The sequence below is a fragment of the Papilio machaon genome, chromosome 3 (genome assembly GCF_912999745.1).
Source record: "Papilio machaon chromosome 3, ilPapMach1.1, whole genome shotgun sequence".
In the NCBI taxonomy this organism is placed as follows: domain Eukaryota; kingdom Metazoa; phylum Arthropoda; class Insecta; order Lepidoptera; family Papilionidae; genus Papilio; species Papilio machaon.
The window spans coordinates 1,366,389-1,485,915 of NC_059988.1; the positions used below are offsets into that span (position 1 = coordinate 1,366,389).

Here is a 119,527-nt window from a genome sequence, read left to right on the forward strand (position 1 = left end):
TGTAAGCAAACTAAAAATAAAAATCCATAGTATTTCTTATTCATAGTAGAATTTTAAAATGTTTTGACATATGTCAATATTAATGAATAGAATTATTTATACTCTTTGCCCATCCAACTGTCAAAGTGACATTGACATAGTAGACATAGTCATATTTCGACATCATTTCAAATGTAAAGTTCGACAAAGTTCTTCAGTCGGAAAATATGTGAACTAAAAATAAACATTCGTACTTTCAAAGACCTTATTTAATACTCTTTTATGTCTCAATTTGTATAGTGACAATTTCAATCTACATGGGGGGTTGATCTTGAGCTGTACAGTAAGTAGTCTCCTCCCCCCCCCCCCACAACTCTTTATACCATCAGTATAACATGTACTGTTCTTTTATAAAAAGTTTTTATATCAATATATGTTTATAGTTTTATATTGTCTATGACTGTCATTATTGGTTGCTATGGGAGAGTTTTATGTCAATGTCAAATAAATCAGATATTAAATAGAGGTTTTTTTTTGTTTTTTTCTTAACCCGCTTCAGCTAATTATATTATTTATTTATTTTTATTTATATATCAGCTATATATCTTCAGCAACACGTGCGATTTTTTTTTATTTGAAAAGGAGGCAAACGAGCAAACGTAATCACCTAAATTCGCCGAAATAGCGAGGCGACCGTTGCCCATAGACATCCACAAATGCAGATGCGTTACCTACTTTAAATCAACGGAGAAGGGGACGCACAGAAAGTGGATATTTCCCCTTCCCATCCTTTTCTAATAAGAAAATATTGTGAAGTGAAAAACGACTAAAATAAGGCGATGTTTCGAGCTGTTAAAATGTTTAAAAAATACTATACAGTGTTTACATTCAAAAGTATACCTTATGTATAACTATTTAGGTTTATATTCAGGTAGACAGTGTTCATGTGGGTTAGGCGGAGTTTCATCAGTGAGATATGAACTGAGCAGCACTGGGGGGCAGATTGGTACACGGCGTGATGTTAGCCACGCAGCATCTCTTCCACTCAGCGGGTATCGCTTCACATCAGCAAAACATACGTTCACCTCCTCGTTTTTGTATGGAGGCCTATGGAAAAAATGTATTAAACTTTCATAACGTAATTTCCATCATATCTTACTAGTTTTTAACTAAAATTTTGATGGATGGTAATTTCAGAATAACTGAACAGATTTGGATAAAATTTTAATAGAGATTAAAATTATTTTTTTTAATTCAACACGAAAAAAGTCGCGGAAAACTGCTAGTTATAACAATATTATAGTGTGTAAGAGATGACATCTTACTAATATTATAAAAACGAATGTTTGAATGGATGGATGGATGGATGTTTGTTTGAAGGTATCTCCAGAACGGCTCAACGGATCTTAATGAAATTTGGCACAGATGTAGAACATAGTCTGGAAGAACACATAGACATATTAAGTTTTTTTTTTTTAATCCGTGCAGTCGAAGTCGTATACAATATACTTTTGTATATACTAACTGATCATCTGGTGCCAGTCCATCACCGGCCTGTATGAGTCGTGCCAGCAGTCGTCTTCTGGCATCAGTGACATGGAGCAATGCCACCATACCGGAGAAGGGTCCAGGTCCACCAGCAGCTCGACGTGACCTCCAGCGGTGAGCTGCAGCCGCTAACGAACGCTCTGCATCTGATACCGCGGGTAAGCAACTCGCTATCGGGTTACCCCACTCGAACTCCTCCTCCTACATACATTGATAAACACTATCTAGATAGAATCGAATAGAAATCTAGATTCACAATAAAAAAAAATCTTACTAATATTATAAACTAGCTTTTATCTGCGACTCCGTCCGCGCGGAATAAAAAATAGAAAACTGGGTAAAAATTATCCTATGTCCGTTTCCTTGTTCTAAGCTACCTTCCCATAAATTTTCAGCTAAATCAGTTCGACTGATCTTGAGTTATAAATAGTGTAACTAACGCGACGTTTGTTTGAAGGTATCTCCGGAACGTCTCAACAGATCTTGATGAAATTTGGCACAGATATAGAACATAGTCTGTAAGAACATATATGCTGCTAATGTTTTTTTTGTAATTCCACGCAGACAGAGTCACGGGCGACAGCTAGTAGTAAATAATTATTGTTAAACATCATATCTTTCTCCCAAACTTAGAACCAACAACAATCCAAAAACCAGTAGATAATTTGTCACTAACAGCGACCTCTAGATCAATTATAAGAAATCAACACTAAAAGAATATTTAAGATTCTACGAAAAACCCCAAAATGTTCGTCTTTTCACTTCGTTGATTACAAATGACAGATGTTAGAGTGATGTCTACTGGGTACCTGCAGAAATCTTCCTGCAGCGCGGCTGCGGGCTACGTATGCGGGATGCAACACCCAGCGTCCAGCCGCCACACAGCCCAGCATCTTCTCACTGCGACCTGGAGCTGCACACAGCAGGTGAGTCGCCCGAGCGTCCATCTCGCTACACTCACTCACCTCACCGCCCAAATACTGGATCATTGACGCTATCTCCTCGCGATTCTGGAACATGGTCAATAACCATTTGATTACCTCATTGAAGTGGTCTATAACTATTTTTTACGAGCAAGCGGCCACCAGAATTCGCTGAATAGAGAAAGGGATGCACAGATTATATTTCCTAATTCTCCCTGTCTATTTCTCCGCCAAATTCACTTCTCTTTCCCATCTCTTATAAAAAAAAGTGAGAAGGGAAAGAGATTTAGACCTCATTAGACTAAATGCGGAATAATTTCTACTTCAAGTCTATCTTCTACCAAGATGCAGCATTTCACCGATAGGTCTGACCATTTCGTGAAACAGATGTTATTACTGTGGTCTACTACTGTGTTATTTTTTTTTAATTATTTAACTAAGTGGACGAGGACAATTTGAACACCTAAGTGAAGTGCTATTATATAATATTTATTAAATACAATAGTACGATATAATATAACCCCCCCCCCCCAACACACACATGGGTCTGAGCATACATACATACACATCCTGTTTGCTTCTTTTTTTTCTTCTAATTAACTTTAAATTTAATTAATTCCTACATTTGTAATACTAATTATCTATTTTGTATGATACTGTTACGAACGTACAAAGTCACGTGAAACCCTTTACTCAACACTAGATGGCGTTAGAGGTACTGTTGTGGAATTATAAAACTGGAAGTACAGTCAAAACCGTTTATAGCGACATCGTTTAGAACAACATACCGGTTAAATTGACCAAAATCAAAGGTCCTGGCTGAATGTTATTACATATCTTTCCTATTAATACCTGTCACCGGTTGTTACAACTATCGGTTTTTACGACTCAATATGAGTAGTCCCTTCGATGTCGTTATAACAGATTTTGACTGTATCTCGAAAACCGCGGCGCGCGAGCGTGAGAAATGAGTCATCTTTCCGGAATCGTCCAAACCGGTCGATGACGTTCGCGCCATTTGGAAACGTTCCAGAAAGGAACTTTCTGGAATGGTCTGAGTCTCGACTCGGCCTATATAAATAGCCGCAGGGAGGCGAGCGAGTCAGTTCAGTTTGAGCTACCTTCGAGGCGACTTCGAAGCGACAACCAGCAATACAAGTGAAACCAAATACTTGGCTACGACCTTGGACATCGTCAGTGCTTAGTGTTTGGACCTAGTGCTTTGTGTTGGACCTAGTGTTAGTCAATAGTCTTCAAAAGAGTCAGAAGGCTTTTCTCTCCAAATCCTTCGAAACCTAGCACGTAACAATACAATAGGTGCAAGTCATTGGCTCCTAAAATACTAAACCTAGTTAAGGAGCCAATTCGATACTGATGCTGTAATTTAAGTATACATTAAAGAATCTTTATTTATTAATAAATATAGTTACTTACATCAACATTAGATGAGAGCATAAATCTCTTGATAATGGGTGTGTTCTGTGTGTGAGAGATGGGGGGCGTGGCTCCATCATCCCAACCCACAGTGTTGGGCTGAGACAGCGGCTCCAGCTCAGCCTCCGCCACACCTACAGCTGTTACAAATCATTTATTTTAATAATCCCATCTCTTTACCTACTTCTATATCTTTCTCATCGTATTTACTAAATAATTATAATTGCTGGTTATGACTCAAAAAAATATGGATGGATAGATGGATGGATGGTTGGATAGATGAATGGATGGATGGATGGATGTTTGTTTGAAGGTATCTCCGGATCGGCTGCATAGATCTTGATGAAATTTGGCACAGATGTAGAACATCGGACGGAGCCGCGGGCGACAGGTAGTTAAATATAATTACGTGGAGTGACAGTGACTGAGTCCCTGGAGCGCTTGGGTTTCTGCGAGCTGCGACTGTTTAGTGCAGCAGTCAAGCGCTGCAGCTGCGCGTCCACTGCGGCCGGCAGCGGCGTCCTGTTGCCTGATGCGCCTGCGCAGCTTGTGGCGCAGCTTGTGGCGCAGCTTGTGGTGCTGCTCTCACTCTTCACACTCTCCTCGTTCTCCGCAGCGCTTATACTGCTCGCTGTCTAAATCGATATTTATAACTTTACTAGCTGTCGCCCGCGACTCCGTCCGCGCGCAGTTAATAAGCTTATATGACACGTTCGTAGATTTACCATAGCAGCGCCATCTATTGATTACTTACTCAACCCAGTCGAAAGGTATCGACATCTGTTAGAATCATTTGGAGTTAACAGATAATTGTGACTGTCAAATAATAACAAACAAATAATTACCAAAAAATTAAAATTGCGACTATAATTTGAGATTTAAACTATCCTATCTCTCAAGTTGGATCGAACTGCACATGGTGTGCGAATTTTATTATAATCGGTTAAGTGGTTTAGGAGTCCATTGAGGACAAACATTGTGACACGAGATTTATATATATTAAGAATATATCTATAGGAAAGAATTAATTATCTGTGGAAATTTTGTATCAAAAATGTAAAAGGAACAAAGAATAAGACCCTACGTACACAAGGCAACGTTATCATCAGCTCACTATACGTCCATTGAGGGGCTCGGAGCCTACCCCAAGTTAGGGTGACTAGGACATAGTCAGCACTGGCCAAGTGCGGGTTGACTTCACACATATCATTGAATTTCTTCTCAGATATGTGCAGCATCACGATGTTTTCCTTCACCGTAAGAACATCGGATAAATAAATGTACATATGTAAATCGAAAAACACATTGGTACATGGCGGGATTCGAACCCAAGACCTGCAGATTGCAAATCAAGTGCTTAACCTTGCTGAATCGTCGACGCGAGTCGTCTATTCGATTAGTACAGGCATAGCCACTATATCTTGAAAGCCGCAACAAATCTTCTATCGACGATCTTAACAAACAAGTAGCAAGAAACTTTTTTCGTTAATTTTAAATATCGGTAAATTCGAAATATCGGCGACGCGATAAAAATCTCTATGATATTATAATTCGAAGTCTAAAATCGCCGAGTTTCTAAGAACGCCTAACTGCAACTAGTTATAAAGATATATTTTTTAGAAAAGTACTCTGATTTAATTTAATTGCATATTTTTTAATTTTTTTTTTTTAATGTATAAAATTATTATTATTATTTACCTGATCGTTAAACAACTTAGGCATCTTCGGTGGCGGTGTTTCAGGTTGATCCTAAAACAGATATACAACATGAATTAATACTTTCTTGAAGTCAATTACGAAGATTGACGTAAATGAGAAAAACAGCTTGTTCATTATTTCATCATCATCCTTTCATAATTTGTTTATTACTAATATTATAAATGCGAAAGTGTAGATGGATGGATGTATAAAGTATCTCCAGAACGTCTGAAAGCATCTCAGCTGAAATTTGACTTAAATGTAGAACACAGTCTGGAAGAACACAGAGGCTACTTAATATTTTTTTTTAATTTCGCGCGGACTAAGTCGAGGGCGACAGCTAGTAGTGTCCTAATATAAAAAGGTATTTAAAATGCGATATAATTTACCTGTAGCCTTAATTTCCTGGGAGCTGCGATATGTTCTGCAGGCGGAGTCTCCGTCTGAGAGTTGAACTGCGCCAGGAAACGATTACGAATCTCCGATAGTGGCTAAAAATAATATTAATCCTTACTAATAAATATAAATGCGAATGTTTAAATGGATGGATGGATGTTTGAAAGTATCTCCAGAACTGTTCAACAGATCTTGATGAGATTTGGTATAGATGTAAAACATAGTCTGGAAGAACACATAGGCTACTAATTCTGCGCGGACGGAGCCGCGGACAACAGCTAGTGTATACATAAAATGAACAATGTATTATATTGTACATTTTTTTTTGTATTTTTTATTGTAAATTTTTATTTTTTCTCATTTTCTCCATACAGTTCTCCATACATTGTAAAAAAAACAAAAATAAAACTCTACTTTTATATGACAGATGTCCAAAAAACCATCAGTCTTACTTCACTGCATCCATCCATTCATTAGTATGGATGGATGGATGGATCATTCTTAGATGTAGAACATAACCTTGACGAACACATACAGTATGTTCTTTAGCAGGTGGATGTGGTTTGGAAGGCAAGTCATTGACCACCTTCCACAGCCTCTTCCTGGAGTCAGGCGAGAGACGACCTGAGCCGGGGCGAAGCGCCGCACCGAACCCACTGTCCGGAGTCGCCGGGTTCTTCTCAACTACGTACAAATAAAAAATAATAATGCAAATATATTAGAACAAAACTTACTTAAAATACGCAACATTTGCATCAATATTACACAAACTTATTTCACTGTATTTTGAAAAATAAAAAAAAAATTAAATATAGATAGATAAATTAAAGAAGAAAAATAAATTCACATCGCCATTTCTTTGTTTACGATGTGTAATTATGTGTTTGTTTACACACAAACATAACAAAATCGGAAAGCTCTGGGTAGATGGCGCTAATGTCAAGAGTGAGCTGTCATCTGTCATTTTTTTATCATTCTAACGATTTAAAAAACATATTCCTTTTTTTCCTTTTTTTTTATTGAACTGTCTTAAAAAGATTACTTATTTTTAAATTTCGAATGACATGTAACGGAAGTCGTTGCCATGACTACAGTTCACGGAGTACTTTGTATATAAAATGGAGTATTTTTCGTATATGTTTGCTACAAAAGCAGCTTTTCTCTCCATTTGATAGAAAGCATAGTTTGTTTACATGCACGAGCATAAAGTACATGAATATGTTTGTCCGTGTGTATATACTAACAGGGGTCTGTGGGGGTGCGTATGGGGTCTGAGGGCATCTCTCCACATCTCACAGCGCGGAGTCTCCGCCGTGTGGTGGGGCTCAGCGCTGCCAGGTTGGGAGAAGACAACGCGTCGTCCAATGGTGGGGTGCGAACTACATCTTCACCTACAAATGCATTGAAAAATCATAAAACTACGAATGGGATAGTCAATTTTATTAAAAACTAGATGTCTAAGTCAATTCAGAATAAAAAAAGTAGGCTATAACATGGCCGTGTTCATCAGCTACTTTCCCATCTAAGTCCCGTTATAATCGGACCAACCGTTTCGGAGATTACCCGGAACAAACACTTGCTGAATGTGGTTCCGGAGGCCTAATTTTAGTCCTCTTTCCCTTTCCACCCTTTTCTTATAAGTAAAGGATGGGAAGGGGAGGTGGATTTGATGGAGGAGATGCATAGGAAGGTTAAATATTCTCTTTTTGTGCGTCCTTCGTTGATTGGGGATAGGCAACGCAACTGCAATTGCGAATGTCTATGGGTAGCGGTCGCTTCGGCATTTCAGCGAATTCATTTGGCCGCTTGCTCATTTGCCACCTTGTAATATAAAAAAATACGGACACTATTTTTTATATATATAGATATAGATAAAAGTTAAAAAGCGAAAATTATCATACTAATTACTATAAAATACATATTTTTACACCATAGTATACCTGTTTTGGCTTCGTCTCTCAGTTTCTGCAATCGTTTTGGCGTCTCTTGTGAGTCGCAGCCAAGGAGACCTTGTCTTGCCATCGCTATGTACCTGGAGGCTGGAGACATCACATCACCATCTAAGATAAAAAAAGTAGATAACCACATTATCTTTTTTATTATCCGAGTAACTAAAGAAGGTGATGTTTTCAGCCTAAACGGCTTTAATACCATTTAGTCTAGTTTTAGGCGTGTCCTCTCTGTTGTGCAGGGAGTTTCTGCGCGGCACATCACAGCCGGCAGGGGGCAGCATCTCGTTCTCCTTGTCTGTCCCCGCCCCTGCCGGCCCCGCCCCTGTCTCAGTCACTGTCACTTCTGCCTCCGTTTGATCCTTGATCGGAGAATGCTCTGGTGTTGGCGGAGCTAGGAGAAATAAAATTGCTTTTAGTTATGTAACAGAACATATCATATTAAAAGTTTTTATCTTTCATACTCGTGACGTCAAAATACACTACACGTCATATTTTTTAGAATTGTGCCCATTTGCAAATAACCATACAAATTGAATTAGCTAAAATAATGAGATTTAATGTATGGTTAAAAAGGTAGAATACCAAAGAAAGTATGGACAGATTGTATGAAAGATATGCGTAAGAAGGGGGTAAATTTAGATATGACGGCTGATAGAGATGTATGGAGTAGTACATACTGTGCCGACCCTACATAGGGATAAGGTTGATGATGATGATGACAAATTGAATAAGTTAAATTATTTTCAAATATCTTAGCATGAGCTGCGCATTGCGCAGTTCCCTCATCCCTTTACGCTTTGCTACACCATAGTGATCTAAGCAGCGACTAACTCTCAGTGAGAGAACAACTTAATATCTTATACCGAAATTATACAATGCTATAGAATAACTTAGAAATGACCCACATCATGTGATAACATCAAAAAAATGTTGTAAAAAATAAGTTAAAAAAGTATTTTTTAGAAAATTAGCTACACTGTGTAAAAATGTTTACTTAAGTCTGATTAATTATTACTATTTGGACTGCTCAGATGAAAATATAAATCAAAGTAAGTTAAGTATAAGATAATAAGTGTCTGTTGAATCTAGTGTAGTGTATTTTTTTTTGTGAATAAATAAATTAAAAATTTGTAGCGTATATACCTTAAGTTAGGGAAGTTCTTGGATGCGTAAGGCGGAGGACCGCGTACTGTGGAAGGCATTGGGAAAGGCCTATGCCCAGCAGTGGGTAGATAAAGGCTGATGATGATGATGATGATGATGATGATACCTTTAGTGTCTCCCACTAGATATGGTCGTTCACTGAGACGTGTACCGGCGCGTGCGCAGGCCAGCAGCCAGTGCGCGGTGACGGCGGGCAGCTGCCACTTCACCGCGCCCGCGTACTTGTCTCCCGCCGCACTCGGACATATCAGGTGAGTTGATGCGAGCGCATTCGCGGTTGTACGTCGACAGAAACGTAACTGCGTACTAAATGCACACATATTTAAAGAAAGATGGAAAGAAAATCATTTATTACCACACAGATACATATTTATGAAAATAATTTATAGAGAAATGTGGTAAAAAGCACCAATGTATGCAGAGACGACTTAAATAGTCCCTGCGTTGGACTTCTCTTTGGTCCTTACACTTATTGAAATACTTAAAGTTCATGATGTAAATTGTACACTCTATAAGATTTTTTTGATGTAAAACACCTATAGGCTCACTTGTAAACCGAATTGTTGGCGTGGCGACGCTTGCCGTGGCGACGGGTCGCCACGCTATACTGAGGTATACATATATTTTAATAATAGTATCTTTTATGCATATTATTTGTACACACACGATGTTTCACATCTGCCAGGCGTCCACTGAGGGCTCACAATTTTTTTGTGATTTACTATTCACTTTGTCTTGAAGATGCATTTACAGCTTTACTAGGCTTGAGATGGCCGGATACAGATGGTGCTTATCCTAAACCTCGCTTAAGAGTATACCCGAGAGCTCCCTCATCCCTCCATGGAGTGCTCGAAAACCCTCGAGAGAAGACCATGACCTTGTACCATCGTTGGTGTGACACTTACGTTGCTCCGAGCAGTTTTGCGAGCTCATCAAGGAAGGCTCGCTCTACACCACTGTAGGTGCTGATGCTGGCCACGACTCCCGCCAGCGGGGTACCTCGCCACGTCGCCCGCACCGGCCTGTGGTAGTACTGTAGTGGTAACAGCTCTTGTTGGCAGAGGCAGTCTTTCTGCAACAAACAATCAATTAAAACTCGAACTATTGCAGAAGAACGAAAAGTATCAATTAAATACAAAAAAAAAATGGTCAAAAATGACAAAGCTTTATGAATGTACTATCTGTTTCCCGTAACCCCGTCCGCGCGGATTTAAAAAAAACTTAATAGTTAATAGCCTATGTATGTATGTATTTATCCAGACTATATTCTACATCTGTGCCAAATTTCATCAATATCGTTTCAGCAGTTTCGAAGATACCTTCAAACAAACTTCCATCCGTCCATCCATGCATCCATCCATCCATCTAAACATCTATAATATAATTAAGAAATAAGATGTTATCTTTGTATATACTACTGACCACCCAAAATACGGTGACCGGCTCAGCGGTAGTGGTAACAAGATCGTCGGGGTCAAAGTCGAGTGGCACGAGGACGTAGGCGCCGCCCGCCCCCGCCGCGCACAGCACTCCCCCCGCCGCCGACACCTCCGCGCCCACCTCACACACCGCCTCCTCCTCCAGACCCTGCACCTCCAGCTTCACTCCTGGACATGTGCAGCGAGGATGTCAACACCTAATATACGTCTTCACAAGAGAAGGGTGGGAGGGACAACTGACCCTCCCCCTAGGGATTTAAAAAATACGACAAAATGCGACGCCCATGTATCCATCTACCTAAGCTGGTTCAGTACAAGTCAGTTACTTGCGGCAAAGGCAAAAATGTTGTTACTTTTTTTGTATTAAAAACTACCTCTTGGTTTAGTTAACATGCACTAAACACAAATACACATTTATAGGTTTAAACGTGTTATTTTGCTGAAGAAAAATGGTCTATGCGGACTATTTTCCTATATGGTTGAAACTTTGAGAGCCTCTCCTGTAAAATTATCAATTTGCACATTGTCCCTTATACGTAGAAACCATCGACAAACAGGTTGGATAATTTTTCCTATCTGTAATCTGTTTTTTGTACCAAATTTTATCCAGTTTAGCTTAACTGGAGTTACCTGGTAACATACATCTATCTATCCAAACATCAAAGACTAATATGTGTGAAATATAACCTCTGAATATCTGTTCTATCTCTTCAGTAGGATCTTCCGGCAGATCTTCGGTGATATCAGGTATTCCGGGCTGCAAAGTTGCATTGGACACCCTTTCTGGCGTCTTCTCTCTCACTGCTTCAGGTACATTTTCTAAATAATATATATCTTTTAATACATTTGTACCTACACAGAATAACAGTGACAAGACATCTTGAAAGCAAACTCTTTGACAGTAAGTTTTTTAAATGTTTGATATAATATAAATAAAGTATGTGCCATTTCCGCTGGCCGCAACTGCTACAAAATTAACTGATAAGCATTGCTAATCTGCTAGTGGAAAAAGTGGCTAACTCTCAAATTTGCAGCAATTCAATGGTCAATAAAAGTTACTTTATCAGTAACTAGTTGTCACCCGCGACTTTGTCCGCGCGTAATTAAAAAAAACACTAATAAGTAGCCTATGTGTTCTTCCAGATTATGTTCTATATCTGTGCTAAATTTTATCAAGATCTGTTGAGCCGTTCTGGAGATACCTTCAAACAAACATCCATCCATCCATCCGAATATTCTCATTTATAATATTAAGATATTGCTGAATAAGTATCACAGTAAAAGTGACTCACGGCTCAAGTAATGATTGACGATGTCATCTTGTTGGTCCGGGTGTTCCGGGTGCTCCGGGGGCTGCGACATCGCGGTGAGGCAGGGCTCCGGTGTGGGCGGGCGCAGACGCAGCAGCTGCAAGTTGCGCTTGCTCATTGGCGACGCGGCCTCCGCTGGCGGCTTACGCGCACTCGACTTCACCGGCGTTGATGGATCAGATTCCATTAAAAACTGCATAAATACACAATAGTATACAAAAACTGCAATTACTAAAGCAGTTAGAAACATGTAATGATATTTTTTATATTACAGGTGGCAAACGAGCGAGCGGTCACATTCGCCAAAGTAGCGAAGTGACCGCCGCCTACCTCTTAGCGACGGAAGAGGGGGAAGAAAATATTTCCCCTCCCTATACATTCCCTTCACTGCCAAATTAATTTCCCCTTCGTTGTTATTGCTGGCGTCTACCACTGTTTGAACTTTTGGATTTATTTAATTTATTAATCTATGTAAAAATTAACCTGTAATTTTTTTTTCTTCTTCTTTTATGAAGTGTGTGAACTGACATATGCCTCTTTTCTAAATTATATAAAAAGGATAATATATTAGGTCCTTACATATGAAATTGGCGTTTTTCGTACTGGCCACTTTAATCACGAATTTCTCCTCTTTGGTAAGGAATTCCAAATTCAAATTTGTACAGCTATAGACTCATGTATTTGTGGTTCGATGACCGTCATTCATTTGTTTTTTTTCTTCTGTTTTTTTCTGTTTGCGTCACTCATTTTACAAAATGGAAAACTTAAAATATCGCATTATTTACGAGTACGAGTTCCGCCGTGGCACTAGTGCTGCGGAAACGACTCGAAGGGTGAATGATGTGTATGGCGGTCGTGTTGCAAAAGAAAACACAGTTCGTTTTTGGTTCAAACGTTTTCGTTCTGGAAATTTCGATCTGGAGAACAAGCCCCGTGGACGGCCTGAGACTCAAGTTGATAATGAAGAGTTGAAGGCTATTGTGGAAGCGGATCCATCGCAAACCACGTCCGAGTTAGCTGCAGGCTGCGATGTTAGTGATAAAACTGTTTTAATTCACTTGAACCAAATTGGGAAGATTAAAAAGCTTGAAAGGTGGGTACCTCACGAATTGACTGAAGCAAACCGGCAAACGCGCGTCGACTGTTGCGTTACATTACTAAACCGGCACAATAATGAAGGTATTTTAAACCGAGTCATTACCTGTGATGAAAAATGGGTTCTTTACGATAATCGGAAGCGCTCAGCGCAATGGTTGGATCCTGACTAGCCAGCCAAATCCTGCCGCAAGCGAAAATTAACCCCAAAAAAGTTAATTGTAAGCGTTTGGTGGACTAGTGCCGGTATTGATCATTACACTTTTCTCAAATCTGACCAGACTATTACGGCTGATGTCTATTGTCAGCAATTGCAAACCATGATGGAAAAGCTAGCGGCTAAACAACCTAGGCTGGTCAATCGCTCCACGCCACTGCTGCTTCACGACAACGCTAGACCACACACTGCGCAACAGACGGCTACTAAATTAGAAGAGCTTCAATTGGAAAGTCTAAGACATCCTCCGTACTCCCCGGACCTTGCTCCAACAGATTACCATTTTTTTCGAAATTTGGATAACTTCTTGCAAGGGAAAAAATTCAACTCCGATGGGGCAGTCCAAATCGCCTTCAAAGATTTTTTTGATTCCCGTCCGACTGGTTTTTTTAGTAAAGGGATCAATGAACTACCTATGAGATGGCAAAAGTGCATAGAAAATAATGGTTCATACTTTGATTAATTAAATATATTATATTAAAAAATATTCTACTTTTTGTTCCTCCCATACAAAACGCCAATTTCATATGTAAGGACCTAATATTTAAATAATTTAAAATCTTTAAATGTTATTTTACTTGTCACTGTCTTAAGTTATATACAAACCTCAGTCTCCGGCAGCGCTCTCCCGGCTTCAGCACTGCGCAGTAACCAGAGCGCACTGAGCACCGGTACAGCGGGCAGCGCACGCGCAGCCGCCGCAGCCGCAGCGCGCGTGCCCGCAGCCGCGTGCGTGACGCGCTCGCCCGCACAGTCGTACCGCACGCCGCCGCAACGCGACACGCATGCGGCGGCGCGCTCCCGACACAACCCCTCCAGACCACTTACCCAGATCTGATACAATATTCACTTTTACATTCGAACCAAAGGGAAAGATAAATAATAAGTCGTTAGGAAAATCATTTCATGTTTTCTTGATTTAGGATTCGTCTATTTTCGACAAAGATGTCGCTTAGAGCTGATAAAGGCATTATTAAACATAGAAATTAGAAATAAAAACGAAATGATTTTCCCAACAACTCAATATCTCGATAATTTCATAAAATATAAAAATACAGTTAATAAATAATTTAAAACAATTAGAAAAATAATAAAAATGTGCTATTTTTTTTATAAAGAAAATTCGCCGAAACAGTGAATCGACCGTTGCCCATAGACAACCGCAATTGCAGATATATTCCCCGCCTAGACGCACAGAAAGAGAATTTTTCTCCTTCCTATCCGTCCCCTCCTCCATCAAATCTACTGCCCCTTCCCACCCTCTTTTTATAAGAGTGGGAAGGGAAAAAGGACAAATAAAGCATCTGGCACTATTACCCTATATTACCCTATATGAACTTAATTAAGCGTAAAACTGTTACGTGGTTATATTTTCTCTAATCTCTTCCCTTGTTGGTTACTGAAAAAAATCTTAATTAAAGTTTAGACTTCAATCTAGTCATTCATCCATCAATCCTAAAATCCTACATGTCAAACATTAAAAAGATTTTTTTTCTTCAAACTTACACAAAAACCATCAAAAATAGGTCCAGCCTTTTTTAAACAACTCATGTCGAATTTCTCAAATTCTGAAATAATCTCCCTGTCGACATCACTCAATCTTTTACTTTCTTGAGACAACTGAAAAGAAATATTAATTAATAATTGTATGAAGAAGCATAAAAGTATTTAAAAAAAAACTTAAATAAAATACCTTTCCTCTGCCCGATAATGTTGTCAAATCAACAGATCTAGTTTCATCAACAAAGTTACTGGGCGGTCTAGAATTTGTTATCCTGGAGAAATTAAGACCTGAAATACAAATGTTATTAATTCAAACAAAACTTACTTAGTAGACTATGTGTTCCGGAGATACCTTCAAACAAACAAACATCCATCCATCCATCTAAACATTCGCATTTATAATATTAATAAAACTAGCTGTCGGACGAGACTCCGTCCGTGCGGAATAAATGGAGATACTTTAAAACAAACATCTATCCATCCATCCATTAGTAAGATTACAATAGTTAATTTTTAAGAAGTCTTAGTTTCCCGAAAGGAAATTAAATTGAGTAAAACATGTTTTCCCATTCAATTAACATGAATAAGTATTAACTCACTCATATCAGGCAAACGGTGCTCAGCTAAAGGTGATGAGGTAGAGGCTCCGAGCACTTTGTACTTGGCCATGGGCAAGGCTACCCCCCGTGCCGCTGAGTCCTTCACCCAAGCGGGCACCACACAAGCTTTGCCATACTCCAGCGCAGCTTTGTACTTCTCACTACCCACACTGTCTCTGTTACATATAAAATATATATTGAAAATATGTCTTAAATGTAAATAAAATAAATACTACAAAGAAAAAGTAGCTAAAAATACCTAAAATACTAAAAAAAATTAATCACCAATAAAGTTACAATAATTATTTGATGACAAAAACTTTAAAATTATGTAGTTTATTGACATTAAGAAAATTGCAAGCTGTTATGTTCCCCTACTATAAAAAAATATATAAAAACCAATCAAATAAAACTCACTTGGTGAGTACCACGACATCGGTGGTCTCACTTTGAAAAGCACCAGAGAAAATCCCTCCATTATCATTGACCAGTGTCGTAATCAAATGCTTTTCTTTCCTACTAAGACCAGATGTTGTCACATTAAGATTGTAGAAAGGTGGCAAGCGATGCTCATTAAAATCCGTTGAGGCTCCATTAACATTGTATTTAAGTGAAGCTGACCATACCGCTTCTATCCAGCTTTCCTTCATTATTGGTATACCTTTCTTTACTGATTGCTGTTAAAAAAAAAAATTTAAATTTCTAGTTCAACGAGCTTATCTGAGCTGGTAAAAGATGCTTCTACCTCGGTAAGTCCTGTCAGAGTATAAAAGAAAAAATCATGACAACTACAGTAGTACAATGATCTAGAGCAGGGATTCCCAAAGGTGTCAATATCGAACTTAATGCATTGCTAATTCTCACTGTGTCTTCTATGGACTTAAGTCAGAATTAATAATAATAATAATTGATCTTAAAATTAGGTAATTTGGGGGTCTGAGGTAACAGTTTATTTTGGAAAAGGGGTCACTTATCGAAAATAGTTTGGGAATCCCTGATCTAGAGACTTTTGACATTCACTGAGGGGCGCTAGTGACCTTTCATAATTTATAGACTGACAATGTTTTCTGACCTGGTCATAAGTCAAACTAAATCGTTTAAATATAGTTTGACTTTTAATTTAACAGATCAGATAACTTTTTTTAGTCTAAAATAAATTTCAAGCCAGTATTCTTAAGGTACAATTTAGTTAGAAAAATAGTTTAGTTGAGTAGAGATTACAGATTTTAATTTATCTTAATCCTATCCCACTATTCTATCTAAACCTATATATTCTAATAGTATTAATTATAAAATACTCACAATATACTTGTCCGAAATAACATTATCTGCCACAAGATGTGTTGTATTTTCAGTCAATTCTGGCTTATAAATGCCACCCATCCAGTGAACTTTTTGTTGTATATTTTCCTGAAATTACCAACAACTATAATAATAAATGAGTTACTAATATAAATTACTAGCTTTTACCCGCGACTCCGTCCATGCGGAATAAAAAAAATGCACACAAGATAAAAAAGTTCCTATGTCCGTCTCCCAGTTCTAAGCTACATCCCCATCAATTTTCAGCTAAATCAGTTCGACCGATCTTGAGTTATAAATAGTGTAACTAACACGACTTTCTTTTATATATATAGATTTTAAAAAACAAACATTTTACCTTTTTTGTCTTAGTAAGTCCACTAGCGGTTACAATGAGACCTCTCATAGCAATTGTGAAGACAGGCCCCGGACCTTGTGGTATTGGTGTCCCTTCTATTAATGAGCATGACAAGCACCGTGGTCCCACTAATCTTAAAAACATAAAAAGAAATATGAACAAATGTGCATCCCCATTGCGGGACTTGGAACCTAACCCAGTTAGGCATGATGCAATGTACTAGATCAGAGGTATCAAACTAAATTTTGCAGAGGGCCATATGATTAATTTTGAATTCGTAGGTGGGCCAGTTTGAATAAAAAAATTATTTGAATTATTTTAACATTTTATTTATTAAATTAGAATTAGAGAATGAAGTCTAAAAGCTCTAAAAAAATCTTTCTGTGACACATTGCAATTGTGGGCCATATCTTTGACATGACTGTACTAGGTCATAATTTTAATTCTCTTTTCTTTCTTCCCCTTTCATAATTAGAAAACAAAATTTGATGGGTGAGAGGATTGTTAGAAAATATAAATAGATTTTTTTGTTCTGTTAATTCACTCATCACAGATGCATATGTAAAATCATTACCAAATATCAGGAAAAATTTTCTGTCTACATCATTTGAAAAAATCACAAAACAATTATAATGATTTTGCCCTTTGATTTACTTACAGACATTTTGTTGCCTTAAGCTTCTGAAATATTTCTCCGTCAAATTGAGATAAAACAAAAACATCTTTCTTAGTTAAATTATTAAATTCAGTAAAATTCTTTTCATGTACCCATCTCGCTTGTAAGCCTCCGCCAATGTGTGGTTCACATGCCTGTAATTAAACATTTAAAAATTAGAAAAATATTGATAAGATATAAAAATTTGGCTTTGATCACAGGTCACACATTAACCTGAGACATTCTAGACATTAGTCTATACTCTCTGCTCTTGCTCGTCTCATACTCTTGCTCAAAGAAAATATGAGAGGGTAGCTGCAATTTTTTATCGTTATAGTTGTGAAGACCCTAAATGTATCTTGCAGATTGTAGTAAAATGGCATTATAGATTAGAATAATTAAATAGCTAGTAGTAACAGGAACAATCTGAATTTTAATATGGCAATAGATAAAGTTACGATTTCGAGTAGGTACTTAAATATTATAAATAAAAATTATATACTCTCATAATATGTCTTGCAAGTTCATATGCAGGGTAAAACTAATACGTGCTACACTTACTGTGAAAGCAAGTTTCATTTCTTCGCAGCAGTCATCCTCAGAAACACATTCTTTTGGTATTACAAATCTTACGTTTATTTCTTCGCTCATTTTCTTCTTGATAAAATACTTTTTTATAATTGTAATCTAACTCGCGCGCTAAGACCAATTCATGATTTTGTTTACATCTGTCCTCTGTCAGTGTCAGTTTATTTTTAAGCATAGAGGCAAAGAGTGTCTATTCCTAATTTTGAAACAGAATACGAAGTGGAACAATGTTACCTTTTATCTGTGATTAAATTCCTAGTTTAAAAAAGGATCTGTGGCCATTTACCGTCTGTGGCTGACTTGTCAGTCTGACAGCTGACAGGCGATCGATTTTTTCTAAAATGTCGATGTCGTAAATAAGGTTAAGGTGCTTATTATAATTTTATTATTTATTTAAATAATTAAGCAATTCGTAAATAAAATTACAGCGATGTTTTAATAATTACTGTGACATACGCTTAACAAAATGTTATACGATGATTTTAAACCTATTGTGGACTTACTCCTTAATAACTGGACAGCATTGCAATTAGCTGTTGAACATGGAATGGGTGCACCAGGAGGAATAAAGGTAAAAGTGTTGAAAAGCTCTCAATAAGTGATTTTTAACATTATAGCGAAGTTACGATTCAAGTCGGCAAAATAGCGTATAATCCGAGTTGTTTTTCATGATAAAACTTACCGCGTGCGATAGTTATAACATGTAAACTATGTTTCAGACTGCTCAGCTGATGTCGGTATACATAGCAAGATATTGTGTAGAAAACATTGTTGACAGGGAGGATCTCACAGAATTATTGGAGGATTTGATGGATGAAGAGTTTGATACTGCATGTCATGACAACTCAACTAAAGGTAAACAGGATGTGGTTTGGCTAATCTTTTATTATAATTATTACATAATTGGTAAAAAGTAATGGATTACATTAAATACCTACTCAAATATTAAAGCTTACTTTATTGTTTATACATAGGCAAATTATATGACTATATTTGATTTCAGAAATAGCAACACTACTCCTATTATACCTTGAACTACTAAAAGAAGGCAGACATGATGAGCTCCGGGCTAGAATAGAAGCATTGCCTAAATGTCAGATCTGGCTAAGTGTACCCATGCATTCTTCTGTGCCACCACAAGTAAGATGTGATCCTCTATCCTTCCTACACCCCAGTATATACTCTCACTGTATTAAATACATATAATTTAAATATAATTTCATACTAATGTAGGTTTTATTTTGGTTTCAATAATGCACAAAAAATTACAAATATGAATGCTTAGATGTTTAAAATTGGAAGAGGCAAGAGTATTGTGTGACTGTGATAAATGGAAGGGCATATTCTGCTTGTCCCTATGGGTTATGTTTGTGAGTTCTTGTCATAGATTTTATTATTTCAGTGTCATGGAAATCCAGATGATGATAGTACCAGTAGTAGTGAAGATGACAATCATGATGACTGCAATGATCAAACTCAAAACATGAATGGTGGAGAAGCATCATCATCAAGACAGAATAATGACACTGTTGAGCCCATGGACGAAGATCAGGATCCGGGATGGATGGTAGTGAGAAGTAGAAGGAAAAAATGAAATTGAAGTTTTAATATTTAATTTATATCAAAATGTAATGTGCATTGATTTAAATGGTTTAAACTTACAAAAAGAAAAAACAATCATCACTTGTACAAGTTATCCTTAGTCACTGTTAAAGTACATCTTTATTATGGTTAGGAAAGTTTGTTTGTATATCTGTTGTTGAATGAACAAAAAACCCTAAAACATAAATGAAAATATGAATGTCTGTTATTTAAAAACAGATATATTGTTATTATTTTTCAGCAAGACATGCCAATCCCTAATCATTAAATACATTTAAAAATTTCCAGAAGAAAACTTTTGAATGTACAACAAAAGGATTAATTTTTAAGTACTCCATAAGAAAATATTAGCAGATAGTCTGCATTAGTTTGTTCAATTAGAAAATTTTACTTTATAAATGTATTATAGAAAAATAATACAAATATGTAGTATATCACCTTAACTTAATATTAGTTAATTTAATTTTTTTATTAGCTCATATGTACCGACAACTTCCAATTTCAATCCAAAAAGCAAAACATGAATATGAAATGCAATTTCTATCATAGTCTCATGTTAAGATGTAAAGTAGAGGTAGAAAATAATACAAATGTATTGTTTAAGTGGGACTGTTACTTTGAACAGTGTAGGAAGACTTATATTATTTTTTTTGTTACTACAATTTCTTTAAAGTATGATTAAATAAATGTTGATTCTATTTCCTGTTGTTATTCTATAAAATATTTTGCACTCCAATTTCAAATCAAAACAAAATTATAACTTTCTAAGTTTATTTTCCGGTGCAATTTTATTTTATTTCTTATCTATTGCTAAAAGTATTTATTTAAAATTTTATTTTAGTCGTAATTATAAGATATTCTAAATTTATATCAAGCAAGACATGTGGCGGAAATGCGAAATTTAAGATAGATGTGTGGGGTAACACGAGTGGATAGGACAGGTAATAAGTATGTTAGAGGAAGACAAAAAGTATGTGGCAAGGAAAACTTTAATTATGAGTGTGTGTGAGTAACCCTTGTTCACGATTAGAGGTAGTCGTAGAATGAGATAGTTAGATTACGTGAGTAAAAATGACACGATCAAGAAGGCAGTGACGACTGAGATGACGGAAGATAGATCGATATGAAAAACTAAAACCTAGGATGAAAATGAATCCAATTTTCCTTTCGTAATTGGCAGAATATGCTTGGCGTTGATACATCTGTCAAAAAAAGATCGTTCTTGTAATAAATGTCAATGTCAAATACTTGACATTTATTTGTATTTAATAAAAAAATTACATCTTAATTTTAAGGACCGCATTGAATTATTTAATAGAAACATATTACCTAAATGCCATTAACAGCTAGACAAAGAAGTATACACAATAAAAATGGGACTAAAAGATCAGCTAGTTTCAGTAAAGGAAAGAAAACACGTAAAGCAAGCGAAAGGTAAAAAGGGTTAATAATCAGGCGTTGGCCGCCTTGTTTTTAGATTTTGGAATTAATAATGTTAGAATTATTGTTAAAACTGAAATTAATTGAATTATATATGCGTGTTATTCTCACAGTTAACCTTATTTATTAATGAAGTTTATTATTTGCAGTGAATTCCTTATGACGAATGCTCCGTCAGACTTACGCAGCATAGCATACCCAGGAGGTGCAGTAGCACTGGTGCTTTTGTTGACTTCTCGACTTTTAGCAGCATATTGGAGTCACATATCAGATTGTGATGAAACATATAACTATTGGGAACCATTGCATTTTCTTGGTAAGTGTATTTGTAAGCTAATACATGATGTTACAGTGATTCCTTTTGAATAGTATGATAAAGTTAGACAAGCTAGAAGTTGTGCAGAACCCAATTTAAGGTGTAGCAGAATGTGGGGGGCATGGCTCAATGCACCTATGACCTTGGGGGGCAAAGATATTTTATAAGAACAATACTGTTATTAAAGTTATTCACTCTTGTTTATTTCAGTGTATGGCAGTGGTTTACAAACATGGGAGTACAGCCCAGCATATGCAATACGGTCATACATGCCACTGTGGCTGTTTGCATTACCTGCAAAAATATTGTCTTACGTAATGGCTCCTGTAACGGTATTTTATACTATACGAGTAATACTGGCTACTTTATCTGCAAGTGCTGATTTCATGTTTTACAAGTAACAAGAGTTCTTTTATTTTAAATATTAAATATATCCAAAATAAGGATGTACAAATGTTAATGAGGCTACAGAGATATGTCTGAACCTTGTTAAATGGATATCCATAATCTTCATCTATTCCGCTAGATATGTTATTTTAAAACAGGGATCCCCAAACTGTTTTGGACAAGTGACCCCTTTTCCGAAATTAACTGTTACCTCAGACCCCCCATGGCCAAATTACCTACTTTTAACATCAACCCCCTTATTCATAATGCTCCGCTAACTTAAAACAGCTACTACAGAGTGTTATTTTTCATTCTAACTTAGGTCAATAGAAGAAGAAAGAGTGAGAAGTAGCAATGCTTTACTACTATTATTCCTTTTAATAATAGTCTGCTAAAGGTTGATTTTTAGACCTTGTCAACCCCCAAAATCAGTTTTTGTTTATGTCGACCCCTAGGAAATCAATAAAGACCCCTTGGGGATTCCCTGTTTTAAAAGTAATACATGAACCTGTTTATGTACATGTATAAATGTGGTATAGAAGTCTGTAGTGTAGTACTACTACCTCCTAGTTATAGAGATGTCATGTATAATAGAATTATTATAATATAGTCCAATAATTTGTAAAATAAAGAGAAGATTATTTGTAATACTAAAGAAATACTTGTCTGTATTTGTTGGATAAGTAAGAAACCTTCATGAGAAAGAAACTCGGGTTCCTCTTAAAAAGGGAGAATCCTCTAATAAGCGAAAAAAATATTGCGGTTCCTTTGATTTTTGCTTATTCAAGTTTATTTATAGAGCTATATGCCACGAGTTTGGTGTGCACGTGGGTCGTGTTTGGCTTTGCCTGACACTGCCGGCGGCGGGCATGTTTGCGAGCTCCGCCGCGATGTTGCCGTCCGCATGGAGCTCTGCACTAGTGGCTGCAGCGCTTGCTTGCTGGTGGCGGAAACGGTATCCATATGCTGTGATGCTCATTGCTACCACTACTTTACTTAGTAAGTATATTGTGATTAGAAATAATTAAAAGATTGATTAATATGGCTTAGGACTTGAGTTGAATCGACCTTCAAAACTCTATTAAAAAACTTGAGAGGTGTCAAGGGACACCCGGATGGAACGAAGTTCCTTTCAATTAATTAGTGAAGGAACCAATGTTTATTCTATGAATAAAAAACTTAAGTCTTCACAAGAAGTACATTTTATTTCTATGAATTTTCGCTATATATTGTCACGTCGTTGCCATGGTGAAGTAGCGCTCATTCGTCGTTAACATACTTACTATAGCAAAAAGTGTCGTGACAACTTTTCGTAAGAAAGTCGACGAGTCTAGCCCCCTTTCACAACGCGCGATAAGGAACTTCGTTCCAAAAATACAAAAGTTTTGACAATGGTGGATTTTTTATTAGGATGTTTTCTGTTTTTTTTTTTTTTTTCAATTAAATAATGTAAATTCTTTTTCTCCATTCAGGTTGGCCATTTACTGCAATCCTGGGGTTGCCCATAGCAATAGATATGCTGTTACTTAAAAGGCAGTACACAGAGTTCATAAAATGGTCATTTATATCTCTGTTAGTGATACTACTCCCTACAGTGGCGGTGGACTCATGGCATTATGGACGTCTGGTTGTCGCACCATGGAACATTGTCGCATACAACATATTCACTGAACACGGACCTGATCTGTACGGAGTTGAACCCTGGACTTACTACTTTGTTAATGGCTTCTTGAATTTTAATATTGTTTGGGTGAGTTTTGTAAAAAGATTGTTTTGATACAGTTGTATGTAGATAAGCGGGAGATCAAGTGACTGCGATATCTTTCTAGCTTATAGAGGTTTCTTGTTTATACAGTTCTCACTTATCCAGGTTCCACTGTATATTAGTGATGCAACGGATGTCTGTTTCCGTTTCCGCAAGTGCGGAAGTTCCGCGCACTTTTCAACATCCGTTTCTGCTTCTGTTTCCGCATCTTTTATAACGGAGATAAAACGGAACTTTACGACCCGGAACCCACTCGGATCCGAGTGGTCAGCAGTGAATGTATTAATAAAGAAATATATTTGTAAAATGGTTTTAATATTTAAAAGCCTCCGTTTGTCAACACGTATTTTAACTTATTGCAGCACAGTAAAAATACATACATTGAAGGCACCACCGATATCCAATGCCTTAATTAATTAAAAATAATACAAACGGTTTTTACCAAAAAAATATATATATGTATTTGTAAATATATATTTTTTTCATATTATTTACACTTCTGTTTCCGCATCCGTTTCCGTTTCCGTTTCTGCTAAAATTTATTTTTGACATCTGTTTCCGTTTCTGGTTCCGCTAAGACACTTCCGTTGCATCACTACTGTATATGATTAGCTTTTATAACATGAACATTGAGTTTTAACTTTTGTTCATTTCTACAATTTTTTAACCAAATATTACCTATTACTTCTACGATGTCGGAATATGAATTAACATTAATTATTAGTTAATTAATAGAAGTTTTAATGTGACATTCAATTTGTATAGTATAGAAGTTAAAGAGTGTCGGTGACTCAGAGGTTAAGCACTTGACTTGTAATCTGCAGGTCCGGGGTTCGAATCCCGCCATGTACCAATGTGTTTTTCGATTTTCGATTTACATATGTACGTTTATCCGACGTTCTTACGTTGAAGGAAAACATCGTGATGCTGCACATATCTGAGGAGAAATTCAAAGATATGTGTGAAGTAAACCCGCACTTGGCCAGCGTGGTTGACTATGGCCTAGTCACCCCTAACTTGAGGTAGGCTCAGAGCTCCTCAGTGGGGACGTATAATGAGTTGATGATGATGATTATGAAAAATTTAAGTGGGAAAGCTATTGATATAGTCCTAACTTCCATAAATAGTTTCCGTTCTAGCTATATTAAATAATATTGTTCATTCCCCTGGGCCTGCACTATTGTTATCACACTGGGTTCTTATATTTCTGTACAATTAGGTCCTTTCCCTGTCGTGCCCACTGTTGTTAACCGCGTGCACAGCTGTAGCGCCGCGCTCCACATCGCGCGCTGGCTTCTGCGTACCATACTGGCTCGCCTTACTACCTCTAGCACTCTGGCTGGCGGTCTTCATGCTGCAACCGCACAAGGAAGAGAGGTATAATGGAAATCAAACATTTACAAGCTCGGAATATAACAGGATGTAGGTGTGTGGGTGTGTGGCACAACGCTCCGATGATCTTGGGACGCTAAGATATTTGAAAGTAACTATACAAAAGTGAATTTTTTAAAATTCAATTTTTCATTGTGATGTCATAGATCTTGTATTTTTTTTATCCCAAGGTGGCCAACGAACAAGCGGCCACATGAATACGCCGAAATGGCAAAGCGACCGCTGCCATCGACGAAGGAGGAGACGCACAGAAAGAAAATATTTAACCTTCCTATGCATCTCCTCCTCCATCAAATCCACCTCCCCTTCCCATCCTTTCCTTATAAGAAAAGGGTGGGAAGGGAAAAAGGACTAAAATTAGGCCTCCAATTTATAATTATGCTAGTAAATTTTGATAAAAATCTTCCAGATTCCTGTATCCAGTGTACAGTATGATAGTGCTCACTGGAGCGATATCACTGGACTGTCTGCAGAAGATGACATTTGCTGTCGGCACTGAACTTTTTAGGTTAGCTCTCATCTAAATGGGTTATCACCATAAAAACATCTGTACAAAAATATTAATTAAATTTAATGTTTCAGCTGGCGTAAGGATAGAGAGAAAAGGCATTATTTAGCATACACCGGACCACTTATGGTGATGTTTGTCATCTTAGCTGGAATAGGAGGTAAATTTATATATATAAAAGAAAGTCGTGTTAGTTACACTATTTATAACTCAAGATCGGTCGAACTGATTTAGCTGAAAATTTATGGGGAGGTAGCTTAGAACTAGGAGACGGACATAGGATTTTTATCTTGTGTGCATTTTTTTTATTCCGCGCGGACGAAGTCGCGGGTAAGAGCTAGTTTATAATAATTATTCCGTATGACAGTCATTTGGAAACAAAAATAAGCAGCATATTTTGTGTTAAAACCTGGAACCCGTTGGAATATAAAATATTTTTTTTATCATATTATTATGCGAAAATATAAGCTTACTAATATTTACTCTTTTGCCGAAAAATTTCATTTGTATTATACACTAGTGATCGCCCGCGACTTTTTTCCGCACCATATTTAAAAAAAAACACTTAGTGTAGTCTATGTGTTCTTCCAGATTGTGTTCTACGTATGTGACAAATTTCATCAAGATCCGTTGAACTGTTCCGGAGATACGTTCTAATAAACATCCATACATCTATCCATACATTAGAATTGTGCAAAAAGTTTAAACAGTGCTTGAAATCTTTTATCCCAGGTATATCTCGTATAACCGCTCTATACAACAACTACCATGGACCAATGACACTCCTCCGGCACATACCAGAGAGCAGCGAGTTTGGTATACTCTGCTTCGGCAAGGAGTGGTACCGTTCACCTTCCAGCTGGCATCTGCCGCATCATCACCGCATGCGTTTCATCACCAGTCAATTTGATGGTCAATTACCGGCACCATACCAGGAGACTAGTGATGGTGAGTCTAAGCTTGAGTCTTCATTGTTGAAAAATTATAGGAATCTCTTTTTTTAAAGGTTTGATTTGAGGAATTACTTTTTTTCTGTTATTTCTGACAAAAAAAGAACAAATTGAACTAATGAAAGGGGCTAAAAATCACCTTTAGTCATTCATAAAAATTAAATTATATGATATAACTAGCTTTTACCCGCGACTCCGTCCGCGCGGAATAAGAAATAGAAAACGGGGTAAAAATTATCCTATGTCCTTTTCCTAGTTCTAAGCTACCTGCCCACCAATTTTCAGTCAAATCGATTTAGCCGTTCTTGAGTTATAAATAGTGTAACTAACACGACTTTCTTTAACGTGTTTGTCTTCAAAGTGTTAGTTAGACTATTTAAAACTCAAGAACGGCTGAATCGATTTGACTGAAAGTTGGTGGGGAGGTAGCTTAGAACTAGGAAACGGACATAGGAACTGTTTTATTTTGTGTGCATTTTTTTTATTCCGCGCGGACGAAGTCGTGGGTAAAAGCTAGTTATATCATATAATTAAATTTTTATGAATGACTAAAGGTCATTAAGTATAAGTTCATTTAAGTTAATATAACTAATTTAAATAATATTTTTTTTTAGGTACTCGTATCATCCACCCGTATTTCAATGACCAAAATAAAGGTGACAATCGAACCTACGTCGATGTGTCACAATGTCACTACTTGGTGGACTCGGACATTGGCACTCCCACCAGAGTTGAACCTGCGTACCACAAGCAGACCAACAAATGGGACATCATCGCTACTGTACCATTACTGGACTCCAGCAAATCTCATCCATTATTTAGATCATTTTATATTCCCGCATTGTCGTATAAAAATATAGTTTACGCGAATTTATATCTTTTGAGGAACAAATTGTTGACCAATTAAGGTTATTTTGCTTTGACACACTTTTGCTGGGAAAGGTCATCTGTTTTATTTTTTTAATGGATTTATGATAAATAATACTTTATTATTGGCATCTAAAATATGAAAACCACATTGATTTTCTAAACACTTATATAAAAATATTATCCTAGTTTTTTTTTAATGGATTTTTTAAAGGAATTCAATTTGTAAGTTAACATTTGCAAATATATGACGTATTTGTAACACTAATGTATTTATTTAATTTATACATTATTTTAATGAAATATGCAATTTTATTTATATTATTTATATTGAAAATAATTGCATTTTAATAATTGTTATTTTAAAAAGTATATTTTTCACTATTTCATTTATTTTTTCCTTTTTTTGTTAATATTTATTAAGATTGCAATACTTATATCATATCATTAAAATATTATTACAAAAATTTATAGTTCAATAATTTTTTGCATGAGATTTAATATTTAAAAAAAAACTAAATTACAGAAATGTATGTTCAAAAAATTGATTATATTTTGAAAATATTTTAAATCTCATACAAACAAATAAACGATATAGGTAAGCAGATATTTAAATTCTAGTCATAGTTTCCTATAATAATAAGTTAACCATTTATTTCGCGTATAAAGCACTAAAGTGCAAACGAACTAGATATTAGAGAAAAAAAAAATTCTAAAGCAATTTTAAGCTAATTTAAGTAAAGCGAACTAGATAAGTCACTAAACCAAAGTAGTAGACGCTAGTTTGCTCCGAACTAGTTGTATTTTGATACTAATATATCGATGTTGCCGTCTCGCTCGCACTTACATAACTTATGAGACGACGTAGTGATGCGCTTTGATACTATCGATAGTTTTTATTTGTTGTTTATTCGTTTTTCTTTGCATTAAAATTTACAAAGAAATTTAAAGTCACATTTAATGCTAGTAATTGCAATAATTAAATATGGTTGTAATAATAGTACAATCATTAGTTATATTGGTCAAGTATATTATCTGATATGAATTATCAGGATGTTTTGCATTTTTATATTAATCATGGTGGTGTGTAACTCGTTTAATTGTACTTAGAATTTGTAATAAATAGTTTTTTTTCATTCATAATTTTTTTATTTCCTTACATCATCAGCTCTCTATACGTCCACTGAGGGGCTCTGAGCCTACCTCAAGTTGGAGTGACTAGGACATAGTCAACTACGTTGGCCCAGTGTGGGTTGACTTCACACATATCTTTGAATTTCTTCTCAGATATGTGCAGAAGTCGAATGTTCTTATGTAAATCGAAAATAGAAAAACACATTGGTACATGGCGGGATTCGAACCAAGGACCTGCAGATTGCAAGTCAAGTGCTTAACCCCTGAGTCACTGACGCTCTGTTATTACCTTATCCTATGAAATTGGTAATGAAATTACCCGAGCGAATGAAACTCTGGCTCTAGTACTGATGAAATTTTATCTCACTTATTATTCATAAAGAGGCCTACATGATTTCTAAAAAAATCGAGCCGGCTATGTTAACAAAGCATTTATTTAGATATGTTAGGTTTTTAGTGTAGGTTACACATGTAATTAGGTTTACAGAGTTAGTTATAATTTTATATAATAATTAAAGATTAATTTCTTCATTTTTATTTTTCAAATTATTCGTGAAAAATAACAAGATGAGAGAAATAGTGCATATTCAAGTAGGGAGATGCGGAAATCAGATTGGGTCTAAGGTGTGCAATTTGTCTTGAAAACTGTTTTGAACCAAAAACGTATTTATGATTTACTAGCTGTCGCCGGCGACTCCGCCCTCGCGGAATTTAGAATAAAACTATTAGTAGCTTGTGTGATCTACACCTGTACCAAATTTCCTCAAGATCCGTTGAGCCGTTCCGGAGATACCTTCAAACATTCATCCATCAATGCATCTAAATATTCGCATTTATAACATTGGTGCGGTTTTTGAATTAAAACATTATAGTTTTGGGAGGTGATTTCGGACGAGCACGGTATCGACCCAGCGGGCTGCTACACGGGGGACTCGGAGCTGCAGTTGGAGCGCGTCAACGTGTATTATACAGAGGCCGCCGCCGCCAAGTTTGTGCCGCGCGCAGTACTCGTCGACCTTGAGCCCGGCACCATGGACTGCATACTGGCCGGCCCCCACGGCGCACTCTTCCGACCCGACAACATCGTCTACGGCATGACCGGCGCCGGCAACAACTGGGCGAAGGGGCACTTCACGGAAGGCGCGGAATTGCTAGAGCCGGCACTGGACGTCGTGAGGAAGGAAGCCGAGGGCTGCGACTGCCTCCAAGGCTTTCAGCTCGTCCACTCGTTAGGCGGGGGCACCGGATCCGGCCTGGGGACGCTGCTACTATCGAACTTAAGAGAGGAATATCCCGACAGAATCGTGATGACGTTCTCCGTGGTACCGAGTCCCAAAGTATCGGACACAGTTGTCGAGCCATACAACGCTACGCTATCCCTCAACCAGCTTATAGAGAATACGGACCAGTCGTTCTGCATAGACAACGAGGCGCTATATGACATCTGCTTCCGCACACTCAAGCTGCCGATGCCAACGTACGGTGACCTGAACCACCTAGTCTCAATGATGATGTCGGGCGTGACTACTTGCCTGAGGTTCCCGGGCCAGCTGAATGCGGACCTGCGCAAGTTGGCTGTCAACATGGTGCCTTTCCCGCGGCTACACTTCTTCATGCCGGGCTTCGCACCACTGACATCGCGGGGTAGCCAGCAGTACCGCGCACTGAGCGTGCCCGAGCTCACGCAGCAGATGTTCGATGCCAAGAACATGATGGCAGCATGCGACCCGCGTCACGGCCGCTACTTAACCGTGGCCGCCGTCTTCCGCGGCCGCATGTCCATGAAGGAGGTGGACGAGCAAATGCTGAACGTACAAACGAAGAACAAAGACTATTTCGTCGGTTGGATACCTAACAATGTCAAAACGGCCGTCTGTGACATTCCTCCGCGCGGCCTTAAGATGTCGGGCACGTTCATTGGCAACACGACCGCTATCCAGGAGCTGTTCAAACGCATCTCAGAGCAATTCGCGGTGATGTTCAGACGGAAGGCGTTTGTCCATTGGTACACGGGCGAAGGCATGGATGAGAGTGACTTCGCCGAGGCGGACAACAACATGAGTGATCTAATATCCGAGTACCAGCAATACCAAGACGCCACTATTAACGATCAGGAGTTTGAGGAAGAAGAGACCACACAAAACGATGATAGTGATGAATAAATTTAAACTGTTTAATTTATTTAATAAATTATATGTTTTCGTCTTCGTTTCACTGGTAAATAATTTGCAATCTTTACATTTAATACAAAAATGCATATTTATATCTAGAGGTTACTGACTACAAGCCTTATGAGACGCTATTCCTTTATTCTTCTAAATATAATGGAAGGAAAACGCTATCCATTTTACGTTAACTGATTAACCAATCATAAAGAAGGCCACATCATACCAAATTTACAAATTTATAGTGTGACATATAAATAACAATTCAAAGATTTTCATTTTTTTATTGTACACAACGATAATACATATAGGTTACGCCTAACACTAAACACCGCACAAAACATTTAACAAAGCGCATAAAACATGGACAAGACATTTACGTGGAATGCACAAAACATTGGACAAGACAAACAATTATTCTTCAACTTCTTCGTCGAACTCGCCCTCGTCGTCCGCCGTCGCGTCCTGGTACTGCTGGTACTCCGACACCAAGTCGTTCATGTTGCTCTCCGCTTCTGTGAACTCCATCTCGTCCATGCCCTCGCCCGTGTACCAGTGCAGGAAAGCTTTCCTTCTAAACATGGCGGTGAACTGCTCCGATATCCTCTTGAACAGTTCCTGTATAGCCGTCGTGTTTCCGATGAAAGTCGCAGACATCTTTAAGCCTCGAGGTGGAATATCACAAACGGCGGTCTTGACGTTGTTAGGTATCCATTCGACGAAGTAGCTGCTGTTTTTATTTTGTATGTTGAGCATCTGCTCGTCCACCTCCTTCATGGACATGCGGCCGCGGAAGACGGCAGCCACGGTGAGATAGCGGCCGCGACGCGGGTCGCATGCCGCCATCATGTTCTTGGAGTCGAACATCTGCTGCGTGAGCTCGGGCACACTCAGGGCGCGGTACTGCTGGCTACCGCGCGATGTAAGCGGCGCGAAGCCTGGCATGAAGAAGTGCAGCCGCGGGAATGGCACCATGTTGACGGCCAACTTGCGCAAGTCCGCATTCAGCTGACCCGGAAACCGTAGGCACGTCGTCACACCAGACATGGTCGCCGACACCAGGTGGTTGAGATCGCCATAGGTGGGAGTCGTTAACTTCAGTGTGCGGAAGCAAATGTCGTACAGCGCTTCGTTGTCTATGCAGAATGTCTCGTCAGTGTTCTCCACCAGCTGGTGAACAGACAACGTGGCATTGTACGGCTCCACCACTGTGTCCGACACTTTCGGGCTGGGAACCACCGAGAACGTGTTCATTATGCGGTCCGGATACTCCTCTCTTATTTTTGATATGAGCAGTGTGCCCATCCCAGAGCCCGTGCCGCCGCCAAGCGAGTGCGTCAGCTGGAATCCTTGAAGGCAGTCGCAGCTCTCCGCCTCCTTACGCACCACGTCTAGCACGGAGTCCACCAGCTCCGCCCCCTCGGTGTAGTGACCCTTGGCCCAATTGTTACCGGCTCCGGATTGTCCGAATACGAAGTTGTCCGGCCGGAAAATTTGCCCGAAGGGTCCGGAGCGCACGGAGTCCATGGTGCCGGGCTCCAAGTCGACCAGCACGGCACGCGGTACGTACTTGCCGCCCGTCGCTTCATTGTAGTACACGTTGATACGCTCCAGCTGCAGGTCAGAGTCCCCTTGGTACGCGCCCGTGGGATCGATGCCGTGCTCGTCAGAGATTACCTCCCAAAACTGAAAAAAATATATTTTCAGTTAACTAGTGGAAGTCGTGAATTGTAATTTACTTTGTACGTGTTGTCCCGTCTGTTAACATGTTCAATGCCTTTGTAACACCGGCTAATTTACTTTGAAGAAGCCAGCGTAATTACACTTACTTTAGCGCCGATTTGATTTCCGCATTGTCCAGCCTGGATATGGACGATTTCCCTCATCTTGATACTTTTACTATAAATTTTGTATCTAAAATTAAGTTTGGTAAAATTTTACCTTCCTAAAATAACCATATAAAAATTATAAAGTATAAAAAATGTAACTATCAAAATACGTTCATTCTACACGAAATTTTTTCAACAAATAATGAAATGACAATATTCTTTTTCCGGCCGCAGAGAAAAAGCAATTCGAATTTCAATAATTATTTTTAATTAATTAGTACCTGCCAGTAAGAAATACAAAGAGTCTTGACATTGGAACTTTCTCAACAAAACATAGAAAAACTTTTGGTAAACACTACATTTACAGTCCGTAACCGGAGTTATTATAAATTACGGTTTTAACATATGGCGATATTTAGGCACATCCTTGTCGCTTATCCATACATCTATACATAAATAGCTGTAAATTTTCGACGGTTACAGGTGGTTACAGGTTACCCTTCATATCGACATACGTTTAAACGTAGCGTAGGTCTATACAAGTTTTTTTAAGGAAATCCCCTATCAACACTGTGTTTGTTGAAGTGAATTCTATTCTTTCAACAAAAAGGTCGGCAATAAAAAATTAAACTTTAAAATTCTAGAACAATTCTATTCTTGAAATTCGAAACTTCAATTTGGCGAAAATGATTTCGGCAACTCATTCGTCTGAAATCCGTTGTAAGATGCGTATGGTGTGAAGTTGTGCTTAATTTTTTTTATATTTTTTTATTAGTCTTAAGTTAATGTTAAGCATCAACAAGATAAATTTATTTTGATTCGACTTTTTCAAGAAATTGACAAGTATCTGATTCTAACAGCGAGTAAATTATCAAGATGAGGGAAATCATCAATCTTCAAATTGGCGCTTGCGGGAACCAGATCGGAGGGAAGGTAAGATTTTCTGAACGGTACAAAGTAATTATTGAAATCATTGCAGGCAAAGTGAACCACAATTTAAAATTAATATTTCGATACTTCGTCTCTGTAATTGTTTTTTTTTTATATTGGTCTTCTTTTTGAAGTTAATGTTTATTTGTTCCGCAGTTCTGGGAGGTTATTTCGGACGAGCACGGCATCGACCCTTGTGGAGTGTATCACGGCGACTCCGACCTGCAGCTGGAACGTATCAATGTGTACTACAATGAGGCGTCTGGTGGAAAATACGTGCCGCGCACTGTACTTATCGACTTAAAACCTGCAACCATGGATTCGGTGCGCTCCGGGCCCTTCGGCTGCCTGTACCGCCCCGACAACTTCGTGTACGGCCAGAATGGCGCAGCCAACAACTGGGCGCGTGGCTACTACACCGAGGGAGTGGAGATTCTAGAGTCTGCGTTGGACGTTATTCGGCGCGAGGCTGAAAGCTGCGACTGCCTGCAGGGCTTCCAGATGCAGCAGTCGCTGGGCGGTGGTACGGGCTCCGGCCTTGGCACGCTGCTCATCAACCGCATCCGAGAAGAGTACCCTGATCGGATTGTACTCACTTTTTCAGTGTTCCCCAGCGCCAGAGTGTCAGACTGCGTCGTAGAGCCCTACAACACAACGCTGGCCGTCAATCAACTGGTCGAGAACACCGACCATACGTTCTGTTTGGACAACGAGGCGCTCTACGATATCTGCTTCAGAACTTTGAAACTGACCACGCCGACGTATGGCGATCTAAATCATTTGATCTGCGCAACGATGTCCGGCATTACGACATGTCTACGTTTTCCCGGACAATTGAACGCGGATTTACGTAAACTGGCCGTGAACATGGTTCCCTTCCCGCGCCTCCATTTCTACACGCCCGGGTTTGCGCCGCTCACTTCCCGTGGGGCCCAGCAGTACAGGGCTCTTACCGTCCCTGAATTGACGCTGCAGATGTTTGACGCGAAGAACATGATGGTGGCGTGTGACCCTCGGCACGGGAGGTATCTGACAGTGGCAACTATTTTTAGAGGCAGAATGTCTATGAAAGAAGTAGATGAGCAGTTGGTTAATATTCAGAACAAAAACAGCACGTACTTCGTCGAATGGATTCCGAATAATGTGAAGATAGCGGTATGCGACATTCCACCCCGAGGGTTAAAGATGGCGTCGACGTTCATAGGGAACACGACAGCGATTCAGAGCATATTCAAGAGGATAGGCGAGCAGTTCGTGGCGATGTTCAGGCGGAAAGCCTTCCTACATTGGTACACGGGTGAAGGTATGGACGAGATGGAGTTCACGGAGGCGGAGAGCAACATGAATGACCTGATCTCTGAGTACCAGCAGTACCAGGACGCCACTGCCGACGACGAGGGGGAGTTCGACGAGGAGGCGGCGGACGAAGGAATGGAGGAAGAGTGACTAGTTTGGTGTTTGCATTTGTATACGTCTATTGTGTATTAAATATAATTGCCTATAACTCGTTTTTCAATATTCTAACTGACCTACATATAGAGTAGAAGAAAATGAAATTGACAGTTAAACACATACAAAGTCGATAAATCTTATCGGTTACGATTTATCTACATGTGGGGCTTAGGCTAGCTAAATTTCGGGCAATCTCAATTTAAGTTTAATTATAATATTACAAGTGAAGTTAATGTAATGGAAGAATATTCGACACCAAGCTTTCGTTTCGTTTCGTACTAAGCTTATCATGTTATCTTCAGTTGAAATCTATATATATAAAAGAAAGTCGTGTTAGTTACACTATTTATAACTCAAGAACGGCTGAATCGATTTGACTGAAAATTGGTGGGCAGGTAGCTTAGAACCAGGAAACGGACATAGGATAATTTTTACCCCGTTTTCTATTTTTTATTCCGCCCGGACGGAGTCGCGGGTAAAAGCTAGTATCGTGTAATTCAACTGAATAAGCTTTCGGTACACTTAACTATAGTAAATACAGAGTGCCTTGAATGAACATTGTGAGCTGACCATCTGATATGAAACCACTGAAAAGATGTAATAGTAGTGCAGCGCCATCTGTTATCAAAAGAAGCACAAGCAATGTAGAATTTTTTCAGGAATGCACATGTGAACAGTTCGCGCATATTCAAATAGGTGTCGCGGCACAACTTCAGGCTTGTTTTGTTTTCAGTGGCTGTATTGTCAGAGTGGTCATGGCGCTCGCTCGAAATGTCAGTGAGGTAGCGACTCGTTATAAAATAAAGAAATATTAGTTAGTTCTGTATGATGTAGCCGTGTTTGATGTGTGCCGAGTGTGGAGTGCGTAGCGAGCGAACGGCCGCGGCGAGATGGCGGCCCAGGGCAATGCGGCCGGCGGCGGTGGGCGTTCGCGCGCGGGCCCCGAGGACACCAGCACTGACAGCGACAACGATACAGAGAGGAAGGCGCTGCTTCGCCGCATATCGACCAGCAAGTGCGTCGGCAGATTGGTGAGTACGTTGCCCATCGCTGTTGCTGGCCACTCATTTATCCTCGTCAAAATCCCCTCGAAATGGGTGTGACGCGTTGGGGTGCGGGGCAGCGGGGCGCGCGCCATGTGCCCGTCGCCCGGCCGTCCTCTGTAAATGAACAATTTTTTAAGGAAATTTTATTTACTCACGGCGATTATGTACCAAAGTAACGAGGTGTGGAATGTGACCTATTTAATTGAAAATAAAAGTTTAAAGGGAGAAAGCAATCCAAGCGTGCGGTTTTCACGATTTGCGCGGGATTAGTCGGTGGTGATTGACCTACAGATGCATGGTATTTGTTTTGTTTTTGATGTAAACAATCACACGTAAATAAACTATTTTACTATCATTTTTCGTTAACAAGTGTCGCTTTGTACATTTAAGTAATTCCAATCAGAATGCTAATATAATTTCGCGCTAAGAACTTGTGCCAACTTTGTGAGAAATACAATTAGGAATCGGTTCGACTGTGGACGTGTTTATACAGAGTTTGATAGGATTCGAGCAGATTTGTCAGATTACATCCGTACGTGAGAACATCTTATCAAGAATAACTAAAGTGATTTTTACTTTTTATTTAAAAATAATAAATTATATAGGTTGTTTACAAGAAAGCTTGAATGTAGGGAAACATGACATTAGGTTTTGATGAAAATTATGCTAAAAATACTTAAAATGTTTCTTAAACTACTTGCCTGATTATTAGGGTTAATATAAAAATAAGTTCCAGCTTGATACCTCCATGCGTTCCTGAGAATAAGAGTCTTGACAGACAGACAGACAGACGGATGGACAATAAAGTGATCCTATAAGACTTCCGTTTTTTCCTTTCGAGGTACGGAACCCTAAAAACTAGAATTTTATTTAGAAAAATGCAGTATTTATGTCGCACGAATGGAGAATTAGAAATTCAATCTTGAGGTTATAGTAATTCAGTCCGAGTTGGAGGATTGGCGGGGAGTCAACTCTTTTGGATATTTTCAATGCGCAGTTCAACGTTGGAATGTAAATTGACATTGCCAGAAGTATTCCTACATACAATAAATTAGGAAAATTCATGTAATTTTTAATTTTTATTTGTATTTAAAACTGAACTATGTCATTGAAAGCCATGTACAAAAATGACAAGTCAACCCATTCGGTATGTTCTAAATGATCGCAATACTTTGAATGGTATTTGTAAAGTCGCTGGCTTATTGCCAGTTTCATTTTGAAGTAAAATCTAAATATTTGACCTTTGACCTTTGATGTCCCCCTTATCCCCTACCGAGCCCTCGCAGTATCCACCTACTTCTTATTGTGCTTTGGAGAATGCATTGTTGAAAGAATTGTCGAGGGACGACCGTCTTTTTACTCGAAATTAAACATCCCAACAAGCATGCCTACAGAATACTTTCCTAATTAGAACATATAACAATGAAACTTTCTTATTGCTTATTCAAAGAACACGTACAGCTGTCCTTGAATAAGATAAATCGCCTCAAGACACGAATATTGGGGATAAAATCTCAACTTCCCAAACTCGAAATTCATTTGAAAACAAAAAAAAACATCTGTCGGTTAACTGGAAGTATTGGGCTTAATAACATGATAAATAATTCAAACGAATGAATTGTTTTTACGTCTGTCTACGTTAGGATATATGAAGTATTTTACTTTTTTATACGTAACGAGTTTCGATGATCGAGTATAGAATAGCTTATAATAACGCGATCCATCTTCGTCTTCAGGGCGATGTGAACGGTATTTACCGTTTATCGTAAATATTTCATACTAACTTTTACCCGCGACTCCGTCCGCGCGGAATAAAAAAAAAAGAAAACCGGATAAAAATCCTATGTCCGTTTCCTAGTTCTAAGCTACCTGCCCACCCATTTTCAGTCAAATCGATTCAGCCGTTCTTGAGTTATAAATAGTGTAACTAACACGACTTTCTTTTATATATATATATTTACACCATTGAACGTTACAAATATTGTAAAATTTATCACGAAACATAAGATAACACTTTCATAAAAACTGCAGACTTATACTTAGAAAAGTTCTAGCCTATCCTAACATTGACACCAGACATGACATAGACCAGGAGTTGACCACAACTTTTAGTGCAGTCAATCATAGCAAGGAAAAAACAAATATGTAAAACGTAACGTAGCAGAAGATGCTTATATATTAGTTAATAAAAATATTATAGTAGTACTACTACGCCTGCAGTAACAACATCTGTTGCACTCATCTGACCACAAACAAGACAGGCGTGAAGTGGAAGTAATTCCGCGTATCGTCTGAAGAGTGTTTTGCCGGAGGCTTAATTTTAGTCCCCTTTCCCTTCTCACCCTTTTCTTATGAGGAAAGGATGGGAGGGGGACATTAATTTGACGGAGGAGGGGATGCATAGGAAGGAGAAATAATATCTTTCTGTGCCTCCCCTCTTCCTTCAAATCCTCATTACCTTCCCTTCCTTTCCTTATAAGAAGAGGTTGCGAAGTGAAAGAGAACTAAAAAGAAAAGATTTTTAAAAATACTTCATAATTGTGCACTGAACTATGAACTATTAACTTTTAATTTTGAACTATTTATTATTTCACGTTTGTTTTGGTAGATCGCACCAAAGATCGTACAGTTTTTCGTCAATAAACAGTAGATCTCTGGTATAATCAAGTTGGCCACTCCTGGCGCAGACGCTCATCGCAAAATGATGGGAAATAGAAATAATCTATGTATAAAAGTTTCGGAACTTTAGAACAGCAGACTGGTGACATAAAAATTTAAAAAAAGAAAATCGTTTTCAAGTAGGTCAATATTATTAGAATCCATAACCGAATACAAAAATAGATATTATATGTTCGCATTCTTATCTGAAATAACTATAAATATTAATAGCGTAAGATGAGTAGAAATAAGAAAAGAAAGTACTAACAAGAAGTAAAGATCGAGAAATAAAAGTAAAGATAAAATGTTTTACGTAAACCCATGAGATAAACAGAGGTAAATAAAGGTTTAAAAAACTAGATGTTGAGACCGGCGTTTGCTCGTCAGAATTCAATTCTGAGATTCCCACACTTTATATCTCGTAGACCTCTTCCAAAATTTTCATTGATTTGATGAACTTGCCGCTAATACATTTCTTTTTTATTAATTTTTAGCCAGGTATCTCGTGCAACTTAGGTTTGTATCTGGCCCATCCTGAGTAATCACTGGTTTAACTGATGCAATAATTCAACGTGAGGCAACATTTTCCACATTATCAGATATAAAATCGATCAAAGAGCGTATGACATAAATATCGTTATCATATCGATTGCCTAAGTTTTCTCTTTCTACGCGAGATATTCATTGAGTAATTATATGTATACTAGCTGTCGCCCGCGACTCCGTTCGCGCGCAATTAAAAAACTTTCAAAAGGGGTATGAAAAATAGATAGTAGCCGATTCTCAGACCTACTGAATATGTATATAAAATTACATAAAAATCGGTCATGCCATTTAGGAGGAGTATGGTAACTAACATTGACACGAGAATTTTATATATAAGAAAATCATTTATACACTTTATAAAATATAAATCTACTACAAAACAACACTTGATATTTACTTACCTTGGATTATTTTACCTGTTACATAATATTTTTAAGCATTTAAAATAGTTCTAAGTTTATTCTTTAACAAAAAATTATTCACAATTATATTTTTGGTATGTAATAAACAAATTTATAATTTCTAACAGTAGTATTAAGGAATATTCTGAAACACATTTAATTTATACATTTAGTTTATAAGAATTTTTAATATCTGCATAAAACTTTGGAATAAAATCGATACAGTATTCAGACGCGGTGAGAGATGCCGGAGTTCCAATTACTGCCAAAGAGGATTTTAACCATAATCCTCTTAAGTGTTCGATACAAAGCATACAAGCAATTCAGTTACCAGATAAGTTCTCGTTTTATAATTTTCAGGCTAAGGTAAAGCTGACAAATCGTTTTATGCTTTGACGACGTAATATATGTAAGCTCAGAAAACCAATTTCGAATCGTACATTTCGTTCAAATCCAATACCGAAATGTTTTCACAATAAACAAATTGCACAATTTTCATTTCAACGCATGATAATGTTAACATTATCATCTCTTTGGAATTATTTACTTATGATCCAGGTGATTTCTAAATGCTGCTCATTATAGTTTAGCAAAATAAAGTTGTCACTCAATAAATGCGGTTCGGGTTATCGTCTCTACGTGTTTGGACTATTGCCACTTCTTAAATTCGATCTTTAAAGCTATTTTTATAACTCTCGTCCTTGTGTCGAATCGAATATATAGAATCGGAGAGATGTGAACATTGTGAAAAAATTCATGACTTTCGTCAAAAATACTAAATTAATATTGTTCATTTTATAATTGTATATATTTATTTAAGAATCATTTAAATACTTTGAATAAAAAAAAGTACAAATCAAATTAAACAGCAATATTGTCAACAAATATTATTATTTCGTATAAACTTATCTTCGTTTTCCCGCCAATTTCATGGCCGCCATATATTGTGGTGCGTGGGCGCGCAGGATATCCGCTGGCTGTCACAGTTGACAGCTCGCATTTTCGACCCAGTTTCGCGCCGAGCCTCTTTTGTTTGGTCGCTGACAGGCGAGTGATACGGGTCCAACGGCCCTTGGAAACGATCGCCTTGATCGACACAATCTCTTCAATGCGCGTCCATTTACGATTGTACCCTTCCGAAATGTTAAGACATTGTTATTTGTGTGTGCTTTTGTTTTTTTAAAAAAAAGTTGAATAATAAAATCTTATCAGCTGGCTGCGATGTACGGCGTGTAGCACAGAATTATGATTAAAAAAAAATTAAACGTTTCACATTACTTTTCCCGTAACCGTTTCGCCGTAATATTCGTCGTTTATGTTCGTTGAAGCGGTCTTTTATAACTTACAGTAATTCTTTACAATTATAAACTTCCTTAAAGCTTTAGTCTTTGTAAAGGTATAATGTAGTTTAAAACATTCAATTCGAAGCATCTAATAATTTAACACCTTTTACTCTTTGTGATTTTCAATTCTTGTTGTGACAGCTGTCAACGAAGTTTTCCTCCTCTCGATAACAGAAAATGTTCAAGTTGGAAAGTTTTACAAAGTCGGAGAGTCTTATTACGAAACACAATTTATTTTCTTTGAGACATTCGTAAATATAATGATAAAGCTTGTTACAAATGGACGAACTTAAATAGCTTAGTGCTCGGATATCTACTACCATTTTTTTTTTGTATTCGACTGTCCAAATTGGTAGTTTACTTCTTCTTCTTTGTATACATTCGCTGCCTCTTTCTTAGGAACCTTTCTTCTATTTTCGTATTATCTCTTTAAGCATTTTTAAGAAAGAAGAGAATTCTTGATGTTCACGGGCATTGATTGTAATTATTAAAATAATTAAAAAGAATAGTAAAACTACATGAAAAACATAATGATGAGGGTCTGTTGTCGAAATAAATTACAGTTTGATTCTGTGAAAACTCACGATAGACACCTGCACGTGTGCTAGTAGATATTTACATTTCAGTACATCGCGTATTATGTATACTAAGGTCCTTTGTACACAAGGCTCCGTAAGTTTAAGAAACTTAACGATTTTAGTCGCTAAGCGACTTGCGCAATAGGATGTGGTACATGTTCTTCGTTCTTCATGATTCGAAGATTTTTCATTATAAGCTTTCTAGTAAAAACATTTTTTAAATTATATAACATTTTTCATTGTCTGGTCTGAAAATCTTAGTATTAGCGGCGTAATCTCTTTTGGCATTTATAGTACGGTTTAAGCTCATGAAAAAAAAAAAGAATTTAATCAGTAAGTAATGCATCGTTCCCTTGACTTGTTTAGCGGGACACCACCGTGCCATTATATGAATTTCTCGCTAGCTGTTAGAAATGGGACGGGCGCTGTGGAAATATTTTCCCCGCATAGTTTGCGACCGCTCCGTGGCCCGCAGTTCTTTTTGTTCATAACCAGACATTAATAGCGCGCTCTGTATACCCGCTCGTTAAATTAATTTCACTTTTAATACCTTCGTGTATTTATATTGAGTTGAATTTTATTTCATACAGAAACAGTATACTCTAGTATTTTAGTTAAAAATATTTTTTGGAATGTATCTTTTTTTGTATTAATGTAGAGTTTCTTTTTTGAATGTAAAATAATAATTGTCGTTTAAAAATAAAAGTTATAATAAGTAATAATCAAGTAAAGCTTACAAAATACAAAATATGACTATTTGTTTATATTTCTTACCAGCTGTCGTACGCGACTTCGTCCCCCCGGAATACAAAAAAATTAAAAAGTAACCTATGTGTTATTCTAGACTATGTTATATATCTGTGCCAAATTTCATAAAGATCCGTTCAGCCGTTCCGGAGATACCTTCAAACAAACATCCATCTATCTAATCATTCGCATTTATAATATTAGTAAGATTATTATAGTTCTGTAAACGATCAAATTTTTGTAAAGTTGTAAGCGCTTGTTAAATCATTTGATGGTGTTTGAATTTATACATGATTGATCAAACAAATTTGTTTAAAAAAAAGATAGTTTACGGGGCGTTTAACAATCATTTATAATAATACTATCGTATTTAAATATTAATTTAAGAATCTAACACAGTAGAGAAGGGACAGTCCTCAGGCGTGAATCTGAAGGTGACTTAAATATAGTTTACCTCTCCCGCGTCCACGTCGGCAGCGCCATCTAACTCACAATTTGTCTGCGATGTTTTGCTTTAATATTGGATTATTTATCTATCTTGTTTTTCATCGCCTCTCATCAACGCCGAGCAACAGTTTTATCGCCTTTAACGAGTGGACTCTACTGAATGTAAGGACTAGTTCACACTGCAAGGTTTTTCTTTTATATAAACGAAATTTTGGCTCAGTAAGATTGGTCCGCGCTGTTTTGTAATGTGCTCTATATTTTATATCCAACTATATAAATCATAAGGTGGCAAACGAGCAAGCAGCCACCTGAATTGGCCAAAATAGCGAAACAAGTCCTGCTCATAGTCAACCACATGATGATGATGATGATGATGATGTAATCCCGGCCGATATCGGCCACGGCGACTGTCTTCAGCTCCGGTTTTGACGTTGGTGTGAACCACAATTGCAGATGTGAAACTTAACGTTAATATACGGAGGAGAGGACGTATAGAAAGTGGATGTTTTCCATTCCCTTTCCTATGCGTCGCCTTATCTGTCAAATCCAATTCAAGGAAGGGAAAGAGATGTTTGTGTTATTAATATTATACGATTGGTGTAATTTTTTTTACTTATGCTGACTACAAAGTATATCTATTTTATCTGTAAGTATAAAAGTTTAATTACAGTTAAGTGGAAACTGTATGAAAATTAATTTAGCAGAATAACATTAAATTCATAGCTTAGTTAATTTTTGACATAAACTTATATAGTTTCAAAACGTTTATACAAATGAACTATGGATACGAAATTCAATTTTCATGTAATGTTTAAATTCGTGTTGGATCAATATTAATACATAAATTACGCTTTGTCACGTTGCTAACAACGCTGATATTCATCAAGCTTAAATTAATTGAAATCGTATTAAATATTAATCGTTTATTATAAAAATAATTATATCAAATCTTCATTGTCAGTTTTTTCCTCCGACTTCAATAAAAAGAAATGATCACAACAGTAATATTAACAGTAGTAGTAGTATTGTATCCAATATTTATTTTTGTGATCAAGAATTTATTGACCTTGAAATAAGAAATACAAGGTTATTGTTATACAACTGTCGTATAACTTGTTTTAGAAACGCATATACTTGTCTCTACTTTATCAAAAACAATGTGAGGTATTAAATATATTTTTATACACGTGTAAAACTTAACGTTAGTAATTATTAGAAACCAATTGCCTGATAGCAACCCTACTAATTGTGTATAATTGTATGAAATTTCTAATGTCAATTCCATGTGATAGAAGCGCGGTGGGGCGGTGTAGGGCGGACGACACGTATCGTAGGGCGGTCGGGTGAACGACCGGTCGCGGCTTGTATTATTGCCCGTGTTTACGCGATGGCAGATTGCCAGCGGTGTGAAGAATCGCAGCCGACTACGATTGAAGACGCCGTCTTTACTTCATTAGGATGACATTACTGCTGTCTGGTGTACTCGGTATTTAACATATTAATTTTGTGTTTTGTAGCATTTTATTATATTTGAAAGTACTGTATGATTATAACTCGAAATGGTGTCATATTTACATTGAATATTAAATAAATACTGCCCGTATATAATTGCACATTATGGATTTTCCTTTTTCTACCATCGGACGATCAGACATACGGCTGGAATCCATCCTTATGTAGTAGACGTGCCGTTCGTTCGAACGAAAAGGTTTGAGTCATCATTCCTTGTGCGTACTGCAAAGAATTGGAAAAAGTTGCCGACGTCAGTTTTTCCGTCCAAGAACGACGTGGGGACATTCAAGAGTAGAGTGAATAGGCATTTACAAAGCTAGCGCGTACCATCTTTAGACCACATCATCATTTCTTCGGCTGGGATCATGGTTAAGCGCTAGATTTTTCAATATAAATTTACATATATGTAAATAGATAAGGTTTGGTCTGAAAGTGGTTATCCGATTTGAATTCAAAAAGCACTGATGTACAGTAAGTCAAACTATTGCTTGCATGTGTACATTAAACTTATTTTTGAACTAAATTAGAGTTATTGGATTGTATATTTATTTAAAATTCTCCTTATGTTATATTCGATACAATTTCATAAAGCCTGTTCTCTCTGAAAGCAAATAATACGGTATATTGATTGCGTCGCAGCCTCCGGCGAACAATCCGCGTAATTACGTACTACAAAGCATTGCTTGTGTACATTTCATGGACATTTAATTATTTTTCTACTTTTTTACTTATAAAATAAAATGTTAGTTATTCTTTATAGACGTCTTTATACGTGATCTTCTTATTGTATTTGTTTTTTTTTTTCATTTTTAAAAGATTCTTAGGTTTTGGAACGAAGTTCCTTATCGCGCGTTGTGAAAGGGGGCTAGACGGAAAATGTTCTTACGAAAAGTTGTCACGACACTTTTTGCTATAGTATGTTAACGACGAATGAGCGCTACTTCACCATGGCAACGACGTGACAATATATAACGAAAATTCATAGAAATAAAATGTAATTCTTGTGAAGACTTAAGTTTTTTATTCATAGAATAAACATTGGTTCCTTCACTAATTAATTGAAAGGAACTTCGTTCCATCCGGGTGTCTCTTGACACCTCTCAAGTTTTTTTTTTTCAAAATTTCTTAGAGTATTTATAAATTAGTTAACAAAACAATAAGGTTGGATATGTGCTAGCTAATATGTTATTCTGTCTCAGCTTAATTAAAGTAATAAGTAATCAGGATACGTAGCACGACGGCGCGTGTCCGTGGAATATCTCAGTTTTATTGCTAATTAGTTTGATAAAGTACCAGTAATGTTATAAATTTGATTCTACATACGATCTAGTCCTTATACTTACGACATCTATCGTCAGTATACTAAAACTATGAAAAGAATTTAATTTAGTGAATGAACTCAAACATCATAAGTGGGATTTCTACTTATATGTACATTTGACCCTAAAAAATATGGATAGAATGCAGAAAGCAAAAAGAACGAAAATATTTAAAATAACTTCCCTTTCAGAATTTCAGTGTAGCGGGGCTGTAGAAGTTTTTTTCCGCAAACTTTTAGCAAAGCATTTTTTACGTCAGAGACGAGCGTACTCGTGTTTGCTGGTTAACCTCGCCCGAAGATTTTTCCTTCACTTTTATATTTTTTTATTTATGCCCATTTTTACTATTCCGCCTTATTTTTTAAAGTAAACTCAAACTGGTGAGCGCTAATTAACATTTCAATGTTAGACTAATTATAAACAAAATAGAACAATGATGTTTAATACAATCTTTAAAATTGCTTGCATATATTTCTGGTTTTAATCTCGTTTAAAAAAATGTTAGCACAAGCTGTCCCAGCGACTCAGTCTGAGCACAATTTTAAAAAAAAACTTAGTAAGTAGCCTAGGTGTCTTCCAGCCTATGTTCTACATGTGCCAAATTTCAAGAAGATTCGTTGAGCCGTGCCGGAGATATCTTCTAACAAACATCCATACATCTAAACTTTCGCCTTTATAATATTAATAAGTCAAGATTTTAATCAAAGTGAACTATAGATCCTGTGACCATAAACAAATGAAATTAATTTAGGACGACATAAATGCGAAGAAAATAATCTCACAGCTAACACTAGCACTGAAGATGGACCCCCGACGGGACCAAAACTAATCGGTACCGGCACCGGATGATCACACGTGAGTTAAGCTGTACTTAGTTAATTTATTAACACAGGTCTATTTTCTAATAAATGTATTTTATGCAAAGTTTTATGAAATAAAGACAGTTCAGCTCAACAAGTACATGACAAAATCCGGCTTCGTTTGGCTACGAGAACGTAAGTAAACTAATCAGAATATCGTAAACAGTGTGTCGGCCGCGCTTGTTTTATCGTCGATACTTCTTTTTGATTTCAGTTTATTTATCTGCTAGAGCTTTCAACGCGTCTCATTATAGCTTTGGCGCTGTTTTATCATCTTTAACCAATTATAAAGTTGCGTACACTATGAATTCTTAGTTTATTAGTAAATCAGGCCATCTTTTAGGTATTAATAATAAATCACCGTGCTTGAAATATACTCGCAATAATTTTACAAATGTTCATTTCGTTCACAAGCTGACTATTTTTGTAGAAACTTTGATTCGTATTATTTTCCTAAGTGTACCAACGTTATACGATGGTGTGATAATCTTACTTATATTATAAACAAGCTTTTACCCGCGACTCCGTCCGCGCGAAATAAAAAAAATGCACACAAGATAAAAAAGTTCCTATGTCCGTCTCCTATATATATATATATATATATTTATATATAGATAAATGTGAAAATTTAGATGGATGGATGTTTGTTGGAAGGTATCTCCGGAACGGCTCAACGGATCTTGATGAAATTTGGCAAAGATATAACTAGTCAACAAGAATAGAACATAGTCTGGAAGAACACATAGGCTATTTATAAAGTTTTTTTAAATTAATCTAAGTTTGTTTAAATATTTATTACCATTACCATTTAAAGCAGAAATCATAATTAAATTGGAAATAAATGGACCTAAAATTTCTTGTTAAAACAAAAGCTATCGTAACCGTACTAGAATATTAAAAATAAATAGTACAAATAGAATAAAATGAATGTTACTTCGCTAGTCATTTGTTATGTCTTTATTTGAAGGAAAGCGCCGTCATCGACCTCAGTGAATAGTTAATGTTTTCTATTCGAGTGCGCATGAGTTATTATCATTGATCATGTTGATACGTTTGGCGGCGCGCCGAGCGCATGAAAAATGGCAGCCGAGAGACTATTAACGCGTAGGGTCTAAATGCTTCTACTACGATATTAATGAAGTGCTTGTATTAACAAGCTCGAATTAATGATGTGAAAACGGTCGAGAGGATTAGATAAGAATCCAATATTTCAAAACGTTATTGAGTGAATGCTAATGTACTATGAAAACGTTAAAAGAAAGTTATGTTGAGGATACGATACCCTTTTAACTACATTTTTTACTTCTGTTTTATTTCATTCAAAAAAGTTCATAGCTCGCTGTTCAATTTGATTATATTATAAAAAATAATTCCGTGGTTTCGTTTTATAAAACTGGAGTTAGTGAACACAGAGTTATTGCTTCACTCAGATTCTTAATTGAGCGCTTAGTGAGGCGTGCATGCTTCCCAGGCACACACACTAAGTGCGATAGCTACAGGATTAAAAAGATCTGATTTGTCTCTATATTTACGTCTCGTCTTATTTTCGCTTCAATAGAAATTCGTTCTTAAAGTTTAATCAATTCATTATTTATTAAAACAATTTCGCTTGAGGTGTTTGACTTTCTACTCTATCGTCTGGTTCACAAAATGTAACTAATTACAAAACAAAGTGCGTTAATCTTAAAACTTTCCTGTTTCTTAGAAATTTATTATAATATTGAAGTGTAATTATAATTTGATTAATCCTATTTATTTACCTTTTCCAAGTATTATGTTCAAACAGAATAAATTACACAAAAGCTATAAAATAGCTTTTTTTTAATTTGCGCCGATAAATCGAAATAGGTTGACTGATACTAACACATTGGTAGCTGCAAGGTCTATTTTCATACACACATGCACTCACATACAAATCTTTAACTAGATTTTCACCCCCAATTCACACGGGCGATTTTTATCGCGCGTTAAAATAGAACAATTTACACAGATCTGTTCATACAGTAGCGTTTTTAAAACGCAACGCTTTTTTATCGAGCGGTTACATGCGTCTTTGATTGTTTTCAATAAAGTTACTTCATCTCAACCTCTTTTGCTTTCTTTAAATTGTGTTTGACATATTATTACATTGTGATATTTTTTGTGCACTGATCAATGTATTTTTGAATATGAGTTTCGGCAGTGGAAACCCAGTCTTAGCTGACTTTGAAAAATTGAAGTCAATTCAGTTTAATTCGAAACAACATTGAATTGATTTTTATCGTTTCACTGACTACGATGGGATATTTTTTTTAAGTCAATGTTAGTTTTATTCTGATTTTAAATTTTCCGAGTACAGAAGACGAGTTGTTTTTCCAGGTACAGAATATGCAATTAATATTTGAATATTATAATAATATCACGAGTGCATTGTAAAAGTTTATTATTAAATATAACTTAGCGAAAAATATGCTCTCATAAAATGCTCTGCATAAAAATTGGACCGAGTCATAGAATCCTTTGACAATAGATCTTAAATACCATACCTACATTATTCTTTGTGGCTTTTTTCAACACAAAGGAATGGTTGACGACTACAGATTATTGCCAAAAAAATTATTTCATACTTTTCATAATTGACAGAAACAATTATTTTCTCTGTAAAACGATTCTCTTTGAAGGTAATTGTTACGGACGCTTTGAGATATATTATTATAATCCGGTTACGTTGAACGCATAAATTTATCATATATTAATATGTGATTTATACAATTTATGCAAATAAAGGAAATGAATCTCTTGTAGCATAATTTGCTGGCATTATTTGTAATTGAATGATTGTTTGTGGTATATTTGCATAACGAATATTTTAACTGAAGTTAAGCAAGTTTGTCTATAGCATGTTGTATCTACCCTTTAATCAGTAGCAGTCAATTAGTGGTTCGAATAAATATAATGGTTCGTCTTAATGTTTTATTTTAAATGCACTATTCGATTTTGCATTATTTTAATCAAGACGAGCGCAGATTACCCAAAATAATGCTATAATTTTTACAGTTTTGGTAATGCACTTCACTAAAAAAAACTATAATTCTTTCAAATTTGAGTTTTAGTAAAGTTCTTTCAATTTATTACAAGATCTATCGTAAAAATTCTATTTCATGTAATAAATATAAGATTTTATTTTATTGGAATTTTGTTGTATATTGTAACGCCATCTGTTAGAAAATAATACAATCAATAAGATTTATATTTTCTTTCTGATGTTTGACAAACTTCACCGCAAGTACATTTCGACGTTCTATTAGTATATTGGCAGACCGCCTGTGAACTAAAAGCAACATTAGTATTAAATACACCCTGTATCGTGTTACTAGGTCAGCCTTTCGTTTTAAATGTTTACTATGAAATTCTAGAGGCCATTAAAGGGGTGTTAAAATTTCATCGCCCTCTAGCGTATAAACTAAGCAACTATTTGTGGCAAAACAATTTGTACTATAATTTTTAGACTAAACGAATCTCAGTATGAATTTTTAGTATAGTACAATGTTTATTATTCGAAGGGTTATTTATAAAATAAATATAAATTTAATTTACATCTACTTTTGTTTTTTTTTTACGTTAGTTTCAGATTTCCATTTCCATCTTAATTAGTCTCTGGTCTTGAGTTAAAAGCATACTTAACCGACATGGAAGCGATGGAAGTTGTATTAATTATATCAAAGTGCTTAATGCATTTCGCATTAACTTCCCGCTACGGCCATATAAAAAACTGTACGAAAATTATATCGCTAATGTAAACTTTATTTTTAGCAAACAATATTTCATTTTATTTATGAAACATGAGAGACGTTTCACAACATTGAACACTTTTTCCTACGGGGGGTCTTAATGTCTGGTTTACATAATACCAGTACAGTAGGACAGTAGCCCTAAAAATGAGCGTTGGTATCAGCATCATCAGCTCACTGTACGACTCCACCGAGGGGCTCGGAGCGTACCCTGAGTTAGGGGTGACTAGGGCAACCACGCTGGAGCAGTGCGGTTTGATTGACTTCACACATATCTTTGAATTTATTCTGATATGTGCAGGTTGCATCACGATGTTTTCCTTCGCTGTAAGAACGCGCTGGCATACAACTGGCTTAATGTAAACTAACTGGCGCCAGTGAGTATATACAGTTCAATACTAGACCAGCGCTACTGTCCTACTGTAATGACATCATGTAAACCAGTCATAAATTTAAATAGTCAAAGAAGCTACGCCGAATTCAATTAGAATGTACTGCATATTTTTATTTATATATTACGATATATTATTATATTTTATAACAATTTGTAAGGCTGCTAAGGCTTTATATTGATACAATTTTCGTAACTTAATGCTCTACGAGTATGATTTGATTAATTCTGCTCAATACTAAGGGATGACTTATAAATGTTATAGATTCTGTTATATTAATAACAAAGATTGATGTAGCTGTGTATTGATATTCTCGAGACGTTCTATAAGATATTAATTTAACCTGTCTATATATAGGTTGTTAATTTAATCTATATATTCGTAGCTAAGTACATAAAGAAACAGCTTTTGCAGGTCATCACTAAGACGTTAGTTGAAACGTTAGATGTCAGTTGAAACTAGAAGTTTTAGTTGAATATCGCTGTTCCCTTCTTGATACTTCTTTTAGTAATGTTGTAATAATAATAATAGTGATAATTTTTATTGAATAGACACACATTTTAACATATAAAAAAACAGTTTCAGTTTACGAGTAAAATCACAGTTACCAAAAAAAAATTTTTGCACACAATTTTTGTTAACATTTCAAATAAGCTCGTAATGTGAAGCTGTAGATATGTTTGTTGTCTACAGCCAGTGGTGAAGGAGGGCTACCTGATGAAGCAGACGCGCAGCTTCCAGCGCTGGCAGCGCCGCTACTTCCGGTTGCGTGGCCGTACGCTCTACTACGCTAAGGAAAAGGAGGTGAGTTATTTTTGAAACATATAAGTAGAAGTTATATAAGTCGTCGAAATGATCCAAAAAATTGCCAATTATTTGTATTTATGTGTATTAAAGATATAATTAATCAACCTTATATTGAAATATTTTACTCATTTATAATAAAGCTTTGAGCTTTAATACGTAAAATGGAACGTAGGCCTTTCGTCATATTAATCGATATATCTCGTATACCAATTCTTTAAAAGTTTCTGAGTTTAATAACAGATTGAGTTATAGAAAGAAATAAAACTTATAGAAGATAGAAAAAGGTAGAAATAGAAAGTAGAAATAAGAGTGGAGTGGAGTAGATAGTGAAAAGAGTGGAAATCTCCGTCCTCATCAAACCGGCAAAGAAATTGAAAAAATCCAAGATACCTATCATCTCGTATAATTTATCATTTACTTAATGGAACTCTATGAAGATGATGGAGTGTAGCTGGATTATTTAGTAAGCGCCATATTTGTTTTGACATTAATATTGATGACGTGTATGATTGATTATTTTGTACGAATAGTCCTTTGTTAAGCTCTGATGATATATTTTGTAAAGCATCAAGTGTGAATATATAAACATTTGATCATGTGAATGAATTCTAATTGATCTTATTTTAATCCCTTTGTTACAAGTATATTTTTATGCTCTCTGACTAAACTAACCAAGATAATGGTCCGATAAAATTAACAGCGATAAATGCGGTATGGTTCATAAAAGTTTGTCGGACTATAAGTTGCTTGTTCTACATTTATAACTTAGAAAACCACAATTAAATATAGTATTTAAACGACACGTTTATAAACAAACTTATCTGTTTTTTGAGGTCAAAACAGTTAAGATCTTAATGCAAGACGGAGCTAGTATTTTTAGTGTAATGTCATAGATGGCGCTCTCGCTGATCGGCAAATTTGTAAAGTATTGCAAATATGCAAACTAGTTAGACGTATCAAAAGAAAAAGTTTTATAAAAATGCACTCAAAAGTAACGTAAAAAAACAATTTCAAACAAAATTCACTCAAAAGTAACATAAAAAAACAATTTCAAACAAAATGCATTCAAAAGTACCATAAAAAACAATCTCAAACAAAATACACTAAAAAGAAACAAAATAATGTCATGAAAACTTCTTTCTTTCTTTCTTCTCTCTTTCAAAAACCCTCTAAACTCTAAAGAAAGTTCTCTTCTTTCTTGTAACATGTCTATATTGTATAATTATTGTTATTTCGCAGTCGGTGTCGGCCGAAGTAAATAGGTGACATTTTATATTTGAGATGTATTAGACATACTTACGTTTATGTCCCTACTTAGGCCGAAACCGACTCCAAAATAACAATAATTATACAATATAGACATGTTACAAGAAAGAAGAGAACTTTCTTTAGAGTTTAGAGACACGCAAAATACGCGCTTGTCGTGGAGTTGCGGAAAACTGAGCCCCTACTACTAACTACTAGAGTTTAGAGAGTTTTCATGACATTATTTTGTTTCTTTTTAGTGCATTTTGTTTGAAATTGTTTTTTTATGTTACTTTTGAGTGCATTTTGTTTGAAATCGGTTTTTTTAGGTTACTTTTGAGTGCATTTTGTTTGAAATTGTTTTTTTATGTTACTTTTGAGTGCATTTTGTTTGAAATTGTTTTTTTTAGGTTACTTTTGAGTGCATTTTGTTTGAGATTGTTTTTTTTGAAGTCGGCTATTTTTTTTTCTTAAAATTTTTGTTTTATTTCACAATTTTTAGTGAATTTGAAGTTCAATTACAAATTTCGTTAATACGTATAAGAACATAAATAAGACAAATAAAGAAAAGGACTTTCCTATTTGATATGTGTGTACTTCAATTCAAAAACTAATTTAGAATGCAGCAGATAACCACTTATCCTTTAAACAATTAAATAATTATCAAAATCGGTATACAAATTGAAAATTACCGAACTAATACATCGTAGCGTGCCTTTAATTTTGTCCAGCCGCGCGCCGCACTAGCATTTTTCGAATGCGCGTAGTTTTTAATAATTTAATATCTTCCAAACTATTGATCAGAATTACATAGTTTAAAGGCTAATGTAATCTGCATTTAATACTCTAGCCATCAAACATATTTATTTGGATAAGGATTCATATCGAATATAATATAATAGCGCCGTAAGCTTACGACGCTGTTTTTCGTGTGCATTTTAATCGAAGTTTGTTCACAATAACATGGTTTTTGTGAGACATCCATAGATGATAGATATATGCCACCGAAGACTTTTATTTAGCAAATTTAAGGATCTATAATTACTCCATACATCATTTTTATGTAAGTCATATAGTTTGACCTACGTAAGCCCAGAAAGCAAAATTGTGCTTTTCGTGTAGCATTTTTCGTTTCCGCGTAATTTTATTCTTACGATATCTCCTAAACTATTAGACAGAATGATATAGTTTTAATTGCAAATATAATCTACATTAAATTCTCTTGATAATGAACATGTTTATTTACATAAGGGTTAATACTGAACTCGAATAATAGCGTCGGAAATAGGGCATGAATTTAATTTATGTTTCTGAAGAAAAAAATGGTTATTGTGAGAAAACTATAAAAGATAGATATATGCTATCGCGGACTTTTATTTAGCACATTTAAAGAGCTACAATTCGCCATACATCATTTTTATCTAGGTCCTATAGTTTAGCCTACGTAAGCGCTGAAAGCAAAATTGTCCCTAATTGTCGCAACAAATTTTGAAGCTAAATTCAAAATCTACTAGTCTTCTAGTTATTTAAAAAAAAAAACAAAAAAATGGGACCCACCTGCAAGCACTTCCTTTCGATTAAAATATTTTTCATCAAAATCGGACCACCAGGGGCGGAGTTTCGCGGTAACACACATAAAAAAAAAAAAAAATACAGTCGAATTGATAACCTCCTTCTTTTTGAAGTCGGCTAAAAAATCATCAACGTTAATTATATTTGTAACAACCACATAATTTTTCAGCTATTTAATATATCAAAAGGGACAGTAAAAGAACATTTTGTACGAGGAATGAAAATTTGAACAACATTCTGATTATTTTTGAGTTGTTATCTATTAATTGTCAATGTTACGCATCAATTGTTTTTCCTCGTGAGTTAACCTCTCTTTTGTTTTGTCGTATACCGTATTGTAGAATTGTTTGAACGCTCCGAGCGTAACGTATTACTGATTGGATGCATTCGCGCGTGAGTTTAGTGAGCAAAATTGTTGAATTGTTCTCGATCTTCAATTAAATTTAATCAACTAATTGCTTCAGGCAAATGGTACAGTCCGCAGCAAAATGTCACTGTTACACAAATGGTTCTCTTGACCGGTACAATATCAGACATAAGAACTGAAAAGGATGTATGAAATTGATATTATATTGACTTGAAAATAATTTATTCGAATTATTCAGGTTTAAAAAAATATTTATACCCTATTAGGATTATGCGGCAACCGTGCAAACTTTTCTTTTATAAGCGGTGACGCTTTGTAGCTCGCTAATGCGATAAAATGTTGAAAGAAAAACTTTGTATTAGTCATAGAGTTTTTTAATCAATTTAATAGTCTTTAGCCTTTATTTATCTACTAGCTGTCGTCCGCAACTCCGTCTAAGCTTAATTAAAAAAAAAAACTTAAAAAGCCTTTGTGTTTTTCCAGACTATGTTCTACATCTGTTCCAAATTTCATCAAGATCCGTTGAGTCGTTACGGAGATACCTTCAAAAAAACATCCATCCATCTAAACATTCGCATTTATAATATGAGTAAGATTAGTTTGGGCTTAATATTTGACATGAGAATTGATCTAACGCATTGTGACCTACATATGTCTTTTTTTTTTTTTTTTTTTATAAGAGAAGGGGGCAAACGAGCAGCGAGAACACCAAGGTGTTCATCGACGCCCATGGACATCTGCAATACCAGAGGAATCGCAGATGCGTTGCCGGCCTTTGAGAAGGTGATACGCTCGCTTCTTGAAGGACCCTAAGTCGTAGCGGTTTGGAAATACCGCCGAGGACAGACCATTCCACAACGCGGCGGTACGCGGTAGAAAGCTACGCGAAAACCGCACGGTTGTGGATTGCCAGTCTTACCATTTAACCTCTTACCGTGGTTTTTTGAGACCAAAATCTCCGTCTAAAATATATTGTTATTTCTGTTTTGTCAGATAATGACAGGAATGAAGATATGTTTTACACAGATATTTTGGTCTCAGAAACCCTCGGTTTATTATACGGACTGATTTTCTTTTGTTTAATAATGTGTAAATTTTGAATTGATATAACAAGATTTTATAATAAACTAGCTTTTACCCGCGACTCCGTCCGCGCGGAATGAAAAATAGAAAACGGGGTAAAAATTATCCTATGTCCGTTTCCTGGTTCTAAGCTACCTGCCCACCAATTTTCAGTCAAATCGATTCAGCCGTTCGTGAGTTATAAATAGTGTAACTAACACGACTTTCTTTTATATATATAAGATAGATATAGCAATGGATTCCATTAGATTTCATGCTCAAATGTCTTTATTAGATGGAGGGGAACGTCGCTTGAGTTTCATTGAGCGGATAATTTGCTATGGACGCATTTTTCTAGAAGGATATGTGCATTTGATAATGACAGATGTATAATTTTAAAATAGATATTATTTTATCAATACTTTGATTTTGTTTTTCGACGATAATTTTAAGATTTAAATTTCGCTGGTTAGCAATGCTACACTATCTAATAACTTAATAATCTTGATTGCGTAAATAATAAAGTGTGACAAATGTTTTTTTTTTCGCTGTCGACCTATCAGGCATGATAGCTTTATTAAAATACTTTATATCTTTGGTAATTAATAATATTAGTCAGACAAACCTCATCAAAGGGAAGGAATTTAATAAGTGAAACAATGTAGTGCCTCACATCGTGATCAATCAAAGTTTCGTATTAGACGAAATCAAATGACAAGTCTGTGGTCGTTGGGAAGCGGATAAAATGGAAATTTTCCGCCCGAGAAAGCCTTTGACGCAGACAATATAGTTAAACTTACTTTAAATAAAAATCTTATAACTAGATTATAAGATATACGAGAGAAAGTTGTGTGTGTTTATCTTGGAAATTACTTGAAGGGTTTAACAGCTTTTTTAAGTTATTTCAAGTAAACAATGACAGGGTCTTATTGTTATAATAGTATAATACAATGGTATTTATTTAATAGAACGAAAATCTCCCAAAGTATTCATTGCGGTACGTTCGAGCTTGCTGTAAGCATCCCATTGTCCCATATAATCCGGATAACTCAACACACTCGCACACACACACGCATGAATCATCATCGAGAACTGACTTGCCGGCCATTTGCTACAGTCGTCAGATTAAATGCGTTTACATTTCGGCTAAGCTAAGGACGTGTCGTTGGAGATGTTCGGGGGATGACAGCGCGGGCGGGCGGGCCCCGAGGGGAGCGGGCTGAGCAGATAACACCTGGCAGACGGCTGGGCGCCACTACCCCGATGCCTGAAAAGCTTAGTCGCGCGCAAACCGCCCGCCCAATAACACGTTAGTCCCGTACTGTGCGCCCTATGAGCTTTGCGATCCTTTGCCGCTCAAATTATTAATGAAAAACATTCGATAATTATTTAATTTACTTTAGACAAGCTTATATAAGTATAATACACTAGTTACAGTTTGTTTTTGTGGTTCATATATTGTGTTGTCGTGTTTAAATTATGACCCGGTGTTATTTTGGGCATTCTTACACAATTTTCAACGTACACATTCGCAGTACAACAGGTCAGCGATCGTCAAATTGTGAGTACATTTTACATTTGCGTAAAAATAATATTAACTGTTTGTTTATACGATTTCCCGCCCGGTCGGTCCATGGCACGTTTTACGTGCAACAAGAAAAGTTTGGGAATATACGAAATGTGCTTTCTTATTTTATACATAATCAAGGTTTTTTTTTATTGCTTTTTTAATCTGTGAGAGTCTCGCAACTGCTCCATTTCGCGAGAGTCATGGTGAAATATAGTAAGCTAACCGCTAACCTACGGTAGTTGGCGAGCCTCTTTAATAAGAAAAGAATACTCGGCTATATTTTACTGATACCTTTGATAAGTTTTCTCTGACATCCAGCCTTTTTAAATGTGACTACAAATAACGAAATATATCTAATAGTTAATACGTGTTAAAACTTCATTTGAATTTATTCAATTCATCAAATGTTTGTCAAATATTCCTCGGAAATAAAATGCAAAATGCTACAGATAATTACAAAATTAGAACATTCGCATCTCTTTATGGATCATAATTTTAAGGGATATATTAACTGGGATCCTAAATTAAACATCCTTAAAATGTTAATTTTATAAATAATGCAAGAAACAAACATTTTTAATGTCCTTAGTTATTTATTATCATTAAACAGCAATCAGAACCTAAAATGCATAGCTAAGAAGACGAGAGTAATTAAAAGGAATTAAGAAAAAGTCATATGTCTCTTTAAATTGTAACTGTAAATTAATTTTTATTCCATAATCAATTGTGAAGTGAGTCAAGAATATAGAGATGGTCATAGAGAAGAATCTATTTTATTTCAAGTTATTCTCAAGTAGGTTTGGCGACAGGCAGGCGGGCCGGCTGTAAAAAATGAAGCCAAATCTTTAAGGTTTATAACCATGTGCGCCGACCCCACGTAAGTAGGATAAGGCCAAGGAGATGATGATTCAATAATCATCAACATCCCGCAATGCAGAAGCTACGGATAAACGCAGCAATTTTAATATATTCATTTTCTAATAAATTAATATTTTAAATCCAAAAACCGATTATACACGAGTACGTTAAAATTAGCATTATAAACTCGCTCCAGTTCGTTGATTTGCGAAGTTTGTTTAAACAGAAAGTTGGTTGTGTTTATAATTAATAGACTTGGGATTTTCCAAATTACAAAGGAGTATTGTTTGAATTTAATTAGTTTAATTATGACAATTTTTGATGAATCGACATTGAAATTGGATCTGTAGTGCTTCTTTTTCTTAACGTTGTTTGAAGTTGTACATCCTTAGCTTTTACTCTACTGAAAGTCGTCTGAAATTACTTTTTAAATAGGAAACGGATAACGAGTATATCATTAAACTAACAAAACAGTCTACTTTGACATTTATGAGCGTTTAAGTTTTATTTTTTTACAAATAGCTGTGCCCGCGACTTCGTCTGCATGAAATACAATCTTTTGGCTGCATTTCTAGATATAGTGGCATTTATTTTTTTAATTTATAAACTTTTAATACATTACAAAAAACATAATAATCTTACAAAATATTCACATTCCCGTACAAACTTTCATCTAATACAACTAGTGATTGTTTTACAAAAGTTTAATAAAAGCTTTTTTTTTCATTTTTTTTAAGCTGAATAAAAGATTATTGAAAAATATGTTTGAAATCTTAACAGTTAAGTTGATTTTTCTTTCCATCGCAAAAGTTTCTATGAGTAATATAACATCTATAAAACCATTCATATGGTAATAAAAAAAGGAAAAGTTTTCCAACTGTGAGCATAAACAATGTAAAGTTGCCATATGTCGCAAGAATAAAATTTCCAATTTATAACAATCCAGATGTCCAAACTATTTTTTTTGATATTGAAAAAGCTAGTGCTTGACGACGATCCCACCCGATAAGGTGATGATGTGGTCTAAAGATGGTACGCGCTAGCTTTGTAAATGCCTATTCACTCTACTCTTGAAGGCCTCCACGTCGTACTTGGACGGAAAAACTGACGCCGGTCACTTATTCCAATCCTGTGCAGTACGCACAAGGAATGACGATTCAAACCTTTTCGTTTGAACGTGCGGCACGTCTACTACGTATGGATGGATTATGAACATTACATATTAATTTGAATTTACAGTGGTAGATCCCGCAACAACAATATTTGTTGGGTGCACGAATTGGTCGGGTCGACCGGTGCAATACCATGACTACACAGAAGACAGGCGTGAAGTGGAAGCAATTCCGCGTTTCGTCTGATGAGTGTGGTACCGGAGGCCTTATTTTAGTACTCTTTCCCTTCCCATCCTTTTCTAATAAGAAATTGGATTTGGCGGAAGAGGGGACGCATAGGAAAGAGAAATATCCCATTTCTGTGCGTCCCCTTCTCCGTTGATTAAAGGTAGGCAACTCATCTGCATTTGCGGATGTCTATGGGCAACGGTCGCCTCGCTATTGCGGCGAATCCAGGTGGCCGTTTGCTCATTTGCCACATTATGATATAAAAAAAATGAATTTAGTTTCAATTTTATAATTATAATCATATATGGACTATAATAGAATTCATTCTATCGTTAAAGATACAAGAATTGTATAGACCTTTTCCTGTGTAACGACTTGAATTGAACCTTCTACTGCTTTTATATCGCCCGTTATTAAGTGAGAAAAGGGAACATAATAGAACCTTTTTGTGTCACTTACGGGAAATCGTTAAAACCTGTTAAGTGGGATGTCAGAAACGTTAATCGAAGGTTGGTCGTGATTAAACTCAACTGTGAAGTGGAATTATAGTTAATTCTGTATAATAATTGTACAAAATACTGTAATTTCATTACAGTTAATTCACACTTCATACTAACGTTATAAATGCGAATGGATGGATGGATGGTAGCAAATAGCTCTAAAACGGCTAAACAGATCTGGTATAGATCATAGGCTACTTACAATTGCCCTATTTAATAAAGTGTCTCAGCACCTGTTGCGGTGCGCTCGAGGATGGCCATCGGGGGGATTTTAGTGGGTCAAACCCCACATATAGCCATGTCTTGCTCCTAAAAATCAGGATTTCTTTTGTTGATTATCCCCCAATACCAAAAAAAGCTACTTACCATTGTTTTTTTTTTTAGTTTTTGTACCATGTTGTCATTTGAAATATAAGTTTTTTCTCTTTGATTTTATATCCCTGCTAAAACGTTAAATGAAAAAGAAATATTATGTTATTTTACAAAATATATCAAATATCCAAGCCATTTTGACACAGTATCCGACAAAAGCATCTGATTGAAAATCAACATGGCGTCAGCGATAGAGACATGCAAAATTATATATTGAAATTTACGTTTGCATTTCCATTTACGAACCAAACAACTAAACTAAAAAACAAACAATATGTATAGTAGTAAAAGCTATATTTTAAACTTTTGCATTATAAAGTATGAATATTTTACATCAGCGTGTTTTCATTTAATTAATTTGAAACTTTTGCTGCAAACAAACCTTATCTGAAATAATGCTTTAAATTGCTTTAAAGTGAGTTGATAATTTTAATAAAAATTAAATATACTAATTTCTTGTTTTAATCTAGTTATGAAAGCATTTATATTGGATTTTAAGTGAATCTTAATGGAATATTGGTTTATATTTATATTATAATCGTCTATAATATTGTGATAAAACATTGGTGGTTTATTCCCCGTATGAGCGTGGACGTAAGTTGTAATTTGAAAAACAAACAAATAAGCCTAATAAAAAATTTAATAAGCCACACCACTGCATAAAAGAACTAACCGGAGCCACTAACCTAAATAAAGCTTTATTGCTACTTTATAGACGTAACAATTACGAATGACTTAAATTACGAATGCCATAGTCCAATGTTTTACGTTTGACATTTTATGAAGTAATTTTAGAATGACCATTTTGGCATACATAGTGTGAAGCCAAATAGGTTGCGTTCCCTAAAATCACTGTAATAGATAAATTTTCTATTATTTTAATTGACTTTAGTGGGTGATTTTTATTTAATTAATTGTTAATGTAAACGAGTAATTTTATCCTACGCAGTTAGCTCCCGGGGGCCACAGACGTAAGGTAACCTTTGTGAATATAGTAATTAAGTGATCTAATTCAACTTTAATTTTTCAATGATAAATTATAAATTAGAAGCCCTTTTTTAATATAGTTGCCAGACAGATAATGAACCGCATATATACTCCAGTCATGTTATTACATGTACAAAAATATATAGACATCCCACTCATTTTCTTTAATAAAACAGAGATAACGATAAGTTTTTAATGTTTCGGCGGTGGAAATTATTTGGTAATATTTTTATTTTGCAAAACATGATATATGTATTATCTTTTATATAGTTACCAAATTGATGACTCATCAACCGCATAATGTTTCGCAATTCATTCACATGATAAATTGCAAAATGCCCTCCAGAAGGAGGAGGAGGGGGGCAGAAGCCCTGCGTCAAAAATGTTAATTTGTAGCTTACTAAATGTGTTTCTCGCACTAAATATATATAAAAATATCTGTCGCCCGCGACTCCGTCAGCGCTGAATAAAAAAATGTAAATACATTAAATAATAACTAGCCTATGTGTTCTTACAGACTAAATTCTATATATGTGTTAAATTTTACCAAGATCCATTAAGCCGTTACGGAGATACCTTCTAACAAACGTCCATCCATCCCTCAGTCCATCCATCTAAACCAGGGATCCCCAAACTATTTTGAACTAGTGACCCCCTTTTCCAAAATGAACCGTTGCCACAGACAGCCACTAAACTTTTGCATTTATAATATTAGTAAGAAGTAAGGTATACACTTTTATCATGGCAGTAGCAAAGCCCCATGTTTGATTTAAAATTCATATGTCTATAACAGAAGTTTGTTTGCGTGCACTAAAAATTTGTGCTATCTAATACTTTGGAAGAGACGCCTAGCCTCGTAGCTGCTTGCCTTTGATTTTGAAGTAAGCAGAAAATTAAATCGTCTGAGCATCGTGCTTTGAAATTAACCCTAAGGCTTTCTTTGCCTTCTCACGAAACATTGTTAGTGCATCGAAGAGAAAAAGTATGTTGTTAATAAAATTTTTAAGTAGATTGCACTGGAAAATTTAAAAATAAAAATATAATTTTTATTTTGATTACTTTGTTGAGATCATTTTATAAAGACTAAGTCTTGATTTAGCATGTACTTTATTAATTTAACTAAAAATAAAATCAAAACGTATATCTGTTTTTTTTTTTAATAAATTGTTACATTTTTTAAACATAATTCTTGTACATAAAACCAAATTTTGAAAAATAGCACAGTATATTTTAAACGCTCGTAAAGAAAATTGCCAATTTATAGGGTGCTATATCGCGCTTCGCCGAAATGTCTGACCATTTTCCGGAAGTATGATAGAAAGCACTGCTCCATATTTGCGACATAACATCCGGTATGCTTGGGTCGGTTGATTGGTTTTAAAAATAAACTATAGCATAATGGTTGCGATAGGTACAATGGTTTATAATCCTGGCCATTTATAGGGATGAATAAAAAAAAGCATTGTAATAAAAAAAAACAATAAATCTGACGTTAATTCTCATAGGAAATACGATTTGAATGGTCAACACTTATCAATATGGATTCATTCGCCGTCGTCCTAATGAAATTGAAATACGTTCATTCGACATACATAAAACATACACAACCGCGATTAAATTCTGTTTCTGTCAGTAAAAGTATATATCATTTATTTTCACGGAAACAGAAAAATATTACGATGAATCCTACAAGGTACTAAAATATAATTATATATCTTTGTTATCAACAGTTTATGATAATTACACATTTAATGCGGCGATTATTTCGACGTTCATAATCGTAAAGTTATCAATAACAGCGCTTCAGCGATAGCGTCCTCAGTACTCGTAAACACTCTTACGTTGGCTTAAAGCGCTTTATTGCCGAATATTACAATGTATATCAACCTGTGTATACCTTTATGTCGTTATGAAAAAGTTCTTTTAAGCTTCGATGAGTTTTGCGACCTTTGATCTTTGACGTTCGATTTTGTATTTTTTATAAGATGAAAACAGGAAAAGGGGCCACTCAGTGTTTGCTTACCGCTCAGTTATTATTTACAACATCTTTGAAATTTATTAAAGCATTTCTCGTTGTATTGTAGTATTTACTTTATTTATTTCTAGAGTCCAGCGCGTATTTTAAACTATGGCTTGGATGGCTTAAGTCTGATGAAATAAAGAAACACTTTTTTTTCTGACTCCTAAAATTTCATGTACTTCATTGGTTTTAACTCCGTAATCGAAACTCCAACTGGCTGCTATGGCCAAGTAGCTATTGTGTTACTGTAACACGACAAAATGTATAGAGTCACTAAAAAGTTCAACGGAACCATCGTAAGTTGATTGTAAGCTACTTATAGTCAAATCCGATTCACGACAGCCACCGCCAGCATTTGGAACAACTTAATCTGAAAGCTGCTTAGTTCACTTCTAAAAGCTCAGACGACGTTCGAATTGTCTTGATTCTTTATTAAATGTTCTCTATTAATTCTGAAAATATTGTTACATTGAAATTAACTCACAAAATTTTGTTTTCTCACTTTTTTACATAGTATTCACTTATTATTAGTTCGTCACAATTTCGTATTTTAGAAATACATTATCACGCTAAGAATGTCAATTTTATTTAACTTACAATCATTGTGGCAACGAACATAAGTGTGTCATCACGTCGTTTTAGCGCTTAATTCGTAATTAATTCTCATGGCATCGAGTGGTTAACTTGTTTCCCATATACAGAACCGTTGAACGTACATATATCGAACGTACTTCACACGCGTAGACTTCACCGTAGACCCGAATTAAAATTGTTTGGTGTACAACGGAGAACTCACAAGCTTTGAAAGCTTGCTGAAGTCGAAGTTTGCTGATATATTGAAATACTTCTAACACGCTCCGAAGCTTTGCGAGGATTGTTGGAACGAAGCTTTGGTGGACTTGAATGAAACCGACAGTTGATATTGCTTAAAAATATTGGAATATCATATAAAAGTATGGAATTTAATAATGATGTGAATAAAGGAAAGTTGTGTAGTAGTTACAGGATGTTGTAAATGTTAATCAAACGTATCAAAACCCAATAAAGATTCCTAGTAAATTTTCGATAAAGTTTAGTTTAGTATTCGGCATTTCGCGTTTTTTTAATAAATATCATTCAGAGGTGTGATACGATAAAGATGAAAACACGTAATAAAAAATAACGAATAAATCGTTAAAAAAATACTATGATAAATGAATAGTAATATTTTAATTCTAAACAATACGCGTATTGTAGAAAAAAACGCGAAAAAAAAACGAAAATAATAATTTGTAGAACTAGGAAATGGATGGAAAATGTTTGTGACTCCGCAATTACGCAGTCGGACACTGTGGCGTTGCTTTAGTTATTATAATGGCAATATTAACGAGAATTTATTACATCTGGAACTTGGCACAATTGTCTCAAAAATATTGTTAGATTTTTTTTACAACAATGTGCTATAAATCTACAGCAACTAAAAAGTTTTTATTTAAAAATCTTTTTATTTATTAGAAAAAAACAACCTATTATGTTATTTAGAATTATTCTATTTGGCAACTTTGTGAAAAAGAACACTTTTCGTTTCTCAAATAAAATATTAAAAACAAGCCATTTATCAGACACAAATACTCGTATGAAAATATGATTTTAACTAGCAGGAAAAATTTTAATTTATTAATTCAATTATATACAACAAAATGAAATAGATTAACAAAGATTAACTGAAATTAATGCTTACAAAAGACTTGTCGTGAACAGATGACACGTTCAACCCTCGGTTTGGGCCCAAGTTCGTTTGATGTTCATTCGGCTGCGACCTGCAGCGCTACGCAGACAAATCCTAATGGAAATTTCAAAGCTAATGAAATTTTCTGTTTAGAACATTTTACTTTATATTAGCGTATTAGCCAGGCAGTTTAAGGTTTTATTATTAAATGAGTTACAATGTAACTTTTACTTAAAAATTAATACATATGTAAGCTAGATAATACAAAACAATTAAAGTTATAAAACAATCGTTAGGTTAGGTTTAATAACTTTTATAATACATACATATACGTACATCTTATCAAATATTTCTTTGGAAATAAACTACCATGACATTATCAGAGATAACTGGTTCTACGAAACTTCGTAGCAAGTCAAAGTTACATATGTCAAATGTCATACGTTCTCTATTCAACGTCGAACAAGTTACATAATAAGCTGAGGAGGAAGTTTGGGGCCACTTTACGAGTCCGGATTCGACCCGGTCTGCTCACTTGTTGATCTAAGTATAGCATATAAATGACAACGAACATCAAGTTATTATTATGTAGATGCGGTACTTTTATTTTTTTACTAAAGATGTCTTTGATATCGGACATAAAGAGAAAAGAAAATGAACGTCGGAAAAATCGTGGTTCATCAGATAGTGGACAGGAATTACGAGTGCCGCCCAACTGTATCGCCTCGCAATAAATAAATGAAAATAGTGAGACCCTCAACCTTCACTAGTCGGAGAGGCACCTCAAGAAGATAAAAAAGACAACAGTAGTAACAGATGCACACTAGTAACATTTAAGTTACTAAATTATTCAAACTTTCGTGTGACATTATGATTAACTGATATAGGAAACTGCTAAAAGACGTACATTTGTCCGGTGTCGGCACCGACTAGTTACACCGGACAAATGTACGTCAGTGTTTTAGCAGTTTCCTATATTAGTTACTTTAACTTACTTTTAAAATCTGTAAAAAATGAAAAAATAAAATGGAAACAAGCTGTACATTAATATTCATTGTAAATGTTACATGATTTTAAAACCACTATATATTTACATGAAGTTGTAAATTTCACAATATTTACTGCAGGGTGCGTTAGAATTTAATGCACGTAGGTAGTTGTGGCCGACATATTGCAAGATCTAGAGTCTGTCATAAAATTGTGCAAAATTTATTCTCAGATGATTTATTGCTTAGTTTTCAATAACGAAACGCTTTCTAAATCACTGCCAAGTTTGTAACTTGAAACTGAACTTTTGTTAGTACAATGGATGACTCAAACTTGGAAAGACACGAGTTTTTTTGCTAATGATCAGAATTGTCAGTTCTTAATCTGACATAACTTGATGAATAGTACCAATGTACGTGTTCTTTTTGTGTGATTATTAACAAGTATAGATTTGTTTTTACAAATATTTTCTATTAGAAATGTAACCCTTTTCTAAGAAACTATTCAGTTTCAAGTAATTGTGTAATGCAATAAGGAAGCCGACTCCATACATCGGAGCACTATTTCCGAGTTTCTCGTTATGGAAACTAACTGAGGTGTAGTGTAAATAATTGTTATAATTAAGGTCGACTTGCGCGTGCCTTCGTTAGCGTTTTTAGCTTACACGTGCCCGTAGCTTTCTCAAGGTTTGGAATATTTGCAATACAATAATTGCGAGGTGTTCCGTTTACTTTGCTTTTTTAGTTTTATAATTCGATGCTATATTTTATAGAATTGTTTCAATGGTATTGTTACTTTGTTAATTATTTTTAATTGAAAATTTTTATGGTTCACTGAAATAAAAGGCTTTGAATCAATTATTTATTCTATTTAATGAATTAGATAAGATTTAATTTAAAGTTATGTATACAGTAGAATTGAAATTGTTCGGAACAGTAGGCCAGCTAAGGGTTTTCAATATTTATCTTTATATTTAGGAAGATAATTTAATAAGTTTCGGTATTAAGGTCCCTTCGAATTTACTTCAAGTCCGTTAAGTGTCAAGTTTGAAGGGGCTCAATGTTTTATCTCAATTCAGTAAATTTTCAATGTTAGTATCCTAAGTTAATATTCTAAGTTAGGTAATAAATATCGACCGAAACAATATTTAGTTGTGGTAACTAAATTAAAATTAGATTTTTTTCCCTCCATTTGACGCATTACATCCCTTTTATCACTTATAAATTGCCTAATTTCTAATAATAAATACTTCATTAGTGTAACCACATTTCATCCAACTCTTTCATTGGAAGTTAGTGTAGTGCTTGTTGCTTTGTTGCGGCAAAGCTCGCTCGTTACATATTAAAAGCTCTTTTCGTATGCGAGTTCGTGCACTTTCAAATTAAATTCAGTTCAATTAAGACAAATGTTTCATATTTGATAACAATCATGAATTTAGTATTTTTATAAGTGGCCGTTTGTAATCTAATATATAAAATTCTCGTGTCACAGTTTTCGTCACCGCACTCCTCCGAAACGGCTTGACCGATTCTCATGAAATTTTGTGAGAATATTCAGTAGGTCTGAGAATCGGCCAACATCTATTTTTCATACCCCCCCCCCATTTATTTTTTTTAACTGCGCGCGGACGGAGTCACGGGCGACAGCTAGTTATGTTAATAACTTTTTAATGAATTCAAGTTCTTCATAAGGCAAACTCGCTGCATCGAAAAGGGAGATGATGATAAAATAGATTACGATTAAAATAAAAATAATGAAAGAAAAAAATCTATGTTTTTTATTATAAAATAATTATAACTGGCAACCCAACTAGGTTTATTTTATAAAGTGATTTGTGACTTTGAGTTGACATTTCTTTCTATAAAATGTCTTTCGTTATGATAATTGTACTTATTAACAAATCGCAAGTATAAAGTAAATGTTATCTACTACGAGTAAATATGTTATATAAAATATAATATACCTTTACAGTTATGTAAATAGGTTCAGTACTTACCTTGCAACTTTGGTCTTGGCATGCCGCCAAATTGAGGTCAGAAAAGGTCAGGTGTTTCAGTGATGGCGTCTTATAGCTATACTAATATACTGATACAGTACTTCAAGATTGTATCATATTACGGAGGTTGATGACTTGATCAATAAGTCTTTTGCGTGCATAACGAATAAATAATGCGTAGTTTAGTCGTTGTATAATTGTTTTTTTTTTTTTAATTTTCCTTATCCCTGCTGCATAATTTTTGGCATGTAGCAGTATGTGCATTTGCCAAAAAAAAAAACTTGCGCTGTTAACGTAACGTGACATTACAGATGAAAGGAGACTAGTTTTTTTTATTATTCACTTAGTTATTACTATTACATTCTTCTAATAAACCTAATGAGAATTTTTATTTGTTTAGCCAATTACCAGGTAATAATACAACGACATAGCTAAAACGAGATGTTAGTAAATCCAGTATTACGAGATGAACTAAAATGGAATACTATCATAGATTGGGCTGAGACTCAACAGACAAGACGCTAAAATATCTTCGTATTTTATGGACTCCTGGTACCTCATTCACCTAAACTATAACAATTGTCATTCTCTTCTTTGGAGAGAATTAAAAAAAAACATATTTAATTATACTTTGTGTCTTCTTTGGTAAAACAAGGATTACCATAAATTTAAGTAAGAACCATACTATTTACTGTAAACTATAACAAAAGGGCTCTACTTCTTACCTGTTTTCTACCTTATTTACTTAACAAAGACATGATTGAGGTAGGCAAACTCTGGATGTGCGCCAAATGTAATTGCCGTACATGTTTGATCAAATACGAAGCTTATTTGAAATTACGTAACACCTGTTCTATATTTATTATCAAGAAATTATTTATTTATCTGCTGGAGTTTTGCCACCAATATCACATTTGTAAATAATACTTATAGGAATATAATTTTTTCGTGATTTTTCAATTATTATGTAAAACGGGATGAATAGAAACAAATCTTGAAAATCTTTGTAATACACAATTATTTTGATTAACAAATCACTGATTTTATTTATGTAGTAAATAGTTTATTTACTAACGAAGTATCATTCAATGTCATGGTGTAAATATTGGAACGAAGTTCCTTATCGCGCGTGAAAGGGGGCTAGACGGAAAAAATTCTTACGAAAAGTTGTCACGACACTTTTTGCTATAGTAAGTATGTTAACGACAAATGAGCGCTACTTCACCATGGCAACGACGTGACAATATATAACGAAAATTCATAGAAATAAAATGTACTTCTTGTGAAGACTTAAGTTTTTTATTCATAGAATAAACATTGGTTCCTTCACCAATTAATCGAAAGGAACTTCGTTCCATCCGGGTGTCCCTTGACACCTCTCAAGTTTTTATTTATATATTTGTATCTACATGTGATTCCCCCATTAATAACCCCATTTTACGGTAGCTTCACTAAGCAATAAATCAGTCTCTAACTACTAAAGTCTGTCTTCTCTAACTTCTTTCCAAGTGACATCACTGACATTTTCTCCCAAAACGTATACTCGAGTTCCAGTGAAGCAGGTCAATTCTCGGCGACCGCCCAACCGGGTTGGCATTCCGACACATGTAATTTACTTGCAAGTAGGTCACTTCCACATTGATCTCAGAAAATCGCCAAAAAGTTCAATTCGAAAACGCAAACTTAAAATCGAGTGTAAGAAAAGTTTTTATTAAAAAGATCATATGGAACAAGTCGAAAGGTTGCAGATGCTTTGCTGTGTAAGGGGACGAGCAGAACAGCATATTTCTCTTTCTTATCCCTCGTCAAACCCAATTCCCTTTTACTGTCTTGTAATAATGCTGGGAAACAGTTGAAGACTGGAACTTATTCGTTAAGTTAACAGCTAACTGTTACTATCTCTCAGAAAATAAACAATTGATTTGATTAATATCAGATTGCTCGTAGTCTGTAGGTGGCACGCAGATCGCGGTCTGCAGTATGAGTCGGTTCCGCCGGATCGTAAAAATACGTTACTAAATTACACAAGAATGAATTACTTCTATCCGGATTCGATGAGGCCTCTACAATATGTACGATTTTTACTGCAGGTTTTCACTGCAGAAAGTCTTGGACTACTAGTGTTACGACATTATTAGTTTTTGTACGACAGAAATCCTATAGTATAGAAGAATGACTATTAAGCAGGAATAATAACAAAATATTCCCACGCTAAGTATATGCAAAATTCATACTGATGTAACAAAGTTTAATTAGAGCGCCTTTTATTTCGCTGTTGCTTTTTTTGTAGAGTTTGTTGTTGTAGAGTTTCCCCAATATTGCAAGAACTTTGTAATGCGTACTATCATTACGTTTTCGTATACGTAAGTCGGTTTGTGAATGATCAGACTCTGATTCACAAACGGCACAAATGCAGTATTGCAACGAATTCTCATACATCATTAATCTACTCGTATATTGAGTTATTTTGTTGATTCCCAATTGAATATTAAAATAAAGTTAGAAATACAAATAATTTTCATGAATTGCTTTTGATAGTAAGTAAAAATGAGATGTTAATTTTCTGTGAATAGAAACACAAAGCACAGCTCGTTAAAATAACAAACATCGCTTTAAATAGATTTCATGCAAAGGTTATCGGCCCGAGACGAGATCGCAACGGCCGCGAATGTGCCAGACATGCCGCGCCGTGTACACTCGTGTGCAAATGTAAGTACATGGTTAATAATTGACAATCAATATTTATTTTAAAAAAATCAGCGAGACAAGTCTGTTCTTAACTGTACTTAGTACACTGAGCCCTACTTTTCATGCCTCATTTTTTGAGTTTACTTGGATATAAAAGGTAAAAACCTATACAAAAGATTGAATGAAATATCCAATAATAATATTAAAGATTTGTATTGATTAGTAACATTATTGTTTTATGAAAATTACAATTTTTCTTGTTTTGTAGAAACTAATTAAAATGTTTACTGTAGTGTTTGTGTCTATGGAATAGATACAATTCACTGTCTCATGTACCACACTGGGAGGGACAGCTGTCTCTGGGTAGTTGAGTGACGAACGCGGTACGAAGCGGACGTGCGCCTGCGCTCCAGTGTGGTAGTGGTGAGCCAGTGTCTGTCCTTAATCATCTTTAGGGACCCTATGGTCCTACAAATGGCGACGAGGTGAAAAAAAAAAAAAAAAAAACACAAAATAGAAAATTGGTAACTATGTCCGTATTTTGCGCCCTAAGTAATAAAATACTTGTGTGTAAATTAAAACATTGCAATCAAGATATTTAATTTTATGCCTAAAAGTAGAGTACAATTATTATAGATTTCATAATAGAAGAAAGATGACAATATGATATGGGGAACATTAGTTTACAGTATTATCCGATTTTATAAGTTGTATACGTGTAAAATAGTAATGATGATTTATTGCAAGCATGCGATATCACTTCCGCCGTATCTATTTATTATGATGAGTAGGAATATTTGTCTATTAAAGTTTAGTTCACAAAAATATTAATTGTCAATAATATTTACAAATTATTACAGCTAACTGTAAAAAAATTAATTGTAAAAAAAGCGATTGAAATTATTGTAAATTATTATACCTTCGAGTACTTACAATATCAATCTTCATAAGTGTAAGGAACGTCAATAAAAGGCGGGGTCAACGGGTGGCCTGATTTATTTGTAAAGATGTTTTAAATCTGTTATATTAATCTACTCACTATTTGGTCATCAAATATTCTCTGTAACGAGACACATCAAATGCTACAATAAGTATCAACTGACATGTTTATTTTGTTCAGAAATAATTATGTTTCTGGAAAAGGTATTTGTGAATCTTCTTCAACGAACCGTTCTAGGATCTAAGACAGTGTCATACGAAATATGGGTCTATTATCTATTAACTGCAACTAAGTATTTCACGTAAAATGACAGGTACAGGCCGTATTTTGAAAATCGGCTATCATTTTAACTAAAACTAGCTTTTACCCGCGACTTTGTCCGCGCGGAATAAAAAGGATGGAGAGCGGGGTGAAAATTATCCTATATCCGTTTCCTGGTTCTGGGCTGCCTGCCCACCGATTTTCGGTCAGATCGATTCGGCCGTTCTTGAGTTGTGAGTGGTGTGACTGATACGACTTTCTTTTATATATATATAGATAATACAGATATGTAGTGCTCTGGATTTCCATTAAATTGGAGATATATATATCTTCGTCTATTTTGGATATCCATTAAATTGGATATATGAATGCATAAATAGGTAAACCTAATAAGGTACCTTCGGAGTATTGAAAAGTATACATTTATAATTTGGATTTCTATTAAATTAGAGATATTCTAAACTATTTTATTACATTGTACAAAATGAATGAAAAATTAATGAAAAATTAAATAAATAAATTAAATGAATGAAAAATTAAATTGGTGGTAATGATTTTCAGTAGATGTAAATACATTAAATTGGATTAATACAGTGTCAATGAACACAGAGAATTCCATTCAATTGGAATTGAGGTTACCATTAAATTGGAAACACTTAGGTTACCATTAAATTGGAAACACTTAGGTTACCATTAAATTGGAAACACTTAGGTTACCATTAAATTGGAAACACTTAGGTTACCATTAAATTGGAAACACTTAGATTACTATTAAATTGGAAACAGTTAGGTAACCATTAAATTGGAAACACTTAGATTACCATTTAATTGGAAACAGTTAGGTTACCATTTAATTGGAAACAGTTAGGTTACCATTAAATTGGAAACACTTAGATTACCATCAAATTGGAAACAGTTAGGTTACCATTAAATTGGAAACACTTAGATTACCATTAAATTGGAAACACTTAGATTACCATTGAATTGGAAACACTTAGATTACCATTTAATTGGAAACACTTAGATTACCATTAAATTGGAAACAGTTAGGTAACCATTAAATTGGAAACACTTAGATTACCATTAAATTGGAAACACTTAGATTACCATTAAATTGGAAACACTTAGATTATCATTTAATTGGAAACAGTTAGGTAACCATTAAATTGGAAACACTTAGATTACCATTAAATTGGAAACACTTAGATTACCATTGAATTGGAAACACTTAGATTACCATTTAATTGGAAACACTTAGATTACCATTAAATTGGAAACAGTTAGGTAACCATTAAATTGGAAACACTTAGATTACCATTAAATTGGAAACACTTAGATTACCATTAAATTGGAAACACTTAGATTACCATTTAATTGGAAACACTTAGATTACCATTAAATTGGAAACACTTAGATTACCATTAAATTGGAAACACTTAGATTACCATTAAATTGGAAACACTTAGATTACCATTTAATTGGAAACAGTTAGGTTACCATTAAATTGGAAACAGTTAGGTTACCATTAAATTGGAAACACTTAGGTTACCATTAAATTGGAAACAGTTAGGTTACCATTAAATTGGAAACAGTTAGGTTACCATTAAATTGGAAACACTTCGGTTACCATTAAATTGGAAACACTTCGGTTACCATTAAATTGGAAACACTTCGGTTACCATTAAATTGGAAACACTTCGGTTACCATTAAATTGGAAACACTTCGGTTACCATTAAATTGGAAACACTTCGGTTACCATTAAATTGGAAACACTTCGGTTACCATTAAATTGGAAACACTTCGGTTACCATTAAATTGGAAACACTTCGGTTACCATTAAATTGGAAACACTTCGGTTACCATTAAATTGGAAACACTTCGGTTACCATTAAATTGGAACACTTCTATTGCTGACTACAGAGAATTCCATTCAATTGGAATTGAGGTTGCCCCAGAGGACTCGAAATTTATGTTAAAGAATTAGATAGGACAAACAAACTTGCAAGTACATTTATCTCTACGCCTCATGTAGTCGGAAAAACTACATGTCACGGTAAGGAATGAAGAAACTGGACAAATACTAAGAATGAACGTTACACATCTAAAAAGAGTGGAAGGGGAATGGAAATGTAATGGAAATTTAAATGAAGATACATCAAACATTAATGAATGAAACAATCTGGTTGGAAATTATTAATTTATAATTACAGTAAAAAAATATATATAAGATGTTTATTGAGTTGAAAATAATAATAAAATAAAACTTGTTAACAAGGAAGGGATGTAGTGTTTGTGTCTATGGAATAGATACAATTCACTGTCTCATGTACCACACTGGGAGGGACAGCTGTCTCTGGGTAGTTGAGTGACGAACGCGGTACGAAGCGGACGTGCGCCTGCGCTCCAGTGTGGTAGTGGTGAGCCAGTGTCTGTCCTTAATCATCTTTAGGGACCCTATGGTCCTACATTTACTAAAGTCCATTTTCTTAGTTTCGTGTGTATTACTTCAATCAACATTGAATGAAAGATAAAGCTTTATAGACGTTCCCTTTGTACTCACGTCTTCGCTTTAAAAGTACGTGGAATTGCACTTAAATAAAGAGCATTGAAAAGCCGATGCATGCAGTGAACAGCACTTGTCTTGATTGGAAATCTTCGAATGGCTGTTCGTGATGTTCCGAGCAATATAAAAGAAAACAAAAAGACAATCGGTACATTTTTGATTTTAACTACGTGTCTACTCGTAGTGAATGTCTTTTGTTATTATTTTTAATTTTCTCATAGTGAATTATAATAGCTATTGAAAAGAGTAATCGTTTTAAAGTTCACAAAACGAATTAGTTTAAAAAACGAATAAAACTTAACTCTTTCAAAGCACTCGGCATCTAGGGAATAGAATAACACCGCAGTTTTTTAATTGACTAAGCTTTTATCTCTATAAGTATGCGCAATATTCACCGATATTTTTAAAATGTTGTATTATATAATAACCAGACGACTCCATTTTCCCAACAGTTATAATGTTTACTGTAAAAATAAAACGCAATTTTTTTCAATACCAATGCCAACTATTTGAATATACATTAAACTTTCATTGCTATCAAATTAAAATTTTTAACGTATTAGGCGCGAATCAACAGATTGTCCGCAGTGCATGAGATGACATCGTAAACAGCTCGCGCTCGTAAAGTCCAGTTTATAAGCTATCACCGCGGCCGTGTGTCGATACAGACACGACGCTGATATGGAGGATGACGCTATAGTGCGACAAACTTATATGGCCCGGTAAAAGAGGCGCTTAATTCTGTGGAAAACATATAAAACATAGGCTTATAAAATGACACGATGAACAAGCTACAGTACAAGGATATTGTACCACTTTTTTGGCATTGATAGGACGGCCCTAGTGACGTACCAGATTATGTATTTTAGTTTCACTTGTGCCCACCGGGTCAGATAAGGTCGTCGGTCTATAAACTGTTACACATCTTAATCACTATTTTGATGGCGCTGAGATCGAATTAGACGACAGCTGGTCGATATCTCCTCACAAGCAAATAGACCAGTTTTATGGTTCTTCTAATGAAATAAGAATAACAAACAAACAGTCCAACTTTATAGGACGGTAGTTAATTTTATGAGATCTATATTTTGACGCAGAAGAATAATAAAATACGAGCTTAGATTAATTGCCTGAAATACAAGAAAGTAATCAATTTAGTAAAGGATAGTAAAAAATCATCTAATCAATCATATAGAAGTTAAAACTAAAATCAGTTTTATATTACCGTAGGTCAGGTCTCCTAGCTGACCTACGCAACCTTCTTAAACGTAAATAATACGCAAATACGTAGAATACGATAATCGTATTACTTGGGGCGTCATAAACACAGATTGTTTCGCATTACGCGCTCGAGTACTTGTAAATTTAAATAAACAAGGCGGTAAATAAATTCAACGGTCGTAACAAACCCTCCGCCCGCCGCCCAGGGCGATACGTGCCCGCCGACATTCATCAATTGTACCAAACTTTTCGGGAGTGCGACCCACTTTCGTTCCGTTGCGGAAACGAGACGGATGCGTTTGTGTACCGAGTGCGACAGAGTTGGCTGTTTGACAGTTTCTAAATTATGTTATAGGCAAAAGTTAATATTGTTTTCGCGAGTTTTAACTTTGATATTAATGAATATGATTTTATACCTATTCTTACAATTGCATGATTACTATGAAGTTCGTAAAATTTACCCAGCCATAGGGAACAAAATATTGAAAATAAAAATCTTGTTTTTTCCTTATGTAATAATATATATGTTCTCTTATTCTATGTATTGTACACGTTGCTTCACGAAATTATTTATATTATTATAGCATGTAAAAACATAATAACTAACAATCTTGAGACGTCTTATTTCGTTTCTAGTCCCACCGTCCACAGAAAACATTTCAACGTTCATTGAAAGACTTCATCAAGACGAGTGCAGTGGAGCTTTGTTTATTGATATTGCCGGCACTTTGAAATGGACTCAATTAAAATGGAGCAAAATTGCAACTGTAAAATATAACCAACATAAAATTGAAACCACATCTGTTAAATATATAAATAAAATAGTTGTCGACTGCAACTCCGTCCGCGTGACATTAGAAACGTAATAAGTTACCTAAGTGTTCTTCCAGACTATGATCTACATCTATAATAAATTTCATCGAGATCCATTGATACCTTCAAAGAAACATCCATCCACCCATCCAAACATTCGCATTTATAATATTAGTAAGGTAGCTTTTAAATTTGTGACATTTAATAAGTCTAATTTAAATATAAATCATGCTTCGATGACTGTCAGCAATGTCACACTATTAAAAAAAAAAAAACAGTTTAATTAAATAAGTATTTCTTTATCTTTGAAAATATACACGTGTTACAAGTCGATACAAAAGAAAGGTAAATAAAAGCTGATAAAGATACATATCTTTTACTCTATTACTACTATATCTTATATAGGTACAATTTATCTTATCTTCTCTACAATCTTAATGGAGATGGAATGGAGATGGAGCAGAGGAATGGAGTCGTTACGGTATGCTTTTATCTTGAGCGCCACTAGTTATTTAGTTGTACAAAAACTTATTAAAGTGCACTTTAAGTTCAAACTTACTCGTTAAAATTAATAAAGTTATTCAATAATCGGAATTAAGATGCGACTTCTTAAGACCAAATTTTCCGAAAAAAAAAATCCATGAAATAAAAATAAACTTATTTAATCACATACAATCAAAAGAACGAGTCTAACAACAAAAATTTTTCGCCGGTGTAAAAAATCATATAATTAATTCGTATAAAACAGTAAAAAAAATTGAAATTGGATCACAACCCGCTAGATTGACCTAGATTTGTGGGTCGATATAGTTACTTACCTGGTTAAAGCAACAAAATTCTGGCGCCGTCGAAGAAAGCAGTGGACCGGACGCGCGACAATAGCATTTAGCGCAATAGCTCCCTGAAGCTTTTATTTATTTTGTATAACGAAAGACTGATGGAACAGTGGCAATTCTGGCCACTATTCCTAGAGATCGTTATAGTTAGTTGTAATGTTTTAAAGGTCATATGGTGGCCAATATATAGCCATAAAATTTATGGCCCTACTTAAAGTTAAGTCGATTAAAAGCCGTGATAATATTAAGTATGAAAATAAAAATGCTGTATTGTAAATAATTTTATTTCATTAACAAAACTATAAAATATATTGATGTGAGACAATAAAATGGAACAGTTATCTGAAACTATCCAATAAAGCTTAATGATCGCTTCATTAGCACTTCACCGTAAGTGGGTCATTGACACTTTATTCCACGAATGTGATTTTATTTTACTTCGTCGTAAATAAACTTTATCGTTCTCGTAGTGAGAAGAGCTCGGATATACCTCTTAAAGTTTAATGTTTAACGATGTATGAAGGAAATATAAGATTATTTTCCTTTTGCAGGTAACTTAAACAGTGGTGTTTACACTGAGGAATTTGTGGCCCGATGAAAAAATATTTTACTTTTCAGTTTCGTTTTTTTATCGTAGATTCTTCTTATTTTTGCAATTTTTCTGATTAACCAATGTGAATATTGTGTTGCAATTACCAATAATTTTTATATGTATTATCTCCAAGGACATATACTTACATAAAAAATAGTTGAAAGCAACAACGTTGAAGGCCGTCCATTCATTATTTATATTTTATCGATTTCTGCGCCAGGTCAATTTCGATAGTATCACGACTAAGCGTTCAAAAATTTCTTCTTTATTTATTCATGACGCTATTTAGTAGCTGGCCATTATGTAATTACTTTGCCGAGACCCAATCCATGGAGTTTTTTGTGACGTTTATGTTTTTATTATAATCTATGGTGGCTATTGTATTTTTTACTTCTATTGGCACAATGCCATTGTTACTTTGCTTTTTGTACTACGAACTAAAATCATATTTGCATTCATTTGAAATGTTTCAATAGCGTGCTTTCATTGTGACTTTTTTTTAAATTTCCAATCTAAATATATTAAAAACTTTTTTTTTAATATAAGAAACTACTCTATTAATCCATTTCCTAGTTACTTTGAAATACTACTAAAATAGAAGGTCTCGATCAGTTACCTAAGACCATAAACCTTTTTCTCCTGTACCCGTTACCCGACTTCATTTTCGATTCCCATTTCAGATCACGTCGGCTGTCCGTGTCGCCGGAAGTTCGGTTTCCTCGTCACGAACCAAAGCATCTAAATTATTTACATTTCCATAAAAAAAAGGTTGAAAACTTTTAAAGAGGGTTTCGATTCCTTACACTTTTAAATAAAAACCCTTTTAGAAATCGCGAATTTTTTTATTTATCATTTTTACTTTTGCTTTTTCAAAGAATAAAGATACAACACAGATAAATTTAATATTGAATTGTTTGTTGTATTGTGTAATTTAATGGTGAATACACGTAATGAGCGTTACGATTTTGCTACGAAATTCGTAGTGAGCTTCGTAGCACCCCGGCAAGAAAACGTTCGCAATTACAGCTATCAAAATGATTTAGTACCAGTTTGACCTTTTTTGTGTTACGAATAAAATGAGGACATTAATCATTTAATGTACATTTATTCAGATATTTTTTGACGCAAGACTATATGTTAATTATATACTTTTAATAAATATGTAAGTATTTTAAATTAATGAAACTGTGGAAAGTGGCAAAGTGGTCTTATTGGAGTTTGGACAAATTACACAGTTTAATATGGATAAGACAAAACAAAAGAATGTAGGTGTTTGTAAGAATTGCAGATTTAAATCTGCAAGATGTTAATCATGACATATCTACGTTAAGAGTGTGGTAATCAATCAGATTGTCGTCAGTTAACTATAGGAAATACCGTTAGAAAAGTTTGTTTCAAGACCGCGTGTTATATTGCAATTCTTTATCTCATCCATTATATTTTCTTATTGTGTGCTGTCAGATTCTAAAAACAACATTTTTACAAGGTTTAGTAAATAATAAACAAAACATCAAGTGTAATATAGTGTTGTGTTTGTTGTTCCTATTGCATTAACATATATATAAAACGTGTGACAAACAAGGATGTTTTCCGAGCTCTATTGACCAGCTGTCGTAGTCTAATACGATGGCAGCGCCATCAAAATGGAGTGATTAATATGTGTAACAGTTTAGTGTCGTCCCCCTCATTATCGTCGTGTCCTTATACGGATATATAGCTTATAAACTTTACGATCCGTTTACGATGTCATCTCAGTGTGCGTAGCAGATAATCTTATTTTGTTAGTTCGTTTAAATCAAGGATCATTTTTAGAAGATAATGAGTTGGTTTTTTTTACATTTTTCTCAAAAAATACTGTACGCTTACAAATTTTAACTATAACTCTTTACTCTTATCATTATCAACCTGCCCTTATCCCTATGGAGGGTCGGCACAGTATGTACTACTAATTCATAAATCTCTATCAGCCGTCATATCTGAATTCACCCTCTTCTTACGCATATTTTTCACACAATCTATCTATACTTTCTTTGGTCTTCCTCTACCTTTATAGCCAATAACTACCTTTTTTAAACTTTTAATCTGAACCATTCATATAATTTGTGGGTTTAAAATTTTTATAACGTTTAAATAACGTATAAAGGCGCTTCACCACGATACCATCTGCTGGTAGTTAAACTAACTATTAACCATTATCATGTTTGTGTATTTTCAGACGTCAAACAATTTTGTTTTAACGTAAATAAACCTTGTTAATTACATTTTTTTTTACATTTTACCATAAAAATAAGCTTACGTGAATTTTTATTTTATGATACTTCATTTAGAAATCGTAACATAATTTTACTTTATAATATTAACTTAAAGTATTTAAGTCATAACTTATCCTCTGGTTTTTTTTTACGCAATTGAAGTGGTTTTAAGAATTTAGACTTAAAAGTTTGGTGTGGTTTATTTTAAATACAGTTTAATTTTTGGGGTATTTATTAAATTTGTTTGTTTTTAAAAATTTCTCAAAGATTCTGCAGTGTTTTTTGGATAAAACACGTAGTGATGTATGAATCAAACATTTTTGTTCAAGAGGTAATTTATTCTAGCTCAATAATTATGGAGCATTTTAGATGATATCTTTAGTATTACAGTAAAATTTCCGTGACAAAGCAAACATCATGGAAAAGGTATGCGACGTCGCTCACAGTTCGATCAAATATTATACATCTCTTGCTTTCACCCTATGAGGCCCGCTACGAAATAATTTCCCTCAGGAAATTTCGGCATAGCTCTTTTCACAATAAAGATGCCACAGGGTTTCGACGCAAGCAAAGGGTCTATGGAAGAGCGAAACGCAATTTACATTTATAATTTTGTTCTACATATCCTTATTTAGTTGTATATGTATGAACATTATTTGCTTATTCATGAATTAATTCAAAGAAATTATTTTATTTCAAACAAGTCAAGGTTATTACAATCTATATGTAAATTAAGTGCGCTATATATATACAGTCAAAATCTGTTATAACGACATCGAAGGGACTACTCATATTGAGTCGTAAAAACCGATAGTTGTAACAACCGGTGACAGGTATTAATAGGAAAGATATGTATATAACATTCAGCCAGGACCTTTGATTTTTGTCAATTTAACCGGTATGTTGTTCTAAATGATGTCGCCATAAACGGTTTTGACTGTACGTACTTTCCATAAAATAATAGACACATAAATGTTGTAAACTTCACTTAAACAACAGGAACTGATCTTTGTGAAGATTAATGACTGACGATTCTTTATTTATGCGTTTACCTCTGACAAAGCTTTTACCAAACACAATTCTTGTCGAGATTTTAACTTCTACACATGTCTGTGTATTCGATAAAATCAAAATGCTATTAAGACACGCTCACTCTTTTAACTTGTAATACTTGTAGGCTCGCTCGAGCACGCCTCTCCAAGGCTATCCTACCATTGCCAAGGCTACTACTCCGTGTGACCTTTGCGACGCGGCCTGAATGCCGATGCCTTACTACACACTTGTTTATTTGAACTGAAGCTTTTATGTCCTCATCTAACTGTCACATGATACTTGCTACTTACCAAAACTGTATCTGAACGCCTTTCGACATACTTGGTCAACTATGTGTTAGTTTTTCGAAAGAGGGCGCTTTACTTAGTTATAAATTGTCTTTTATTTAACACACACACACGTAGACACACCGTACACACATTTGTAACGGTAGATAGAAATATGCTACTGTGGACTTCTTCAACTAAATTGTTATCAAACCTTTTTTTCAACAAACAATATTTCCTTATGTATCCTTCCTTTTTATATTTTAAGGTAGCAAACGAGTAAGCGACCACCTGATTCGCTAAAATAGCGAAGCCACCGCTGCCCATAGACATCCGCAATTATAGATGCGTTGCCTACCTTTAATTAACCGAGGAAACGCATAGAAAGAGAGCCTATTCGTGCAACCAATGTTGTTGTTGCTGGCGTCAACCACTGTTAAAACCTTCCTATAAAAAGGTTCCCATAACTATTCCCCGTTTACTTTCTAGCTAGCTCCTGTAAGCACAGAAAACTCCACAATAAATAAAAAAATATGAAGTAGCTGGTTTTATGAAATATAATGAAATCGTTTAAACAAACGCTTGCGAATGTTCGCGACAGTTCTTTTATTCTTTTCGCCTTCCATTATTTTCTGTGAAGTGAAATTATTTATGATAAAAGACCTTCGTAATTAATGTTCGTACATTTTAAATTAGAAAAATATTTAGCCTTACAAGAAATGTTTTTATATTATTGTATGGCCTGTTTGTTGTTTTTAAAACATTCTTTAAATAAAAATTTCAGTTAAATCTATCGGATATTCCGACAGAACAACTGATTCCATGTTAGTGTGGATTTCCACTGTAGTGACACTTGTGTTGCCACGTAGTGTCATCCCTTACATTCCCTTTGAGAAACCTGAGACAACAACACATTGGCATTATCACATTCAAGGACCACGCTAACATTGACGGGATTTGTAATAATCTGTCTTATAGTTGGGTCATTTTAATAGGCCACATTAGACGTCTATCAGTTTTAGCTTCAATAGTAAGTTAACCTGCTTAAAACATCGATTAAAGTATTAGCCTGAAAAAGGCTTGACTGACGTAACACTGTAACAGCGTTCGATTGTCATTATTAAAATAAATATGTTAACGAAATTTAAAAAAATTAAGTAATAAATAAGAAAAAAATAAATTTAAGCCCGTCGTCACAATGTTTATTATATTCTGATGAAATCTCAAATGTGACCATCCAATATTCTTTATCTATATATATAAAAGAAAGTCGTGTTAGTTACACTATTTATAACTCAAGAACGGCTGAATCGATTTGACTGAAAATTGGTGGGCATGTAGCTTAGAACCAGGAAACGGACATAGGATAATTTTTATTATTTATTTATTTATTTATTAACTCTTATTGCTAATACAAATTATACAGAAAAATTACTAAATACTAATTTACATCGCAAGGGCGGCCTTATCGCTATAAGCGATCTCTTCCAGGCAACCCTGTGGGACAGGAGAGACTAACATAAATAGCGGGGTGTATCATAAATATAAAAAAAATGTGATCCGTCACGGGACGCCTGGCAGATGTGAAACATCGTGTGTGTACAATATGCATAAAGGTAATATTATTAAAATAATATATATATATATATATATTGTTTATTCTATGAATAAAAACTTAAATCTTCACAAGAAGTACATTTATTTTCTACAAATTTTCGTTATCTCTTGTCACGTCGTTGCTATGGTGAAGTCGCGCTCATTCGTCGTTAACATACTCCCCCCCCCTTGAAACTTGTGGTTTCAAGAAGCTAATAGGAATCCTTTGTAGGCAGATAGCAGACCCTGTTCAGGGCTCTCTTGATGACGCCCTTGGATGTTGTTACATCAACGACTCGGCATATTCCGTCTGGTCCATTGTGCAGTGCGTGAATACGTCCCAGTATCCACTTCATCGGTGGTTGCTCGTCCTTCACCACCACCATGTCGCCAATCTTTATATCTGTTCTACTGTATTGTTTCCATTTGACCCTCTGCTGAAGCTCGGATAAGAATTCTCTGGACCACCTTGACCAGAAATGTTGTCTCAAGCGCTCCAGCTGCTGGTACCGATTAATAGACATCTTGGTTGTTATTGGAGATGGTAAATACGACAAAGGACGTCCGATAAGGAAGTGGCCAGGTGTTAGAGCAGTAAAATCGTTAGGATCCGCAGACAGAGGTGTCAGCGGTCTTGAGTTTAATATAGCCTCAATTTGAGAGAAAAGGGTAGTCAACTCTTCAAAAGTTAAGCTAATCCCTGGTCCTAACGTACGTTTTAAATGAAATTTTGCCGACTTTACGCCAGCCTCCCAGATACAGCCAAAATGAGGTGCATACGCGGGACTCAATTTAAACTCTATGCCCTCACCGGCACCGAAGTCAGTGACAGACCCGTTAGCGGCTTTAAGCATTCGACCTAGCTCGTTATTCGCTCCTACAAAATTCGTGCCGTTGTCACAGTGTATCATTCGTGGTTTTCCGCGTCTAGATATGAATCGGCGTAAACATAGAATGAATGAATTTGTACTCAATTCACTCACAACCTTGGCAAGCAATCGCGCACCTAATAGAGCACCCTTTAACTCCAGCCTAGGTATAGTCAATTCAGGTTTTAATGTGGCTACCTTTGTTTTGGCGCAAAACAGATGGACTGCAGTCCTGCCTAATCTGTCAGTGGACTTGAGGTACAAACACACTGCGTAAGCCATTTGCGAAGCATCCGTGAAGCAATGTAATTCCATACAATTTGGAGCCTGACAAGCGACGTGCCTAGGAACATCAAAGGTGGATAAAGCGTGTAAATTTCTAAAAAAATCTTGACATTCTTTCGCGATTTTATTTGGAATAGGATCGTCCCAGCCGTTTTTTAGCAGCCATAATTTTTGTAGCAACATTTTGGGAATTATAGTGATAGCTGACAACAACCAAGAGGATCAAATAGTTTTGACAATGTTGAAAGAATATTACGTTTAGTAAAGATTGGATCAACGTCGCTCGTAGTTAAAAAACGTAGCGTAATAGTCTGAGGAGACCAGTTAAGACCTAGAACCGTAGACTCTTTACAGAAATCCTGACCGTCATTGGTTGTAGGGATATCATTGAAAATATCAGGTACATTCGTACGGAACTTCCGCAATGGCAAACAAGCTTCTGATAGTTTATTAATTACTTGTTTGACGTTACGTTGTAATTCTTTATTAATTACGATAGGGAAGTCTCGATATTGCGTGTAAAATGACAAGCCTTATTAAGGGGTCCAAAACCTACACCGGTTGGTCCAGATATCAACCACCCCAACTCGGACTCCTGAAGAGTGGGCTTGTTTCGCCCGAGTCTTATTTGTTGATCGCGTACGATCTCCCAAAACACGTCCGCTCCCAGTAGCACATCGATGTCGGAGGGACTAAAGAAGCTCGGGTCAGCTAGCTCAATGTTCGCTGGTAAGTTGAACGTCGATATATCTATTTCTACACATGGTAGTCTTGTAGTTATTTGCGGTATAATATGACAAGGTACGTTTACATGGCAATTATTAATACGAGATTTAATTTGTAATGTACATTGCTGAGAAATAGTACTTATATTATTATTAATGTCAGATATTTTAATCGGATAGTTGGTTTCAGAGATGGATAAATTTATTTTCCTTTGCAGATTTTGTGAAATAAACGACGACTGGCTGCCATTATCTAAAAGCGCCTTAACAGAAAAATATTTATTCGAGATTGGGTCTAAAACGTCGACTTGCGCAGTACATAATAACACTGGGCCGGGCATCACGGCGGACAACGAAACTTCGGTATTATTATCGTCGCCGTGAACGCTGCCGGGTGAGTGAGGTAGTTCATTGTCTTTGCCTGGAGAATGAGATAGAACATTATCTTTAATTAATTTAGTATTACCTACCTCTTCCATATGCAACAACGTATTGTGTTTTATGTTACATAGACGACAGCATTGACGAAAACATCGAGAGGGACGATGGCCCGGTCGCAGACAGTTGGCGCAAAGATTAAGTCTGGCAACTTCACTCAACCGAGTTTCCACTCTCATGTTTCTAAACTGATCGCAATTATGTAATAAATGATTCCCTTTGCAAACAACACAAGATTTATTATTTGTGCGTTTATTGGTTATTACAAAGGATCTTGTTACTTTTGGATCATATCTATGAGAACCTTTTTCGTATTTAAAATTATCAGATTTGTTAAATTGTAGTGTTTCTAAAATATCAGCTCGATTACGAAGAAATATATAAAAATCGTCCAGGCAGGGAGAGTCCGGTAAAGAACTTCTATATTCCTCCCATTTACAACTAGTGAAGCCATCTAGTTTGGTCGTCATCATAAATATAATTAATGTATCCCAAGAATCGGTCGGTTCATTTAAAACATTAAGTGATCGTAAATTTTTGGTAAAATTATCAATCATATAACGTAATGATTGGTGAGATTCCTTAGTAAGAGGTTGAAAGGAAAATTTTTCAAGTGATTATTCACTAACAGCCTAGTATTATCGTACCTATTACAAAGCATCTCCCATGCTAATTTATAATTTGCAGCCGTAAAAGCAATTGAGTTTATGACGACAATAGCGCCATCTCTTAGCGAGGAACGTAAATAGTGAAACTTATTAATCTCCGGAATTTGGTCATTTTCATTTACTAATGAATTAAACGTATCGCGAAATTCTAACCATTTTAATGAATTTCCATCAAAGTGAGGCATATTATACTATAGTCGGCAATTTGATATTAAATGATTTGGAGTGTTTGGATGAATGTGAATTAACTACCAAATCATTTTCGCCATTATTATGTAAGTTATGAAACCCTTCAATATATTTTTTCACTTGACAGATTAATGAACCAAAATTATCTTCCATAACATCCCTTTCATTTATCTATTCTTCAGAATCAGAAGACAACATTTCGATCTTTCCTTGAATTTCATCAAATTGCGACATTAATGATTGGAACCGATCTAGTTTAAATTGAAGTTCATCAATTTGTATTTCAGTAATAGTTTTATAGTCATTCGTTTTGACATTATTAAAATGTTTGGTGAATATAGTAATTCTCGATTTTATGGTACTACGAGCACGGACCAGTGCCTTAAGTCTTCGGCCATTGTTAAAATCAAGATAAATTAAAAATACGTACGAGCGAATAACGTGCTAAGTAAAGCGAAATAAACAAAGCCAAACCGCGCAGACTATTGCTAAAAGAGCAAAACGGCCAGTCAGCTGATCCCGATGCGGACACCGCGGTGGCGCGGTGATCGGTGACAGCGAGGCTCGGCGCACTCGGCTGACCGGCAGAACTACGGACAGCAGCACGCAGGATCTGGAGGCTGGTGCAGCGGCGGCAGCTGGAGTACTCGGCATACACCGATATACTAACTGCGATTTACAAAGTATTATGTAGCTATGATTTCTTTAATAAGAACGCCACATACTTATTTTTTGGATGTATAGGCGTACATAAGTGCGCGAAATCAATTTTTATTTCGATTCTAAACGAAATTAAGCAAATGGAGGCAAATTAAACTGGAAAAAGTCAAATTAGAATTTACGTTTTTAACTAAAATTGTTACTTCCTTTGTCGTTTGTTAAAGTCCAATACAGCAATCCTTTATCGTAATAACTGTTCTTAATGATTTGTTCTTGACGTCCATCCACGTCGAAGCCTGGCGTACGGAAACGGTCTACTTCCACAACGGGATTCGTCGAGTACGAGTAAACCACGTTGTCCCCTCAGCCTTTATTCTCCAACGTCCCCAGGTAGCGTCGGTTCGTTGCCGTGATGTATATTCTTCGACGATTATTTTAATAAATAATCGGACCTTTACATCACGTCGGCAGGGTCACCAATGTTTATTCTATGAATAAAAACTTAAATCTTCACAAGAAGTACATTTATTTTCTACAAATTTTCGTTATCTCTTGTCACGTCGTTGCTATGGTGAAGTCGCGCTCAACAACAAACAATATTAACAATATTCTAAAACACGATATTGAAGTTTTTCTAGTAGCTTAATATATATGCAAAGCAACGATTTAAAATGTTTGAGGTTCCGATCAGTTCAATTATCGGGGTTCCTTCATCCTGTGGAAAGTCCCCGGAGACAAGGACGGAAAGCATCATATTTTGGTGGATTCAGGCCGGGTTCGGTATATATGATGTATACCTTAGTATAGCTTGGCGACCGTCGCCACGGCAAGCGTCGCCAACTCAACGATTCGGTTTACAAGTGATCCTATAGATGTTTCACATCAAAAAGGTCAAAAATAAATAAATAAGAGCAAGAACTATGTATAATTAAACTAGTTAAATACGAATATACTAAACAGATTATACAACTTACATAATATATAATAGATTTAGCGAGTGGCTTTATTCAGGAGATGGCTATGTAGCTGAGATTTGAATATAGCTAGGGACTTTGACTCACGAACATCACGAGGCAGCTCATTCCACAAGTACGCACCTTTCACTGTGAACGAATTCATATAATAACCCGACCTAGTAAATGGCACATCAAGTACATTACCATACCCAGAGCGTAGAACACGGCAAATTTTTACCCCGTTTTCTATTCCGCGCGGACGGAGTCGCGGGTAAAAGCTAGTAATATTATAGTTTTTGATGCAATTTACTAAATAGCGTTCAGAGGGAATGTAGGTTGTGGTCGCCATAACTGTACTATTTCTTTTTGCGTATTATCATTCCTTTAGTGATACATACTGGTTGTTGGCTAGGAGAATGGTGATGTAACTGCAGCGTGAATGTGACCCAGAAAGCGGCGGTGGCTGGGAATTAGTTGGCATTGTTAGTAGCGACCTCTTCCGTCGAGACGTCGCCCGTATCACCATTGTGCTCTCCCTTCTCCACCTTTTATATTTTCATTTTTTAAAGTCAGAGAAAGCGCATTCTAAACGAACTGGAACGTCGCCATTATGGTCTTTTTTTATTTATACAATTGTTACAAAAATAAAAATATACTTCTTCAAAAAAACCTATTATTATAGTCAATTAAAACTACCTACTATTTCAATTGTTTAAACTTTCATGAGACATAATAATTAACTAATTAATAACGGCTTAACTCACGTGTAATCGTTCGGTGACGGCACCGACTAGTTTCGTGTGAGACGCGACGCGACCGCGAAGTCATCAAAATAAACACTCGCCCTGAAGATGGACCCCCGACGGGTCCGAAACTAGTCGGTGCCGTCACCGGACGTTCACACGTTAGTTAAGCCGTTATTAATTAATTACCTAGTATTTAGTATAAAAGTTTATTAAAATGTTTTTTGTCTAGATATTGCTCTAATAATTGTCGAAACTGGCCATGGAAATGAATTATTTTTTTTTTTTCAAAATATATTAATTATAACTATTTAATTGTATAACAAAAATATAATATCAAATATTCGTTTAAACTTCTTTAAATTTTAAGGATAGAGATTGCGCAATAATTGCAGTTTACTTTGTCCATAATAAGTACGTTCAAAATATTCAAATATGTATATTTCAAGATATTTTGAACGTATGTTACATAGTACCACCATAGTAGGACCAATTTAATACATCATGTCTATTAAATTAATTAGTGTGGTAAGCTAAAACTGATAGACGTCATTTATTTTCTATCTTGACATCTATCAGTTTTAGCTTCATAGTGAGGTGACCTACTTAAAAACAATGATCAAATTGAATCAATTGATACGGACTTCAAATATATGTGAATTAAATTTAGTTATTATGAAAAAATAGTCCTTTTATATTCTGAGCTGACGAAGTCGCGGGCATACGCTGTTAATTACAATGTGCAATCGATAATTAAAAAAAAAGTTAAGCAATTGTGCAGTTATAACTACAAAATATAAATTAATATTTTATGTCCGCCGTTACAAGGTTAGGTTGTTGAATTTTGATGTTGTTGTCAAATTACAAAATATTTAATTGTATCTACAATAGACTTAGCATTCAGAATAAATAATGACAGTGGATATTATTATTAAAATGCTTAATTAACAATTCAGATATTAGATTGAATACACAATAAAAGAAGAAAGGACGTCGTTTTTCATATAATTTCTCGCAAAGTAAAACCGAAAATAATTAATAAATTTCCCCTGTGTGTTGTGTTGAAGGAATTAATTTTGAAATGGACACTTTTTGAAGCTTTATTTTATTCTTTTTTTGATGTAAAACATCTATAGGATCACTTGTAAACCGAATTGTTGGCGTGGCGACGCTTGGCGTGGCGACGGGTCGCCAAGCTATACTAAGGTATACATATATACACACATATATATATTATCATTATCATTTACATTATCATTAACATCATTATTATCATCATTATCATTATTATTTATTTATTTAATTATAATATTTAATATTTTATGCATATTACTTGTACACACACGATGTTTCACATCTGCCAGGCGTCCCATGACGGCTCACATTTTTTTATTAAAAATTTAATACTGAAATATAAAATGTATACTTGCGTTACTGTAAGAATAAATATACGGTCTTTATAGTCAAGCAATGGTTATTTATACAAGAAAATTGTCTTAACATAATAAACTAAAGAAAAAAACACAGCCCAAAATAGAAAGAGCCATATTCTTTCTACATGAATCTTAGAAACAATTTTATATTTACTGAAAAAACATTTTCAAGTACATATTCCAGTCATTATTTGTAAAGGGTTGAACCTTCACGAGCTTTTGAAAATATAATGAGAATCGTAAAGGTCAGAGAACGGTTGTGAAAAAATTGTATGACCGTCCAAAATTAGCTTAGATCTTGCATTATACATGAATTGTGGGTTCATATACTTATAGTACAGTACGTATAATACGTCTGTCAGTATCATATATTGAAACTAGCTGTCGCCCGCGACTCCGTCCGCGCGCAATTAAAAAAAAATGAAAAGTAGATGTTGGCCGATTTTCAGACCTACTGAATATGCTCACAAAATTTCATGAGAATCGGTCAAGCCGTTTCGGAGGAGTATGGCAACGAAAACTGTGACACGAGAATTTTATATATTAGATAGACATTTTTCAAAAGCGAAAAATTCCTTAGGTTTTAATGACTACGTAGCTTTCTAATCGCAAAATGATTTTTGAAATCCGTTTAATAGTTTTTGAGTTTATTCGTTACGTACAAAAATAAAAATCTTTCCCTTTTATAATATTAATATAGACTAAAGGGACTATGTATATATGTATTAACTATGTAGAACTCTATCTCTAATCACAAGTTTAAATTCATGTTCGCAATTTGAATAGTTTTAAAATGCCCGAGGGAATGACTTTACGTCATCAGGGTTCAGCCAGCACTTGTTTTAACGGACTTTTTGTAATGTACGAAATATATGGTTTTTTAATAAATAAATAAAAGTAATGTACAAAATATAAACTGCTCACTGGTGCAAAGCTCTCCTTAAGGAAATTTTGAGACATACACTTTTTTTCTTACTAATTCAAAGAATTTAGCGCTCTAGGATTTAGTTAATATATTTGTAAAACAAACTACATCTATAAAATTTATATAGATCCTTGTTAATATTTAAGTCTTACGCGTTATATTCCCAAGCCCCTAATAATCTGATCGGAACGACATGTTGCAGTTTTGTTCCGCGAAACCTCGACATCTGTTCGCCGGCGGGATACGTTTATTGCTGTGGTCAACCAGCTGTGAAAATAGAGCGTAAAGGCGCGTTTCCACGGTGTATGATTCTGCAAAGAACGCAGCCAGCGTACCGTGTCCTCTGTTTCCGTCAGTTTGACCCGCCGGGATTAACTTTGAGTTAATCGCGATGTTTAAATGGATGCGCGGACCGTTCGTTAGTACACGCATGGAAACGCGCCTTTATACATTAAGAGAACATAAACTTCACCACATCAGCGTTAAACAACGCAATATTTTATAATAACATTACATCTGGAGTCATTTTAAATAGTTAATGGTATTTGAAACTAAATCATTGGCGTTAAAATTGTTTTATAGTATTCTTCTGAAATAGTTATTTATTAGTTGGATACAAATATCTTGGTGCGATAGAAAAGCTGGAAAGCTAAGAAATGTAATCTCACGAATGTATATCGACACTTGAGACACTTCAGTATTTTAGTAAAGTGCTCATATTTCTGAATTATTATAATATTTACACTTATATAAGCAACAACTTGTACTTGTCTTTTGTTCACAATTGTACATACATTTTCACTGTACATCCCCACCGAGGGGCTCGGAGCCTACCCTTAGTTAGGGGTGACTAGGGCCATAGTCAACCACGCTGGCCCAGTGCGGGTTGGTTGAATATACCTTTGAATTTCTTCTTAGATATGTACATGTTGTATCACGATGTTTCCTTCACTAAGAACGTCGGATAAACGTACGTAATATGTAAGATAAATGTACATTGGTACAAACCGAGATTCGCACCCAGGAACTGCAGATTGCAAGTCAAGTGCTTAACCTCTGAGCCACCGACACTCCTTCTACTCGGTATGATTTGTTTTAATTAGTTACAGAAATTGTACACAAGATATATAGCAAGTTTATTTAGTATATGCGGAGTACTGACGTCTTTCGGAACGTTCTAACTACCACAAATAAGCTATGAAGCTAGAGGCAACAACAACAAACAATAAATAGTATACACAATGTTTACAAACCTCATTAATTTTAGCTAACACGTTTATTGGTTGTGTAGTGTAATTGTTTACAAAACTATTGCACTGTTGGCATTGAATTCTAGTCGGGCACTTTGTTTTATTGTTGAATAGCTAATAGTTACTCCAATTTATTAATAACAAATTTGTGCACGTCTTCTCTTCGAGGTGAAATTTTAAAGGACGAAGGAAATTTGTACTCTAAATTGTAATTTATATTTTAATAATTATAATTATAAAATTAGAGTTTCGTCATCGGACGACCCGACAGACCGCCAGGTACCATCCATACCATCTGGACGGCTGGCATTCCACAACAGTGCGGTTCTCGCGAAATTTCTTGCCGCGCACGGCCGCGTTGTGGAATGGTCTGTCCTCGGCGGTATTTCCAAACCACTACGACTTAGGGTCCTTCAAGAAGCGAGCGTATCACCATCTCAAAGGCCGGCAACGCATTTGCAATTCCTCTGGTATTGCAGATGTCCATGGGCGTCGATGAACACCTTGGTGTTTCCGCTGCTCGTTTGCCCCCTTCTCTTATAAAAAAAAAGATTCAGTAGTTTGAGAGTTTATGCATTACATGCGAGAGATATATTTTCTCTTCATAATGTCAATAAAATTACGAAAGTTATGTTTTGTTTTATTTAATCATAGCTGTTGATCGCGACTCCTTTCGCGCGGAATTAAAAAGTTAATAAATAGCTTATGTATTCTTCCAGACTATGTTCTATATCCATGCCAAATTTAATCGAGATCCGTTGGAGATACCTTGTTACTAACATCCTTCCGTCCATCCGTCCATCCATGTAAACTTTCATATTCATAATATTGGCAAGATAGAAATAATCTTGTTAGTAGTTAGTGTAGCTTAAAAATATTCCTTATAAAAATTCAACAATCGTTGTGCCGTATGTTTATCTCGTACCTGCTCCTATATTTATGCTGTATTGATGAGAAATATCGGGCGAAACTACGAAGATGTAGGTACATTAGATATGACATCTTGGTAATAATTGAAAGTTTCTTTTCATACTTTTATGACGAAAGTTAACTAATGTTGCACTCTTTAAAATTTTCTGGTTAAAATTACAAACGAGCGGCGTATACTAGCGTACAACGCCATTCATCTATATATATAAAAGAAAGTTGTGTTAGTTACACCATTTATAACTCAAGAACGGCTGAATCGATTTAGCTGAAAATTGGTGGGTAGGTAGCTTAGGACCAGGAAAAGGACATAGGATAATTTTTACCCCGTTTTCTATTTTTTATTCCGCGCGGACGGAGTCGCGGGTGAAAGCTAGTATTAAAATAAAAATATAACTTCATTTATACAAAATTTATAGTTACTTAGTGTTTCCATTTATAAAAATTTTATAACGAAAATTATTGCCAACAAGAGATATTTAAATAAAAAAAACTAAGCAATATATTATTGACGCAGTTCTCTTCCAACGATTCCCTTGTTGTACATCATTGTGACAGTGAAGAGCGCCGAGGCGAATCAGGTGTGCATTATTCATATGGGACTTTACTGCGAACCTACCCTATATATCTACTTGTGACGTCACTTTATGTAGTATATTTATGTTTGAAATACTGAAAGTATGTTAATGTATTTTAAAATAGTACTTGAAAAGATAGTACTTGAAGTACAAAAAAAAATGAACATGTTTTTAACATCACATCGATCAACTTTTACTGGCAACATTACGGTAATTTTTTTTTGCATTTAGTAGGCACTCGATCACTTTCCCTGTCCTCTCTTGCAATTTCTCGTATATCTACTTCACTGATGTGGATAGCATTATGTAATATAACTTCAAGCATTTTTGTTTATTATCGCTATAATATTATAAAGGAGTTACATTTTTGGACATTGTGTTTGTTTTTGTAGTATAATACCAAAAACTCATCCGGCTTGATGTATAATAAACTCTAAATCTACTAGTCTTCTAGTTATTTTAAAAAATAATCAAAAAATGGGACCCATCTGCAAGCACTACATTTCGATTAAAATAATTTTTATCAAAATCGGAGCACCAGGGGCGGAGCATCGCGGTAACACACATAAAAAAACAGTCGAATTGATGACCTTCTTCTTTTTAAAGTCGGCTAAAAAATTATAGTAAAGGTAATTAATTATGTGATAACACAGGCTAAATGTAATTATTGTTGCAGAGTCAACTATGGGACGAGTTTGAGCTGGAGGACGCGATCTTCGCGGAGTGCAGCGTCAACAACGCTAATCATAGCTTTCAAGTGAGCACCTCATATAGTAGCGATCAGCCCCGACTTCGCACACCAAACGAATAGTCAGATAAAATCTATAAATTGAATACAATTTTAGGAATGTTGCTTAAAAAAATAATTTAATCATTTACAACTAGTACCTGCTCGCGACTTCTTCCGAGTGGAATTTAAAAAAAATCAAATCGGTTCAGTAATTTCGGAGCCTATTGAATGCAGCATGCCTATTGAAAAACAGTCAATCAAATCTTTCCTTTTTGTAATATTCTAGTTTACTAGATAGACATTTATTAGATAGTTATTAATAAATCATAGCATCGTATGAAAATCACATAACGAATGAACTAAGTGTTCTATCCAAAATTAATGATGATATATCAAGGGATGATACTGATGATACTAAGGGATGATAGCATTATAGATATAATTAACGTGACCTCAATACGTGATGGAGCCCAGTGTCGTAGGCTGGCAAGTAGGTCGCGCAATAAAGATGGCGCTGCGATCACTCACTGCCTCTCCCTCCCCCCTCCCCCTGCCGGTCCTCATCCGTCACACGTCGCTGAGGATTGTTCAGCTTTAAGAGGTTAATAAAACATAGCACCGGTCATATAGAAATATATTACCAACATACCTGGTACAAACGCGCATTTGACGGTTATATCAAAAGTGTAACTTGCAAGGGATTGTTTTGCTATGTCTCGTAAATACGAAAAGATTATGACAACTTCTTTTTAAATTAAGTTACCTTTTTCATAAGACTCAATCATAATCAAAGACTATACTAAATTTGTTTAAAAATAGTTTAATGCCTATCTTCTCGACGATAACTTTAATCTTATATATAAAATTCTCGTGTCGCGGCGTTTGTAGTTAAACTCCTCCGAAACGGCTTGACCGATTCGCATGAAATTTTGTGAGCATATTGAGTAGGTCTGAGAATCGGCCAACATCTATTTTTCATACATCTATTAAGTTTTTTTTAAATGCGCGCGGACGGAGTCGCGGGCGACAGCTAGTAAGTTATATTAATTTAATAGATAAGCCGTTTCGTATAGCGTACATACTAAGAAAGGGCAGATATAAGAGCACTCGAAACCGACAAACTCGCGTAGATGTATGAATGTGGAAAGACGTAAGAGTATAGACAGGATCGCGCCAAACTAAAATCCGTAATCTCAGCTTGCAAAACACCTCTGGGTTACGGACGTGAATTATTTAAATTGAGAACCAGACATTTGTGTATTGAATTTAAAAATATTATTATTATTATCAAGTATATTTATAAGATTCACAACATGTTTTCACTTGAAAAGATCTGTTACAATAAACCTTACATTCGTATGTACTCGTGTACAGCAGTGCCGCCATATTGGATTGCCAGCTTGAATACTCTTGCTGCACAATAAACTATTGTGCGATTGAAATCATGCAGACGCCGACATATATTGCTATTAAGTTCTTTATTACTTATATGTTAATAGTTTGTATTTAATGCTATATTTACTTGTGGCATATAACTTGAAATATTTTTAAATTACTGGGAATGGTTAATTAAAAAGATTATGTTGAAAAAACTCTACAGCCGAAACACTCTGATCCAAAGTAAACCTAATACAACGTTTTCGTTAAGTTTACGTTTTATCTCTGTTTTGCTACGTCTCCGTAGACAATCCTCGAGAATAAGAACCAGAGAATAAAATATTTTTAAACAATTGACTAATAGAAAGTAAGAAGGGGTGAAATTTACAGATGATAGAGTATTAAATACATAGAGTTTACAATATTTAAGAATACTTCTTATATGAACAGAACACGTGTAAGATGTATTAAATATACCACGCACACTAATATAAAAGCAATTATAATATTTTGTAAAAGCTGAATTACAACATTGCTTCGAGACGCTTCCGTCATTTCCCAAGGAATATTTTCATCCAGTTTCCTTTAACATTACATTGTTTCAAGAAATATTTCTCCTTTGTTGCAAATATCAAACATTTGAAATATAAATATTCCCATTAAGTTAAAATATTTCTTTCATCATCATCAGCTCACTATATGTCCCCACCGAGGGGCTCGGAGCCTACCCTAAGTTAGGGGTGACTAGGCCATAGTCAACCACGCTGGCCAAGTGCGGGTTGGTTGACTTCACGCATATCATTGAATTTCTTCTCAGATATGTGCAGGTTGCATCACGATGTTTTCCTTCACCGTAAGAACGTCGGATAAATGTACATATGTAAATCGAAAATCGAAAAACACATTGGTACATGGCGGGATTCGAACCCAGGACCTGCAGATTGCAAGTCAAGTGCTTAACCCCTGAGCCACCGACGCTCTATTTCTTCTTCTTCTTTCTAATCTATTTCTTTCATGCAATTGAATTGAAAAAAATTGAATTTTGAATTAAATATATTTTCAGTTAACTCCTTTCTAGTTCCATTAAGAGAAGAACAAATTTAAAAAGTAAATAAAGATTTATAGTAAAAGGCAGTTTGGTAAAAGGCACTTTGTAACGGGAGCCTAAATGTCGCAGTTATTTTTAATGCTTTCAATTACCTTGGACTCGGATAAATCGTATTTTTGGGCTATAGTGTACGCTCAATACAATTTAATGGCCGGCAAATATTTATACCCTAAAGTGTACTATGTAAAATGTAAGAGTTTGTTTCTAATTTGAATATTATTTGTGATTTCTGTATATTTTTTTTGTAATAGAGCCAATATTTTGGTCTATATCTGTTTTAGAACTCAAATTGTATGCATATTCAGACATTCGTCATGTTAGTGAATGCAACGTGAAAAAAATTATAACCGATCACCTAGCCAAACGAACTTGCGGAAGAGACGAATTTGAAAAAAAACTCTTCCCACTCATTCTCTTTGAATAAACATAGATTAAAAATAGTTTTTTATATAGGCATTTCGTAAACATATCCGTAAACATTTTAAGAATAGCAAAGTAATTTCAAAATCTCAGCATTATGTTGAAAACTCTCCGCTGAAACGTGAAAGTATATTGACAAAACATTTACGGCGATAGGGACGAGGCATTTGCGACTCGGAAGTGCCGACACCCTCGTTAAGATGTGCACTTGTTTTATTTATTCAGGCACCGTGTTTGTGAACCTCGATACGTGAAATCACAAGTAGGCAAATTCTAAACTTACGACTTACTAGCTGTCGCCCGCGACTTCGTGCAACCTGAATTAAAAAAAAAGTAATTATTAATCTGTGTTCTTCCAGACTATGTTCTACGCCTATGCCAAATTTCAGCGAGATTCTTGCAGTCGTTCTGGAGATACCTTCTAATAAACATCAATCCATCCAAACATTCGCATGTATAATATTAGTAAAATAACGTTATCAATACTATTGTTGCTTTTACTACAACACGGTACAAGTCGAATCTGTGTTAGTGTTTTTCCTCGTACACCTCGTGTTATTTTTTTAAACGTTTTATGCTGATTAGTTTTTAAATAAAATTAACATTTAAAAAGTTATATAATCTCTGTTCAACTTATTGTTCATATTTATTTAGTCATAAGTTTTTTAAAAACAAAAAGTTTGCATATACGAGTATATTCAGTGGGCATTATACACGCATTTGTTTTTACGACGAGTCTAACCTTTGTTATCGCGCGGTCTTTTAGGGTCCATCTCTGAATAATGCTTTTATTTCAATAAAGGGCACATTACACCGAGATGACAGTCTCCCCGGGACCATTCCCTACTAAATGTAAAACCTTTTATCTACGCCATTTTGGGGACGTTTTTGTCAAAGATACGTGAACTGTTTCCGGTATGCTGTGTTATTATATAATATATACTCGTAGTAGTCATAGTTTAAGGGTTGTTTTAACCCAAATCATGAGGTTTCTTATCCATCGTTGACAGTGACATTTTATGGCCATTTTACATCTTCCTTTATTTACTTATCGCATTTTTGATATAACTGCATGGTCACAATGAATTAAATATGTTTAGACCTGAGGAGGTCTATCACGAATGTTTGCAATACGCTTTTTCGTAACATTATCGATAAAACATTTTATATGAGATTTGTCGTTGTACTTACCTATAAGGGCGCTGTACGAAACTCGTCGAAGACGTTACAAATACTGTCACGCAAATATTTGTGCTAGTTCCTCTGGGATGGCAAATCATCAAATGCCATTAATGGAACGCGTGCCGTTGGTTTGCCATTTTGTTGTTTTTGTTGGTCTGAAATTATATTTAAATTACATTTACAATTAAATACCTAGTCCATAGAAGTCTACGTTCGTAGTCTGTGCTGTTTGAGCAAGGGTAAACTTGGACCAACTTAAATTGCTATCTCCAACTTGAAGAGCTTCGGACTCCTCATTGTTATTCTTAACAAAACTTATTTTCAATTAAACATCTTTTAATTAAGTATAACATTGTATTAAACTTCATCATTATACATTCAAGTAAAAGTTGCGATTGTCAAAGAGATTTAACAAATGTTTTGTACAGTTTTTTTTCGTTAATTTAATAAATCAATTTCAGCATTTTGTAATGTAAATTCGTACTTTTTCAACAAAATTCTACAATAATTCAGTGAATGAATCACGAATGTCTTAAATTTTTTATGGTCCTTCTTAGAAATGTATGGGAAAGATGATATTGATTGTTATGGACCTTCTCTTTACAGTGTTCTGTATTTTTTGGCATGTTTGTCCAATGCTAGGTGATAACAGCGCGACGCAGCGTGGTCTTGTGTGCGGAGAGTCGCGGCGAGATGGAGTCGTGGGCGAGCGCCCTGCGTGGGGCGCTGCACCGCGGCGCTGACGTCGCCGACCTCGTCGCTCGCCTCTCCTCTGGAGACCACCACTGGTACGTATGATAAATTGACCAATATAAGGGTGCTCATTTATTCCGTGTGGTTTAATAGTACTGAACTTTCATATTAAAAGTTAACTTAACTAACAGTCGCCCGCGACTGTAGCCTATGTGTTCTTCCATACTACGTTCCACATCTATGTCAAATATCAGCAAGATCCATGCAGCCGTTCTGGAGATAATTTTAAACAAATATACATCCAAACATTCGCATTTATAATATTTGTAAGATTTGTAGAAAATGCGGACATCACAAACAACTTTATAGCACATATAGCACATTCTGAAATAGTTATGTTTTTAAAATCTTTTAACCTGTCTTAGTGTAGTCAAAGTTATAAATTCGTACAGTAAGTAGCATTAAGTCGTATCTTACTGTCAGCATAAATTATGATGTAGCATCTTTGTAATAGTTTGTAAACTTGTAATAGTTTTCCAACTGAATGCATTGTAAGCGTCAAATGATTCCTCGACTGTATATAGGTATGCGGCGACGCACGCGCGTCCGACGTTCTGCAACGTGTGCCGCGAGCCGCTGGGCGCGCTGGGCACAGCGCACGCGCTGGCCTGCGAGCTGTGCAAGTATAAAGCGCACAAGCGCTGCGCCGCGCGCGCACCACCCTCCTGCAAGTGGACAACACTCGCTTCGCTCGGACCTCACGTCGTCGAGGACGCTGAAGGGGTTAGCATTTCCAATTTCAGTTTTCCTTTAAAAAATAAAATGGGATACTGTCGTTCTACACGCGCATTATAGATAATTTCAGATTGTGTTTTTGACGAAAAAGTCTACACGCATTCATACACTGATATTAATGTAGAAGATTTTTGTATCACAACTTTTCTACAGTGAATTTTTATAATAAAATAAAATACAAATTTATTCGGCTATGTTGAAATTATTAGCCGCGAAGGGACCGGATGGTCAAAATACAACATCCTTCCTCGCTTCAAAACCCTCGAGAGGGATGCTCGTTGCTCGTTAATTTGGGAAAGCTTTCAGCACAAAATAAAATACATGTTCCGCTCCATTTTTTGTGAATCTTATCTTTACAACTTTTCAATCCGTACGCTTCAGTGAAAGTAATCCAGTTACATTCAAACCTTTCAGCTTTCAGCGTTGAAATGTAATCATAAGTAACACAATAATATAAACAAATAAGCATGAATGAGTATTTCCAAATAATATATTATCTGTTTTACGTATTAGTAAGAGCAAGAAATAAATTGTAAATTAGTAAAAATTAAATAAAATTATGATCACAATGAAAATGAAAAGTGATTATTGGCGCCTACCATTTTCTATTAGCTAAATAGCAAGACAGAATTTTTCATCATAAATTTATTGCAGAACATAATAATGCCGCATCAGTGGCTGGAGGGCAACCTGCCCGTGGCTGCCAAGTGCGACATTTGCGACAAGACCTGCGGCTCCGTACTGCGGTGAGTAACACATGTCGTCACAGGATTAATACATCTTAGTACTTTTCAAAACTAAAATCATGTTGCTATTAAAATTTGTATTTTGACATTTAAATAGCGATGTGAACAATGAAAAATATTGACAACTTGTTCTTTAATATGCTAACAGCATTTGCTGATTCCTTGTTACACTATTACTGCAGTATACATATTAAATTGCATTCAAATGAAAGGCAAATGGCTCTACAAATAGATACAATGCATGCTCCGGCAAGCTGTGGGCAACGAAGTGCTATTATTGAAATGGCCTACACTAAACGTTATTACGGCACAATGTCTATATAATCTTGTATTGCAAATTCTAATAGCAATATAGACTTATACACTATTAAGTTTAATTAATCACTTGTTTAACCCTTTTACTGCCGCTGATTGATATTATTGACGTCAACGTGGTTATATGTTTCACCATAAATATGTATCGCCACAACTGATACTTCCATTCAACTTTTCATCCACCCCTTTCTACATCTTAACCCTTTTTCGGCTTAAAAAGTAGCTTATTTCCTTTCTCAGGCTTTAGACTATCTACGTGTCAAACTTTATTCAAATCGGTTCAATAGTTTTCGAGTGAAACCGAGACAGACCGACAAATTTACTTTCGCATTTATAACATTTGTAAGGATTAATCAATTATATAATAATTTTAATTAAAAGAAGCAACTTGTTCCATATTTAAGGTGCACAGAAATCATTATTCTATTCCATATTATATAGAAACACACGTGATAAATAATACCGAAAGTTTATTTCTATCAGATTGGTATCATAAAAATTCGAAGTTATATCTGCGTTGGCGAGGACATTCCACGGTATCGTATAATAAGGGTCACCCTACAAACGTTCCGGGCGACATTTACTGAAAGCGGTTTGAATTTAAAATGAAGCACCGGCGGAATGTCGGTCACCCAGATCTTATTTAGATCGACCGACTGCGATGACTGTTGGGAAGTGTTGCTGCTACTCCTCGAATGCGTAACAGTGGCTTTCCACAATGACATTTCTTTTAACTCATGTTGTAGTCTGTTTTGTCAAAGAATGTACAAGGGATGAAAATACGTACCAAAAATAAGTGTCATTGCAATGGAATTGAACGGTTAGATAAAATTTATAATGTAAAAGAACTGTGTGCCGTGCGGCTGTGGACCGTGACTTTGTCCTCGTGGAATTAAAAAGAATTTAGTAAGTTGCGTTTGTATTCTTAAAAACTATGTCTTACATGTATTCCAAATTTCAAAGAGATCCGTTTAGCTGTTGTAGTATGTAGAGTTTACTAGAGTATTTTAAGATATACAGTGTGTCGAGAAAGTACTCGGACAAGAAATATTTAGGCAATCAAAACCAAAAATTTAAATTTTAAAACAGATTTAATTATTTAAACTTTCGATGGGAAAATATTAAAAAATACTAAATGAAGACTATCAACGGGTCTAGTCGGTGCCGACACCAGTATGTGGTGCCGAGAGTTTTACAACACAGTAAAAAAACCAGTTATTTATCTAATTTACAAAACACATCGAGAACAAAATCACATTTAGAATAATATAATAACAACATATGTTGTAATAGGACAAGAAAGCGCGTTGGATAATGGAAAGGTTTTAGTTTAACAATGTAGAGAAAATTATAACACTAAGCTGTATAAAGCATTACAAAACCACCGCGCAAGCTTTGACCTACATTTTATATTTGTGCAACTCGCCAGGGAGAGTTAGAAGTTTTTAAAATTCTTCTCAAAGATATAACAACTAATGGCGTGAAAACGACTCTTGTTCCAAGTAATTTTTGCTTTCTTTTTAACTACTTTTTCTTTACCAAGTTCTTGATATTTCATAGCCATAATAAGTTATAGAAAAGAGATATTGCTAATTAATTTATGTTAGATTAATTTGCGACATAAAGTAACAAGATTTCAAAGACTAAAAGAGAGAGGTTGAAATATTTCTCATTATTATAAATAATAACAACAAATAAATCATTAATCAAGTAAATTTGACGAAGTTATACAGTACTTCACAAAGTTTCTCTCCCACTTTGTTAGCGTTCGTATAGATTTCAGAAGCCACTCGTCGCTCGACTTGAGTGCACTCGGTACAAGAATTGCCTAACGATGTCGGCTCGGGTTACCGACGCTTTATTAAAATTAAGTTTATTGATAGCTCCCTTTATGTACAATTGTTTGCTTTATCTAGTCCTTTGTTGATATAAATGTAGTATTGGAAACCATATATGGCTTCACCAAACATCCTTTGATATATCCAAGGATGATTGGTGAAGCAAGCGATTTCTCTCCAATTCAATCACATACTAATTGAGTTCGATCTAATTTTCAAAGCTTAAATTTTAGATTGTTGGTTAGTTTGCGATTTCTACAAAAGATATTCGAAATTATTGAAACTGGTTACTGTGTTAACACTGATTAATACAGCTATAGACGTTCTATTGTTCATCGTAAATAAAAAATGGCATATTTGCAAGGTCTTTTCGAACAAAGCTTTCGTCGATAGTACACAATCGATACAGAATAAATGTATGCAATGGTTTTTATACTCTCATTCTACGTGGAATATTTTACTGCTGACCATACTTTTGTTTTAAACGTGTCAGAAAAAAAAATATGTTTCATTTTTAATAGATATTTCATTTTTTGGAAAAAGAGCTGGCATGTGAAAAGAAATAATTAAACGCACTAAAAGTAGCAGTTTTGTCAATTCATTCAATACTAGCTGTCGCCCGCGACTCCGTCCGCGCGGTATTAAAAAAGACAAATTTCATCAAGATCCGTGGACCCGTTTCGGACATACCTTCAAGCAAACATCCATCCATCCAAACATTCGCATTTGTATTATTAGTAAGATTTCATATAATTGTATTTATTTCAAACTAGCTTTTACCCGCGACTCCGTCCGCGCGGAATAAAAAAAATGCACACAAGATAAATAAGTTCCTATGTCCGTCTCCTAGTTAAAGCTACCTCCCCATCAATTTTCAGCTAAATCAGTTCGACCGATCTTGAGTTATAAATAGTGTAACTAACACGATTTTTTTTATATATATAGATAATATACGGGGGACTGGACATCATAGTCAGATACGCTGCTGATCAATTAAGGTCCAAAATTTTTAAAATTGTGTTATTTGATGTTTTGATGTAGCTTGCAAGATTTCCGCTGCGTGTGGTGCCGCAAATGTGTGCACGCTCAGTGCCGGCCGGGCTGGCGCGCCGCGTGCTCGCTGGGCCCCGCGCGCGCCTCCGTCGTGCCCCCCACCCGCTTGCACTCCGTGGGGCCCGACGACGGCTGGCTGCCCGACAGACCGCCCAACGCCTCGCCGCTTATTGTCTTCGTCAACTCTAGATCAGGTTGGCCTTTACCGAAGACGTCTTAAAACTACGACAGGATTCTTTGACTTTGAATTGTCTGAGCCAGGGGAATAAATACATTATCTTTAGGAAATATAAAGAAAAACTCCGTTGCAGGCGACAACCAGGGCGTGAAGTTCCTGCGGCGCTTCAAGCAGCTGTTGAACCCGGCGCAGGTGTTCGAGCTGGCGGGAGCGGGACCGCGGCTGGGGCTGCGACTGTTTCGGCACTTCGCCCCGCTGCGCGCGCTCGTCTGCAGCGGTGACGGCTCCGTCGGCTGGGTGCTGCAGGAAATCGACAAGCTCGATATGCATGTACGAATACATCTCTTACCGGCTACTTTCTCATTTTCAAGTTATTTTATGTATTTGCAATCCTCTTCACAAAAAAGTATGGGTATATTAAATATACATAAAGAAATTAAAAGCATTGTTGTCTATATTTACATTATATTTATTAATGACATAATGTTGACACATTATTGATTATTATCTCACTGGCTTACCGGCCAGTAACTTAATCATGAAAGAGGTGATACACCACAGTTTCTCCCCCCTAGCTTTGGACCAAGGGAGCAGCTAGGAGCTGGTCAATGTGCCTACGCCAAACAGAACCGTCATCAGTTATTATTTTATAATGTAGTCTCCCTAAACGTTCTTGAATGGTCCCGAAACGCCAGCGCTGCGTGGAGCCGACGGTATAATCACGGGCCTGGATGCGGTCGCCTGGATTGAACTCTTTGATAAGATGTGGCTGGTGTTTAACTGATGGTCGTCGGCGTTCCCCTCTCATGAACATGGCATGTAGCGACGTGCGTACCTCCCTACCAAACATAAGCTCGTAGGGGGTCTGGCCGTTAGCGTCCGGCGTTCGACGAAGTCGTGTCTTAGTCGTGAGGAGCTTTTGATATATTGTGCCTCCTTCCCCCTCTAAGCTTCGTAGTATCCTTTTCACGGTTTGAACGTATCGTTCGGCTTGACCGTTCGTTGCTGGATGGTATGGAGCAGACGTCTTATGAACGATCATACTGTCTTTGAGGAATGCTTCAAACTCTTCTGAGATAAATTGTCGTCCGTTGTCAGAGACTAAAATTCGTGGTATTCCAAAGGTGCAAAATAATTCTTTCAGTTTTTGGACGCACCAAGTAGTTGTTGTGGTTTTGGTAGGTATTACCTCAATCCATTTTGAAAATGCATCTACTATTATAAAAAGTTGGTGACCCTGGAAAGGTCCCGCAAAATCAATGTGCAATCTTTGCCAAGGTCCATCAGGTCGTTCCCAATGGTGAAGTGGTGCTTTTTCAGGTTCATTCTGTTGTAGTCTGCAAGTTCTGCACGATTTCACCTTCTTTTCGATGTCGTTATCAATCCCCTTCCAATACACAAAACTGCGCGCCAATAGTTTCATCTTAACTATTCCTGGATGGCCGAGATGTAGTTCATTTAGCACGCGTTCTTGAAGTGTTCTAGGGATAAGAACGCGCGCTCCTCTTAGTATACAGCCGTCATGTAATGTGAACTCATTGTCCTTGAAACCGAGTGTTCTTAGCGAGATGCCTGAATTAAGTGCCTGTAGTAGAGGTCTGTGTTCTGAATCATTTTTAGTCTCAGTTGCTATCGTATTTGGGTTGATGTCTATAGTATTAATTTGCTCTAATTGGAAATTGTAGTTCTGGTCTATTTTATTAATCCTTGTAGACTCTATTGGAAATCTTGATAGGTAGTCGGCATTGGAGTTATTCGCTGAAGTTCTATATTCAATATTGTAGTCAAATCCGGACAAGAAGTGGGCGTAATGAAATAACCTCATAGTGCTCATTGCTGGTAAGGTTTTATTTGGATGAAATATGCTTGTAAGTGGTTTGTGGTCTGTTATGAGGGTAAATTTTCGGCCGTAGATATAGTAGAAAAATTTTTTTAATCCCCAGTAAATCGCCGTAGCTTCTTTGTCAATTTGACTATATCTTTTCTCGCTGTCTGATAATGTTCTCGAGGCAAACGCAACAGGCCTCTCTGATCCGTCAGTAAGTCTGTGTGATAGGACTGCACCAAGTCCTAGTGGTGAAGCATCAGTGGCCAATACTAGTGGTTTTGTTGGATCAAAGTGTGTTAATACTCTTTCGCTTAATATTTCTTTTTTGATTTTGATGAAGGCTTCCTCGCACTGTGTAGTCCATTGAAAGCTTGATTCTTTCTTTAATAAGTTGTTCAAGGGATTCGTGATGGATGCGAGATTGGGTATGAATTTATTATAGAAATTTGCCATACCGAGAAACGTTCTCAATCCTGCAGTGTTTACTGGGCGTTCTGTTTTTATTATAGCATTTATCTTGTCCTTGTTTTTGTGCAGGCCATCTTTATCAATAGTGTGCCCTAGGTAATTTATACTTGTTTTAAAAAATTGGCACTTATCCTTGTTTACTCTGAGGTTGCTTTCTTTCAGTTTATCAAGCACAAGCTTAAGTCTTTGTAACAATTTTTCCTTTGAATCTCCTTGTATAATTATATCATCGAAAAAGCATTTGACTCCTTCCAGCCCTTGCAAGAGTCTGTCCATAAATCCTTGCCACAAGCTCGGCGCGACTTTCACACCGAACATAAGCCTGTTTACTTTGTATGTACCTTTGTGTGTACTGAGTGTTTGTAGCATTGCGCTTTCGTCGTCCATGACCATATTAAGGTATGCTTGAGTTATGTCAAGTGTACAAAATAGCTTGCCGCCGTTCATTTCTGCAAAGATATCCTCTATCATCGGTATTGGGTATTGTTCATCCAATATAACTTTATTTAGTGTAACTTTGTAGTCTGCGCAAAGTCGGATTGACCCGTTCGGCTTGACAACTGGTACCACTGGTGTTCCCCACTCAGAGTGGTCCACTTTCGTAATGACCCCTAGCTTGCAAAGTCGCTCTATTTCTTCATCCACTTTCGTTTTTAAAGCGTATGGTATTCTTCGAGGTTTGATAAAAATTGGTTGTGTGTTTTCTTTAAGGTTAAAGTGTCCCTTGTAATTAGGTATTTTACCCAGGTCGGACTTAAAGACTGAGGTTTTATAAAGTTGTAAGAGTTGGTCTAGTTCTAAGATGTTTGTATGTTGTATAGTTTTTATATCTGCTAAGTTCAAGTTTTCCAGTTCCTTCATCCAACTGCGTCCAAAAATAGGATCTACATTGCCATTGATTAAATATAGTTTACCGTGAAATTCCTTCTCTTGGTATTTGCATTTAACGTAAGTGACTCCGACTGGTTTTATTACTTCTCCTGTGTAAGTACGAAGTTTAATATCTGTGTGGAACAGTCTTTTTCCAATATTCAGTTTTCTATAGTCTCGCATTGACATTGACGTTAATGTTGCTCCAGTATCAAATTCCATTTTCAGCTTTGCGTTCTCGATCTGTACTGATATCATGAATTTCTCAGTTCTTTCGCCAGATATCATATTGATATCGTTCCAGTCATCGTTATCGCTATTGTTCGGCTCTTCTAGTTGGTGCGAATTAGGTCTCGGTGCCTTGTAGTGCAGATTAGGGTTGCGTTGTAGGCAAACGCGGGTAAGATGGCCGATTTTATTGCATTTCCGGCAGGTGACATTGCTGGCGTTACATATCCTGCTTTCATGAGAAGATCCGCAGCGAAAACATTTACCTAATAAATCTCGGCGTGTGATTTGTCTTGAGTTTGAAGTTTTAGGTCGATATGTGTTTGTAGAAACTTTGTCAATACTGCCGTTACTCGTGCTGGGCAATACATTTGTAGCAATAGTGTCGTTTTCTGTTTTTCCCATTTCGATTGATGTTGCTATTTGAACTAGTTCTTTAAATGTACATTTATTTTGATTTTGTAAAATTTTTGTTCGTGCGTCATTATCTTTTAAGCCTCGTATGAATTGTAGGCAAAGGAAACTTTCTGATGTGTTCTTCTCACAATGTTGGCAATTAAATTCGCAGTTTGTTGTTAATTTTTTTAGTTCCGCTGTGAATTGAGCTATAGTTTCATCAGATTTTTGTATTCTTGATATGAATTTATGTTGTAGGGCCCATTTGCTAGGTTTTGGATCTACATATTCATTAAGTGTTTCGGTGATGAGATCAAATGACATATTAATTGGTTCTTCTGGGCACACTAAGTCACAGAGCTTTTCATGGAGCTCTGGTGATAATGTAGATAGTATAATGTTTGTTTTTGTTTGATCTTTGGTAATATTATTCAATCGAAAGTAAGCTTCCAGTCTTCTCTTAAAGTTGTTGAAAGTTTCTGATGCTCCTAGTGGTTGAAATTGTATTTTAGGTATGCTCTCACGTATCTGCTGCTGGTCATGCAACTGTTGTTCATTATGATGTTGCGCTCGCTGTTGTTGTTCTTGCTGTCGTTGGTTTAGTTTCTTTTTCGTTAATAGTTTAGTGATAATTGTTGTGTACAGCTCTTCGAAATCGTACCTGTACTCCTGTTCTTGCTCGTAAGCGGTCTCGTCATGCTGGTCGACGGTGTGGTCTTCGATCGTTCGCTGAAGCTCTCGCAGAGACTTTATCGCTGTATTAAGGCTCTCAGAGCGAGCATCGATGTCCTCGTCAGACATCGACGCCCTCGATGTTACATATTTTTCTATTCTAGTGAGTAACCCTCTTTGGGTACTCCGCTGTTTTTTTACTTTTTCCATGTGATCGTGGGTTTAAAACTCGTCGCCAATATTAAATATACATAAAGAAATTAAAAGCATTGTTGTCTATATTTACATTATATTTATTAATGACATAATGTTGACACATTATTGATTATTATCTCACTGGCTTACCGGCCAGTAACTTAATCATGAAAGAGGTGATACACCACAGGGTATATAAGAAGTTGGACGCCAACACAAACCTTAATCTCCGTGTTCTCCTGTAGCTTACAATGGCATAATTTAAGTTGTTACTCGCTTTGATCCATGTATAAATTGTGTGGTACAGCAACATGTGCAGACGGCGGTGCTGCCGCTGGGCACGGGCAACGACCTGGCGCGCGTGCTCGGCTGGGGCGCCTCCTGCGACGACGCCGCCAACCTGCAGCAGCTGCTCGAGCGGTACGAGCGCGCCTCTACTAAAATGCTGGACAGGTCAGGAATGCTATGCACGACACTATCTAAATCACTGTTGAATAGCATTGTCCTTGTAATCCTTGAAATTTGAAAACTGCCCTAGGTGGTCGATCATGACGTTCGAGCGCGCGCTGACCGCGCCGCCGCCTCCCCCCGTGCCGCCCGACCTGCTGGACGAGGCCACGCTGCTCAAAAATTTACAGGATATCATGCAGGTACCAGAACTTACAGAATATATGCTGTCCTCCGCTGTAAATATACAAGTCAATCTTCAGCGTATTGTGGATTAAGTGTAGGAAGATGTGAAATGTGTTGAAGGCGGGCGAGGTGAGCTGCGTGGCCCGCTGCTCGCTGCGGTCGGGGTGCGCGCGTCTGGCGGCGGCGGGCGAGCGCGCGGGCGGCGGGGCTGCGCGTGCGGCTCACCGGCTGCGGCGCGCGCTCTCGCTGCTGCTGCACGCCCGGAGCCACCTCGCGCACGACCACGCGCGCTGCAGGTCTGACACACTCTCCCACATGCATTGCACAACATTCAACATTACATCGATGATAAACCTGTTAATAGTAGCAAAACTGTGCCCACGGGCACCCGTGTCGGCTCCTACATTTTTACTTAAATTATACAAATGCCATGAACAAAATTTAGCAAATTAGCAAAATCCTAGACGAAAAACAATTATACTCGTATTATCATAGTTAACATTATTTGTGAAACTTATTTTGTAATTAATTTCGAAGTAAGTAATATACTTTTTAAAGTAAATTTTCAGTTTTGTTTTCAAATCTTGATAGGTTGTTAAGCAGTAATTTTTCGTTCAATATTGATAAATCTTGATGTTATCCATGGGCCGTGGCGCGCGGCACGGTAGCCTTTGCAGTAGTCCTACAGACGAGCAAGAGCTCTGCAGGTCAGCTCTCAAAGTTCATTACAGTAGAGGCACATAGATGAGTAGTCGACCAGCTCCCCACACATTTGCACTTCCTAGAAATAGTTGGAGCTACCTAATCGACTCACTACACTTAGTAGGAAAGTTAGTTGCATATGGTTTGTAGGTAAGTTTGTAAAGAATAATTTTGCGACGCGAACAAAAACAGTCAACACCTTCTTAACACAAGATGGATTAATAAACTACGAAATAAAATTGTTAAGATTGACTCTTTACGTACCCTGCGTCCTGCATAACAATTATGCTTCATTTTTTCAGTTGAAATTATTTAGGTTTGTATTACTATAGTAGTGGTTAGTAAAATGAGCATTTTCTAGATCGTGGGAGCCGGCGGAGACGACGACCAGCGACAGCGAGCCTGATGCGCCCGCAGTCGCCGAGAAGGGCAGCATCGAAAAGACTGAAAAGGTATACAACATCGAAGCGTAACAAATTTTGAAAATTCATTTCATTCGTTTTGTTTAAGTATATGAAGACAAAATGTAATTTTCCTTACCGAATATAAAATGGTGCGTGTATTGGCAGGAGCAGCTGAACTGGGCGGCGCGCGGCTGCTCGCTGGCCGGCCGCGCCGACAGCGTGCGGCGTGCGCTGCGCTCGCTCGTGCGCACCCTCCTGCAGTTATACCCACAGGTACGTGCGTGTACACGTACCCGGCATGTGTACACACTTACATCGCAAGTGTACACACAACATGCACTTATACACATTTGCAATCCTAACAGGCTGCATCGCAGCAAGAGGCGGGAGGCTGGAGCGAGATCACTGGGGAAGCGGACACGGGTACTACAAGAGCGGGGCCTGAGGCGGGGGCGGAGACTGGGGCAGGGGTTGCGGGGGCGGGGGCGGCGGGGCCGGGCGAGGTGTCGGCCACACTGCCGGTGCCGCGCGCCTTCGCCGACAGCCGCCGCTCCTCCGCCGCCTCGGCAGTCTCCGCCGCCTCCTTGCAACCAGAACAGTAAGCGGTGTTTTAAAATTCAATTAAAAATACAAAACTCGAATTGTTTGTTTTTTCATATCTAACATAATGAACACATCTGCATAGAATCAGTTCTGATAAAGTCGTTTGTTATTGTCAACAGCATTCCAGACGTAGATGAAGACATAGCTAAACTGATAAGTTCGCAGGCTGGCGATCAAACGCTACGAGTAGAAAAAATTGACAGTAGAAAGTTAAGCTCCGCCTCGCCGCAGGACCATCTCTCGTTATCCAACTTATCCTCTTGCGATACAAGCTCGTGCAAGAACCTGTTCAGGCCAGACGCAGACCGAGGCCCCTACAATAGCAGCAGTCTCACGATACCTAATTTAATTGTCTCGGACGATAGCGATAAGAGATATTCGATAGTACAGGGAGAAACTTATGAATCGGACCAATTGACTATTATAGACATCGACAAGCCGTATACGGATGAAATTCACTTTCAAGAATTGAGTGACAGAAATACCCCAGTCAGCGGCGAATGTACGCCGGAAAGAAAGCTTTCTAGTGTAGATTTGGAAGTAGACGCTACGAGTTCTGAAGAGTCCAACATTAGCGAAGATTTTAGTTTGATGTCGGAGATTATGGATACGAAGCCGGAGGATCTCGAAGAGGCTAATATTGGTCACATAGATTCGCCAGAAATCTCGGAGACGACATACGTCAACTCGGAAACGATTCACGGTGAATCGATTATGGATGATATCAGTTCTATGCTCGGACAAGAAGTTCTGTTAGCCATGATGGGTAAGAACGGTGACAACGAAACGTATACAGATGATACAACGCTTTTTACCTCAGATACAGTCTCGGACATTCCCATGGACAGCAGAAATCCAAGCTTAGAAAAAAACTCCGAAAGGAAAGTAAAACATGTATCAAAAGTAAAGAAGCGAAAAGAAGTCGAAGTAGAAAAATTTGGATTTGAGAACAGAGTTTTCTATATTGAGAATGCGCCGAAAGTCGATGAGCAAATTAAATATTGTAGTTTAGCACAATTCGAGGAAGGAAGTGATATCGCAAGAAAATCTTTTCGAAAGCAGCTTAAAAAAAGCATTAAGAAACGTGTAGTCGACGATGGATCCGTAAAGCATCTCCTACCTAAAACAACAGAAGAACTCACACAAAAGGTTGAGTCTCCAGTTCGAACTTCTCCCAAATCATTAGAGCTTTCTAAGGAAGAGAAGACAATGAAAGTGAACAGTCAAACGCCGGTTTTTCCGCAAGTTAGTGTAGTGGTAGAACCACCGTCTCCATCACACAGTGAAGAACAAAGAAGCCTCAAAACCAATGGTAGTCGTATGGCTTCAGTACTAAGCGATATCTTCGATCAGGGAACGGATACGTTAAGTGTTAACTCACCTGAGCCGAGTATGGCCAATAGTCGAGAACGGAGATCTTCAGATAACCCAAAATTACTCGGCTCTACTGATCCTGAGTACGGGCGGTTCCTCAGTTGTTCGCCTGCTGCGACTAGAAGAATTTCCTGTGGCAGTCTGTTTAAACCAGGCGAAACTGACAAGTAAGTTCCTTATCAATCGGAGAATTAAAGAGACCTTAAATTCTTAATATATTTATTATATTAAAAGTTTAGTATGTCTTTAGTTTTAATTAATATAAATGTGCTTTTCCATTACAAAGCAGGTTATCCACATCGGTATCGTCAATATGGGGTGACAGTGGCGTCGTAGGAGGAATGGGTTCATCAAAATCTGACACCAGTGAAAGAGCTAAAAAATTGCCAATTATCAATCCCCTCGTTCAGTTGCCAGCATGGCCGCACGTCACACAAGGATTCATAAGTCAATGTCTGTTAGCGAACGCGGACGCTCTATGTGCCGCTGTAAGTCCATTGATGGATCCTGATGACACTCTACTCGAAGGGTTCTATGAGAGAGCGGTAATGAACAACTACTTCGGCATTGGTATCGATGCAAAGATAACCCTGGACTTTCATAATAAGAGGGAAGAACATCCTGAGAAATGTAGATCGAGAGCCAGGAATTACATGTGGTATGGTGTGCTCGGATCCAAGGAATGGGTGAATAGAACATATAGGTAAGGCAATATTTATTATCTACACAAACACCACAAACATCGTAAACTTTGTATGTACTCCTAAATACATTGTTTATCGGATTAAAAAAACAGATTTTAAAATGGTGTCCATGTTCAGACATCTGGGACAGCGCGTGCAGCTGGAGTGCGACGGGCAGAGGATCCCGCTGCCGGAGCTGCAGGGCATCGTGGTGCTCAACATCCCCTCCTTCATGGGCGGTACCAACTTCTGGGGAGGCACCAGAGCCGATGATATCTTTCTCGCGCCCTCCTTCGATGATAGAATACTCGAGGTTATTGAACTTGTTTAAATAAACTTTATTTTTCTCGCCACAATACTCGTCCTGTATGTACTTTTACCATTTGATATATCCATCCATCTCCAGCGTTTTAACTTTGCCTCGTATTCAGTATGTTAATGTCTACTCTGCTGATAAAATACACAAAATGTTCGAGATGGAATTTCCAATTTCGAGACACCTGGGATCCACATCGGTTTTACCGGTGTAGGTGGTGGCGGTGTTCGGGTCGGCGCAGATGGCGGCGTCGCGACTGATCAACCTGCAGAAGCACCGCATAGCGCAGTGCCGCGCCGTGCAGATCAACATCCTGGGCGAGGAGTGCGTCCCGGTGCAGGTGGACGGCGAGGCCTGGCTGCAGCCGCCGGGCTGCGTGCGCATCATACACAAGAACCGCGCGCAGATGCTCTGCCGCTCGCGAGCGTTAGAGACCAGCCTCAGGTAACTCGCATCGCCAGCCTACACAGGCTCCGCTCGGTACGATTCGCAATCCCATTCATGGAAAGAAAATAGTAAAAAAGGTCGCGACTCGTGATAATGGCCAAAATAATTAACGAACGATTCTCACAGAGTTTCAATAAATTATATTAAAATAAGAAGTATATCCGTCAGAGCGTGGGACGAGAAGCAACAGCAAAAAGCGCAAGCGAGCAACTCCTTGTCTTCGTCGGAAGCGGCGCAGCTGCTGGCGTTGCTGGACGACGTCAACACATTAGTCAAACATGTGAGCAATTAGTACCTTATTTTATTCACTCTTAAATATTTGTCTTTTGTCAGATTCAGTTATATTTAGACTACACGTAAGAACGATATCCGTATAAGCCCTGGATAAATGGATTATCGTTGGCTTATCGGCTGATGCGCTGCAAGACGCGGAGGGACGCCTGCTGCCTCCGCCGCAACTGCGTCGCCTGCTCGCAGCACTCGTAACTTATAATTACTTCACGTTGCGATTTTATTTCTTCAAATTAGTAAAGTAAGTAACTGTTGGCGTTTGTGTCAGGTGGAAAGCTGTCACGAGCTGCTAGCGAGCGGGTGCGCGGGCGCGGGCGCGGCGGCCAGCGTGCGCGCACACCTCGCGCGCTGCGACATTCGCGACGGTCTCGCCTATCTACACGCTGATGAGGTACTTATGAATTTTAACAAAAGAGTTGCTTCGTTTAAAGTAAAACTGTAGTTCGAAGCATGAAATCTGTTTCTTGTACGTGATTGAAGAAAATTAGTCAAAGAAGTTTAGTAGATTTTTTATAAAACGTTCAAGTTCAACATACTAATGTTATCTTGTTTCACCATCACCCTTACGCGCCCAGTCACCTGCGAGAGTTCCCAGAGCTTTCCGCACATTGTCCTTGGACGGTGTCAGACTTTATTTCTAGAACATTTCTATTCGCACAATCGACTGACATCAGAATTTAGTTGACACTTCACATCCACTCATATCGCCCAACCCTACCCTCGTAGGTCCCCAAGAAGAGCGCCGGTCGCTGGCTGCGAGGTAGAAGAAGCGTGTCGGAGGGAAGCGGTACCTCTCTAACGGCAGCACAGGTCCGGAACTGGGGCATCAAGGAGGTCCAAAATTGGTTGGAATCCCTGCAACTGGGAGAATACGCGGAGGCGTTCGCAAAGCACGACGTGACGGGGCGGGAGCTCCTCTCCCTGGCGCGGCGAGACCTGCGAGAGCTGGGCGTCACCAAGGTGGGTCACGTCAAGAGGATCCTGCAGGGCGTCAAGGACCTCCAGTGACGACGTCGCGGCCGTTCTGAAGGGAATGGCCTCGCATAAATACTGGGACCCTTCGAGCGCCGGCGTGTCTCGTTATTATGTCGTGTCGAATTTCTAGGACCATTTTAATGTAGACTTGGATTACTATACGAGAATGATCTCCCCTTTTTACAAATTTTTTTCGAATACACTAAGGCGTTCAAAGGGTTATTTTGTTATGTGATTTATCTCCCACCGAAATGTGAATTTTATCTTAACTATTACATTTTCAATGAGTGAATTTTTAAATTTTGCATGTTTTAAATTATTCAAGTATACATACATGACTTAACTAACTATTATTGTATAAGTGCTTGGAATCTACAACCGTTATAATTAAAATTTTATGACACATGCTACTGTTTGAAATTTTCTATCTTATTATTCGACATCGAAATCTCTACCTCTTCTTAACTTTGTTCCTCTCGAGAAAAACGAAACATTTAGAACATTTTTTAAACTCGTTGTTGTTAATATTATTCCTTTCAACCTTTTGAATGTTGACCAAATGACTTCTAAAACTTTTAATATTATAAATACCTCTAACCTTATATTCATTTCTTCTATGTTAATTAAGAAATCTTTTTTAGAAGTAAATTTAGGACATAATTATTTATATAATTATTTCAAGACATAATTATTTTAATATTTAAAAGTTTATGTTGCATTCAATTTATTAAATGAATTCATTTATTTATATTTTCGTCATCAATTTCTAGTTTAAATCAAATAATTAAACAAAAAAAAATAAATAAAAATTATAAACATAAAGTTTTACTAACTTGTTATATTTTTCAATGATTTTTGTAGCTTGTCAGAAAATAGTTGACGAATTTTATTAGCAATTAACAGGACCTTTGGAAATAAACAACAAAGCAATACCATAAACGTTGTCCTTTTCTTAAATATCTAGAATCACTAATATTTTGAGCAAAAGTATATAAAAAAATTATGTATCTCTTATTTTTGTTATTATATATAAAAATGAATTTATATACTTACATATATTTGTAGCAATAGTTACCTAATAAAAAAATATATTTGCACAATATAAGTACTAATTTGCACATAAAATTAATACATAAATTACAAGGGATAAATTTACAGTTTCTTCTATAGATTTACGATCAATATTTACAATTTAATGTACCAGTAGATATTGTATTTTATAATATTCAATTTATTAGCACAATTATTATATTTTTTCTTATTTTAAAAGCAATATTAAATTCAAAAATTTCACCGAAACATATAACTAACTATCATAGCTTAATAAAATTTAAATACACAGTAATTATAGCAGTTTAATTATTGTATCAAATAAACACAGTTACTGTGGTTTTCAACAACAATGATACATATTGTCATATCTCGTAATCTATTTGAAAGATTACGAGATTTTTAAAGACAAGTGTCGCTACAATTTAGTCATTAAGTTAGTCGAACCTGGATAAGCGAGAGACATTGTCAGGTCCCAACGGACGGCCTAAATAAGCGAGAAATTCGGATAAGCGAGAAGACTACAAGAAAAATATCGCGGTCCGTTGGAGTCTCGCTTTTGCAGGTTCTACAGATTTGTAGAGCCTTTTTTGAAATGTCGTTTGATATTTTTGCAATACCGGTGTTATATATCAAATGTAAAGTCTATGTCTATAGTAAAAAGGTTCAAATTGACCTTTTATAAATATCAATGCATTTAGTATTTTATGAAGTATTCATTTGTTACAAAATACAAAGCATTATAAAACAAAAATTGTAATGATAGCAATAATCAAATATTACAAATGAATTGATTAATTTATTTCACAATATTATAACAGAGTAAGATTAATGCCTTAAATAACTTTCTTACCTTGGGTTTATGATACTAAAATCTCTGTATACTCGTAAACATAGCGTCATCTCTGTCATTATCTTTGACAAAACAAAGACAGCAATATGTTAAACGGACATTTTAGTCTTAAAAAACCACGACTAGTTACCTAGTTATTTTCATTGCAATTTTATTGAGATAGTATAAGTTATACATTTGTTGCAATACTTATTTGACAATGATTATTGAAAACTTGCAAAATAAACTTTGACCATTAAAACTTAGTTTATTGTTTTTTTGTGCAAATAATATTGGACGAAAGATTAGCGAAGACTAGGCTAATAGTTTACTAGTAAATAGACTGTCATTGTTGTAGGAATTTTATTTCAATATTCAAAATAATAAACAAGCAATTACATCATATTTCGTCTATTCGACGCGTGTTCAACGCAATTTAATATTAAGAAACTCTTTTTATAAATAAAAAATGTGATCTCTCGTGTTTTTAATCTGTAGATGTAATTTGACTGCTTTGGTAAAATGAAACGTCAAAGTCAAATATCGTGAAAAATATTTTTAGGTTATGATTACTTTTTTTTGTATAAAAACCCTTCTACTTTTATTGCTTTTTTATCTAGAATTAAAAATTGTTAATTTTTTTTTTGTTTGTTGAATTCGTTTTTCCAAAGCAGTCCCTCCTTCTTAAAGGATCTGCCTTATAGGTGTTTTTTTATAAATGTATCTCTAACGAGTCGTCTCTACTAAGTCATGTCTAAACTTATATTTATATAAATATTTATACTAGCCTTATAAATAATGATCGGAATTAATTGGAACAATGATGCTATAGTATACAACTAACCCGGTAAATACGGAGTTCAACTCTTCAAAGTCATTGTATATATTTTTTAATTAATCTTATAAAATGACTTATTTCAAAATCTCCGTGTAACATAATTCTACAATAGCTTTATACTGCTCTATACTTTTTTAATTTTCAAATATTGTAATTGAAAAAATATAAAACATAAAATTTCGCTCTTGTTTCAGCATTTTTTTAAAACTTAGAGCAATCGTTTTCTGTCTATAACAGTGATTCATGGTTTTTAAAAATTTAATATTAAACTCGCAAGCTTTACATTTTACGGAAAGCAATATTTTATACAAAAATATCATCGTAAAATTTTAGTCTTTGAGAAAATGTCATCCACATAAGATTTTACGTTTTGAAGCTTATAAAATTTTCAACTAAATTTGAATCTGTCATTTTATACTATTTTTTTTTACATTTCCTGTTAATATTTCGGCATTAGTTTTTTAAACCCACCAAAATTGTTCATAAAATATTTCGCTTCAATTTCAAGTAAAATGTGAAGTCTAGTCATATCACTGTAGAGTTTAAAAAATAACAATACTAGTCCTCGTGTTGTGTAGTCAGTTGTTAGTTTAATTTCTACATAAACATACAAAAATAGCTCAGACACAAAAAAACAAAAGTCAAACTATTTTCCGTCTCTATGTCACTTCTGTAAATTAATTAGTTTGAATTTACATAATTAAAAATATGTTTTATTCTTTTTAGCTGTTAATTTTGCTCAATATTAACTTATATTAGTTTAGGAATTTCAAACGTATAGGTTGGATTAGCTATAGATGTTTAGTGCAGTACACTTAAAGCCAAAAATAATGTATACAATATAGATTGTTTTTATTAGTTTTTAATTAATAGCTAATTTACGAAAAGATGTTATTAATTAGAACAAAAAAATAATTGGCAATAATAATTATATTTTTAAATTAATATTTTTTTTTTTGTAATTGATATTATTTATAACATCATTGTCAACGTGCAATATCAAAATGCAAAAAGGATTCTGTAAAAATGTATATCTTAATCCAGAAATTTTCGAATAATTGAGTTGTCAGAGTTGATTTTGTGTAATTTTAATTTAGGTAACAATTTTAAATTATAACGCAAACACCGTAATAGCATAATTTTGTTAAATGAGAAGTATTATTTATTTTTTAATGCAAGTATTGCTATACTCAACGTCGAATCTGAGTAAGTAAATACTTAAGCTCCCTACACACCTTCAGCTTTAACTGAAAAGTCGAACTGTGCAGTCAAAACTGTAGGTGTGTGAGCTTAAACTGCTTAGTCGAAAGACTGTGTGTGACAGTTATTGTTTTATTAGGTTATTGTTATATCTTTAACTCATTGGATTGTTTATTATTTATTTTTGAGCCGTTTGTGTTGTGTGATAAATGAGACTTTAATGACGTCATCAACTTTGAAATGAATGTATTTTCTCTTGATATTTATATTTGGAAATTCAATAAATTATATTGTTACTCATATTGAAGTGTTTTTATTTAATATAATAAGGTGTTAAACGAACAAGCTGCCACCTAAAATAGCCTAAATAGTGAAGCGGACGCTGCCTACAGACATTCGCAATAGGAGATCCTCCATCAAATGCACTTCATTTTTTCGGAAAGGACAGAGGA

General features: G+C 35.9%; 7 protein-coding genes across 7 annotated transcripts; 5 read left to right on the forward strand and 2 right to left on the reverse strand.

Moving 5' to 3' along the window:
* Positions 1-741: 741 nt before the first annotated feature.
* Positions 742-18,307, reverse strand: LOC106711017 (DNA topoisomerase 2-binding protein 1). The gene is made up of 25 exons (XM_045686021.1): positions 18,134-18,307; positions 17,576-17,727; positions 16,918-17,050; positions 16,560-16,667; positions 15,675-15,934; positions 15,258-15,433; positions 14,849-14,946; positions 14,662-14,775; positions 13,762-13,989; positions 11,826-12,036; positions 11,221-11,352; positions 10,517-10,701; positions 10,000-10,166; positions 9,201-9,400; positions 8,130-8,321; positions 7,919-8,038; positions 7,223-7,369; positions 6,514-6,662; positions 5,972-6,073; positions 5,583-5,633; positions 4,294-4,519; positions 3,885-4,024; positions 2,337-2,537; positions 1,505-1,728; positions 742-1,086 (listed from the first exon to the last, which is right to left on the reverse strand). The coding sequence occupies exons 1-25, from the start codon at positions 18,221-18,223 to the stop codon at positions 891-893; spliced, it is 4,002 nt and encodes a 1,333-aa protein (XP_045541977.1). The 5' UTR covers positions 18,224-18,307; the 3' UTR covers positions 742-890.
* A 269-nt stretch (positions 18,308-18,576) lies between these two features.
* Positions 18,577-20,092, forward strand: LOC106711025. Its single transcript, XM_014503237.2, has 4 exons — positions 18,577-18,731; positions 18,880-19,015; positions 19,164-19,300; positions 19,563-20,092. The coding sequence occupies exons 1-4, from the start codon at positions 18,627-18,629 to the stop codon at positions 19,752-19,754; spliced, it is 570 nt and encodes a 189-aa protein (XP_014358723.2). The 5' UTR covers positions 18,577-18,626; the 3' UTR covers positions 19,755-20,092.
* Positions 20,093-21,030: 938 nt separating this feature from the next.
* LOC106711022 (alpha-1,2-mannosyltransferase ALG9) lies at positions 21,031-27,484 on the forward strand. The gene is made up of 10 exons (XM_045686346.1): positions 21,031-21,196; positions 21,352-21,518; positions 21,729-21,915; positions 22,705-22,904; positions 23,378-23,655; positions 24,890-25,047; positions 25,472-25,570; positions 25,645-25,730; positions 26,303-26,518; positions 27,135-27,484. Exons 1-10 carry the CDS (start codon positions 21,096-21,098, stop codon positions 27,425-27,427), a joined length of 1,785 nt encoding a protein of 594 aa, XP_045542302.1. The 5' UTR covers positions 21,031-21,095; the 3' UTR covers positions 27,428-27,484.
* A 1,500-nt stretch (positions 27,485-28,984) lies between these two features.
* LOC106711026 (tubulin beta chain) lies at positions 28,985-30,683 on the forward strand. The gene is made up of 2 exons (XM_014503238.2): positions 28,985-29,145; positions 29,394-30,683. Exons 1-2 carry the CDS (start codon positions 29,089-29,091, stop codon positions 30,681-30,683), a joined length of 1,347 nt encoding a protein of 448 aa, XP_014358724.1. The 5' UTR covers positions 28,985-29,088.
* Positions 30,684-30,987: 304 nt separating this feature from the next.
* On the reverse strand, positions 30,988-32,701 carry LOC106711027 (tubulin beta-4B chain). The gene is made up of 2 exons (XM_014503239.2): positions 32,516-32,701; positions 30,988-32,372 (listed from the first exon to the last, which is right to left on the reverse strand). Exons 1-2 carry the CDS (start codon positions 32,570-32,572, stop codon positions 31,101-31,103), a joined length of 1,329 nt encoding a protein of 442 aa, XP_014358725.1. The 5' UTR covers positions 32,573-32,701; the 3' UTR covers positions 30,988-31,100.
* Positions 32,702-33,388: 687 nt separating this feature from the next.
* LOC106711028 (tubulin beta-4B chain) lies at positions 33,389-34,923 on the forward strand. The gene is made up of 2 exons (XM_014503240.2): positions 33,389-33,448; positions 33,602-34,923. The coding sequence occupies exons 1-2, from the start codon at positions 33,392-33,394 to the stop codon at positions 34,889-34,891; spliced, it is 1,347 nt and encodes a 448-aa protein (XP_014358726.1). The 5' UTR covers positions 33,389-33,391; the 3' UTR covers positions 34,892-34,923.
* A 736-nt stretch (positions 34,924-35,659) lies between these two features.
* Positions 35,660-115,527, forward strand: LOC106711014 (diacylglycerol kinase eta). The gene is given in 22 exon segments (XM_045686298.1): positions 35,660-35,928; positions 51,210-51,320; positions 94,312-94,392; positions 99,095-99,240; positions 99,730-99,928; positions 100,595-100,686; positions 103,881-104,086; positions 104,204-104,400; positions 109,035-109,180; positions 109,266-109,377; positions 109,481-109,656; positions 110,424-110,514; positions 110,632-110,739; positions 110,868-111,064; positions 111,189-112,610; positions 112,730-113,146; positions 113,265-113,439; positions 113,657-113,886; positions 114,058-114,180; positions 114,251-114,371; positions 114,449-114,571; positions 114,907-115,527. Coding segments are annotated over 22 exon segments (4,896 nt in total). The 5' UTR covers positions 35,660-35,787; the 3' UTR covers positions 115,189-115,527.
* The last annotated feature ends 4,000 nt before the right edge of the window (positions 115,528-119,527 follow it).

Coding starts and splice junctions, on each gene's coding strand:
- LOC106711017 (XM_045686021.1), bottom strand. CDS start 18,223: ATGAGCGAAGAAATAAACGTAAGATTTGTAATACCAAAAGAATGTGTT. Junction 14,776..14,848: donor CATTATCGGGCAGAGGAAAG/GTATTTTATTTA, acceptor ATTTCTTTTCAG/TTGTCTCAAGAAAGTAAAAG. Junction 2,538..3,884: donor TGCTCTCATCTAATGTTGAT/GTAAGTAACTAT, acceptor ACCATGTTCCAG/AATCGCGAGGAGATAGCGTC.
- LOC106711025 (XM_014503237.2), top strand. CDS start 18,627: ATGTTATACGATGATTTTAAACCTATTGTGGACTTACTCCTTAATAAC. Junction 19,016..19,163: donor TCATGACAACTCAACTAAAG/GTAAACAGGATG, acceptor ATTTGATTTCAG/AAATAGCAACACTACTCCTA. Junction 19,301..19,562: donor ATTCTTCTGTGCCACCACAA/GTAAGATGTGAT, acceptor TTATTATTTCAG/TGTCATGGAAATCCAGATGA.
- LOC106711022 (XM_045686346.1), top strand. CDS start 21,096: ATGCCATTAACAGCTAGACAAAGAAGTATACACAATAAAAATGGGACT. Junction 22,905..23,377: donor TGCTACCACTACTTTACTTA/GTAAGTATATTG, acceptor TTCTCCATTCAG/GTTGGCCATTTACTGCAATC. Junction 23,656..24,889: donor TGAATTTTAATATTGTTTGG/GTGAGTTTTGTA, acceptor CTGTACAATTAG/GTCCTTTCCCTGTCGTGCCC.
- LOC106711026 (XM_014503238.2), top strand. CDS start 29,089: ATGAGAGAAATAGTGCATATTCAAGTAGGGAGATGCGGAAATCAGATT. Junction 29,146..29,393: donor GAAATCAGATTGGGTCTAAG/GTGTGCAATTTG, acceptor AAAACATTATAG/TTTTGGGAGGTGATTTCGGA.
- LOC106711027 (XM_014503239.2), bottom strand. CDS start 32,572: ATGAGGGAAATCGTCCATATCCAGGCTGGACAATGCGGAAATCAAATC. Junction 32,373..32,515: donor GAAATCAAATCGGCGCTAAA/GTAAGTGTAATT, acceptor TATTTTTTTCAG/TTTTGGGAGGTAATCTCTGA.
- LOC106711028 (XM_014503240.2), top strand. CDS start 33,392: ATGAGGGAAATCATCAATCTTCAAATTGGCGCTTGCGGGAACCAGATC. Junction 33,449..33,601: donor GGAACCAGATCGGAGGGAAG/GTAAGATTTTCT, acceptor TTTGTTCCGCAG/TTCTGGGAGGTTATTTCGGA.